General features: G+C 36.9%; 3 protein-coding genes across 9 annotated transcripts in view; all 3 read right to left on the bottom strand.

The window, feature by feature from the left end:
* rnf168 (ring finger protein 168) overlaps nucleotides 1–3,383 on the bottom strand; it is a 6,788-nt gene extending 3,405 nt beyond the window's left edge. Inside the window, exons 1-5 of one of the 3 annotated variants that reach the window (XM_051129352.1) lie at nucleotides 3,283–3,383; nucleotides 2,179–2,586; nucleotides 2,024–2,094; nucleotides 602–772; nucleotides 1–47 (exon numbers count right to left, since the gene is read on the bottom strand). The exon at nucleotides 1–47 is cut by the window's left edge and continues 48 nt beyond it. In XM_051129352.1, the coding sequence (XP_050985309.1) occupies nucleotides 1–47; nucleotides 602–772; nucleotides 2,024–2,094; nucleotides 2,179–2,512 (623 nt within the window). In that variant the 5' untranslated portion in view covers nucleotides 2,513–2,586; nucleotides 3,283–3,383. Of the gene's footprint in view, nucleotides 48–601; nucleotides 773–2,023; nucleotides 2,095–2,178; nucleotides 2,587–2,992; nucleotides 3,249–3,282 lie in introns of those variants that run through there. The other 2 variants (XM_051129351.1, XM_051129353.1) reach the window with 2 other exon arrangements.
* A 1,801-nt stretch (nucleotides 3,384–5,184) lies between these two features.
* ano7 (anoctamin 7) lies at nucleotides 5,185–38,968 on the bottom strand. The gene is made up of 24 exons (XM_051129345.1): nucleotides 38,799–38,968; nucleotides 35,944–36,097; nucleotides 35,587–35,644; nucleotides 35,163–35,311; nucleotides 33,920–34,027; nucleotides 33,677–33,813; nucleotides 21,352–21,409; nucleotides 20,937–21,047; nucleotides 20,489–20,654; nucleotides 20,018–20,108; nucleotides 19,844–19,940; nucleotides 19,580–19,723; nucleotides 19,332–19,469; nucleotides 19,135–19,233; nucleotides 14,936–15,038; nucleotides 14,744–14,855; nucleotides 14,612–14,666; nucleotides 11,866–11,963; nucleotides 11,616–11,770; nucleotides 7,679–7,884; nucleotides 7,158–7,294; nucleotides 6,652–6,742; nucleotides 6,287–6,406; nucleotides 5,185–6,113 (listed from the first exon to the last, which is right to left on the bottom strand). The coding sequence occupies exons 2-24, from the start codon at nucleotides 36,031–36,033 to the stop codon at nucleotides 5,973–5,975; spliced, it is 2,664 nt and encodes an 887-aa protein (XP_050985302.1). The 5' UTR covers nucleotides 36,034–36,097; nucleotides 38,799–38,968; the 3' UTR covers nucleotides 5,185–5,972.
* Nucleotides 38,969–41,485: 2,517 nt separating this feature from the next.
* Nucleotides 41,486–113,779, bottom strand: ece2b (endothelin converting enzyme 2b). Of its 5 annotated transcripts, XM_051129346.1 has the most exons (20): nucleotides 113,633–113,779; nucleotides 113,442–113,519; nucleotides 81,294–81,380; nucleotides 75,597–75,741; nucleotides 73,365–73,580; nucleotides 62,482–62,606; nucleotides 60,715–60,861; nucleotides 60,519–60,581; nucleotides 60,216–60,404; nucleotides 53,657–53,799; nucleotides 53,242–53,356; nucleotides 50,993–51,103; nucleotides 50,711–50,809; nucleotides 50,479–50,556; nucleotides 49,695–49,798; nucleotides 49,507–49,617; nucleotides 49,355–49,422; nucleotides 47,478–47,668; nucleotides 46,938–47,033; nucleotides 41,486–45,181 (listed from the first exon to the last, which is right to left on the bottom strand). In XM_051129346.1, the coding sequence occupies exons 2-20, from the start codon at nucleotides 113,472–113,474 to the stop codon at nucleotides 45,005–45,007; spliced, it is 2,298 nt and encodes a 765-aa protein (XP_050985303.1). In that variant the 5' UTR covers nucleotides 113,475–113,519; nucleotides 113,633–113,779; the 3' UTR covers nucleotides 41,486–45,004. The 5 variants fall into 5 exon arrangements, with proteins under 5 accessions (XP_050985303.1, XP_050985306.1, XP_050985304.1 ...); XM_051129349.1 differs by lacking the exons at nucleotides 113,442–113,519; nucleotides 113,633–113,779 and adding an exon at nucleotides 97,325–97,487; XM_051129347.1 differs by lacking the exons at nucleotides 113,442–113,519; nucleotides 113,633–113,779 and adding an exon at nucleotides 97,189–97,334.
* Between the last annotated feature and the right edge of the window lie 8,117 nt (nucleotides 113,780–121,896).

Raw genomic sequence — 121,896 nt, forward strand, 5'->3', positions numbered from 1 at the left:
TCAGTAGGCTTGGTGTTCCATGATGTTTCAGAGATTGGTCCTGAATTCTGCACAAACAACACAAAACACCATTACATCCTCTGAAGAAAAATTTCAGGCTTGTCTGGCTTTTCCTGAAACTTCTGATTACAACACAAATGATGTTTTCCTCAGTATTTCTGCATTGTTTTCCAGTGCAAATTTCTGAAGATTCTTAAATCAGGAAACATTTACTTGGGAATCAAAATGACAAAACATGAAGCCTTGTTTTATAAGAAACTGATCAAAATTAAGTGAATCTGTGATTGAAATGAGAACAAATATCTGCCAGTGGGCTCAGAAAAAAACAACTTAATTAAAAGGGAAAACTTTTGAATACCCTACTGCAAGATATTTTACTTGTTTTTAAGCATAAACTTCTATTTACATCTCAAGTAAATGTCAGGCAGTGCGTGTGAACACTGAGAACATGGAATGGGATTATTTACTTGTCTTCAGAAAATCCAAATGTCTGCTGTCAAATTTTACTGGTGTTTTGACATGTTTTTAAACATAATCACGAGAAACTGTTTTGGGGATTCAATCCTGCATGTCAGTGTATGTCTGTGATGTGGGAGCTCACCAGCTCTTGGCTCAGCAGTCTGGCCAGTTTCTCATCGTTCTCCAGCTGCTGCTCCTCCCGTCTCCTCCTCTCCTCTGCCAAACGCTCCTCCTCCTCAGCCAAAAGGCGCTGGATGTATTCCTCACTGGCTCTCCTCTCGGCTTCCTCTAGAGCTCGCTTCTCCTCCACCAGCTGCTCAAAACAGGAAATGAGATCATGACCCTTCACAACAACACAACGTTAACAACAACTTATGATTTCACCAGCTCTGACAATGTGCATGTATTTTTAAAAATCTAAAGCATTTTAGCAAAATGAAAAATGTAACTCATATGTACAATAATTTGTCTTCAGTTGTACACAACTGTTTAAAGTGTGGGGTCAGTTGTAATTCAGTAGGTCAGAAACTAATACTTCATTTAGAAAGAATGCATTAAATTGATCAAAAGTGGCAGTAAAGGCATTTGTAAAGGTACAAAAGATTTCTATTTCAAGTAAATGCTGATCTTTTGAACTTTTTGTTCATTAAAGAATCCACAAAAATATGAAGCAGCACAACTGTTTCCAACATTGATAATAATCATAATAAATGTTTCTTAAGCAGCAAATCAGCATAACAGAATGATTCCTGAAGGATCATGTGACACTGAAGAACTGGAGTGATGATATTCAGTACAAATATACAAAGTTTTTTTTTTTTTTTTATTTTAATATTTTACAATATTACTGTTTTACAGTATTCTTGATCATTGCAACCTTGCAAAAGACACTTCTTACAAAAAATATAATATATATATATATATATATATATCTCTTACAGACACTAAACAATTAAATGCAATGATTATTATTAAAAATTCTGCAATTTTCAGAACTCAAATTTCCTCCCTAATCTCAAAAGACCAAGTACTAAAAAAAGTTTCCATAATTGAAATACAATAAATGGAAATGTTTATTTGGGATTATTTAAAGGTGCAACAGCAAAAACATAAATAAATAAATAAATAAATAAGTTACATTAAAATAAATTAAATTAAAGAAATAAATAATGAATAAAACAAAATAAAAACAAAAAAAACACAACCGTACATGCAATCATAATAACAGTAAATTAATTTTAAAAAAGTGTTAAATTGCAATTATCCCGCTTTGTGACTATAAAGGAGCGGGAACTTAAAACTATTACAAGATCAAAATTAATCAAAGACTCAAAAATGATTTACAATCTTTAACTTCTTTTAGATCTTTCAAAAGATCCACTGCAGCACAGTTTGTATGCAGCATTATGCTCCATATTGAGCAGGACTGGACACACAAACAAAAACTATTGTGTTGTTTGCAGGACAACAGTACGGCCCTCATAAACATGGGATTGTGCAGTCGGAGGCCCACACCTGCCATTCAGTCGGCTAAAAAACGGAAGCACCACCCTGAACCTCTCACCTTACTGATCTGATCCTCATACTCCTTCCTCAGCTCTCCCGGCTGACACACGCGGGGTCTAGGAATGGTTACTGGGCAAAAAAAGATTGTGTAAGTAATTATAATCAATGCAATACGTATTAACAGAAAGCACTTTATCAGGCTACGATCCGTACCAGCATCATCATCATCTTCGATTCCCTGCACCCTCCGCTCACACTGGGTGGGAAAAGCATCCTGTATGCGTCTCCACAGCTCCACGTTCACCAAGGTCTTGTTCCGGCTGTTGAGTCGCGCCCATGTGGACACACGTTTTCGGCAGAGCGGACAGCACATGTTGGCCTTGTCTACGGTTTCCAGAAAGCAGGGTTTGCAGAAGGTGTGCATACAGGGCAAAGTGACCGGCTCCAGGAATATGTCCAGACAGACCGGACAAAGGCAGTCTGAACGTTTAAGACCCCCAGAGCTTTCCTCAATGGGACCCGTGCCGACTCCAGACACAGGCGGCATTCTGCACCCCGTCTTTCTACGTCAGTGAACGAGGTTTCTCTCTCTCAGGTTCAATAGCAGCATATGACAGTCAGCTGAAAGACAATACACCAACAATTATTACGTGCAACAATTGTATTACCTAGAAATGTACTACACCTAATTCACAAATTCCACAATATATATATATATATATATATATATATATATATATATATATAAACAACATCTAGAGTTTTAATGGGATGGTAATGGTAGAAAATTTCTGTATTAGATGTTGCATATCTGCGTATTTATATAAATAAATCAAAGCCTTAGTACCAATCCATGTCTGCAGTCCTGCACATCAAACAGTTAACTAGCCATTTATTAAAAAAAAAAACTGCATAGGTAATATTTTTACTACATTAAAACATCCCCAGCAACGAATTATTAAGGTTTTGACCGTTTTGTTTACATCTAAACATCAGTTCTCATGCATTATTTATATATGGCATTAACCTGCGCGAATTTCTCCACAAGACGTCCAAAAAACGATTTTTTTCCACCCACATATCTTGTCAGATTACGGCCAAATGAACTAGTTTATTTAGTTTAAGTTCTTATGCTAACTCACATCTGGAGGCTAACGTTAACCAACTAGCAACTTTCTAGCACTGCGAGTGATTATTGGGAGGGCAAAACTGATGTAAACGTTTGACTATTTAAAGTAGTTAACGATTTAGTTGTTAAAATCGTCTATTAATATGAATGCCAATAAAATAACTACAAATATTACAATTCATACTTACTGACTTGCTTATTTCTAGGCCCCAAAATCCCGGGAAATTTTGCGCCCTCCCACTCGCTCATGTGAAACCATGAGCGCCAACAGCTGAACTGATTTCAAAATAAAAGTCATTCGGTTTTACTGTGGACTGCTAGTTAGCTTGGTACCACAAAAAAAAGAAAAAAAAAAGTTCATAGCTTAATATACAGCTATAAAAGAACGTACATTAAGAAGTTAAACAAACAAACAAAAAAAGCTCTTCTTTATGTGATAATGACTTGATTAAGCACGCCTGAAAAAAATGTTTTAAAAGCTTTATAATCAAATGTGTTACAGGCTGGAAGGGCTGACAGTCAGAGAGACTGTTCAAAAATAAAAATTAAATTTAAAATCAAACTCAAAAAATGAAAAGATTGTTCATAGTTCACTGCCCCCATAGTTCACGTTCTTTGTCCAAAAAGTGTCAGCATTGAAATGATAATTTATAAAAAAAAAAAATAATAATAATAATAATAATAATAATAATAATAATAATAATAATGGCCTGTGGCACTTTACATGTCTCAGGTAGGCTGTTTGAAATGCAAGCATTACGTTTATTATTAGAAACCTAGTTTACTAAACATTTACTAAAAGTTCTGTGGTGCTTGGCATTTATGGTGATTTGTAAACCCAGATAAACTGGGTCCAGGCCCAAAGATCACACAAAACCAGCAGTTCTTCACAAGATAACATAGCATTGCTGTTATAGGCCAACACAGCTGCACACATTTTTCAGATATGTGTTGAAATTTAAGGACATTTGTTTTTATGTTTGATGTGTGTCCTACTTACAGCAGTTCCAACACTGAAAAACAAGTTTACTCATATAGATTCCATCATTTATTAGTGGCACATGTTTGACATGAAAAAAAAAAACATCTAGTCTAGTTGTTGATCTTTTGGCCTAAAATATGGCATACACATTGTTTATGACTTTTATTTCTTATATTTAACTTGCTCAAAATTAATCATAAATTTAACAATACATGGAATAGTATTTACAACACTGCTACAGTGGGCTACAGTCCTTCAAATTATAGCTTAAGCCTAATCTAAACTAACCTCTTTGACCATTGTTTTCTTCTTTAAACTGTATCAATAGTTATACATTTTAAAAAACAACAAGCCAATGACATAATTCAGCCTTCTTTAATCCTGTACAATCCTTTGACCAGCAGAGGGAACTACTGCTACACTCATCAATGAAATGAAAATGACTGTGTCCCAGTTCACTTACACTATGCTCTACAAGAGGACGTTTGTATGGGACATTTCTATTTGTTGTACAGTTGAGCTCAAAAGTTTACATACACCTTGCAGAAATGTTAATTATTTTACCAAAATAAGAGGGATCATACAAACTGCATGTTATTTTTTTATTTAGTACTGGCCTGAATAAGATATTTCACATAAAATATGCTTATATATAGTCCACAAGAGAAAATGTTGGTTGAATTTATATATATATAAAAAAAATGACCCTGTTCAAAAGTTTACATACACTTGATTCTTAATACTGTGTTGTTACCTGAATGATCCACAGCTGTGTTGCTTGTTTGGGGATAGTTGTTTAAGAGTTCATGTTTGTCCTGTTCTTCAGTAAAATCCTTCAGGTCCAACAAATTCTTTGGTTTTTCAGCATTTTTGTGTATTTGAACCCTTTCCAACAATGTATGATTTTGAGATGCATCTTTTCACTGAGGAAAACTGAGGGACTCATATGTAACTATTACAGAAGGTTCAAACACTCACTGATGCCCCAGAAGGAAACACGATGCATTAACAGAAAACGTTTTTTAATTTGAAGAATTGTACTTATTTTATCTTCTGGGAAATATGCAATTATCTTCTCTAGCTTCCGAAGGGCAGTACTAAATGGAAAAAAAAAAAAAAAAAATGGTCAAAAGTTTTCACCCCCTGGCTCAATGCATGTTTTTTTCCTTCTGAAGCATCAGTGAGCATATGAACCTTCTGTAATAGTTGCATATGAGTCCCTCAGTTGTCCTCAGTGTGAAAAGATGGATCTCAAAATCATACAGTCATTGTTGGAAAGGGTTCAAATACACAAAAATGCTGAAAACCCAAAGAATTTGTAGGACCCGAAGGTTTTTTCTGAAGAACAGCAGGCAGTTTAACTGTTCAGGACAAACAAGAACTCATGAACAACTATGACTTAATAAAAACACTCATTCAGGTCACAACACAGTATTAAGAATCAAGCATATGTAAACTTTTGAACACGGTCATTTTTATAAATTCAACTATTATTTTCTCTTGTGTAAACGTCTTCATGTGAAATATTTTATTCAGGTCAGTACTACATAAAAAATAACATGCATTTTGTATGATCCCTCTTATTTTTGTCAAATAATTAACATTTTGCAGATTCTGCAAGGTGTATATAAACTTTTGATCTCAACTGTATATAACCCAAGTATGTTCAGCATACAGTTGTACACATATTATAATATCAGACAGTGATTCACAATGATTGAACCTTGTGTAATTTAAGACGGCATTAAAATTAGGATGCAGGGTAGGTCTCTGAAACATTATTTTCTAATGCCCATCATAAAAGGAGTTAAGTCATTAATAATCAATAGGCAACAGTTGACAAAATCATCTATACATTGTAGAGTCACCAGCCTGACTTATAAAAAGTGTCAAATATCAGACTGTAGGTTTGTCTTCATGTTCAGGAGGTGGACTGGACGGAGACAAGCTATTGTTCATAGGACTCTGTATTCTTCCTCTTTGTCGCAGCTCAGAGATTTGCCTCTCCATGTCCCCCAGAACAGTTTTACTCAAAGACTAAGGAACAACATAAGGGGAAATATATAAGAGAACAGAAAAATTTACAGCAGTCCAACACTTAAAAATGCTTTAATAATTTTAATACATTACATACATTTAATACATTAGACTGAATGGGAAATCACAAAAAATGATAATAACAATTACATCTATATAATAACTTAACTGACCTGATTTTCAGCCAGTGCCTCTTTGGCCATGTAATGCTCTCGTTTGATCTTAATTTCCACCTCCTCTGGAATATCTGGCACCATCCAGTCAATAACACGTCCAATCAAGAGAACAACATGCTAAGAAGAAAACATCATCAATGTTTAAAATTGTGGTTTGGCTTCATAATTGTCCAAATCTATCTTAGGACACTTTATATAGAAACCAAACTAAATGAAATTACTACTAAAAGTAAAATGCTTTTTACGTACTGTACTAAATGTTTTTAGTTTTAGGAAGTAATATTATGGGCCCATGATCAGAACAAATGCATGTGCTAAAATTAAAAAAGCATGTTTGGTTAAATTAGTATTAGAATATGCACCTCAAATATAATGACGAAACTCAGTCGAATGGCCAGCAGATGATAGTAATCTTGTGTGGACTGTCCTTTATCATCCCTGAGGCCTCGGTATCTAAAAAAGAGATTGTTCTTTGATTACCACTTTTATGTATTTAATTATTAATACACTACAGGATTAAATATTTTACAGTATGTATGCATGTATATGTGAAGAGTTCAGATGCAAAAGCCTTTAAGTGCCATTTGAAATGTTCCTCTAAATGAGCATTTTTTTATCAGCCTCCTATATATGTATGATAACATTAATAATTATGTTGCTGAGCATCAAATCAGCATATTAGAGTGTTTTTGGAAAGATTGCATCTTGCATTCAGCTTTGCATCACATGTATAAATTACATTTTTAGAATATTATTTTAAACAGATATTACTGTTTTACTGTATTTTTGATCAAATAAATGCATTCTAGGTGAGCAGAAGAGACTTCTTTTAAAATGTTAAACAAACTATCGAACATTTGATCTTCACCTGCATGTCATGTGGCTTTGGGTGAAGTTTGCAGGGGCCACTGAGAGGGTGAAGTTGATGTATCCTCTCATGCTGCCTGTAGTGTAGCGATAAAAGAGTCGTGGCAGGAAATCAGACGTGAAGGAAATCAGGAAAGCCTGGCAAAAGAACAAGGCGTCAAACAAGATATGCAGCCCGTCTAATTAACTTTATTTTGGACTGAAATTTTTAGACATCAAAAGCCGTTAATAAACTCAAAATTCAGTGTTGATTAGACTAACAGTGATAGCAGGGCCAAGCAGACCAACGACACACACACTGTAAGACTGATCATAGAAATGTGCCAAGGGTTGAAAAGAAAAAACAAATCTGCCAGTTTTGGAAAAATGGTTCAAAGTATTTCAGAGCATTTAGATTTAACACACTTTAATCACTGTGTCGAACTGTACAACTTTTGTCTCTCATCCAGATGCAGAATAATGAGATGCATACAGAGTGGTGCTTGGTCCTGAATAATCACCCTAAATGAAGGAGACACTTACATTGCTGATGACAGCCAGGTAGGAGATGAAATTTAGGATGGTCAGCCAGATGCCAATGTCTTGTGCTCTTTCCACGACGGGCCTGCGGTACTCACACACAAATTTCTGGGCATCGAGACGCACCTCCACCCAGTTATTTATCAAGGCAAACAACGGAGCCAAGGGACAGGCTGCTACAAAGATGGTGATGAAGCCAAACTGCAGAACTGACAAGACAAAGAGTTTCAAAATCAGCCTTTCATTTGAGTTAATCGGCAATGGCATCCAATTTAGAAGTCACTAAAATTGTAGGTTTGGATGTGATGGTAATATACACTAGTCAACACTGAAGTGGATCAAAATCTTTCATCAAAGTTGTTCTAAAACCAAAACAATACCGTTCTTGTCTTTGGACAACTTTAATTAACTTCTTTCGGATCCACTTCAGATGTTGACTACTGTATATTGTGTTGCTATATACATAAAAAAAATACTATATACATACTATACATTTGATCAAAATTAGAAGCTACAATAATAAAAAAAAAAAAAAAAAAAAAAAAAACGTAATACAAATTGGGATTTTGAACATAACACTGGAATATTAGAAACTATTTAGTAAAATGACAAAGACATAAATCAGATGTGAACTTACTAATCTGACAGGGGATAATTTCTGTTATCATAATAGGTCAGCTGTCAGAGTTAATAAGCCACTGACTGGCTAAAGTCTGTGACCTTAATAGAATAGAAAGCCCAAGATACTTGCATTCACTGGACAACTACTAACCACTGGACTATATTTTTGTTTTTCAATACACTAATAATGTTTTATATTTTTTATTTTATATAGAAAATATATAATTTTATTCAGCAAGGATAAATTAAATTGATCAAATATGTCAGAAAAGACTATTACATTGTTTCATAATCTTTTGAACTTTCTATTAATCTAAGATCCCTAAAAATATGTATCATAGTTTCCACAAAATACGAAGCAGCATATCTTGAGCCACCAATCAGAATAGAATGATTTCTGAAGAATTGTGTGGCACTGAAAACAGGCCCGGCTCCACGGGGGGGGCCAGGGTGGGCCTGGCCCACCCAATCAGAAGCTTGGCCCACCCTGGCCCCACACTACATAGCCTAACAGCCAATCACAAAATTGGAGCAATATTCAGTTGAGCTAGATTTTAATTTTTCCTTCTTTTTTTTTCTTTCCGCTTGCACGAAACATTTTTAATATTGTATATAGTTTTCGCGCTATCAATATGCAGGGTATTGAAATCGCTACTTACTTTCACTTTTGATTTCATGATTAACGCACACTCTGCATAAAGGATTTTTGTCACTGACCACGGCAAACAAAGTAAATATTACATGAATGGTTAAACGATTGCAGAAATGTTATTTATTTTAAGGGTTTAAAGTGTAGTTAGCATTGTGTTGTTTAACATTATGTATCTTGGAAGCGAGCTGGCAGCAGAAATCACACAGAACAGAACGAAATTTTATCATTTCATATCCCTGGTGGAAAAACCAGCATATGCTGGTAGGTATGTTTTGATGCTGGGATGCTGGTTAGGTAGGTTTTGATGCTAGTTTAAGCTGGTCCTTTGCTGGTTTATGCTGGTCCTTTGCTGGTTCTTGCTGGTCCTTGACCAGCAACATGACCAGCAAAAACCAGCAAAGGACCAGCTTAAACCAGCCTCAAAACATACCTACCAGCATATGCTGTTTTTTTCACCAGGGATTGAGTAAACGATTAACAATTTAATAATACAATTTAAAAAAGGCCATTGATATGACAACTAAAAACAACAATAATAATGAAATTAGTACTGTGATGTTAATATACATAAGGATTCGTTTTTAGGTGTACGGGGCACGTCAGTATTGTACGTTTAAATGCTGAAAATACGTGAGTATTTGTATGTTTAGATGCTGTACAGTAAATATGTCAGTATTGTACATTTAGTGTCTGGAAAAAAACGTAAGTAGGCTAAATGTACGTTTTATAGAACCACTTTTTACTTAAAATACATAAAAATTATCATGAGATCACGTTGGTACAGCAGATGCTCAGTTTAGAACTGTAGGGTGTTTTCCAACTAAACTAAATTAGTTTTATTTCTATAAAAATGACAATCAGTGTATGACCATACACCGGGTAACACCAACTACCCCAGGTGTAAATGTAAAGTGCTCTATTTTCACACACTAATTTTGTACTACTAAAAATTATTCTTTAGTAAGATAATCTTTAGAACATCTATAGTACTCAGCTGTGCTAGTGTCAGCTGACACTATGAATAGGTCCTATAAACTACAATGTGCTTTTAACACACTATTTCTGTATTAAAATAATGTATGTAGTTACCACTACACCGGGGGTACACACACACACACACACACACACACCCCACCCCGGGCCCACCTTAAATATCACTTGGCCCACCCTTCATCTCATTTCTGGAGCCGGGCCTGACTGAAAAACACAGGAACTGTACACATGCACAAACACACCTGCACTGTTGTATCTTAGTGAGGACATTGTATAGACGTCTACTGATTCTATATCAGGTTAATGATATTTTCTATCATCTAGCCCATCCCCTACCCCTAAACTATATATATATATATATATATATATATATATATATATATACTGGCTGATTTCTAAGTCTTTTTAACTAGTGAGGACCAGTAAAATGTCCTTTGTGTCCTGTAAAATGTCAATATATTTATTTCACAGTATAAGTGAGTCAAAACAAACAACACACACACACACACACACACACACACACACTAACCCACATATATGCATTGCCTTGTGAAAGTATTCATTTATTTCATACTATGTTGTTGCCTTATGTTAAACTTAAATTAATAAAAATAATCTTAATCTACACTCCATACATGATAATGACAAAGCAAAAAACATATTTGTGACAACTTTGCAAATTAATCAAAATTAAAACTGAAATAAGTACATTGCATAAGTATTCATACTCCAATCGCACTACTTAGTTAAAGCACCTTTACAGCCTCAAGTCTTTTTGAGTATGATGCGACAAGCTTTGCACATCTGCATTTGGCAACTGCCTGCCATTCTTCTCCTCACGTTTTCACCTCTCAAGCTCTGTCAGCTTGGATGGGGGCTGGCAGACATTTTCAGGTTTCTCCAGAAATGTTTGAATGGGTTCAAGCCCAGGCTGTGGCTGTTGTCTATAAGCCACTCTTGCTGTGTGCTTAGGGTCACTGTCATGTTGGAAGGTGAACCTTCTGAATAGTCTGAGGTTCTGAATGCTTTTGCTGTGATGAGCTTTCATTCTAACTCTGACGAGTTCCTCAGTCCCTGCCACTGAAAAACAGCCCCACAGCATGAGCCTGCTACCACCCCACTTTACTATTAGGATGGTACTGTGCAGGTGAAGAGCAGTGCCTGCTTTCCTCCAAACATGATGCTTGGAATCGAGGTTTATCAGACCAGAGAATCTTGTTTCTCACAATCTGAGAGTTCTTTAGGTGCTTTTTTGCAAATTGCAAGTGGGTTTTCAAGTATCTATACTGGGGAGAGGATTGAATTGTTCCAAACTTGTTCCATTATGGATAATGGTGGCTACATGCTTCCGTGAACCTTCAATGCAGCAGAATATTTTCTGAACTCTTCCTTAGATCTTTGCCTTGATGTAATCCTGTCTCTGAGATGAATACTTATGCAGTGGAATCAAACCTGTTACAAACCTGTTTTTTGCTGTGTCATTATGGTGTATGGAGTGTAGATTAATGTGGGGAAAAAAAGTAATTTAAACCAGTTTAACATAAGGCTGCAACATAACAAAACGTGAAAAAATTAAGGAGTGTGAATACTTTCGCAAGGCACTGTACATGTATGTACATACACACACCTAAAATTCAGTCTACAATAAATAATACAAGAGACATGAGGACTCACCCATTTCTAGATACTCATCAAACAGCCCCTCACATACCAGCAGCTGATAGTTTGCTTCCCATGGGCTGAGCTCTGGGTTGCTGTTTGGTTCATCTATCATCTCCTGACTGGGAGCTGGCTTCAGCTTTCTCCTGTTCCACCATGTCTTTAATTTACTGTGGGAAAGAGAGGGATACATCTTCGGCCCAATTCTTTATATACAATGAGTAAACAAACTCTTTAAGAAGATGTATTGAACACAATGACCTACGGCAAGACAAATTCCTGGATGTTGCTGATGACCTGTTTGCCTACCATGATGACTAACAGCTCTTGAGCTAGCTCAATGAGACATCCAGAGGCTCCACACTACATAAAACAAGGAGAGAGCCAAGTCACACATGTATTACAGTTTTTCTCAAATGCTAAAACACAAAAGCCAGTCCTCTAAACCAAATGACCAGTTGCATAAACACATTTACTAAATCTAGCCATCATTTTCCAATATCATAAACACATTTCACATGAAGACACAATTCACAAAACACAATCCTCCGTTCTCATAAATCTAAACACATTTTTCCTTGCTAAAACACAAGTTGCAAAAGAACTCTGCTCATATTCTCAAATGAGAGCTCATGTGATGCAAAATGCTTGCCACAGTCAGCAATATTTGAACACAATGAACACACCTGGCGTCATTCATTACACACAACGACTCAAAATTGAAGACACTTGTTGCTAATGCTGTGACCACATGTATAAAAGCAAGTTCAGAGTGCACAGTTTGCTGAAGATTCCAAACAAACACAATGGATGAAGGCAGAGTCAGGGGAAGAGGAATTTGAGTCAGAGGAGGAGAGAAGAGCTGGCCATGGAAGAAGAGGAGCAGGCCAACGAGGAAGAGGAGGAGGCCAACAAGTGAGAGGAGAAGGTCCAGGAGGGAGAGGAGAAGGTGAAGGAGGGAGAGCAAGACAACCTCACACCATCATTACGGACAAGATGCGAGCAACAGTCACTGACCATGTCATTGTCCATGGCATGACAATGGCTGAAGCAGGACTAAGAGTCCGTCCAAACCTGAGTAGGTTCACCGTGGCCACCATTATCAGGGCATTTAGACAACACAACAGGTATTGTACTCTATTGCTTTCTTTGTCACAATACAGTTTTACAAGCCTGTGAAAGTAGTCTATTGGTTTCAAATCAGTTGTTATTGTAAAACATGTCAATTGACAACACATGTTTCTTTCTTTAGAGTTGAAAGAATGCCACATAGAGGTGGGAGGGTTGCCATATTTACAGCGGCACAAGAAACCCTCATTGTGGATATAGTTCGTGAGAACAACCTCATCAGACTCCGGGAGATCAGAGACAAAGTCATTGCCGATAATGTCAACTTTGAGAGCATTGATGATGTCAGCTTGGCCACAATAGACCGAGTTCTCCGGCGCCAAAAGATGCGGATGAAACCGGTCTATAGGGTTCCCTTTGAGCGCAACTCTGCGCGACACAAAGACCTACGTTACGAGTATGTGCAAGTAAGTATACATCCATGTTCACAGTACAGTTAGTGGACATACTGTGTTGCTCAGTGGCCTACATTACTTCTGGACAATACTGTGCTACCTGATTGACTGTTGTTCTGAACACCTGTGCACTTTCACATTTTCACAGAGGATATTACAGTTGGACGCGATGGCCAGACCTCATGAGTACCTCTTCCTGGATGAGGCTGGCTTCAACCTGCAGAAACGAAGACAAAGAGGCCGTAACATCATTGGCCAAAGAGCCATCACTGAGGTTCCTGGCCAACGGGGGGGTAATGTTACTCTTTGTGCGGCCATGGGTTCGGAGGGGCTTGTCCACCGGCATGCTGTCCTTGGGTCTTACAACACCCAACGTCTCCTCACCTTCCTAGAGGAGCTAAGAGACATCCTCCTGGACCGCCAACAACACCATCCTGGGCCCGCACATCACATTTATGTGATCATTTGGGACAATGTCCGCTTCCACAGAACAAAGCAAATCAGAGAGTGGTTCACCACCAACAGTAACCAGTTTTTAAACGTCTGTCTGCCACCCTACTCCCCTTTCCTGAACCCTATAGAGGAGTTCTTCTCATCGTGGAGATGGAAGGTTTATGACAGACAACCATACACTAGAGAGAACCTCCTAAGGGCAATGGAGCTGGCCTGTGTTGACATCCCAGTGGAGGCCTTCCAAGGATGGATTCGCCATTCCAGGGCGTTTTTCCCGTGGTGCCTGGCAAGAGACAATATAGCCTGCGATGTGGATGAGGTGATGTGGCCCAATGCAGCTCAGCGACATGATGCCGCACAGTGATTGTGGTATGTGTGTGGTGTGAATAAAGTAAATAAAAAAACTTCACACCCTGATCATGTTTTCAAGAGTACTGTTGTGTGCAATAGATTCTGTTTTTGCATTGAGTTGTGTTACAGTAGTGTACATGCAGTATTTTCTATAGATTTATACTCTTCATATGAAACTCACAAATCTAAATGACTAATCTAATCCTCTGCAGAGATCTAAGAAGATCAGTTACTGTAAAGTTTCTAAAAATATGCATTGGCAGTTATGAAACAAAGAACCTTCTCACAAATTGAGCATTGTGTTTTCAATTGTTTTGCTGTAGTGTGTAATGATGTGTATAGTGTTTACATTTTTGAAAGCTTCGAGCTGCTCTTTTGGTGTGAAAGTTTGAGTGAGAAGGTGTGGTTGTGTTTATGTAGCTTTAGAAAAGGGTGTTGTGTTTGGACATTGGGGAACATGGAGGAAACGTTTGTGAAATGTGTTTTAGCATTTGAGAAAAACTGTAACAGTTATTCCTATTCCAGAATCTGCATATTTTGCCTCAGTTTATGATTGTGGGGGAAATATTTTAAAATTGTTTATTTAGATATGGCTGACAGTGTAAATTATGTTAGTTTTATTCCAACAAGGAACAACTAAGTGAAAAGGTATAAGATTTGCTTTCCAACAATGTAAACACTCACATCCTCATTTCGGATTCCTAGGAGTGTGTTATAGTTTCCAGGGTATCCAACAAACCTGTAGAAAAGATCAAATATAAGGTAAATATTGAATCTTCATACATATTCATTCATTTGTATTACATGGTTACCCACCTGCCCTTGAAAAACGCAATGTAAACAGGAGATGAGTAGAAGTTGACAAACTGGAAGATGAAGACCTTGAGGATGAACGCGTCCTCATATTTGGTCTGGGTGCGGTGCATTTCTAATAAAAGGAAGTGGAGGATACTTTGTTGATGCATAAAGAAATACCTAAATAGTATGTGTAAATATGAAACAGCTTACCCCAACGTGTCAGAATTTGGGCCAGGTAAGTGTAGAGCCGTGACAACAACAGAATAACCAGCAAATTCAGCATAGAACCAGTAAGGCTGGCTATCCTTCCAGCCTAAAGAGGTGAAGAAACTCTCTTAATAAGCAAATGTTTATGTTAAAATTGTGCTGCAATATCTGATCTAATCAATGATTAATTTACATCGACATACATCAAATTTACATCGGTGTCAACTTTTGAATCACAGTAGCTGAATTCCAGTGCTAGTTGGCTAAGCATCTTGAACAAGCAACATACCAAATTTACTATATTCCAAAACTCCACTAAACTTTTAAGGTGCTGTTAGTTTATTCCATTCTAAACCCTCCCTCCACCATTCCATGGTTGCTTCGTCATGCCTAATCCTAAATTGTCTAGGCAGTTTTGGAACTTTTGCATTTGGGACAGCACTTGTGAAAAAGAAATACATTTAGGGTGTTTTCACACCTGGTACTTTGCTTCGGAACCTGGCGCGTTTCCCCCCTTAGCGCGGTTAATTTGGGCATATGTGAACACGGCAATCGCGCTCGGATCCACGCTAAAACAAATGGTCCGACATCACCCGAATGAGGTGGTCTCGGCTCAATTGAAAACAAACTCTGGAGCAGTTCAGTTGTAGTGAGAAAGCTATCCGATCCAACGGACCAACGAACCAGGCTATATCACATTGTATAATGGGTAATTACAGTTCCGTGAACAGCAGTAGCTTTGTTGTTTTGCTAATACTGCTTAAAATGAACCTGTGAATGTCTGTGTGTGGGCATGTCTTCGCCATTCAAAATCAAAGCGTGCCTTTTCATTTTATAATGCCGTCTTTTTGCGCTCTTTAGTAGGTGTATTTTAAAAAATGTTTTCCTGACAAATCCTGGACTCCTGCTCTAAATTATAAATTAAAAGGGTCCTATTATGCTCTTTTTCAAAGTCTTGATTTTGTTTTGGGGGTGTACTAGAACATGCTCTCATGCTTGGTGGTTCGAAAAATGCATTATTTTTCACATAATTTACATTATTACAATACCTTTCTCCCCAGCCTGGGACAAATAGCTCAATTAGTTCCGGATTTAATGAAGATCAGCCTGACGAAAAAAGGTTATATGTTATGATTGGTTAACTATCCCAGTGCATTGATTGGCGAACAGCTTAGACGGTGTTTCAGTACTGCCACGCCCCTTGTTAAAGCAGTTAGCACAAGCTAGATTAATAGTTAATCTTACAATTTAAATTTCCGTAGGCGGGATTTAATGTAATGATATTCTAATGCACCACATTATGACATCATTGCATGCTGTAGTCCAAAGGAGCCGTTCGTTGTAGTTCTTGGAAAGAGATTTTTTAAAAACGAAATATCTCCCTTTGGAGTGGACTTTGAGATTTGTAACTTTGTAGATCTTTTTGTGCCCAAAGGTACACACCACACACTGACTAAAATTCAAAAAGTGAAAAAGCAAAATAGGACCCCTTTAATATAATGACAGCTACAAAAAATGCAACAATAAGCCCACAAAGCTGTTCCATCCTGACGGATGACAGCTGAGCAGAATCCTGGAAAATAAGCTATGGAACTTTGACCAATGAGAGGACGTGACTTGTATTGACACTATTGGTCCGTTTAGAAGCTTTGCTGTGTGAACCACACCAAGAATAAAAAGCAAAATTGTAATAATTTTAATCCCTGTTTTGGAACAAAGCAATCGATCTACAGGTGTGAAAGCACCCTTACTTATATTGAATTGCGTACTTCAAATCTTAAATATGTTTTACAAAACTGTACGGTTCTTGGATCACCATTCTTGGATCATCAGCTTGGATCACCAGTGGTTTGAGTGCCTTAGTGACTCCTGGTAGGGTCTTCCTGGGCAAATTGGTCCCAAGTGAGAGGCTAGGCAAGGACTGATCCCCCTCATAATCTCCTATGACACAAATGAGTCAAAACAATGAGACCCTGCTCAGAAGACCAGAAGAGGGATACCAGGGCTCTCTTCTGGAACCAGGCCTGGGAGTGAAGCTCACAAGGTTGCCATACGGACTCTACGTTGGCTGCAGAACATGGAATCTGACCTCCCCAATGGGGAAGGAGCTAGAGTTAGTGTGGGAGTTGGCCTCACTTCTCCACACAGCTATGTCTCTGGAAACAAACTCCTGGAAAGGGGTTGCATTCTCTTCTTCTTTAGAGTCACTTTGAGTAAGAGGTGGCAAGTTGGGATGGGGATACTCACAAGTCTCCGACTCAGCGTCACTGTGTTGGAGTTTAGCCAAGCGGGGGTCCAAGAGGGTCCACTCACTACAACTTTGAGTCATGGAAGGCATGTTTCCGACTGTGCTCTTTGTTTACACGCAGAACCATGGCTCAGAGTATTCAGCTTTCGTAAAGGTCCTGAGTGGGGGCCTGATAGGTGTACCATCTGGGGAATCCATAGATTTGAGAGCGAACTTATCACCCATGTTGGGGATGACAGAGAAACCTGGAGGGGGGTGACTGGGAGGAACGGCCTGCCTGGTCTGAACCTGAGTGGTGTCTGGCTATTGGATTTCTGTACTTAGCATGGATTGGCCATAACAAACACCATGTTTGAACATATGGTGGTTTATAAGTATACTTGGTACCAAACCACTGAGAGACACAGTTTGAAGCTGGAAGCAGCTTGGGACCCCCTAGGGTGAACTGGAGGAAATGGCCAGAGTAAAGGACTTACAATATGGGCATCCTTAAGCCCAAGTCAAATGCGTAGCCTTTTAAAGTATACTCTATTTGATGTTGTGCGTGAACATGCACTCTAGAAAGCTTTATCCATTTCCAGTGTCTGCTCTATATTCTTCTATAGGTAATGACTGATAACAAATATTTTTGAACTCTTTTAAACTAAAGCTGAGCTGTCCCATAGCCTTTCGCTCACATGCGCTTGTCAATAGCTATGTTTACATCACTCTGTTTTAATGCGCATTTTGAAGTATCACATCAGAAACGAGGGATGGAAATGCCAAATTTCAAATAAAAATCAAATAAAATTCGCAAAAAAGTTTTTACACTCGTTTGAGGTGGTTTTTGACTTGTGCGAAAAATGCTTAATGTGAATAATAGAAGATGGAAACGCATTTGTCGAATAAATTAACCAGTGGACTATCTCGCGCATCAAAATGGTCATGCCTGAGCAAAGTCTGTCATCAAATTATTTCTTAATAATTGCCTCCCAGAACTGTCAGGCATCCACTTCTGACAGCAATGACCGCATTTATTTTGTTTTGTCTGCTCGCTCTGAGGCACAAGTAATGTATTAGATATAAAAATGATCATATTCAGTGGCTTCTCCTATATGTCTTTGTGATTTAGTGCCAGTTTATCAGGAAGTGATTATTTTGTTCTCTGCGACTCACATGTTAAATTCGCAACTTTGGATGGAAACCCGGCTAATGTAATCTGTTGTTGTTGCAGTCTCTGCTATTTTTTGTTGTTGTTCCATATCTTTGATTTCATTTTGTACTGTGAAAAAATGGCCCGGGACAGTGCCACCCTGTGGAACAACTGATTGCTGCAAAGTAACTTTAATGCGCATGTGCGACTTGCAAGTACAAAGTATGTGCGGTTACAAATATCGGGTGGTGTGTGTATAGTACGTGAGTATTATTCTGATGACAAAATGTGCACTGTGTGTTGTCCCTCACTTACGCGTAAAAAGTGAAGTATACTTTGAGCTTTACTCAGCCTGTTGCCACCACAACTCGGTCCTGGATAAGCGGTGTCAAGTAGTTTGATGGACGGATGATTTGAATGAAATAAAAGGTCCCTTAAGAGTATTTAAAGAAAGCGTACCTTACTAACGCTTTTAAAAATGCACTTAATAATAACATAAGCACATGTAAAGTACTTTATTATAATTTTAACTGCAGTGTGTCATTTAATATCACACTTAAAATGAATATCTTTTAAATGTACCTAATTGCAGTTTCATCATTACAAATGTGTAATTCAAATGTATTTAAACATAACACAAGTTGTGACATTTAAGTATATTTCAGTTTATAGTACAGTACACTTTAACCATATTTTAATAACAATAAAAGTAATCATGAATTTACATATAAAGATGTGCTTAAGCACTCTGAAGTTTGGTGTTTCAATTAAATGCAATTAAATGCAAAAAAAAGGCATCAAAAGGAATAGAAAGAAACTTACTGAAAATATGAAGAAGGCATTCTGAGATCTGTAGATAATGATGCTTAGGATGGTTCGATACAGGATAATGGCTATTAGGAATATCAAAACAATGGAAATCTGCAAGCACAAAGAATCACATTCAGTAATAAAGATTTTGAAATGTTTGGGATTATTTAAGATTTCAATAGATGTGAGATGGAAATCTATTGACTAACCATTAGAATGATGACCATGTTGCCAGTTAGTGTACGACTCAGTCGTTGAGTCTCTGGGAAATAGGGCTCTTCAGCTCCAGTCACAGGATTGCGAACCGTCATGGGTGCCAGTGCTGTGAATTCTGGTCTTGGCCTCTCCTAACATCAGAATGAAAATATTATGGAAAGCAAGAGAGGTAAAACATTGCTCAAGCTTTGAGGACTAGTAAATATTAAACGTTAAGACACTCTGGAACCAACTTAATCACCTCTATTTCTTCAAATTCTGAGCAGTCCCATCTGTGGGAGAGTATGGAGCATGTGCGTTTCCAGTACTCCAGGAAGGTGACAGCCCACAGAGACATGAATATACTGAAGAACACAGTTCCTCCATTGTCAAATAGCAAGCCTGCCTATTGCAAATTTATAAACAAGTATTTTGAGTACAAAATGTGATAGCTAGTTCACAGAGAACATTATTTTAGGCTTATTGAAAATGCTATACATAATTTACAAACTTTTAGAAAAGTCACCTTATAAGTATAGCAGATGCTGGAGAGGTTCCAGTAGCTGCAGATGTTGCATAGCGGACACATGACAAAGATGTCTCCACTAGAGCACAGTTCTTCTCTGTGGGGTCAAAGGTCAGGATCAGTGCTGGGTCATCAATATTATGTCGTAATTAACAACTCTGTGATAGTACTCACGCTGCCACATCAGTGACCATCAGCCAGATACCAAACAGAAAAACAATAAAACCCACTACTGCTGCTGGTAATAACCAGCCAGTGTAGAAACCTGCACACAAGAGAAATAAGGACAGAGAGTTAGTCACAGTCTGTTACTGATGGAAATGGTAGATTATTAAAATGAACTAAACTTGAATGCAAAATTTTATTTTATTTTTTTTATTTTATTTATTTTTTTTAAACTAAAGTCTTCTTATTCAGTATTTATGCGATCACCTACGTTTTACTGGATAATTAGAATAATAAATGCTTTAGAAGTGTTTTTATAATACTAATAATTCATGTTAACAAATGTAACTATCATAAAGTGTTAATGCATTTACTAACATGAATTTGATAGATAGATAGATAGATAGATAGATAGATAGATAGATAGATAATTTTACCAATAAAATGTCTGGTATAAGCTAAATGTAGGTTCAGTCATACCCAACCATGCAAAGTAGAGTGCTATTTTCTCGCCAAAATATTCACGAATGTGATCCAGAGGTTGGTACTTCTTCCAGCAAGCCCAGCGAGCCCAATAATGATGCAGGATCTGTCTCATGTTGAGAGACTGTGGATCTCCTGGGGTCTTTGGTATCTCAAATGGACCCTAAAGAGAAGAACACAAATCATTGGCTGTTAAAAAACAACATGTAAAAGTACTTGCATTTACACTATTGCAGTGTGTTATATTTCTATTTAAAACCATTATTCAGTGAAAATGAAACCTTGTGGTTATCGAGCATGTATTAAGAAAGAAACCAATGGCAATTCTGGTTTTATATTGGCTTTAAGTACTGTACTGTACTGTAAACATAACTAAAGATAGAAATATGTATAGTGTGTTTGTTAAGGTAATGTTCAGATATTATGTAGAAAGATTTTACAGTACCTCATGTAAAGGAAAAGCAGCAGTGAGAACATTCTCACTAACCAGCCTGCCGACGCCAACCTCCCCTCTCTTCAATGATCCATATGGAGTCCTGGCTAATATCTCATACAGCTTTAGAACAAGGAAATTGCAGATCAGTGTGAATAGCTTTACAGAGAATGAAAAATAATGTTGACTATTGTACAGACATTAAAGTTGCAGTAAGGTTTTATTGTTGCTGTTGTTTTGTACATGTAAGGAAATTAATAGTACTTGTTATTTCATGTCAATGCCTATAAAGCTGCTCTATGTTACATTAGGGTGGTACCCATCAATGTGTCCTTGCAGAAAATCAGAGAAATACTACTAATTTTTGATATAAATGAGTCATGGGTGACTGTTTGTACAATGGATTTGAAAAACTCTCAAAACTCACTATCTGGTGCCTCTGTGTGGTCTTGAAAAAAGTATCCTTGTTTTCATGACCTAGAAACCTAAAAGCAGCATTAAAGATTAGTGTTAAAATAATGTTTTCTATTAAACACACTTATAGCAGACTCTTCATAATAAATAATGCACAATAAAAATATTCACTTCCCATTACACTAACTTCTGAAAAAACTTCTTGTTTGTGTTGAAAATAACACTATATTATATTAGTATGTAAGATACATCTTCTTGATGCACTGGGACACATCATCAGTGGTGTTTGCTTGATCCTCGGGTGTTTCGGGTTATTCAACAACTGCTATGAATCAGCCCTCTTGATCTAAAACCACCTAGTGGTTGCAACTTCGCATATAGATTTTATGGCCAACTTAAGAGTTTACAAAGTGACCCCCTGCAAAGCAACTACAGCCCACCTTTATGGGCTCAGTCTCTCAGTGTGTCTTCCAGCCTTTGCCCTCCACTAGATCCTGGTACTTTGTACATTTCCACTCGTTTGCTTCTTCCATCTGCTTTTCCCATGGCACTATGATTTCCAACATAATCAGCTGTTATGTAGCCTCAGAATTAATGGTCATGTTTGCCTGGAGTAATGTTGTTGCAATATGCAGCAGAAACTTCAAATGTTTGCCCAGGTCGACTCTCAACAAACAGTGAGTGGCTTTTTTCAGCTTGTACCTGGTGTTTCTCTTCAGCTCTCAGAAAACAGACTGACTTTACGAGAGCAAGATGGTTTTTGCGGGTCTTTATGACCTAGGTTCTGTCATGACAACTTTCGGAGGGATTGGCATGGTAATGTACATGACAATTTTAATGTATTTGGTCTTGGCGGAAATAGATCCGCTATGCTGCTGCTGAGTTAGACATACTGGACTGCCAGAACTCTGTATTTATACTACCAGCAACTGCCCTGATCACCTGGTCATGGTGCCAACACTAACAGGGTGGGACTCCAGCACCTCCCCTGTGGCAGCTGCAGGGCTTTGCTGGTTCCAATATAATGCTCCACAACTCAAGCTACAGAGAAGAGCCAACCACCTACGGAGAAACTCACTGATATTGCTTTCTAGAGATTCAACTGTTGATAACTGGGACCACAAAGACCAGCAAAGGCTGTAAGACATAGGTCATCCCTGCTCCTGGGGACCCACTGTCCTGCAGAGCTCTGCTCCAACCCTAATAAATCACACCTGAAGCAGCTAATCAAGGTCTTCAGAATCACTTGAAAAGTCACAGGCCAGGTGTGCTGAAGCAGGTTGGAAATAAACTTTGCAGGACAGTGGGCCCCAAGGAGCAGGGTTGAAGACCTATGCCATAGGACTCGTGGTAAAATGCAGTCCTGGTAGATCCAGAATCTACCACGCAATCCTGACTTGTCAGTTGTGTTAGGCCAATCTTCAAGCTCTTTGTTGGCCATAGAGCCTGTCAGTGTGGAATAGACAGCTTACCCAATCTCTTATTTGGCTTCTCAATAATAGAGAAGAAAAGAAAAAATGAATTTATCCATCATTCCTGCCCAAGTTATAAGTTTCTCCAGGTCTTGTAGAATACACCTAATCCCTGGGACAGATTGTTATGTTGTTGTTGTAATGGTGAGATCATACATGAATGCTCTTGTCGTACACCAGATTTTAGCCCCTGCACTCAACCTCAGCTTACTTAAAGGAGAACTCCACTTCCAGAACAACAATTCACAAATAATTTACTCACCCCTTTGTCATCCAAGATGTTCATGTCTTTCTGTCTTCAGTCGTAAGGAAATAATGTTTTTTGAGGAAAACATTTCAGGATTTTTTTCCATATAATGGACTTCATTGGTGCCCTGATTTTCAACTTACAAAATGTATTTTAAATGCAGCTTCAAAGGGCTCTAAACGATCCCAGCCGAGGAAGAAGAGTTTTATCTAGCAAAACGATCTGTCATTTTTTTTGGAAAATAAAAATTTGTATACTTTTTAAGCACAAAAGCTTGTGTAACACAGGCTCTGGGATGCGTATTCACATACTATTGAATCACGTTGAAGGGTCATGGGGAACATACACTGTAAAAAACAATTTGTTGAGTCAACTTAAAATAATTTGTAACTTGGCTGCCTTAAAAATTTAAGCTCAGTCAACTCAAAAAAAGTTTATTTAACTTGAAATGTTAAATTATACTAAGTGACAACTTAGATATTTGAATTGAATCAACTTAAAATTTTAAGGCAGCTGGGTTACTTACCCATCTATTAAGTTTAGCAAACACAAATATCTAAGTTGTTACTTAGTACAACTTAACATTTCAAGTTGACTAAACTTATTTCAGTTGACTGAACTTAAAATTTTAAGGCAGCAGGGTAACAAATTAAGTAAGTCAAACGCTGTTTACAAACAAAAAAGTACAACGATGTCGGACGATTCTGAAGTTGTAGGAGAAAATAACATGGACTTTTTCGACACTACCTTTTTGAGCCGGAGTACACATGAAGACTCGAAACAGGTGAACTAATTCAAGTACAGTACCTAATAGGATGTTGCGCATGCACGACTGAACAAATCACTCCCCGAGACGACTCATTCTTCCCGAGTCACTTTAAAGATTTGTTCAAAATGAACGAATCGTTCAAGAATGAACCATGGACGCACATCCCAGAGCCTGTGCTACACAAGCTTTTGTGCTTAAAAAATATACAAAGTTTTATTTTTTGAAAACAATGACAGATCGTTTCGCTAGATAAGACCCTTCTTCCTCGGCTTGGATCATTTAGAGCCCTTTGAAGCTGCATTTAAACTGCATTTTGGAAGTTCAAATTCGGGGCACCAATGAAGTCCATTATATGCAGAAAAATCCCGAAATGCTTTCCCCAAAAGCCATAATTTCTTTACGACTGAAGACAGAAAGACATGAACATCTTGGATGACAAGGGGGTGAGTAAATTATTTGTAAATTGTTGTTCTGGAAGTAGAGTTTTCCTATAACCAGCATGTTAATTGCAAGAACAAAGAGAACAACCAAAATTATGTAACATGTTGTTTTTCCTTTCTCAAGACTGGATATGACACTCACCCTAAATTTCCTTTAATAATCAAAGATCAAGTCGTTGATCTTACCAGAAACATTGTGGCACTGTAATGCCAACTTAACTATCCTACATGGAATCCACCCATATGCGTTTGCCAGGTCCAACCACAGAACAACTAGATTGCCTCTGTTTTCGCTGACTTTTGCTGACTCTAATGAGCTGCAAAATTACTCAAGAATGCACAACACACCCTAGAACTCCTTGGAATCCCCCTTTCCGCACTGAAGAGTCAATAAAGCTGTTCTTGAGGAGAAAGAAAGTCAGCCATTAGGAAACAATGCTGAAACACACCTTCTTTTTAAGACTCAGCAGTGAGATTGCCCAAAATTGGTTGAGATCCCTTCCTTTTTTTTTTCTTTGGGAATCCAAACTCCTTCAGCACACCTCTACTGATCCACTACTCTCCCCTTATGTCAAATTGCCTTCAAGATCTTAGTCAGATGTTGGCAAAGCAAAGGACAATGTTTATAAATGATGTAGGGTACTCTACATTAGCCTAAAGCAGTGACTGAGTGTGCTGACGTGACAACCTCCTTAACCTAATTCAAACTTGCCTCTCTAAGATCAAACTCTATTGTTAGGAGAGCTGGACTAATGAGAACTTTATTAGGTTCAAGCTCTTGCTCCCACACTGGATTACTATAGGGCCTCACAGAGAAAACAATCTACCTCTTCAGTGAACACCTGAGAAGGCCACTATATGTTTGTTTTAGAGCAGCTGTTTGATAATAATTAAGTGGGTTTTCCACTTCCTGGTTCTCTCTCTTCCCCGTCTCCTGTGCCACTCGCTCTCCAGACAATCATAAGCCTTGGAGGGACTGGACTTTGTAGGTTGATTCCTGGCCAGGCTCCTCCTGTGTCTCAATGGGTTAAGTACCTGTGACCTGCACCTCATTTTCCCACTCAGAGGATTTCATTCTGGCGTCATGGATTTTAAGATCTCATTGGTTCTCAACTTTCTGCAGATACAACTTTCTCTGTAGATCATTTGTGTGTGTCTATAACCTTAAGTCCATCCTTCTGAAGATCTTATTATCCCCCCTCTTAGGATCCCCTCAAGGAATCCCAGCAGGCAGATGTTGCATTTTGGTTGTGAATAGAAAATCGAGTTAATGTCAGTTCTTGACGCCTATTTGACGTTGCCTTAAAGTTTTATTATGGTTACACAACCTACAAAAACAACATATATCAATGTCAGCTGACATCGGCATTGGACATCAAATTAACATTGACATTAGTCACTGAATTGATGTTGAATTTTGATCACTGAACATCGCAACTAAAATTTAGCCAAATATCAACCCTTTTTTCTCACCAAAGACAGTCTAGTCTGCCATTCCATACTGTCCTGGTTGCTTCATTCTGTGCCATCAACTATCTCTCCAGTAGTCATTAACCTCTTGTTGGTTGTCACCTAGTCTATTCCTAGGCGTCACTGACTATGCCAGATTTCAACATGTAAAATAGATTGTCTTGATGCACTGGGATGCATCATCAATTGTTATCATTTAAACCCTTGGACACAAAAATACACATAATATTTTTGTAGGTGTGTGTGAGTGTGTAAGTAAATATATGTGTCATTAAAGACAGCAAGTACTTTGCATAAATGTGTGTTGGTATTGTGTGATGTATTTGTCTTTAAGGAGGTGCCGATTCTGTAAACAGTAAAGTGTATGAACAGCATGTTACATGACAGGATAAGAATCTGTTGAAAATATGCTGATGCTATGTTCTGACATAGCATCACAATAAAACTAAGGTAAAGTACATTGTATTTAACATTTAAGGTAAATATGAGGTTATCAGACAAATGATTCTCTCAAGCAAAGTTTGTAGCAAGATGTCCCTGCCAGTTCCTGTTCTTTTATTGTAAGTCAAATGAGCCAGATTACTGAGATGTTCACCTTTTGTTTGTAATGGCTCTCGGTGCCTCTGCCCAGTCTTTGAGTAGTTATGATGATTGGATTAGGACTGGTGTAAATGGGGCACTTGGCTACACTTGAGTACTTCATTTGCATGCTTTGTTTAGGATCGTCACCCAGGTGCTTTGTCTACATTTTAGGGGACTGCCCCCTAAATGTATATAAACTACAATGTATCACTGCCTTAGTCAGACTTTTGAGGACTGCAGAGCTACGCAGCGCATTCTCAATAAAGAATTCTGCTGAAGATACCCAAGAGTCTCCTGGTCTTCGCTTCTGAGTTTCCAACAGTTTTGGTGCCGTGACCCGGATAGAGCTCCTCACCTGAATCCAGATTGAAGCTCAACAAGCTCAACAAAGATCTGACTTCATTCCAGACTGAATCTTTCTGTACCAAGGGTTGGTGAGTATAACTCTATCCAAAAGAACCATTAGAAGCCAGTACATGTGGTTATCCTCTGCGCCGCCAGAGAAGTGTTAACAAACAGCTGCAAGGTTTGTTTAACAGACAAGTTATCCTCTATTCAGGTCATTACGTGCTAATATCAGTTATCCTCTATTTCAGGTAGAGAAGATTAGCATTACCTGCTAATATCAGTTATCCTCTATTTCAGGTAGAGAAGATTAGCATTACGTGCTAATATCAGTTATCCTCTATTTCAGGTAGAGAAGATTAGCATTACGTGCTAATATCAGTTATCCTCTATTTCAGGTAGAGAAGATTAGCATTACATGCTAATATCTGTTATCCTTTGTTTCAGGCAGAGAAATTGTTTGTTGATCCTCTCTTCAGGGAGAGAAGTTTAGCGTAAAGTGCTAATATCTGTTACCCTCTGTTTAGGCAGAGAAGACTAGCGTAAAGTGCTAGTAGTTTGTGTTGTCTTCTGTTAATTCAGGAAAGGTTAACTATAGTTGATCTGTGTTAACAAGCGTACCCTCTGTTGATCAGAGAAGTTTTAGTGTTGTGATTGTGTGGTAACAAAGAAACTCACAAAATGGTTAGAAAGAACGCTAGGCTGATCCCCACAACTGAAAAAGGTGGTCTCGCAACTCCTTTGTGGTCAGATAGCGAATTCAAATCACTGTTAGGAGTGCAAATGAACCTAATAGTAACTGAGAAAGTTAGACAAGAATTAACTAAGAAATATGAGATCCATCCAGACAAGACTTGGTCTGTAGATGAGTGTAAAAAAGTACTTGGAGCATGTATTCGTAAGAACAATGTGAAAGGCATTATCTGCTGCCACAGAGAATTTGGTTTAGCGCTAGCTACACAACAGTCTCAGCGTAACTCAGAGCTAGAGGAACAGAACAAAGAGCTCCGGGCTAGAATATCCGCTTTGACTAAGAAATTGAACCGCAACAAAGCTTTAGAAAAAACTGATATGGAAGTTAGTCAGCCTGATAACATTTATCCTGACTTACAAGCTTTCTTTGAAACAGATGTAGCCATCCAATCAGTAACTGATGTGCCTGTAGATTCGTTGAAGGTATGTGGTGCTAGGAGAAGATCTCAGGGAGTTGAGGGAATTGAAAGTGTTCCTCCCAACTCTGCTGTTGTCCAGGTTCAAGCAATTGCAAAAATGCTGGAACCTAAAGATATAGAGAGATTGTCCCAGAGCTTACCCTCAGCACGCACAAATTTTTGTGAATTTAGAAGAGCACTGATTAGCAAAATGCGTCTCTACGACATGTCGTTAGTAGAAGTCACACAGCTGATGTCACAAATTCTAACTGAATCTGAATTCAACAGTTTTGAGTCTGCTGTTACTTCTGAACTACGACATGCCAGTAAAGCGGATTTGAGAGAAGGTGTTTTGAAAATTCTAAAGAATATTATGGGACCCAAAATAGACTGGTCCAGAATCACTAACTGTGTACAAAAGAAAGAGGAAACTGTAAGTGAATACACTGAGAAGTTTTGCCAGTCAGCTGTAACTTACAGTGGAATAGTTGATGATCCTGAAAGTGTGCTAGATGACAAGGGACCCTTAGTCCGCATCTGGTCAGATGGCCTTGTAGCTGAGTACAGAAAAGCCTTGCCATTCCTAGATCTAACTTGGTCTAACAAAACTCTCAGAAGTAACTTAGACACGTTAGCTACTTGGGAAAGAGATTCTGATGTTAAGGCAAAAGTGAGAGTAGCAGCAGCTACGTTTAGCACAACAAATCGAGACAAGAGATGGTCTAAAAAAAGAAGGGAAATGCAATTATTGTGGAAAACTAGGACATTGGGAGAAAGAGTGTAGGAAGAAGTTGCAAGATAATAAAAGAAATGCTATGCATAATTCTGCTCCTTCTCAGCCCGCCTACAACCCTGAAGTAGTTCCACCAGTGACCAGTGAAACATTAGGACAGCTCGCTCAGGCTCTTCTAAGAGCACAAAAAGAGCAGGAAAAAAACTAATTGTTGGGGCTGTGAGTAGCTACCTTTCCCCTGTAATACATCACAATGACAAAAGAATTTTTGTGAAAGGTAGCATACAAGAGAAAGAGATTGACTTTTTGGCATTCTAGGCATGGATCTACTGAGACAAGTACATTTAACTTTAGACATGTCCTCAGAATCTGCTAGCATAAAAATTGCTTCAGCACAAGTTTCTACCAGTAATGCAATCACTCCTGAGTATGCTTTCTTACAGAATCATCCAATTTGGGCTAAAGACAAAGATGATTGCAGGTTTCTCACAGGTGTAGAACCAGCCAAATTAACAGGAACCGCCCCTCCTGTTACCAAACAATACCCGATCAGTAAGGAAGCTATACAGGGAGTCAAGCCTATTGTAGAAAAATTGCTGAAGCAAGGAGTGCTCGTTAAAACCAATAGTCCCTGTAATTCACCTATATGGCCCATCAAGAAAGCCAATGGGTCATGGAGACTCACAATAGACTACAGAGTAGCCAATAAGCATACTGAAAAAATCACCCCCCTAGTAGCCGATCCATCTACAATTTGTAATGGCTTACCATTAGATTGTATGGTTTTTTCAGTAATTGATATGTCTAATGGATTCTTTTCTGTACCCTTGCACGCTGACAGCCAGCCATGGTTAGCTTTCACAGTTGACTATGAACAATATCAGTGGACACGTTTGCCACAGGGATTTCAAAATTCCCCAACCATATACCATCAGGCTCTCAGACGTGATTTGTGTGACCCAGAATGTCCAGTCAAACAGTCCACTATGATTCAATATATCGATGATATTTTATTTGCCTCAACAGATCATGAGGTACATCAAACTGAATTGACAGCATTGTTGGACTATTTGCAGAAAAAAGGACACAAATGTAGCTTTCACAAAGCTCAAATTGCTAAAAATCAAGTTACATTTCTGGGTCAAACAATTGGTACAGGAAATAGATCCATTACACAGGATCGAGCCGCTTCAGTCAAAGCAATACCTCCGCCTACTAACATTAAAACACTAAGATCATTTTTAGGAACAGCAGGTTACTGTAGACCTTGGATAGAAGACTATGCCTCGATTGCTCAGCCACTCTATGACTTGTTGAAAGGTCAGGTTAGAGATTCCGATACAGTTTGTATGGAAGAAATTCACCTCAAAGCTTTCAATGATTTGAAGAGAGCACTATGTCAAGCGCCAGCATTAGGAATTGCCCAATCTGATAGGCCCTTTGTGCTTTATGTTCATGAACACTTAGGCTTTATGACTGCATGTCTAATGCAAGATCATGGGGGCAATTTACGCCCAATTCATTACTATTCTGGCAAACTTGACATAGTCGCTCAAGGTATGGGCCCATGTCTCAGAGCAGTACAGGCAGTTCATCTAGCTCTTCAGGCCTCATCAGGAATGGTGTTAGGACAGACTGTAAATGTAAGATGCCCTCATGCAGTGTCTGCACTAATGAATCAAGCAAAAGTCACTTCTGTTACATCCTCTCGTTGGGGAAATTGGTTAACAACCCTCACAGCCCCGAACATTGTTTTACAGCGTGCACCAGTCACAAACCCATCCTCATGTATGATGTCTGCAATGACTGAAGTTGTCTTAGAGGATGAAGGAGAAATGGCTCATGATTGTGTTACGCTTACATACACACCTACAAGTGAAATAACAGAAACTCCCATAGATAATGCCGAATTGGAGTTGTATGTTGATGGTTCAGCTCAAGTTATTGAAGGTAACAGACGAGCAGGTTATGCAGTAACTTCTACCACTGAAGTCGTAGCTTCAGGTCATCTTCCAGATCATTTTTCAGCTCAAGCTGCAGAACTAGTAGCCTTAACTAGAGCATGCACGCTAGCGTCAGGATCAACTGCAAATATCTACACTGATTCCAGGTATGCTTTTGGGGTAATTCATGATTTTGGTATCATTTGGCAAAGTAGACAGTTTTTAACTTCTGCTGGATCACCCATTAAGCATGCTGGATTAGTGAAAGATCTAATGTTTGCCATGAAACTTCCAAAGAAATTAGCTGTGATCAAAGTGAAAGCACATCTCACAACTAATACTACGGAAGCTAAAGGTAATGCTCTTGCTGATGTAGCTGCTAAACAGGCTTGTTCATATGCAAATGTACAGGTGTGTTCAAGTAGTACAGCACAGAAGACAATTCTGCCTCCTGAATCAATCATTGATCTGTACAAAGACGTTCCTTTATATGAAGCATGGACATGGTTAGACAAAGGAGCCACAGTGGATTCATCTGGTTGCTGGACCAAAGGAGGAAAGTATATTGCTCCCGAATCACTGCTGCCATATTTGGCTCAACAAATACACAATTTGGGTCACAGTGGTCCAGCAACAATGAATCACAGGTTCTCAAATCAATGGTGGAATCCAAAATTCAGAAATGTAGCCACTGAAACAGTCAAGAGATGCGTTACATGTCAAAAAAATAATGATGTGCCAGCAGCAACTACAGCAGCAACACATACCCCAGCTCCACCAGGACCATTTCGTCACCTACAAGTTGATTACATATCATTGCCTCCTTGTAAGGGAAAAACTGACGTTTTGATAGTAATAGACAAGTTCTCAAGATGGATAGAAGCTTATCCAACAGGGCATGCCACAGCTGCACATACTGCTAAATGTCTTGTCACTGATTTCATTCCCAGATGGGGATTACCAGATAGCATTGACTCAGATCAAGGAACCCACTTCACAGGACAGGTAGTCAAGGAAGTGTCTAAAATGTTGAAAATTAAGTGGAATCTTCACTGTCCTTATAGGCCACAAGCATCGGCGCAAGTCGAACGTGCAAACAGATCAATCAAAACCAGGCTAAGCAAAATGCATCAGGAAGGAGTAGTATGGGTCGAAGCGCTGCCAGCGGTATTGTGTAGTCTGAGAGCATCACCTAACAGATCAGTAGGTCTAAGCCCTCATGAGATTGTTACAGGACGCCCAATGCAGATGCCAGGTGCAATTGATCTTAGAAATGCTGATGTGCACATTGCCTCAGATGCCCTGATCACTTATTGTGAAAACCTTACAAAGGCAGTACAGAGTTCCAGAGAAAGAGTTGAGTCATGTTGGCAGAATCCACCAGAAGGTGGACACACAATCATCCCAGGTCAGTGGGTTATGATAAAGTCATTCAAAAACAAACCATTAGAGCCTAAGTGGCACGGACCACATCAAGTGATGTTGATCACAGCAGCTGCAGTTTTGTGTCAGGGAAGGAAAGCCTGGACTCATGTGTCACACTGTAAAGTTGTTCCCCCACCTACAGGGATAGGATAGGACACACAGACCAGTGAGGAGCCCAGGGAAGAACTGAATGCAACAGGCTTCGGGGGCCAACCCTGAGGTGAAGACTTCCTCATAGGCCTTCCCCATCCACTAGTCCATCCTTACCTCACTGTTCTTTAGGTGTCACGGGAATTAAGAACTAGGGAAAGAAGGAACAACAAGACTAGACTCAGATTGAACAGAGGCTACAACTCTATTGTTTGCAGCCTTTTACAACAAATACTGCTCTGTCGTCTTTTGTTTTCTTTCTTACTCTGTGCAGATACCCCTTGATGGCTGTCCCGAGACCCACACACATCGACCCCCTCACCTGTGTATGAAGCTACAAACTTTAAAGGACAACTAGACCCACTGCCGAGCCAACTGTCACAGAAGACAGAACATTAAAAAAAACACAACGCAGAGAATTAATTAAAGCTTCATGGTTCAGAGAACTGTTAGGTAAACCCTGGCTGTGGATCAAGGAAATAGCAATTCTGCTGTTATTCTTCCTACTAGTATACTATCTATGCGTCCACAGTATCAAGTGTTTCATTCAACAAATGACCCATGCCCATCATGAGGAAATGACAGTTCCAACCGGAAAAGACTATTATCCGTAAGAACTTCACGGACCCTAGAAGCATGTTTGTTTCTGTGTCAGCATGCTGTTCATCACTACAGACAATCAACACAGAACTTTTTAAGTGTTTAAATTTGTATTATGTGAGAGTTATTAAAACTCTCAAAGGGGGGACTGTAGGATTACAAATTGAAGAATCTGTTGAAAATATGCTGATCCTATGTTCTGACATAGCATCACAATAAAACTAAGGTAAAGTACATTGTATTTAACATTTAAGGTAAATATGAGGTTATCAGACAAATGATTCTCTCAAGCAAAGTTTGTAGCAAGATGTCCCTGCCAGTTCCTGTTCTTTTATTGTAAGTCAAATGAGCCAGATTACTGAGATGTTCACCTTTTGTTTGTAATGGCTCCCGGTGCCTCTGCCCAGTCTTTGAGTAGTTATGATGATTGGATTAGGACTGGTGTAAATGGGGCACTTGGCTACACTTGAGTACTTCATTTGCATGCTTTGTTTAGGATCGTCACCCAGGTGCTTTGTCTACATTTTAGGGGACTGCCCCCTAAATGTATATAAACTACAATGTATCACAGCCTTAGTCAGACTTTTGAGGACTGCAGAGCTACGCAGCGCATTCTCAATAAAGATTTCTGCTGAAGATACCCAAGAGTCTCCTGGTCTTCGCTTCTGAGTTTCCAACACTATGATGGAATCACATGTTCTATGATAGAATCACATTTACTGAATAAATTCCCGGGTGCACAATTTCATTATGTAAGGGGGAAAAAATGTACATGCTTCCCCTGTTGTGTGATACTTTGTGCAAGTTTCCCAGAAAATAAAGATTTTGCTCTCTTGAACACATGGAATATAATGGTGCTTTTATCGCAATGTCCATGTATTGGCAATATTCCAATTTTTCAAAGTTTAATTTGTAAACTTTGGATGGAAACATGGCTAATGTTAATTTGATGACCATTAGCGCACTAAAAAGAAACATGTAGTCCTTTTTTGGATTAGTATGGATCAGTACCTCTCTAGTTTATTGGTGCGGAACTGGCAGGTGTAGTAGTCAGGTGGAAGGTTGGGCACATCTTGTGCCATTATGTTTGGGATGTGCAGTTTTTCTAGGATCCTCTCAGACCAGTTTGATATTGGAGTTGTCACAACCTGAAATCACCCAACAGAGAAGAACAATAAGACATATTGAGTATATATATATATATATATATATATATCATTTACTTTGTGATATAAAAGATCAGGTATGAATTACCTGTAACGGTACTCGAATACTGATCTCCTCAGCATAATAACACAGAACATTCCAGGGCGCACTCAGCAGAGCGTAAGTAGTCTTTGTTTTTCCCTGCACAACCTCTTTCTGAGACACATTAAAAAGACATTACATTAGAAAGTGTATTCAGATTTGTGTGTTCAGTTTGTGTACTTTATATGTGCTTATATTCAGTTCAACATAATAAGCATAGTAAAATAAAAACTGCTGCAAACTACACTCAGAAATTCAAAACCAAAAGTATAAATATTTTCAGTAATCTAATATTCTAGTAATATTCTAATTTTTTTTTTTTTTGTTTGTTTTTTTTTTTTATAGCCACCTCGGTCAAAAATGAGATAATTATTATATGACACATATTATATGTCCATGAAATACTTTTACTTTAGAGTAGCTAAATCCCAGCCCCAGCTTAATCAGAAGTAACGGTACTTATGTAGAAACCTATACATAAGAAGAACGTCAGATGGACTTTTGAGTTTGCCTAATATATGTGTGTGTACTGTGTGTAATTATTATGTATATATAAACACACAAATTAATTTATATATTTAAAAGAAATATGTATGTTCAAAATATGTTTATATATAATATAAATTCTATAAAAATTATAATAAATACATATACCTGTAAATATTTCTTAAATATGTACATGAATGTCCTTTTTATGTGTGACCCTGGACCACAAAATCAGTCTTAAGTCACTGGGATATATTTGTAGCAATAGCCAAAAAAACATTGTATGGGTCAAAATTATTGTTTTTTCTTTTATGCCAAAAATCATTAGGAAATTAAGTAAAGATCATGTTCCATGAAGATATTTTGTAAAATTCCTACTGTAAATATATCAAAACTTAATTGTTGATTAGTAATATGCATTTTTATGAATTTAATTTGGACAACTTTAAAGGCGATTTTCTCAATATTTAGATTTTTTTAAATTATTATATATTGAAATAGTTGTATCTACACAAACATATTTTATTACATAAACAGTTTATACAAACTCAAAATATCCACCATTAGCAGCTATCAATTGCTAGCTAGTGCATTAATTTTAATTTTAATCTTAATTGTAAAGTATATTTTTTGCAATAAGTGCTTTTCACAAGGTTGTACATACTGTATATACACATCATAATCGGAATATGACTACAACCCAAATATAGACAGGATTTAAATATGATTTGTTGAGCATGTAAACGTAGTCATAGATACGTACCGTCTCCAGATGAAGGCCGGCCGTCTGGAGTTTGGAAAGAAACTCTGTCCTCCACTTCCTGTGAGTGTCACGCGAGGAACCGGACGATAGCTCGTCTGATTCTGCCGACTTTAGGGGGTTCACAGATTCCTCCCAAACCAAGACAAAATCTGATGACACCATCACAATGATGAAAATATTTATCAAATGCATTCAAATTCTGAATCTAACTTATTCTGAAATAACAAAGTATCAAACCTTGATAGTTTTGCATTATAAATACAGATGAAACTCGTGGGAAATATCGTTAGTAGCGAAAATGCATGAAAAATTGACAAATCCTTTGTCAAAATGACTAAATTAAGATTTCGGAATTCTGAGTTTAAGCAAATCTGTTTTTTATATATACAATAGTCTTTTTGTTAATGTGCTCATCAGTACTCACCGATCCGGGTGACCCCATCACTGAACACATTCTTGTCTTCCTGAGCTGCCGCACACGCCTGTGAATAACATGCAGACATCTCCATTATCAATATGCATATGAAGAACTGACATCCATGCGTGCAAGAAAATCTTTACAAGAAAATTCCTAGGAAAAACCTCTAATGTGTGTCTTATCAGGGATACTAGGGTGGAGCAGTGAGGGGTGAGAGATGTGAGGAAATTTGGCATGTTTGTCTTACATTGTTAACTGCTAATTAGCTTCCTCTCTTTGTGACTGCTGACAATTTTTGTAAACAACCTGCACTTACCTAACAAAAAAACCCAAACAAACACAAAATACAGAGGGTTATGGTACCTCCATGCTTCCGTAGGTTTGATCAGGATGGTCCGAGAGGCCGATAAGCGTGGTGCTGTCCTCCACTAAATTCTTCTTCCTTTTCATCATTACCCCAAAACAGCCAGTTTACGTCTGTGTTGTCGGACTGCCAATCTGAGAATCTTCTGCCCCTCTTTAAAACATAATGCAAATGCTCAGTTATTGTAATTAGTAATAGTTTGTATATATTGAACCATCAATATATAATATTGTAATAGTTTTGTAATAACAAATAAGTAAAATGCTAAATCTATGTACACTATTGGTCAAACATTTCAAATAATTTAAAAAAATAATTTAATGTTTTAAAAAGAAGTCTGTTCTGATGACCAAAGCTGCATTTATTTGATGAAAAAATAAAGTAAAAATACAGAACATTTTTGAAAAATGAATACAGTTTTCTATGTGAATATATGTTAAAATGTAATTTGTTGTGTTCAAATGAGAATTTTCAGGATCATTACTCCATTCTTTTGTGTCACATGATCCTTCAGAAATCATTATAATATGCGGATTTTATTTATTTATTTATTTATTTTAAATCTTAATTACTTCTGAATGGTAGTGTATCACAGTTCCTAATTATAAGAAATGTTTCTTGATCAGCAATATATATTCAAATAGCAAATACTTGTTTTAAATTGTAATAACATTCCAAAATATTACTGTTTTTACTGTATTTTTGGTCAAGAACAGAAAGGCTTTCTTAAAAAAAACCCTTTAACTGTCACTCCCATTTTTTAAAAACAGACATAAAAATGCACTCCAGACTTAAATTTTTATAATTCATGAATGAAAACATTTTGTAATATGATTTTGATGTACATTTTCCATGGTAATGCAATGTCTGATTTTAAAATGCCTTTCAAAGGATCAATTTTGAGATTTTAAGTTTTGAGCTGATATATAATTTCTTATTATTTCTATTGCATGATAGGGAAAAGGCACCGAAGAAAGTCTTTTGTGACAAAGGTCAGAACTCATGTTATGATGTAGATTTTTTAAGTTGCACTCTTGACATATATTAATCTATTACTTTTCCTACATAATTTCTATCACAAAAATATGGTGTACTATCTATTTAGGAGTCTTAGACCTTTCCAACGATGTCTAGTTTGTCATGATTAGATTAGGATTTATTTGTAGTATGGTGAAGTAAACTTAGGCGACAGTTAAAGGGTTAATTATCCCAAACTTTTTCAGTTTTTCAACCCATTTGGCAATTTCAGTATAGTTTTGAGGTATATAAATGGTCTTGGGTCAAGAAGAACATGGAGGGTCAAATAGCTCTCACAACATAAATCTGAACATCATTCTGTAGAAAAATTGAGATGACTAATTAATGAATACAGAAGAAACACTGTGCATAAAATGACCCAATTAAAAATGTGCACTGTGTACTTAGAAAATCTCCCTAAAGAGCCTTGAGTCGCTGAGAGAACATCATACACACAACAACAGTACAAACACTTTCCTTTAAACATAAATATATTCCTGTAAGTATGTGATATATAACTAAAAGTTATCTATAAATGTAGTTGCATTTAAAACTAAATATCAAATCACGTTGCATTAAACACTCTCTTTGAGACATTTTCTGTCATTACAGCAATGTTGAGTCGATGTGTAAAGCAGATGTACAGAACAGTGAAAGAGAGGATGTTAGTGAAGGGGGTCAGCAAGTGCAGCGCTGTCCAATTAAACCGTCTGAGGGACAAATCTGGGTCAGGTGTCACAATAATGCATGTATTGCATGTATTACATAATTTCATTATTTTAGGCAGTTGATCCTGCCTAAGTAATGTTCAGAACTAAATATTCTTATTACTAGATGGATTGTATAGTAATTTTAAGGGGAATATAATAATAATATACTTTGTTTTTGATAATTAAAATAAAACTGAATGAAATTGAAAATGAAAAAAGATTGCATTGTCAACTAACTGAAGAAAAAGTTAAAGTCGAATGACTAAAACTGCTAAAAGCTCAAACTAAAATAAAAATAATTAAAAACATACAGAGGAATAAATAAACTAAGCATTTAAGAAAATGAACTTTAATTAATAATATTAAGTATAAAAATAGTTACATACATTACTACTAATTCTATCACTATCTTAGAAAACTGTAATCCAGCATGATTTGATAATGTTTCAAACATTCAAATCCTAAATGTTTAAAAATAAAATAAGTTGTCAATTACAGTTGATGCGTAGGCAAATTAAGTGCCAGATGTGTGTGACTTCACACCAGTCTGTGGGATTCAAACCCTAAGTTTAAGTCAAACAGTACAAAGTCTCAGTACATTATCCCTGTATTTGTATTTATTCATCATACACTTTGATCAAAGATAGGCCTACTTAAAAATAATATGCTGAATCGGGTGCTTATATAATTCAGATACAAACTGTAAATGTTGGGTTTACAAAGCCTTGTCAGAAAGTTTAAAAACCTTTCAAGTTTGAGGATTATATAAGCTTTACTGACAAACGTCAAAGAAAGTCTGAGGGGATTTGGAGGATTTTTTGAACATCAAGTCAGGTCAGTTAGAAAAGATGAAGGAATTATCACCAGAAAGGTTACAATGTAAGCGTAAGGGATTTGGTGGACATTTGATTGTCTGCTACAGAAACATTTTAGTGAATGAAGCTTGGGTTACAGAAAGTAGCAGCATGTTTCCTTTCTCAAGCCAGCATTAATCAAAAAAATCACATAAATTCATGCTTAATGAAGCACATATTTGTCCGCTACGCTCCAGTTTCCTGTCAACCTAATGTTGTTTTCTGAGTTATTTGGCATCTCATATCTCTCTCTCTCTCTCTCTCTCTGCTCACCTGTAGTTTCCTTCCTGAATCTCTCTCTCCTTCTGCATTGGTTGACCGTTGCTGCTCCAGTTCTCCTCAGCTCAGAGATGGTGACATTATATCAAAAACCTTTTCCAAAAGATTTCAAGCGGCTCTTTCCAAAACTCCACAGCTGTTGCAGGATAAAACTCTCCTTCAGAAAGGAGGAATAGAGTGCAACTGAAGAGGAAAAGGAGGGGTAGAGTCTGCTCATGTTTGCTGTTGAGGAGGAGTTTATCTTAACTTCAGCTCCACACACATTTGCAAATATGGACACACAGACACACACTGAAACCAAACACTAATAAATGACTGAAATGCACTATTGGTGTGTCAGTCTTATCAGATGAAGAGATCAGCTTTAGTTTTAGTTCTCCTTTGCGGTTTTAAGCGTTATTTTAGGGCTGTCAATTTATTGCGTCATTTGGTGTGATTATGTAGAAAACTAACACATGAAAATAATATCTTCTAACACTGATGCAGTACTCTGACAAACATGACTGAAACATGACATGTGTGATGTAACCTATGGAAATGCAGTTTTGTGGCCCTAAAATTTAAGATATGAGGGAAAAAATGTCCCTTTTGGTTTTTGACTTATTTATATTACATGATATAGTTTAGCAATACCACACAAACAAGACAAGGCTCTAGTGCTGTTTTTCCCGAACATCTGCACAATTGTGTAGACTGTGACAGTTCAGACAACAAAAAATAAAAATACTGTGTTAAATTTTAGATACGTATTGTCTGTTTTTGTTCAGTTTCGCAAAGACAAACAGTTCTGAATTGAGTGAGTCACGATTCATAGTGACAATCATTCGCTGTGTTTGTGAATCAGCTGTATGAATGAATGACTCACTCATTATGATGGTGACTTGACGCCACCTACTGGTGCTTTTAGATACTATTATTATTTATGCTGTTGAATCAAAATATTTTTTTCTAAAGCTACGTTTTTGGGAATGTCTACTGAATGCTTTTTTTTTTTCTTTTTTACATAATAATGATTATGTAATAATGAATAATTGTTTTGCGGGGTAATTTCTTAGCCAAAACTGGTGTGCAGTTCATTTGCAATTAATATTCTAATTGACATCATTATAAAATAAAAAATTAAAATTGCTTGACAGCCCTAGTTTTTTCATAAAAACAGTTTCTCATGTTTTGCAGTTAAAATTAAATTAAACTGCTTTAATAGTAGTATAAATATATGTGTCAGGATAATGGACCTATTATGTCATGTTTTGCCTCTGTTTCTGTTCCTGTTTTTACCTATTTGGTCACCTTCCTGTCCTCGTTTAGTTTGATTATCGGATTGCCGCGGAGCCAGAGCAGCAAATGATGTCAGTCTAGGTGTGTGCCACACATGAGCACAATCATAATATTACACAGGTCTCACATTAAATAAAATTCCTCTTTTATTTTAGCTTCACATTCTGTCACAATACCTAATAAATATGATTATCATTAGGGTATATAATATGTTGTTACTTATCATTAAATTAAACTGGTTAAGGTGAGATTCTTATACTCCAGAAAACAAAGTCCAAACCCTGACAGTTAACAGTTGCAAAAACATTTGCATAAATTAAAAGTGATACCCCCACAGACATCATTTGTGAATAATTAACAACTTGGTGGATTATTTACGAATTTGCTTTTTAAATTGTTGTTAATACTTTTGGCATATCAACTATCAACTAATGCATCCAGGCCTCTAACGTTTTTTAAAAAGCCCTCTAAAAATAACCAGCAACAAAAAAGCAATGTCTAACAGGTCATTATGAGTAAAATAAGCCTTTGAAAGATGTTAATGTACAAGAACAGGTAAAAGGTACAAAGCTATTACTAGGCCAGTAGCCTAAGGTACAAAAACTGCAAAAGCTAAAACATCTTTGTACATTATTTACCCCTAAATGGTACAGTACATATTCGTGCCTTAAAGGTACATGGGTCAAAGACGATAAGATGTCCACATCAAAATAAATTTACAAAAGGGATTTTATGTCCATAGAAAAGATATTAAATGTAAGCAAATTTGTTTGTAAAATAAGTTTTTGGAGACTAAAATGTCAAAATGTGGTTAAAATAATGCTACATTGTCATTTAGTGTAACACAATATTTATGTAAAAATTCAAACAACATGCTTATTTTGACTTGTACATAACACAATATTTATGTAATATGTATATATATATATATATAAAGAATAAGGAAGCATATTAAAATTTACTGTGTTTTAAATGAGTAAAAAAGTTTTACCGACAAATGGGTAAAACCTAGGATAGAGGCAAATGTTAAAAACATAGAATTACAACTAATTAGTAATTAGGGTGAAAGTAATTTATCTTTTAATATGTCATAAATGGATTTTTGTTGTAAATACGCCTGGTAAGATTGTTACACTGAATGACATTTTAGTGGGTGTCTTCTGTAAATTAGGGAAAAATGTGTGATATTTATTTTTTGCTCAGAAAAATGAAAACAAAAATGCAATTAAACAGAAAATGTTTTTTTTTTGTTTTTTTTTTACTTTTTGAAATAGTGCTGCCAAGTGACAGTTGTGTTGTTGTTTTTGAGTGCACTTTTTCCTGTATTACCTCCATAAATTACTCCAAATATATTTCAGCACTAGCAAAGTGAATATTTTGAGAATAAACCACGTGAAAATGTGTTGTTTTTTATAATATATATCCTTTATTTCATGTTCATTGACAGTTCTCTATGTGGAATGTTGCACTACACGCTGGGCAGAGCATTTTTCCCCTGTCAACTAATATTTCAGGGAATGTTGTCTCATTTAAAAAAAAGAAAAAAGAAAAGAAAAAGAAATGAAAACACAACTTTAAGACAGTGTAACCTCTCAAACATCAATGCCAGAAGTACAAAAGAGAGATGACAACAAACTACAGTCGATTAAATGGTGAACGTACACTCTATAAATTAAATAAGGCAACATCTTCATAAAGATGATGGACAGTTTCAGTATTTAACGGTGAGAGGGTGGTATCACCCTGTACCATCCCATTATTATGAACGCAATGCAATGTGGCACATTTAACGACATTCTGGTGATTCACATCTACAGTTTCTTTTAAGTTATTCCTCTTTGAAACACTGAAAGTTAAGTGTGAATGTCAGAATGTGACAGATCCCTCCATTTTATTCAAGCAAAAGCTCAATAAATGGCTTTCATCCAGCAAAAACATTAAGATAATCAGTCCAAAACCTCATTCAGGGCTCAAAAGGGAAATCTGGATTGGCAATTTGCTATTTGAGACTCAAGTCGCAAATAAAGCAAGTATTGTATATAACACACTTACATGGTATTTACTGGCTATTTAAAGGCTTTGAAATATTTCAAGTTTACATTGTTTCTTTTAACTTGAAATATGTTTAAGTTTATATATGTACATCTTCTTCTGTAAGTCTACAGTTAATAATTAAGGCCAAAACCAAATGCCTTTCCATGGCAAATCTTCAGACAGGCATCTGCCCCACAATCCTCATGGAGCCCATCGAACATAACGCCACTGAAAAATATTCATGGTGTTTGATAAATATACAAAGCGGAAGCCAGGAGGCGTTCGGTCAGATGCACATCATTCAAGCAAACAAATCATTAAACTCGACACATAGTAAAATATATTGATGGACAACATGAATAAAAACTGACTGAGCGGTTAAAGCAATATTTCACCCAAAAATGAAAATTCTGCCATCGTTTACCTCATGTCAGCCCAAACCTATGCAAGATCATTTCCACCACAGAATAGAAATATAAAAAAGCTGTTTGTGACTTTTTCTCCCAAGATATAGAGGCATAAACTCAGTTGTGAGATATATAGTAGTAGTCAACATTTGAAGTGGATCAAAACCTTTCATCAAAGTTGCCCTAAAATCAAAACAACACCCGCTCTTGTCTTAGGACAACTTTGATGAACTTTTTTGATCTGCTTCAAATGTTGACTACTGTATACTTGCTGGGAAAAAGTCACTCTTTTTTATTTTTTTTATTCTGTGACAGATATAAGTTTTTATACAAACCTGTATGACTTTCTTTAAAAGAAGAAGAAAAAAGGGATATTTCAAGAAATGTCCATGCTGCTCTTTTCCATACAACAGAATACAGTGAAGAACATAAAATGTTCATTTTTGGGTTAACTATTCCTCGAAAACCTTCACCAAATGTGTGCATCACAATATGTACAGTGATTCTTAACAGAATTTTTGGGACGTAACATTAAGCAGTTAACCTCAATCTTAGCTAATTAGCGCTCTCAGCCTCTAGCAATGCAGAAAATAGAGTTGAAATTTGGATGTTCATATGCCATCTGTGGAAATAAGATGCCAAACAGCTTCGGCTTTTAAAATGGTGCAATTCAACTCTGGTTTGAAATAAACAAAAACCGACAAAAAGTGAAGTCAGCAGCATTCAAAATACATCGAACGACAAAACCGGCCTGCTTTAGGGAAGCAGAAGCCAGACAGAGAAGAAAAACTGGCCTATCAGACACTCCAACAGCACAAACAGAACAAACATTCAGATTAAAATGTACTTGCAAGGTCAATTTACAGCAACGCTGGAGATGGAAGCGCACATGGCAGCAATCCATTCTGAAACGGGCGATTTAAATGCTTTATCATACAACGACGTCTGACGCAACTCCCTGAAACACACCAGGCATGCTGGGAAGTTTAGCAGATGATAACAGAACGCTTTAGGGCGAATCTCAAGAAAAGCCAAGAAAGTGTCATATTTCAGTCCAACACTGGAAAATTAAGCCTATTTTAATGCTTTTTTTAAAAACATTTCCATGACTTAATTCGTTATCATAATCATAATGCAAAAAAAGGTCAGTTAGATTTTTTAAATGTTTTTGAAAAGTCTCTTCTGCTCACCAAGGCTGTATTCATTTGATAAAAAATAATAAAAAATAGTAAAAACAGCAATATTGTGAAATATTATTACAATTTAAAATAATTGATCTATTTTGTAACATACTGTAAAATGTAAAAGCTGATAACAGCTGAATTTTCAGCTATAGATATACATTCCATATTCATTATTTTTTATTTTATTTGTTGTATAACCTTTAATTAATGCTGATTTAAAAAAAATAAAATAAACATTACATTATTTGTTTTGTAATTAATATTTGCACAGTATAATCTAATGAAATGTAATGAATTTGGGGGAATGATGTGCTAAATTGTTATGAAAACAGTGTGAAAAAGGAATAAAGTATAAAATAGCTTCAAAAATAATAATAATCTATTAATTTTGGAGTGAAATATGACTCGAACATTGGTGAGGTTCACCCATTTAGTGGTTTTGAGAACGTAACGTGACAGCACTTCAGCAGAACTGACAAAGTTTAGCACGACATGGAGACGGAAATACATCCTTCGCACGCAGGTTGACGTCTGTATGCAAACACAGTGGAATTACACTGGAATGGATTTTACTGAAGGCGAAGCAGTGCAAACTTCCACGTTCATTTGCACGAGGAACGAACCTAAAATTGTTCTTTGGCAAAAAGCGGTTTAAAATGAACATTTCATTTCAACTTTGTCAAGATCAAATCATAATACACAGGTCGGATGAACAAACAGTGGCTCTCCCTGTCGTTTAATAGCGTTTCTATGAAATCACAATTGGGAAATAGGCTTTCATCCTTGAAAGCTCTTCCTTCCTGTGGGGGGTCACAGATGTAGTTCAGCACTTCCTGTGAGGTCACCGCGAGGACGTGAAGCTTCCTGTGAAGTCATCGCAGATGGAGCCAAACATTTCCTGTGAGGTCACGGAGAGGCGCTCCCAGTGGCATCACAGTGCTCACATCTTCCAGATCAGAAGACGAGGAATCGGGCTTGTTGTAAATCAAGGTGTGAAGCACACAAACACACATGTAAGCGTTGGAAGGGGCCTCTTGGCGGCCCCCAAGTTCGGCGAACAAATAAATAAAGCGAGTCTGATGTGACGGCGGAGGACAATTTGATATGGGTCGATCCGAACGCTGAAGAACATCAACGTTCGCTTCATCCTCCTGCTTTCGGCCCAACTCCTCAAAAAACTCTGAGCACATAAATAAAAACCAGTGCTTGAGAAAGAGCCAAAAGTGTCCGTGGAGCGTTTTTTTGGCCGGGCTGGGCTGGTCTGTGCAAGCGGGCTGGTATGTTGTGGGTGACGGTCCTACCACACTTCGCAGCGGTGGCCTGAGTTCATGGGCGAGCCCAGCGGACACTGGAAGTGCTCTGCGAAGTCGGGAGAGTTGGATAGAGTGCCGATTACGCGGTATTTGGGTGGGCTGTGAGGGTCCGTCATCAGGCCCTCGTGAGCGCTTTCTGGCGTCCGGACTGAACACCACACCTAAGAAGAAGAATGAGACCACATGTGTTTACAATCACAGCTCTGCCTTGTATTGTTTTTATTATTGCGTATGGTGGAGGAGGAGTAGCTGTGGTATATCTATACTACCTTATACCAAGTGCCTTACTTGCTTTTAAAAATTTTAATATTGGTAACATATTACAAGAAGTTTGTATATGACTTACAGAATAGAGTATTTACTATTAACTTATATTCATTTAATAATACAAAATTAAAATGATAGTATATTACTAATATTTGATTACATTAAAAAAAGATGTTTAAAAAAAAATGCTCCTGCTGATCTTTTCCATTCATCTATAGCATTCAGTGAAGCACAAAATCATTTTTGGGTTAACTACTCTTCACCAAATGTGTGCGTCACAATACGCAGACTGTTAACAGTTTGAATTTTTGGGACGCAACATTCAGCAGTTAACCTTAATCTTAGATAATTAGCACACTCAGCCTCTAGCTATGCAGAAAATAGAGTTGAAATGTGGATGTTTATATGCCAGCTGCAGGAATAAGATGCCAAACACATGTGCAGCTTTGGATTTTAAAAAGGTGCAATTCAGCTCTGGTTTAAAATAAACAAAAATCAACAAAAGGTAAAGTCAGCAGCATTCAAAATACATCAAATGACGGCCTGCTTTAGGGAAGCAGAAGCCAGATTCAAAAGGAAAACTGGCCTATCAGACACTTCAATGGCACAAACATTCAGAAAAAAATTTATTTGCAAGGTCAATTTACAGCAAAACCATTTAATTCAATTTAATATTAATTTATACTAATATACTAACATTATAAGTTATAATATATAACAGCATTTTTATATATTTGAATATTAAACAAAATTTATTTTCTCAATTAAGATTAACCAAAATAATTATTATTTAATATTAAGTAATAATAATCAATATTATTGTTTACATACCCTAATATATTAAGGTTGTAAGTCACACAACAGCAATATATTAACATAATGTTATTTATGAATGACACAAATAATTTATAATATATTTCGTAATTATTCTTTCAGTAAAAACAGCAATACTGTGAAATATTGTTGCATTTTTTTTAAACTGATTTCTATGTTTTTTTTCCCAAAATAATAATTCATATCTGTGATGTAAAGCTGAATTTTCAGCATCATTACTTCAGTATTCAGTGTCACATGATCCTTCAGAAATAATATAATTTTCTGCTTAAAAAACAGCATAGCATTACTGTTTTTATCATATTTTTTGAACAAACAAATGTAGCTTTGGTGCACAAAAAAGACCTTTTAAAAATCTGAATTATTCCAAACTTCTAAACAGTAGTGTACACATATAGATTTATTTTAGAATTTATACTTTCTATTATATATTCCATCTACTTGTTTTCTTTTTATTTATTATTATTATTATTATTATACTTGCTACGCGTATTGTGTTACACTAACCTGGTCACAGCACTAACATATTGTTGCTATTTTATTGGTTTGATAATGATAATGTGTGTTAAGGTATAGAAGCATATTGTATTAAGTGTTATTGAAGTGTTCTGAAAAAAAAAAAACATTCAAAACGTTAATTTAATATGCAAATTCAATATTATTCTGTCATCACATCATACAGCATGTATGACGGCATGTAAACGTCGGTTATCATTTGCACAGCACAGTGTCTATTTTGCGGTTACGCAGTAGTTGTGTGAACAGGTGTTTCACGTTGTACTTGCTATTGTTTTGGCAAACTTCTTTGTTTCATACCTGTGCAAAACCTACGAAGAAGAGCTGGTCGTTTGTCAGATTGACAGCTGGGAGTCTCTTCTCTTCACCGTTCTTCTGCACCCATGAGCGATACGCCTGCAAAACAAACAGATCTCCAAATCATTCATTGATCTGTATTAAACTGAATTGCAACATTTGCTTTAGCTTGGAAACAAATAAAGGTATAGTGATTTATATCCATGACCACTAGGGGGAACCTCCTGAACCACAGAATCTTTCCTACGGGATGATTTTATAAAATGTAACTTCCCTCTGTAATGGCTTCAAATGACCATCCACTCTTACAGTGGCCATCCACTCTCAGGCCTATCATTTAAATTATTAAAAGATTATGAATAAATAACTCGAGTGCCCATACAAACCTCTAAAAATACTGGGAATATGGGAAAGAGTTTGTAAGGCTGACAAACAGGGCAGATTAGGACACGATTTAGCCTGCACCTCTTGTTGTAAATGCATTTTTGTTGTTTGTTACACAACAAAAACCACAGAAACCATGGAAAATGAAATGTAACCTACATGATAGGCAGCTTTGAGACCGCCATTGTCTGCTATGTTTTCTCCCAGCGTCTGTTTCCCGTTGATGTGCTCTCCGTTGATGGTGTACTGAGTGTACTGATCGATCATACACTCGGTGCGGTTCTTAAACGCGTCCACTGAGGAGTTCTGCCACCACGGTCGAAGGTTTCCATCTTTGTCATACTCTCTGCCTGAGGGACAGAATTAAAGGGTTTATATAATAAAACATTGAATTTTCCACAAGCTGACGAAATGCTACAGTCTACAGACTTTCAGAACTCACTGAAGAAGAACTTCACTGAAACTAAGCAACAAAAATAGTGATGTTTTGAAATGGTCAGAAAACAGGCATGGGATAGTCATACAGCTTTGGGACAACTTAAGGGATGAGTAAATAATGACCGAACTTTCATTTTTGGGTGAACTGTTCCTTCACCCTGACAGAACATAATGCAGACTTTCTGTAAAGAACCTGTGAAACCCCTTTTGAAAATGAAGTGCATTTAATTGTGTTGAATGTGCACTTGCTGTGTACTTCAAAATACACATAAAAATAAAGGGATAGTTCACCCAAAAATGAGAATTCTGTCATCATTTACTCAACCTCAAGTCATTCCAAAAAGGATATTTTGAAGAATGCTGGTAACCAAACAGTTGTTTGAACTATCCCTTTAAGGGAGAAGTCCACTTCCAGAACAAAAATTGACAGATAATGTACTCACCCCTTGTCATCTAAGATGTTCATGTCTTTCTTTCTTCAGCCATAAAGAAATTATGTTTTTTGAGGGAAACATTTTTCTCCATATAATGGACTGATATGTTGCCCCGATTTTGAATTTCCAAAATGCAGTTTAAATGCGGCTTCAAACCATCCCAAATGCGGTTTTAAACAATCCCAGCCGAGAAAGAAGGGTCTTATCTAGCGAAACGATCGGCTATTTACATAAAAATAATACAATTTATATGCTTTTTATGTCAAACGCTCATCTTGTCTTACTCTGCCTGGACTGTTTTTTTCCTCCCATCTCATGTTCTCCCTCAACTTCAAAATTGTCTTATATCGCTGTTTTACCTTTTTTGTTAAGGGTGTTTGATCTTCTTTGCATGTTCACTTTGAAAGACTGGGTCGGTACTTCTGCAGTGATGTAGGATGATTTTGAAATGATTTTTGAAGTTGAGGGAGAAAATACAATTGGAGTTTTTCGACATACCCTAACCGTCTTCAGCCAGAATACACAGAGTTCAGGCAGAGTAAGACAAGACGAGTGTTTGAGATTAAAAAGTATTTCAAAAGTATTTTTTTTATGAAAATAACTGATTGTTTCGCTAGATAAGACCCTTCTTCCTCGGCTGGGATCTTTTACAACCACATTTGGGATCGTTTGAAGCCGCATTTAAACTGTATTTTGGAAGTTCAAAATCGGGGCACCATATCAGTCCATTATATGCAGAAAAATCCTGAAATGTTTTCCTCAAAAACATAATAATTTCTTTAAGACTGAAGAAAAAAGGACATGAACATCTTGGATGACATTATCTGTAAATTTCTGTTCTGGAAGTGGACTTCTCCTTCAAGTGGTTCAAGAAAGTACTCTAAAGTTAAGCTAATGTAATATAAAGGTATGCTTTAATATATTTTAAATTAATTGCAATTAACACTACCTTCAGTTTGGACTTAAGTATACTTTTTACAGTTTTTTTGCAAATATATTATATTAGTATGGCATATTATTAAAGGGACAGAAGGTTTCGATTTAAGGTCAGAGAGAGGGTGGAAAATAGTAAAAGAAGCTAAATGACTTTTTTGTCATAAGAAATCTGTAAAAACAGTATTGCTGGACATGTATGAAATAACCACATTAAGTAGGTGCACTAACCTTGGTCATCAAAAGCATGCGTTAACTCATGTCCCATCACCACTCCAATGCCACCAAAGTTTAAAGCTCTGTGAGACACCAAAACATCACAGTTATCAAAGAAAAACACCTTTGTTTTTAACATGCTAACTATTTCAGCCATTTCTGCTCACTTGGGGTGATCCTGTGCGTAGAAGGGGGCTTGTAAGATGCCGGCAGGGAAGACGATTCCGTTCTTAGTTGGCATGTAGTATGCATTCACCGTGGGTGGAGTCATACTCCATCTACAGCATTCAGAAACAGCAATCAGCTCACAGTACATCTCACATGCTTCTTTCTTAACACACACTGTTACACTCACTGGTCTCTGTTGGGCGGCTTGCGCAGCTGGTCTGCCATCACTCGCGCTGAGAAGTTATAGAAGTTGATCATATTCTGGAAGAAGTTGTCTTCTGTAACCTCATACTACAAGAAAAACACATCACATTGCCTGTTAGATGGGATATTTTTAATATTAGTAAATTAATTAAAGTTATTTAATTAATCAGTTTTAATATAATATAATATAATATACATCTTGGTAAGTTTTATTATGATTATGATTATGATTATTATTATTAATTATTATTATTATTATTATTATTATTATTTTATTTTTTTATTTTGTGAATTTATTTTTGTCTTCTGATCACCAAACTGCAAAATTCTAAAATATTTTTTAGAATTTAAAATAACTGTTTTCTATGTGAATATCTGCTAAAATGTAATTGATTGCTGTGATCAAATCTGAATTTTCCAGCCTTCAGTGTCACATGATTCTTCAGAAATCATTCTAATATGCTGATTTACTGCTCAAGAAACATTAATTATCACGATTTTGTGAAAGTGTCTTTTTTAAGACTCTCTGAAGAATATAAATGTATTACAATGCAGAATTTAACAGATTTTCTCCCTCAAAACCTTTAAATTATAGTGTAAATATAAACAATTTAAACATTTTATTTAATCTAATTACTAATTTAATGCTGAATTCTTATTATTTTAAATATTGAAATCACTGAAGCTTCTTTAAATCACACTGAAAATTATTTACACCTGGCAAAAAAGCATTGTGATTCTACAAATTGAGACAGTTGCTGACTCACCCCGTCATACACATCATCGAGCTCTTTGGAGTCCAAAATGAAGTCTGGAAATCCGATCATGTCATAGATGGCATCCGCCTAGAGCCAGAAAAGACACTTTATGCAGATTTTTTGGCAAGCAATGCAAAGTGTTTACAGTTAAGCTGTTTTTGCAGTCTTTCATCCCAGACAAATCCGCAAGTTTTGGTGATCCAGTCATGCTGCTGTCTCTGTAATTCTCATTCTCTCTCACCTTGTCCTTGGCAGCTTGACGGGTCTGTTCATCCATCCAGTTCAAATCATCCAGCGCATCTTTGAAAGCTGTGCGGATTTCATTGATCATCCCCTCCGCCTGCGTTATGACAGAAAGACGGGGTTGAGAACTGTGTAATTTACTCTGCTGCCACATGGTGGCAAACACGCGCCAGCAATGAGTCTGAATTAAACATGAGTGCATAAACTGGCAGAATTCAGGACAGCATACATATACAGTAGTTTTCAGTCTGAACATGACATATGGTTTTACTTGACTCACTATTTCTTTGCTCTGTTTGTCGAAAGTGGCTTTGACGAAAAGAGCACCCAAAGCAAAACCCAGAGTGTCATCTGTGTTCCCAATGCAAGTCTGCCAGCGTGGAGTACAGGACTGAATATGAAACAGACATATTGACAAATTACATGGAGATTAACTTAATTGGCAACCAGAAACAAGCAGTCAGAAAAACAGAATGGGGGCCATATGTTAATTTAAAACATGGTCCAACTGAACAATAAATCACTAATTGTTCTACAAGCAAATGGATCACGTACACAAACTGTACAAAAAATAAATAAATACATACAGTCCAGACGCTCTCTTTAATGGAAAAGTTCACATAATTCTGAAATTCAGATTCTTTTATTATGGCAAAATGTATTTACCTTCATGTCCTTTATGTAAAAAAGTGTGCCTAATTGTATTGAATGTGCACTTGTAGTGTACTTGAAATCCTAAAAGTATGTTTTAAACTCTGCAATTGCAGATAATATAATTTTAATGAAATAAAAGGCTAAATAAGTGTACTTAAGAGAAGACACTTTTGTTACTGTTTCTTAACACACTTAAATGCACTTTTAAAAAGTGCACTTTGCAATAAAGTCAAATTAAAAGTGTTAAAATATATTTTATAGTACACTTAATGTACGTATGTGACCCTGGACCACAAAACTAGTCATAAGGGTCAACTGAGATGTATATATATTATCCAAAAGCTGAATAAATAAGCTTTCCATTGATTTATGGTTTGTTATGATAGGACAATATATAACTATTTGAAAATCTGGAATATATATATATATATATATATATATATATATATATACACTGCCCTCCAAAAGTTTGGAAATGCCCTAGAAAACTGGGGTTTTGGACAATATTGGCATGAATCCTTTTTAATTTGTGATCATTTTGCACTGATAAGGGACAACGCAAACTACGAAAACATATTTTATTACATAAACAGTTTATACACACTCAAAATATCCTCCATTAGCAGCTATTACAGCTCTGCATAATCTGGGCCTAAATTCATTGTATTCTAAACTTAATCAATTGTTGAAGCTATTAAGGTGTGCTGAACCGAAAATCTTTTAAAAACCTGGGCCAAGTTTAAACCAGTAACCAGGCATCACAGCTCGAAAAGGGGCATGTCTGACTTTGACATGTATATATTGCCATTATTATGTAATGAAAATGAAAATTATTATTGCTGGTCTTCAATGATGTCAAGTTACTTTAATGTATTTGCACCAAAAAATGATAAGGAGTTATGCTGATATCATCCAAAACCACACTTTGCCAGGGGTGTTTCCAAACTTTTGGAGGGCAGTGTATATATATATATATATATATATATATATAGAGAGAGAGAGAGAGAGAGAGAGAGAGAGAGAGAGAGAGAGAGAGAGAAAGAGAGAGAGAGTTATCCAAAAAGCTTTGATATATTTACAACAATATAAACACATCACAGTGAAAATAAAACTAAGATCTTTCTTAATAGGGTCAAAAAAGCAGTCTTGGGTTCAACTAATTGCATTTAATATGAATTTAATCTATAGTACATCTTCATTTATTGCAATTAAGTGTTTGAAAACAGCCCGTTCAGTTTTCAAGTAATTTTTTTTTTTTTTTTTTTAATATTATTTCCGTAATAAGCAGTCTTTTTAAATGTATACTACAGTCTAATGCAATTATTTTTCACAAGGGGGTCACATCAAATCAAACAAGAAGTTCAGAAGGTGCTCTAGTCTAATCTATACAATGCAAGTGAATGGAGACTGGGGCTGCTGAGCTGAAAAAGTCCAGAAATGTATTTATAAAAGTAGTCCATACAACTCTGACACTATATTTCAAGTCCCATTTGATTGCTTAGTGTCAGAAACTCATTGAAACTTTGACTCATCAAGTCTGAATATGCGTGAATGCAAATAAGCACTGGAGAGATGTGAAAAAAGGGTAAGATTTTCAGTATATTTTCAATAATGACTAAAATTTCTGTCTGTTCATCACACCAACCTTTCTGTAATATTGCATAAAAGGCACATAGAGCATTTTTGGTATTGCAGGGAGCTTTTCAAAGCTTGACAATCCCCCATTCATTTCAATTACATGGAAAAAGAACATTTTTGTGTTTCATGAAACAGTCATTCAGGTTTGGAACAACATGAAAGTGAATATATAAATGATGACAGAATTATCACTTTGGCATGAAGCACTTCTTGAACACACACTCTTACAATACACACCTTCTTAGTGCCGTAGAGGCTCTCCAGCAGCTTATCCTGAGCATTCTCAAAGCGCTGGTCGAGACTGGATGCTCCTTTCTGCACCAGATTCCAGATCATGTAATTATTCAAAAGACTGGAGAAGAAAGAGAGAGAATGCATCCACATATCTAAAAACGGGACCATTTCTGCATATGTATTCATTTATTTATACAAGTATAGAGAGAGATGGTGTTAGAGAAGCAGTGAGAAAGAATAAATGCATTAATACGCTTAGACGGGGAGACAGAAACAGAGACCGCGAGAGAGACAGTGAGAGAGCGAGAGAGGCTGTTATTAGCACTGAATGTTCTGATACACAATCCAAACAGACGCTCTCAGAGGGGACGTCCTCTTCCTGAACTCTGATTAGCTGTAACCATGGCGACATTCGTACCTGTGGTCTGTCTTGTTGATGAGATCTGAAACTTGTTGCAGGTATTCTTTAGCGTAGACCACCACAGGCTCAGTGTCATTCAGCTCAAGCGGTGACAGGACGAAGTTCAGATAATCCAACCATTCGACTGCCGGAGCCAACCCCTATGACCGAAAACAAACGGAATAACATCAGCAGAATATTTCCATTCTAATGCACTAATAACTGTAAAATTATGTTAGGAACAATTTTTTTCGGCCGTTTTGGCTTTGTCACTGGCACCCAAAAATAAAACAAGTGAGAACCGCCCCTAACCACTACTGATGCCTATTAGTGTGGAAGCAGTATTACACAACAGCATAACAGTTTTTAATTATGATAAAGCACCAAAATTACAAAAACCTGTTTTTAAAATAAATAAAATGAATAAAAATGTAACTCTTAGAACTACAAATGTATATGTTGCAATGTTACTTTATTTTTAGATTTACTACATATGCAGCATACATGAATCACACAGTAGCAGATCTACACAGGTGGAGCTGGGGAAGGTGAAGGGTTTCTGAAGTGTGCTGCAACTGCTACAGCAAGCATTAGCCAAGTATTTGAATGTTGAGCAGCAAGCTCATGGCTGCTGATACAAAAAGAACCAATCAGCAGCGCCATGTGATGATGTCATTATGTCAGATTGAGTTAGACCCATCAGACTGCGCTATCAGTGTCGCAATGTTACTTTATTTCTCACAATATAACATAACATATACAATATAACGTGAGTTTATATCTTACAATTCACAATTTGCAGGGACTTTGATTGACAAGCGAGTTCATTTTCAATCGAGCCGAGACCACCTCGTTCAGGCGATCTAGGACTGATTGTTTCGGCATGGATCCGAACATGATTGCCGTGTTCACATATGCCCAAACAAACCAAGCTAAGGGGGGAAACGTGCCAGGTTCCGTAACAAAGTGCCAGGTGTGAAAACACCCTTAAAAATGTTGTGTATTGTATGTTTGTTCATTCATGTTTACTTTGTGCTAAAACTAGTAAAGAGGAAGAGATGATCACTTCTCCTGCCGCTTGAGCTGAGCTGCTATAGCGATCTGTCATGACAAGCCACAGAATGCTATTTATTGTTTGAATTTCTTTAAAAAAAAATTACAAAATTTGAAAGCTGAGACTTTGTTTCATAACAAAAGTAACCTGCTCTGTCCCAGCTAACCATTTTTTCGTTATAAAAACATTCCTGTAATGTTCCCACTGAGTTATGAAAACATTATTTTTGAATGTTCTCAGATGTCCATTTTTTAGACGTTGTATTAACATTCTTCTTTGGTTCTAAGAACGTTATTCAAAACGTTTTTAGAATGTTTCAGTGTCTCGTTATATTAATGTTCTAAAAACGTAATTTAAAACATTATTAGAGCACTCCATTCCCCATTATAGTAATGTTCTAAGAATGTTTCCCTAACATTCCCAGTAAGTTATAAAAATGTTATTGCTGAAGGTTCTTAGAACGTTCAAAATGTCCAGTTTTTTAGACACTGTAGTAACGTTTTTGTTTGGTTCTAAGAACGTTATTCAAAATGTTTTTAGAATGTTTCAGTCTGTCATTATATTAATGTTCTAAGTAATTTACTGTTCTAATTAATGTTCTAATGTAATTTAAATTGTTATTAGAACATTCCATTCTCCATTATATTAATGTTCTAAGAATGTTCCCCTAACGTTTTTGGGTCCTGTTTGTTATTTTTGGGAACCAAATACTAATGCTGTTCTTTCTAGGATATATTTTTTGTAACCAAAAATAAAATAACCCAAAAATATCTAACAAAGAAAGTTCCCTAATGGTTATTCCCAGGTTATTTTTATAATCCTGTAAATCTTTCCAATGAAAACGTTGCAGATGTTTAGTGTAATGACCTATACAGAGCCCCGTAATTCGTTTAATGTAGCATTTATTAAAATACAAAAATTAGATCAAGCACAACACGTTTTAAATTATAGTATTTATCAGGGTGCAGGGTGTAGGAGTGGGTCAAGGACTCAGTTGTGCAGAGAATGGGCTTTTATTAGCATAAAATAAATAACTAAAACTACCCTGTGGGAGAAAAACACTACTGGCAACGTGGCAGGCTTGCGGGACAAGAACATGCATTATTCAACAATGAACTAGCCCAGGACTGCAAACACAAGGACAATAAATAGGGAGCAAATGAGGCAGGTAATGAGGGAAACACAGGTGGGGCAAATGAACCAATAATCAGGTAACAAGATGGGTGGGGTCAAGACAATAGACATGAAAGCACATGGAAACAAGACAAAAGCCATGTGCTCACACAAAAACACATGTGATGGATGATGTGCTCAGGGGTTAGGGGGATGTTATAATAACGTTCTAAATACCAAAAACTAACTTTCTGGGAACCAAAAACTAACGTTCTGGGAACCAAAAACGAACGTTCTGGGGACCTTTAAAGAATGTTAGAGTAACTTTCTACAAACCAAAAACTAACATTCTGGGAACATTTGAATAAAGTTCCACAAACTAAAAACTAACGTTCTGGGAGCGTTATATTAACGTTAGGGGAACGTTACAATAACGTTCTAAAAACCGAAAACTAACGTTCTGAGAATGTTAAGAAAACTTTCCTGGCTAACCAAAAACGAACCATAAAAAAATAACATTCTGGGAACCAAAAACTAACGTTCTGGGAACGTTTGAAGAATGTTAGAATAATGTTCTCCTAACCAAAAACTAACGTTATGGAAAACGTGAAGAAAACTTTCCTGGCTAACCAAAAACAAACCATAAAAAATAACATTCTGGGAACCAAAAATTGTTATACTTTGCATTCTAGTGTATTTTCTCATTCGCTGTTAAATGTCAAAAAAATGCAAATGTCATAAAAACAGTTTGAGAATAAATAAAGTGTCTTCTGACTTTTAAGCACATTGTAAGACTTTAATTTTAATTTAATTAATTTCTCTCTCTCATGCCAGGGGAAAAAGGCCACTGGAATGTGTCTTTGTGTCATTGGATACACAAATTATGTTGCTATGCAAAGTATGTATCATTTTGTCAAGACATATTTTTAATAACGTTTTAAAACATTCCACTAACATTGCAAAAAAAAAAAAAGTTTTTATGCTAACATGTTTAGAACGTTTATCACTGACATGTAACCTTGAGAAAACATTTTACTAACGTTACTGCAAGAATGTTTTTCGATAACTTTGAGAGAACCTTTAGAGAACGTTAGCCAAAGTTAGAAGAACATTTTCTGTTAGCTTGGCGTCCTTACTGTTGGCGCATTGGCAGCATCCTCTTTGCTTCGCTATGTATTTTTCACTGCGTGAGAACACGATTTGTGATGTGAGAGTGCCATGGCTTGTCAGATCTAGCAACAGTAACTAAGGAGGACGGGTCTTTTATTTCTCCTAATTGTCACTTTGTCTCATAATGTGACTTTATTTATTGTAAATGTGACTTTATAACTGACATTGTGCCTTTGTAGCTCTCGTAAATGGGACTTTACTTCTCACAGTTTGAGTTTACATGTTGCAGTGTCACTTTAAATGTCGCAATTGCAAATTTTATTTCACAATGTGACTTTGTATATGGTCAAGTGACTGTATCTTCACTGAAAGAAATTTGGTGTAGAATCAATTTTCACAGCTAGTAAATTTCACAAATAATTACAAAGAAAAGACACATTACACATTGAATTAAACATGACATGTGGAAGCAGAAAGATCTAAATAGTTGTTTCTTGTAAAAAATACTCCAGATAACCAATCCTACAATTGCAACTTTATATCTCACAAAGTGCCTTTTTGTCACTCCTGATGATTATTATTACAGTTAGAATTTCAATAATGGGGGTTACAATAATCAAGTGAATAGTATTTCTAAAGGAGTGACGCACTCCAGCTAATCTTTTTGTAAGCCACAAATAGTGCTCCTTCCATAACCTTGGCTGAGAGCTCTGCCTGTCTTGATAACTTCCCGTAAAGATTTCTCTTTCAGCCATGAAAAGGACACAGAATGCATGTTCGTATTCGTCTTTGCTCAAATAATCAAGCAGGCTAGAGCCAATAACCCGCATGTTTGCATTCCTGAATCCTGGATGCAGCTCTAGCCTCTCTGCCCTTGGGTGTAATACAGCAAAGACCTCCATCGTAAACACACAGCTGAACGCCTCATTCAGCACACAGCCCTCATTTTGACGGTGGATTTCTAGTAGATGAGAACAGATTAGCTGACTAAAATGGACTGTTTTCTCTCTCTTATGGTTCTGAGAAGCTGTGTTGTTTTTTAATAAACTCCAAAACCAAGTAAACCCTTGAGGATGCTCTGCATAAAGACGTGCAAAATAAAAAGTGATTGCTCCACGTCTTGGCTAATGAGAGTTGGGGAAAAAAAATATAATTCAGGCAGACAAACACCCTTAAAGCTAAAGTATGTATTTTTTCTATTACAATAAGGGCTGTCAGACTTAACATGTTAACATATGAGATTAATTAAATATGCTTCATGCAGCTAAATTAACATATGTATTCAATTTCATTCATACATCAATCATTCTGTATGTTTACCACAAAATGTTTTGGATCTGACTGCAAATGATTGCAGACACTTAGGACATCTTAGGACATGCTAGTTCCTAGAAAATAGAAACAATCCATTTTCACATAAATCTTTGTGTAAAGGGATCTTCACGCATATGAGATTATGTCCATAAAGTGTGCGGAAAGTTTTTATTATTGCATTACTGTTGCTCATTACAGAATGCGTGTTCCAACACATTCTGCCAAAGTTTAAGATATAAAATCTGTCGTTTTTTTTTTTGTTGTTGTTGCGAATGAGATGAGTAAAGAACGCTGCTATATATTCACGTCACCCACACAAATTGTAGAACCTAAAAATTACACGTAGGCATGATATTTAGCTTTCTTTTCTTAAAAAAGAACTCGGTATGTTAAAATCAAATGTAAGAATCCTCTCGGGTTTCACCACACATCTGAGCTGCACGGCTACCAGAGACGATTGCTCATCACACGCACGGGAACAGTGATATGAATGTATAATGTATTGGGCTTCCGCGCCGAGGCAGTGGAATGAAGAATTGCCGGTAATTTTGCACACAATTTCATTAAATTGTTTTCTTACAAATTTCTTATGCAATTTTAATTCCGATTTGTAAGTAAATAGAAATATACTATGTATGAATATCTACTTAAAAAGCCACACTTTTTGAACATGTATTTACATAATAAACTGACATCGGTTTAATCATGTGTAAAACAACTATACAAAATTGGACTTGTTCAAAAGATACAAAGATGAGCCTTATTCCCTTTATACTGACAGCAGACATAATTTAATCAGTAAGTGATCAGCTGTCATAGAAACCCCTCCACCTCACTACTTCACTGTACAGTTGCTCAGCAACTGTTGCCACGGAAATTACAGGAGCCTTCACTAAACAAAAGTTTCCTGAACGCAGGTGCTCAAAGAAAAAAATATCCTAATAATTAAATGATGGAAAAAAGCCAGAAGACACACAAAAAGAGGAATAAATATTTATATGCAGAGAGGATTAAAGGGGAAAAAAATTAGAATTGGCTGTGTTCCACTGAGCCAAGACACAGACACACATATAGATACAGCAGATAGATGGATAAATAGATAGATATAGAACAGTATAACGATAGAGAGAATGATAGATCGATAAAACGATAGATAGACAGACAGACAGACAGACAGACAGACAGACAGATAGATAGATAGATATACAGACAGATACATAGATGATAGATAGATAGATAGACAGATAGATAGACAGATAAATAGATAGATAGATAGATAGATAGATAGATAGACAGATAGATAAGTATAATGATAGATAGATAGATAGATAGATAGATAGATAGATAGATAGATAGATAGATAGATAGATAGATAGATAGATGTAATGATAGATGTAGTGTAATGATAGAATGATAGAGTCAGCACCGATAGCCTTGTGGACAGTGTGCTGACGTATAGTGCAGTTGCGCTTCGGGTGTCCCGAGTTCAAGTCCCACCTCGTGGACCTTTCCCCACCCACCAACAGTATAATGATAAAGAGAACGACAGAATGACAGAACGATTGAATGGTAGATAGAATGATAGATACAGAGAACGACAGAACGATAGAATGATAGAATGACAGATGGATAGATAGATGGATAGAACAGTATAATGATAAAGAGAACAACAGAATAATAGACAGACAGATAGATGGATAGATAGAACAGTATAATGATACAGAGAATGGCAGAATGATAGTATGATTGTCTTTTTTTCATAAACTCACAGAGACTCACAGTCCTGTATATTCTTCATTTCTCTCTGTTCTCGTATCTCATACAAACACCTTTAATAAGCAAGTATGTGTGAAACTCGCTCATTATAACGATTTAATGATCCAAACTAATGATCATGAACATTCAGCTTCATCAGCACACTTTCACGTGTTTACCACAGCATTTCTCCAAACCCACTGAGCCCCTCATAAGGCTACACACACACACCTGCAGATCAGCTATTGTTATCTTGTGGTAGATCTTCTCCTCGTCCCGCCGTTCGTCCTGAGGCACCGTGATGTTAGCCAGCGCCGTCTCAAAGTCCAAAATCTGCTGCATCTGAACTCGAGTGGAATTCTTGTCTCCTCCCAACAACAATCCCAACTCTACCATATAATCCAGATAAGCCTTCAACACCTAAACACACACAAACCAGCATAGAGCAGCTATTGGACATGGAATGAAAGCTGTAAGAGACTCAAAGCTCTTGACATTCCAGTGTAAACTGAGACTTTAAGTTCTGCTTCATACCTTCTCGTTGGTCTTATTGAGGTAATAATCTCGGGATGGGAGGAAGAGTCCTGATTGGTCAACCTGAGGAAACAGGAAGTTTACACAGGTGAGCAAACACCAGAGACATGGTATATACAATTGAAAAAAAAAACAAAAAAAAAAAAAAACACTTGTAGCAGATGGTAATCAAGCTTAATATAGTGAGTAAGTGTACCTGAATGACATTACTGTTGGAGTTTTTGGGATCGACGCTGACACCGACAGTGAAGAAGGGCTGAGCTCTGTAAGGTCCAGAAACTATCTTCAAAACGTCCAGAAAGTTGTCTTTGTCCCAGGACTCTGTGATGTTCCAGCCCCCTATCTACACACACACACACACACACAGAAAGAAAGAAAAACATCAGTTCTAGTAAAAAGACTAAAGGAGACAATTAAGCACCTACTGTACTTATTTACCTGTTGTGGACTAACAACATGAAATCAAAAATGGACCCTGTTTACATCTGTTTGTTTTCATACTGTGCATGATTCATCACTGTTTTTGGATACATGTGTCCAACAACATGTGAACATTAAACCAAGACTCTACCACTTAAACCAAGCATAAACATCCCAGATATTTAAAATGTAGGAGCAACAAATGCCCACATATAGTGAATCATCTGCTTTATCTATTTATTATCTAACATACTGTATTTAATTTATGTGTAATTTATATAATCATATTGTGCAGAATGTGAAGAAAATAATTTCACAATATTAAAATTATTACACTGCACTGAAATGTATACATTTTGAGTTCAAAATCTAATGGTAAATACGTAAATAAATAACCAGTTTCATAAGTAACAACACTAATTCTTCAGAGGAAGAATCTGTTTTAATTAATCAATTGAATAATAGTATTTGACTGAATAATAGTATAATGTATAATAATAGTATAACAAAAATATACCTCAATGAATGTTAAAGAAAAACTGAAAATAAATATTATAACTAAAAAAATAAAATAAAATAAATCTGAAAATCAACTATGATGCATATATTCATAATAAAGTTTATATATGCTATATATATATATATATATATATATATATATATATATATATATATATATATGCTAAGTTTAAAATTAGATCAAATCATTATTAGATCAAAGGTATTTAGTTTAGCAAGTGTAAAAAAAGGCAAAAACTTGAGGAACACAACTCTGATGAGTTCAGGCCGACACCTCATTAAAGCCAATTAAATCTGTCTCACCTCTGAGAATAAACCTATTCTCGGCTCTATGAAACACTATTGGCTCTATCACTGTGATCCCAGTGACAAAAAGAGCGATTAAATGAGAGAAAGACAGAAGAGAAGGGCAGCAGTTGTGTTCAAAAGGCAGCTCATCAGTGTGATTTTTGTCCTCCATCTTTCCAACCATATCTCTTTTAAGCCTTGCAGGAGGCAGCTGTGTGTGGGGAGGCTGTAAATTAAGAAGATGAAGTGCTGTTTGACATCACTGCTTTGTGTCCCTAACACAGATTCATCTTTCAGGTCTGTGCTGAGGGTTAGTTGCAGAGCTTTCTTCTTCAAAATGGCTGATTCAGAGAGATAGTAAAGCATGAAAACGTCTCTCACTAAAGGATGTCTACATAATTTCAAGGCTCGCTGATTTTAAACCGAGAGGAATTGATAGTATCGGAGCCATTCCAGTTGTCTTGCACAGTTCAAATAAAGGAGTCTATTTTTAGGAGATGCACAGAAAAGCAATCAAAAAACTTAATCAGGCATCAAATTAATTCAAAGGTCATTCGACAAAATTGGTGTTTTTGTGTCCTTCATTAATATATATGTAAAAAGACTGCAAATTAAAAGAAATACGCAGAAAGAATGTTTAAAATATTACAGAAATGTCCTGACTCTGACTGACTTGAGTTTGCACTGTTTATCCTCCATACCACCGGAGATGGTGGTATGCTACAGAAACACTCACCTTTGCAATCAAATCGATGAGTGGTTGAGCTCCAAGCTCTTCTATTCGCTGTTCATTAAGACAGGAAAGGTAGTAGGACTGCGTCTTCCTCTCTGCTTCACTGCTTGAGTTAAAGGTGCCATTTTCTACAGGAACACATAAGAAATTGCATTTGAGTTGCATCACAAAATAGTAACATTTGCTAAGTAAAAGTTTAAAAAAGGGGTCCTATTAGGCTCTTTTTACAACATGTATTGTAAGTCTCAGGTGTATTAGAAGTTTCAGCTCAAAATGCACCACCGAACATTATTCCATGCTGTAAATACACCTTTCTGGGGTGAAGCAAAAACATGCTGTTTTCATGTGTGTCTCTTTAAATGCAAATGAGTTACTGCTCCCCACCTCCTTCCCAGAAGAGGGCGGAGCCTTGTGAATTGTGAGACAAACTCAGAATTGCAATATATAAACTTAGAATCCTGACTTTGTCACAATTCCGAGTTTACATCTTGCAACTGTTTTTTCTTGCCACAAAAAAAAGCTTATTGCATCTTTATATCTCACAATTCAGACTTTTCTTCTCAGAATTGCGTGTTTACATATTGCAGTTCTGTTTATATCTCGCAATTTTGACTTTATATCTTGCAAATGCAAGAAAAAAGTCAGAACTGTTAGATAAAAAGTCACAAATACCATTTTTATTTATTTTTTAATCCAACAAGCTTCCACACAATGCTCCTTTGGTCACTGTATGCTTTCATCAATATGTTCTCCAAAATTACTCCTTTTGTGTTTGAAACTAAACCAGGGTGAGTAAAAGATGACAATTTTCACATTTTTTAGGCACATAGATGCTAAGGCAAAACTGTCCCTCACAGAAATAAAAGACAGGACATAAAGGACAAGAGACAGGAAACAAAAACATCACATAGCTAAGGGAGGCAGCTTGGAGCACCATCGTTAGGGTAAACAAACATGACAGCAGGGAGAACAACTTGCGCAGGGTCAACGCACAGGGTCATAAAACAGCCAACTGAGTTTCTCCAGCTGCCTGTCAAGCTGACACAATGGTGCCCTCTGATTGGCTCCCATCATGGCGCATGGAATTATGGTACGTAAACAGAGGCAATACAGTGTGGGTAAACCGAGTCCAAACTGGAAGAAATGCAACAAAGGGTCCTGCCATCCATCTTTCTAATGTCACGTCTGTGACAGCTGCCCTTGTGTGACAAAACGTGACGAAAAGCAGACGCCGTTGGCGAGCCAAGCGAGCAGGGTGGTTTTCATCCTCAATAACCTCTGCCATCAGTCGCAGTCAAAACACTGTGTGCCACAGCTGCCAGCGGGACGACAGGCAGAGGGGAAAAGCACTGCCACTGTCATGCTAACTTCATTCACATGAGAAATGGCAAAATTAAGTGGAAGGGACCAGAACAGGTGACTCCCAGTGCTGGGTGCAAATTGGACTCAACAGAGAAACAACAAGCGAAGGGGCCACTCAAGTACTCCATGCAGGTTGACTTCCTAAGCAGTGTAAACACTCCTCCATTTACACATAATACTGTGGAAAAAAAACACAGCTCTACCTACATTTTTGTAAACCTTCAAAAACATGCCTATACATACTATTCAATGCAGTTTTCACACTAGTGGCGCCAACAAATTTGAGTCCTTTTCACGCAAATTAATAGACTTATTTTTGCAGTTCCTTGCACAATACAATGGTATGACCTCAAACACTGCTACCATTTTACCACCAGCTGCGTATGTGTGGCTTTACTGACATTGTAAACTTGCTCAGTAGCACACCCGGTACAGCACTGTACTTGTGATGCAGAGCACTGGGGTACGACACCCATGAAACACGAATCGATAAAAGAGTCAGTATATACAGTGCACAGCATAAATGAGTACACCACCTCTAAAACTTAACAAATTCAGCAATTACTCTTTACTTAGATGACATGTTAGGGTTCTTTGGAGATATAATGTTCCAACAAGCCTGCTTGGACAATTACCAAAGAAAAAAATGTCAAAATTATTCAGCAAAATAAGATTTTCTTATCAAAGTGATAAAATGTTGGGTTGCAAAAATGAGTACACACATATTTAGGTTTAAGGCTATTTTTGATTAACAGGTATGCACATTGAATAAAATTTTTTAAATTAAGTAATTTCCTGAAAAGTGTTGTATAGCCCACTGAATCATACACAGGCTTAATGCTGAAAACAATGGAACCACTTGAGAGAAAACTGCCAGGTGACTTATTTCTTAGCATAAAAGAGGACAAGAGGAATACCAAATTATTGTTTTAAGTTTGAAAATATAGAAGAAGTAGCACCAACATTCAAAAACAATGGACTTGTGACAAGGCTCCTGAAATAATCAGGTCTTCACTTAAAGTTTTCATTTAGTAATGAGTGAATTTTTGCTAGAAAAAAATAAGTGTCACAGAGCTGCCAAAAGCTATGAAAAGAGTGACACTTTATCTCACAGAGTATGAAGCAGCCTGCAGAAGTGACATGCATGATTGTTGTCACCACAACAATTACCTACTGTAGGCAAAGCACAATAAACTCATTGAACCTCTTCCAAGGCCCATATTTACAATATACAGACTTCTGGAAATCTATACTCTGGTCTCAAGAGACCAAGTCAATCATTTTGGATCCAAAAGCATCCAAAATGTTCTGGTGTTGCTAGAGGAGGAGTACAGTGAGAAGTGCCTGGTACCCACAGTGACGTTCAGTGGTACTAAAGCTCTTCTATAGGGGTGTATGAGTGCTAAAGGTGTGAGGGAGCTGTGCTTTATCAATGCTGTCATGAATTCACACACCACTGTGTGATGTAATACAAAAACTTGAAACAGAAGATGCTACCCTCTCTTCGTTCCCTGCATTGTTGTTATTTTTTCAGCATGACAATGAAGATATTCATTCTCCTTCAGTGGACATGTATTTCACTCAATCTTAACACTCTTGAGCAGCTGTGGGGGATTCTGTAGAGACGAGCTGAGCAAAACTCCCATTAAAGACCAGGGCATTTAAGGAGGTCGTCCTCCAGGAGTTAAACAGGACAGATTTAAAAATTGGTCACAAACTTGTACACTCAGTGCCAAGAAGTGTCAGAGCAGTGTACTTAAAGTTCTGAAGGACATACTAAGTACTAGAATATTATACATTTCCTGAATTAAATCTAGGGTGTTCTCATTTCTGCAATCTTTTATTTAAACAAAATTGGCAAATTTACTTATTTTACAGAAAATATTGGCATATATTTTGTTGTTTTTATTGCGTACATGTTTAATACATTTCAATTTTGCCATCTTTCCATGAATTATATTGGTGATCATTAAGAAAATACATCTTTTATATTTATTTAGAGGGGGTGTACTCATTTATGTTGTGCACTGTATATAGAGAGTCAGTATATCGATGAGAAGAGGCTTGATCAACCAAAATTTTATTAGTCACAGAAAAAAAAACACAAGTGAAGTCATACAGTCCATGACAGACAGATCATTAACGGCTGGTCTGTGTGCTAATACATCGGGCATGACATCCAAACGACATCACCTAGCATTCATCAACCTCAAAAATGGCTTTTCATCTGAAAGTTGTATGTAGTAGCAACTTTACATGGCCACTCAATCTAATGTTAACATAGAAAAATGTGCACTATTCAAGTGTCTGTGCGGAGTGTGGAAGCTGAATAGTGGCCCACTTATACTGCATGACAGATTGAGGCGCCAGTGCGGTCACTTGTTTTAAAAATACTCATTTTTGGTCATGCATATAGAAGTAATACATCTTTCGAATCTGTAAAGAATAACAACAAAACATTGCCCTTTTGTAAAATAATGAAAGCAAACAGCATGCGCTTTGTGCCGTCTCAGTCTCCATGAACTTGAGCGCGAAACTCTGTGTAGGCCTACACTTCGCCTAAGCCTTCTACACACTACACGATTTTAGCAATCCTATAAGATCATTGTTGATCACACTGTGCGACATGATTCACGATGCCAGTCTTTCATCTGGGACAGACGAAAATCGTGCAGCGTGTAAAGGGCTTTACAGACATGAAAAATATATATAGATTGAGTGAAATGTCTACTTTTAAATGAACCCATTTAAACAGAAAACAAATATTCTTAGATTATGTAATCTGTATGAAACACACACACAGGTGCATTACTATTGCTGTTGATGACGAGTTAGCGTCGCCGACATTATCTCTTAAGCTAAAAACAAAGAAAGCGCTAGTTTATTAAGACATTATTAAAACGTTAACACAGTCTCCTTGCTGTTTTTCCCTGACACATTCATAATTATTACTTCTTCTAGTGCGCTGTGGCAAGCTATTTTTGCATGCTTGAGCACTTATTAGGCTATTATTAATAAAATGTGACTAATAGTCAACTAATGCTTAAAAGAAACAACTACTAGTTGACCAGAATTTTTTTTTTTTAGTCGAGGACAGCCTTCTCCACATGACTTTGCATACAAACATTTTTTAAATCTTAATATTTTGACAAAATGACTTCACTGCTTTTTCATCATACAAAATACATTTGTAACATTTGGTGTAAATGTTGCAATTTCATTTTGTGTTTATAGTGAAAACACACACTTTATCTTTACACATCTCAACCAAGAACAGAGGAACACACGGGGGTTTGAACAAACAGATAAAAGCACACAAATGATGAGTCGCAAATATGCAGACACCTACCCACTCTTGAACACACAATTATGCCTGTCATCGTGACCTTTGATTGGTGCTTTTAGCTGTTGTCATGGCAATACACCTCACACTTCTTTGGAGGAGGAATAATTCACCCTTCTCTTTGTGTTTTACACACATCTGTGTTGTGCGAAAAAGATATGCTGTAATTAATCTACAATATGATCAGTCAAGCAAACAAGTTGCAAATCCCTAAACCAGCACTTAGTTTCAAATTCCCCTCTGTTCTTGCTCATTTGTCATTTCTGCAGTATTTTCTCCTCCTAACAGTGCAATTACATTAAGAAACAGGAGGCAGGAATATTCAAGTAATAAATTCCAAGGGGAACAGTGGCAGTCCAATTACCGGTCAGCAGGTCTAGTCTAGAGAGAGGACACACAGTGAGAGAGAAATGAGCTTTGGCACAACTCACTGCTCGTCTAGCAGAATTCAGAGCTGATCTCGTTTCATTTCCAGAATTTGTTGGTGTTTGTTTGCATTTGCTGGGCAAAAGGTGACAGTCAGCCTGGTACACTGGCACAAAATGCTCATTTGTCTTTTTCAGAGGCGCTCTGTGTGAGGGCAAAGCACATTGTACTGCTTTGCAAATGCATACACTTACAAATACATAATCTGACTTCACGATTCTATGCTTTTGCTTTTGGTTAAAGAATAATGTACTCTCAATCTGGTGTATCCTCTATCTTTTCATTCTTTCTAATTTAGTCACTGAACTATTCATATGTCTGTTGGGCTGTTTAATAAAGTTGCAAAACCTCTACTGGTTGACACATTTCTCTCAGCCCACATCTGAATATGCAGATTTCTTTTACGATATAAAAATAAAAAACAACTAGAATAATAACAATGTAATATATAACAATAAAGTATGTTATTATAGTGATATTAATATTTTTAATAAATTAATTGATGCAAAAGCCATGTAGTGTACACAAGAATATCATAAACTTGGTGGTGGGCTTCTATGACTTTTATGGATCAGTAAGCAGTGACCTAGCAACCACCCCCTAACTAGTCTCGCATGATTAACCTCCACAGTACGATGCATTGTTGTGAAAACGAACTAGCTACTCACGACTGTTTCCCGAACACGATCACATCTCTGTCGTTTGAACCACCTTAGTTCAGCAATGTAGGGCCGTTGTTAATGACGCCACCATATAATAGCTTCTGCTATTTAACTGATTACAGATCTTTAATCTCTGCAGCTATATTGAACATGGAATCTGATGACTAATTGACTGTTTTTTGTTAGATTCATAGAGCGTTACGTCATACTACGGGGTTCTATTAGGCATGTATGCACATGTGCATATTACAGAGGACGCGCAAAAATACATAGATTAAAATGCATTTATATTTAGATAAAATGGAATATATAGATTGCACTGCATGCTAGCTTGCTTACTGTGCATAAGAGCATAATTTATTGAACTTATATGTCTTACTAACAAGGAACTATGCTTCTAACCACAGGTCGAGAGCTGTAGTTCCAACCACATAAGTTTGTGATGCTGTTTGCAAATGTTCTTTTCATCTTTGGTTTCGGGAAACACAGAATCGGTGAACTATGTTGGTAACGACGGAACTTGCGACCATAGTTGGCTAACGATGCTTTTGGGAAACGCACCCCAGAACAGCAAAGCAACCACTCAGAAGATCACAAACACATAATAATCCCCTGGTAATCAACCAGAACAGCAAAGCAACCACCTAGCAACCACTCAGAAGATCATAATCACCTAGTAATGCCCTGGTAACCAACCAGAACAGCAAAGCAACCACTCAGAAGATCACAAACACCTAGTAATGACCTAATCAATCAGAACACCCTAGCAACCACCTAGAAATGACCTGGCAACCTCCAAGAACACCATAGCAAACACCTAGCTACGCTCTAGCAACCAGCTAGAACACCCTAAAAATCACCAGGCAATTCCCTGGCAACCAACCAGAACACCAAAACAACCACCTAGCAACCACTAAGAAGATCACAAACACTTAGCAACTCCTTGGCAATCGACAAGAACACCATAACAACCACCTAGCAACCATTCAGAACAGTGCAAACACCTGCAATGCCCTGGTAACCCTGAACTCTGTAAATATAATAAATGTCACAATTACATTTGATCTTTTTAGAATTTGTAGAATCCCTGGATGGAGTGTGATGTCATGTCCTGTTGCCCATATTCACAGAGGAGCCAAAATAATTTCACAAGCTTACAATCTGATGTGAGCACATATTTTATCCCTTCACTCCTTCTCAACATTTTCGTCATTTCTGTTTTTTCTTATCCTCTCTCTCTCTCTGACACAGGTCATTAGGGAATGCTCTTCATTTACTGTTCGGTAGAGCGTTGCGTTCACCTCACGCTGTGCACACGCAAGAACCCCAATCCGCAAAAGATGGATCATATATCTTAGAGTAATATGAGATCAAAAAATATGGTCATGTAAGGCGAGCATTATTAAATGTGCAGAGGGGTGAGAGAACCGTGTCATGTGATTGGATGAGGCTGGCTGCGGGGGTGATGCAACACACAGAGTCAGTGTGATGGAGTGTCATCAGGGCAAAACGGCCGCAGGGACCCCAGTGTGAGAGCGCATTCATTAGACAGAGAGAGAGTTTGATCAAAGCCAGTGCGTTACAACAGCTTATTAAATAAAACAGGCAGAGTCGAAAAGACCAACAATTAGAGAGAGAAATGAAGCAATGCGTTCAAACGCAAAAGAGACTACATTAGCATTTCCTGTAGGGAACATTAGAACTTGCAAGGCAGCAAATAAATAAACAGAGAGTTCAATAAATAATAAATACTGGCAATATTAAGTTTTTTCGAAAAAATGAAAAATCCGCATCCTGGTATACAGTGAGGGAAAACTGATGAGATTCCTAGACTTTCCATTAATTAGCATTCTTTGTTAAGGCAAGCAATATTGCTGTTTATCATATTTACATACAAAACTTTTGCAGGTAATGAATGACAAGCCTACATAAAATCACACGGCTTGTTGAGGAAAGGTGCTATTACTTAGAGATTAGACCTACAGTATGTAGTTCTCCTGGTAAATGGGTAAAAATCACAAACACCTAGCAACCACCAAGAACACCAGAGCAAACCACCTAACAATGGCCTAGCAACCATCTAGAAACATCAACACAACAACCGAGAACAACCTAGCAACAACCCTAACCCTAACCCTTAGCAACCATTTAGCAATAATATGGCAACCATAAAGAACAGCACATCACCCACTTGGCAACACCTTGACAATCATCAAGACATGTCTAGCAACCAACTATCAATGCCTAAGCAATCGCCCAAGACCCCGTAGCAACCATTTAGAAACACCAGGGCAACCACCCAGAACAACCTAGAAAACCTTTTGTAATGCCCAGACAACAACAAAATCCTAGCAACCATTTAGCAACACCCTGAAAACCTTTGAGCACAGCAACTACTATCCATTGTCCTGGCAATCAACAAAAATTATGTAGCAACTACCAATGCAACTCGACAATCCCGTAAACACTCTAGCAAATGACCTAGAATCATCATGCAACAACTTAGTAATATCCTGGCAACGATCAAGAATAGAATAACAACCCCTAAGCTTCATCCTGAGAATCATCAAAAACTGTGTAGCAACCACCTATCAGCAACTTCTCAATCCCCAAAATAATCTAGCGTCACCCTGGCAACCACTCAAAAAAATCTAACAAACAACTTGCAGCACCCTGACAACTACTCAGAATATCCCAGCAATTATTTAGCAATATCCTTTAAGTAACCATTAGGGAAAGCATAACAGCCACTTAGTAACAACATGGCAATCATCAAGACCTGTGAAGTAACCACCTTTCAGCACTTTAGCAACCATCCAGAACACAATAACAACCATCTAGAAGCTACACCTTAGTACCTGCCCAGAACACTGTAGTGCAGAGGTCACCAGATCCGGTCCTGGAGGGCCGGTGTCCCTGCAGAGTTTAGCTCCAACCCTAATCAAACATACCTGAACCAGCTAATCAAGGTCTTACTAGGTATACTTGAAACTTCCAGGCAGGTGTGTTGAGGAAAGTTGGAGGTAAACTCTGCAGGACACCGGCCCTCCAGGAACAAGTTTGGTGACCCCTGCTGTAGTGACTATCTAGCAACACCATGGCAACCACCCAGAACAACATAACAATTACTCACAGTGATCTGACAACCATGGGTTCCAGAATATCCTAGAAACCATTTAGCAACACCCTAGCTACCATCAAGAATACTATAGCAACCTCTCAGCAACACCCTAGCAATCATCGAGAACTGTGTAGAATCTACTTAGCAGCACTTTGGAAACAATCCAGAACAATCTAGCAAAAGACTTAGCAACATCCTAGCAACTACTCAGAACACCCTAGCAACCACCTAGCATCACCCTAGCAACCTCTCAGAACAGCTAGCAGCCACATAGTAATGTCATTAAAAATCAGAAAGAAAACTGGCAATTAAGGACTTCACACATAGCAGCCACACAGCAGTATCTTGGCAACTGCCCAGAACACCCATCTAATGACCATCTAAAAACACCCTAGCAACCATCAAGAATACCATAGCAAGCACTTACCAACACCCTGGCAATCATCAAGAACTATGTTCAGTAGCAACTTCCTAGCAGTAGTTTTAAAACCATCTAGAACACTCTAGCAAAAGACGTAGCAATACTTTACTAACTACTAGGAACAGCCTAGAAACCACCTAGCATCACCCTAGCAACCTCTCAGAACAGCCACATAGTGATGCTCTGGAAAAACAGAAAGAAAACTCTAGCAACAACCTGGCAATTATTGATGACTATGCACATAGTAACCACATAGCAGCATCTTGACAACTTCACAGAACACTGCAGTGACCATCTAAAAACACCATGACAACCATCAAGAATACCATAGCGACCAATTAGCAACACCCTGACAATAATCAAGAACTATGTATAGTCGCAACTTCCTAGCAGTACTTTTGAACCATCCAGAACACTATAGGAAAAGATGTAGCAACACCCTAGCAACTACTCAGAACACCCTAGCAACCACCAGGCACCACCCTAGCAACCTCTCAGAACAGCTAGCAACAACATAGTAATGACATGGGGAACAGAAAGAGAACTCTAGCAACAACTTGGCAATTATTAAGGACTATGCACATAGCAACCACACAGTAGCATCTTGGCAACTGCCCAGAACACTAAAGACCATCTGAAAACACCAAGAACAACACCAAGAACACCATAGCAACCACTTAGCAACACCCTGGCAATCATCCAGAACTATACAGTCGCAACTTCCTAACAGTACTTTGGAAACCATTCAGAACACTCTAGCAAAATATATAGCACCTCCCTAGCAACTACTCAGAACAGCTAGCAACCACATAGTAATACCCTGGAAAAACAGAAAGAAAGCTCTAGCAACAACCTGCCAATGATTAAGGACTATGCACATAGCAACCTCATAGCAGCATCTTGACAACTGCCCAGGACACTTTAGTAACCATCTAAAAACACCATGGCAACCACTCACAACACCATAGCAACCACAGAATAACACCTGGCAACCACCTAGCATTGTCCTAGCAACCTCTCAGAACACTTTAGCAGTGGCATCATCACTGCTAGTTTGAATTTCAGCACCACAGGAAGTTTTTGAAACTTTAATCTTACATTTCTTTAAAAAGTATAACTGATAAAAACAAGACTTGAAAGCACAATACTGTAAATCCATGAGAGGGTGACTAATGGAGCCTTTTACAGTTAAAGAAACCGAGAACGAGTGCAGAAAGTCATTGTCCCGTATCGAACAAACAGATAGGAACGGATGCTCCCTGAGAAAACAAGTAATCAGGACACATAGAGCAAAATCGATGAACGTTTCTGAGCAGATCTACAAAAACAACCCCAGTACAGAGAACAGAAGTGTAAGACTCTTCAAAACTCATGAAGGCAGCGGTTTTCTATTGGAAAATCGAATAAATCATTTAGAAGTCTTTCTAAGTATATACTGTTGTGTGAACACTGAGTGAGATTTACTAAGCAAACCCCATCCTACAAAAAGGATAAGCATATGTGTGTGTGTTTGTGTGCGTGTGAGGAGTGTGTGTGTTTTCCAGCACTTACCCAGCAGGTGTTTGAGCACAGCCTGGTTCTGGTCCCAGATGCTGTTAAATGTGCTCCAGCGGGACCGGCCATCTGGCAGGGGGTTTTTGCGGACCCATCCTCCACAGGCGTACTGGTAAAAATCCTGACATGGGTCGGCAGAGCGGTCCAGAGCTTCCACGATCTTACTGGCCACGGTTACACAAGCCTCTGTTAGACAGATACTACGGACGGGATCTGGGGGTTAAAGACAAAAAAAAAAAAAAAAAAAAAAAAATGCAGATTATGTTGATTTAATCCATTTCAGTGATCTGATTTTGTCTAGTTTTCGCACTCGAATCACCACTAAGATGTAGTTTTATGTAAAATCAGCAGGTCTGGTATGTGACCAAAAGTGTGAATCATATACACTGGCCAGCTTTCTAAAAGACATTAGTAACAAAAATGAAGAAATGGTTAGATTTGTGTCTTTCAAGACAGACACATTAACCTGTGTTCATTCAAATGAAAGGGGTCATGACATGAGAAATCAAATTTACTTCGATCTTTTGGCATATAATAGGTCTTTGTACCATTAAAAGTTATCATAGCTTCTCCTAGCGTCCTCCTCATTATAAACAAAGCATTTATTTAACCAAGCTCCAAAAACGGCTCGTTTGGATCGGAAGCTTAAGATGACGTCACCCGGGTATAAATATTTGCATACACTGCCTCCAGAGCAAGACATCAAAAAATAGTCATCTTCTCACCATAGGCCCTGCCTAGTGGCGTTCAGTAGCTTTATGGCTGGCACTTGATTACACTGAATGTGCGCTGAGTGTCATGTCGCATTAAAAGCAAATAGAAATTACAATCACTTGTCTACACTGGATACAGTATACAGATGAACGTTCACTTTCTGACAGTCCATGCACTTGAGTCTGTCATCAATAGGACAAATGAAGTGAAAGAGCATTTGCTTTGACACATTTGGTTTAAACAGCTCATTCGCGTGTTTATACAGATATCAGAAGGATCCCAGCATAAGGAACAAGTGGATAGTTTATTTGTAATGGCATGCCGGATTGTATCAGAAGATTGTTTGGAGTATTTTGTTTTGTAAACGAGGCACAGTGCCATGGAGAGTTCACAGAGGAGCATTTGTGGAAAGATGAAGCAGTACTAGATCTGACTGCAGCTGCATCACAAATGGTAAGTAAATGATTTCATAATGCTTTGTCTGGAAATTACAGTTTTTTTATCACGTTGTCAAAACACTCACATGCAATAGCGAGAAGGCGTTGATACTGTTTCCAATGCAATGATGTTAGCCAATCATACAGTGGCCATTTACTGAAAAGCCTTAAAGGACACACCCCTTAAAAACAGTTTAATGGGTAAATGAATTTATCAGAGACAAAAATTCAACAAACAAACACACACACTTAGACCTACATTTGTGCACATAACATCGATCTGTGGAATGTGTGGTGAATGTTTCGTCTGACGGTGTTTCTTTCACAGGTTTTTGGCTGCTTTATTTTGAACTAACCACCAGATTACACTGTTTTCGACACACTCAAAGCTTTGAATTTTTTCCCGAAACAGTCAGAGGAAAATGTCAGTGCTTGCCCATCACTACTGTCAACTGTTGAATGAATGAGTGTCACATCCCGCTTGTTTACTTTGAACCGGAATACACTCCCACTTTTGTTGCAAGGCCTCATTGGGTGTAGGAAACTTGTGGATATATTATAGAGTTGTTTGGGGTGGGCATAAATTAAACGTCAAAATCGAGGGGTCAAGGGTCTGTCCATATAAAAACTTCCCTTGTCCACTTCACGAAGTGGAACGCACTTCAACATGGCAGCGATGAATCCCCCCGAGGGGAAGTGCTTAGGGAAGTTTGCGAGTGTGTCTGAAAGTGGAGTGGAACGCAGCCTAGGTGTTGGAAATGTTCACCTGTTTTGTCTTCTTGTGTTTTCATGCACCAATGCTAAAGGTGCATTTCCGCCACCTACTGGACTGGAGTGCCAAGCACTGGGTGGAGCACAGGAAAGCAATGGTAGCCACTATTATTTTTACATTTATTTCACCAAAACCAATTGGAGCACTCCGAAAATGATCAGCGTGCCACACTGTACTTTTCATACTGACACACTTGAAAAAAAGTGAGTCATGGAGATGTGTCTGGCCATTGTACTGAATTCGTCCAATTAGATATTTGTTAGATGAATCAGTTAGTTATTGTGTATATGTGTGTGTGTGAGTTACCTCTGTTATAGCGGACTCCCAGTGTGATCGCACAGCCAAACAGAGCTAGAAGTGAAGCAAGAAGCAGACCGGCCAACACCACCTCCAGCTGAGTCCTCCTGCCCAGTGGACCAAACAGCTGAATACCACCCTTACGGAAACCCACCTGAAAGAAAGTGAAATACTGATCATGGAGCTTTTTTAAGTTGTTACTCTTTGCTGGTAAACATCCCAAACTGTGTAAACCAAAAAAGTTTGGAATGTTTTTATTTATATATTTAAGTTTTCGTAATGCCATGGTTTTTGGATATATACCATGGTAGTACAATTCTCTTTGGCATATCTTGGATCATGTTATGTAAATACCATGGTATATAAACTTGCCAGTAATTCAGTGCCATGATATATCTGTAACAGGTTGTTTGGGTGAGAAACACGAAGGAGGCAGAAAGTCCAAGGAAACAGAATATCTAATAAATCCAGATAACCAGGGAAAACAATCGCTTAATCACAACAGAGACAGGACACAGAAACTACAGAAGGGCAGGGCTATAAGTACTAACCAAAATGAGGGATTAATGAGGATAATTAACAAGGAAGAGGTATATAGAATAAGAATCAGGAAATAAAGGAAAATTAGGTCAGGGGAAAAACCCAATGAAGACACAACTCAAAACACAAAAGACATGTGACAATATCTGAATACCACGGCATTACCATCTGATAGCAGCACTGCAACACCACAGTACATTTTAGTGACAATAAATGGCTGGCAAATTGTGGCACTGCAGTTTAAACACTTGAAATGTTGAACACTGTTGCTCCCATGGTGCAGGTTTGTGTCTGGCTAGTGACTAATACTGATCTCATTCTTCTTTCTTTCTCTAATAAAAAATCCTGTCTAAAACACTGAAAAAAAAGATCTCTTCAAAAAATGCCTTCTTAAGCTGAAACGCTGTGAACATCACGTAAGGTTTTTGTGTCAAAATATACTTCACGTCTCTTAACATCATTCCACACCTAAAGAACAAAGAGCGAGTTGCCTGGGGGATACCGTATCAAATACATGCGTCATATCATTGTATGCACGGCAAACCAACAGAAGAGGTGTCACATTTCCTGTTTGACATAAAAGTGAGCAGCAAATGAAAGGGGCCATATAAGTCGATATGAATTAATATCAAATGTCACTCATAATGCATTGTAGAAAATTCCCTGGAAATCTGACCTGCTGTTTTCTTCTGTTAAAAGGTATAATATGTCTACACTAGAAATAATGCTGGAAGAAAAGCTGCTGAATATTTCTCATGCTGTTTTATCTAAACTCATGCTGTTAACCGTGCTTTCTTTCCAATTACCATACAGTATGTTCACCATTTAATACTTCTAAAAGCGGAAATACAGGTATACTATACATAAAAAAGTGAATTCGTTTCTAATCCACAAGATGTTTGCGCATTTAGTCATGAGTCATTACGTAATAAGCACTGAACCAAATGTCTACTTTTTCTTATTATTATATTAATGACCTCTATTATAATTGAGTAATCTTCACATTTCAAAATACTGTTGCTCATTGGGATTAAGATGCTAAATACTGAATAAGCTGATATGTAAGCGTGCGTGGTAATACATGAATGTGTTAATGGTTGTGACATACTGTGACAGTTTCTGCTATGTTGGCTTTGACAGCTTAGCTTAGTTTGGATTAATTTGGTTTGTTTCACTGGAGAGGAAAAGAACTAGAAAAAAATCTGGAGTACTTCAAAGTTCAGTGCTTGGTCCCTTCCTCTTCTCCAAATATTTACAAACCATGAAACCTACGTTCTTAAAAATGAAGGCTCTTTGGCATTGAATGCTCTATTGGCATTGATAGTTTCATAACAAACCTTTAACATCTATGGAAGCTTTTCAATGCACAAAAGGTTCTTTATAGTGAAAAAAAAACTTGTTTGAAGTATTAGGATTTTTTTTTTTTCTACTGCACGCTGATGACTTCTTTTATTAATGACCTCAATTATAATTGGCTAATCGAAATACTGTTGCCCACTGGGGTTAATTTGCTTAAGGCTGAAATGTGGGTGGTAATACATTAATGTTTTAATGGTTGTGACAATATCTTTGACAGTTTCCGCCTTGTTGGCTTTAACAGCTTAGTATGGATTTGGTCTGCTTCACTGGAAAGGAAGTTTTGTGAAATACCTCAACACATTTTTGAACTGCAAAAGAACAAGAAGAAATCATGTTCTCCACGATACATCTGCTGTACAGAGCATGAGAGTTGTGCAACCTTGAAAGAGAGCAACTGAATGATAATTGCACACAAAAATGTCTAAATCAATTCACAAAAAGAGATGTCTTCATTCTGCTGCAATTTGACGATGGTGACTAACCACATCCTCCTTTCTACCCTCTAGACCAGGGGTGGCGAACTCCAGTCCTGGAGAGCCGCAGCCCTGCAGAGTTCAGTTCCAACCCTAATTAAAACTCACCTGCCTGTAACTTTCTAGTAACCCTTCAGACCTTGATTAGCTTGTTCATGTGCGTTTGATTAGGGTTAAAGCAAAACTCTGCATGGCTGTGGCTCTCCAGGACCGACGTTCGCCACCCCTGATCTAGACACTGGACATGGGTAGATTCTGCATGCTGACTTTGAGAGAAGCAGTCAGTATCTAAGTATATATATCTAAGTATATATCAGCTAACCACTGGTGTGCCTCAAGGCTCAGTGCTTGACCACTTCCTCTTCTCCAAATATTTACAAACCATGAGACCTGAGGTTCTGTATTGGTTCCATGAAGAAACATTAACATCCATGGAAGTTGGAAGCTTTTTCATGTACAAAAGGTTGTTTATAGTGGTAAAATACTGGTTTAGATTTTTAATATCTAACTACACTGATGACTTCTTTTATTAATGACCTCTATTAAAATTGGCTAATCGAAATACTGTTGTCTACTGGGGTTAATTTGCTGCAGACTGAAATGTGGTGGTAATACATTAATGTTTTAATAGTTGTGACAATATCTTTGACAATTTCTGCCTTGCTGGCTTTAACAGCTTAGTATGGATTATTTGATCCGTTTCACTAGAGAGGAAGTATTGTAAAATACCTCAACATATTTTGGAATTGCAAAAGAACAAGAAGAAACCATGTTTTCCATGACATTTTTAAAGAGCACCTTATGAACAACTTCTGACTAAGCATATCCTCATATTCTACCCTAGACACTGGAAATGGATAGATTCTGCATGCTGACTTTGAGGGAAGCAGTCAGTATCTAAGCAATATCAGCTAACCACTGGTGTATCTCAAGGCTCGGTGCTTGGCCCCTTCCTCTTCTCCAAATATTTACAAACCATGAAACTTACACACTTAAAAATGAAAGTTCTTTACTGGTTCCATGAAGAACCGTTAAAGGGGTCATCGGATGCTAAGTTCACTTTAACATATTGTTTGAACATTAATGTGTGTTGGCAGTGTATGTACAAATCTACCCTATAATGATACAAATCCATGGTTTTTAATGAATCTGTAAAAATAATATTCCCTTTTTCAAATCGAGCCATTCTCAGATGCCTGTCGTTGTGGCGTCACACCGACAGAGGCCGCTCCCATGATAATTGATTGACATGAGCGTTTTACCTCAGATCAGCTGTAACTCTTCCCCCTATTTGTTTCGATGCCGGAGCAGGGATGTAAGTTAGACAAGAATATCTCTGATTGAGTGATTGCGCTGTTGTGTTGCCGGATGTAATAATGAACATAGTGGTCGTCATTTACTCCCGACATCTGAAGATGTAGTAGATTACATTTGTTTGTGAAGGAAATGCTCCTCCCGATCTACATATATCCGTCTATGTTCGCGCGAATCATTCGTGATCCAGCTTCACTTACAGCAGAAGTGAGTATAAGGGTTTTTTTATGAATCTTTGCAATCGCCTTTCCTAATAATGTGCTAGTTCCCAAGTTTAGCAGCTAAATGCAGCTAAAGTAAACAAGCTTCTCTCTCTACAGAGAGAACGGAGGGGCGGGGCGAGCAGAGCTCATTTGCATTTAAAGCAGCCTTGACCAGAATGAGATGATTTTTGCAGAGCTGAATTCGCAGAGCTTTTTAACCAAAGTATATTATGGACTTTTCATTAAGACCCTAAAGAATCATATCAACTTGTGGAAAATGGGCTGATGACCCCTTTAACATCCATGGAAGTTTTTCAATGCACAAAAAGTTGTTTATAGTTGAAAAAAAACCTTGCTTAGAAAAAAAATCTACTACACACTGATAACTTCTTTTATTATTGACCTCTATTAAAACTGGCTAATCAAAATACTGCTGTCCATTGGGGTTAATTTGCTGAAGAATAAAATGTGGATGGTAGTACATTAATGCTTTAATGGTTGTGAAAATATCTTTGACAATTTCTGCTTTGCAGGCTTAGTATGGATTATTTGATCTGCTTCACTAGAGAGGATGTTTTGTCAAATGCTTCAACACATTTTGAACTGCAAAAGAACAAGAAGAAATCATGTTCTCCATGATACATCTCCTGTAAAGAGTATAAACAATGAGACCTACACACTTAAAAATGAAGGTTCTTTATTGATTCCATTAAGAACCATTAACATGGAAGCTTTTCAATGGACAAAAGGTTATTTATAGTGTGAAAAAAACTTATTTAGATTACTTTAAAATCTTAAAAAAAAAGTTTATATCACTTAAAAAATATATAAAAATTACTACTGCACACTGATGAATTCTTTCATTAATATAATTGGCTAATTGAAATGCTGTTGTCCACTGGAGTTCATCTACTGAAGACTGAAATGTTGGTGATAATACATTTATGTTTTAATGATTGTGCCTTGCTAGCTTTAACAGCTTACTATGTATTCATTTGGTCTGCTTTACTTGAGAGGAAGTTTTGTGTTCATGTTTTCCATGATACACCTGCTGTAAAGAGCATGACAGTTGTACAACTTCTGACTAAGCATATCCTCTTTTCTACCCTCTAGGCACTGGACATGGGTAAGTTCTGCATGCTGACTTTGAGGGAAGCAGTCAGTATCTAAGTAATATCAGCTAACCACTGGTGTACCTCAAAGCTCAGCGCTTGGCCCTTTCCTCTTCTCCAAATATTTACAAACCGTGAGACCTACACATGTTCTTTTTTGGAAATGATGGTTCCATGAAGAACCTTTACCATCCATGGAAGCTATTCAATGTACAGAAAATGATGATGCACTAAAAGGTTTTTTGGGGACACCAAAATAGTTCTTCTATGGCATCGCTGCAAAACCCCCTTATGGAGCCTTTATACTGAAGAGTCTATTGTCAGAATTTCAAGCTGCTGCTATGTTTTACCCTTTCATCTGATGTTCTTACAGTGTCTGTATGTCTCTTGACTTGCCTGGATATCTCAGCCTGGAAGAAATAGACAGATTTTCTTTCCTGCTAGCCTAGCAATTCAACACAAAATAACTGTCAGCTATATTTTCTGCAGAAGGAGCATTCAACCAGGCACGAATTCACAGAGCACATCACAACTACCCAGCAGTTGTTGTTTTGCCGTGCACTTTTCGAGGGAACTGTGCAACAGTACTACTTCTCACTGTCTCTGTAGAACTAACAGCTTAAATTGTTGCTTTCCTTATTTGTATGTGGCATTGGATAAAATATCTGGATGTAAACAGAAAAAAATGTACACATCCACACTCACCTCCACACTGTCAGGAGAGATGGCTCCATCTGCAGGGACGTCTGTCCCATCCTCCTCCTCAAACGTTGCACGCTTGTAATTAGACATCTGAAAAAACAGAGAGTGATATGTATAAATATGCTGAAATATTACTACTGTTAGCCCTAAAGGTGGATTTATGCCAGAAAAAAAAACATTTAAAAACAAATATCCTCACATGTGATGTGAACAGCAACAAACAGGGAAAAATAGTCCTTTTCACTATTTTAAGTGACCTTCCAAAACAATCAGACACTGGTAGAACATTTACTAAAGAAATATTTGTGATTTATGTGTTGTTTGCGAAAAAAAAATTCACACAGCCACTTCAGAATGGCTGTCAATTGAGACAGATGCACCATGAAATCAAAATTGACCCTATTTACCCTCTTTATATTTCTTAATATTAAGTTCTACAGAATCTACAGAAAACAATTTTAAGGCCTTGAGGCTAGAGTCTGAGGACAAGAGATACTGCAAGGGAGTGTGAAATGGAGATGAATGTTGGGTGGGGGGACTCCTTGTTTTCTCACCCCCATCCTGGATGTCTGAGAGGAATTTGTTTGCACATTTGCACACACACATACACGACTTTCACTGTTCACAACTGAAGAGGTGGCTAATCTACACCCGAGGGCAGCACTTTGCTGTGCAAGTCTCACACACTCTTAGTTAAATCTAACCTTATTTACGCCGTCTATTGAAATCTCCCTGCCTGCGCTGACAGCCATGTAGACAGCAGAGGCACAGGCCTAGAGCAAACCTCCCACCCAGGTTACTTAACAAGAGTAATAACAAGAGATAACAACAGACTAAACAAGACAAAAAGAATTTTACACACATTGCCTCAATGAATCTAAATTAGAGCAACCACAAAGTATTCATATATCAGTTCTGATTGTGCATTTCTAAAATAAAAACCATGTTTGTTTTATCAGTTGTTTTTTCAATCGAAAACATCCCTAGAGGTTTTGTTAAATTTACATAACTTCTGAAGGCAAATTTGTCCAGAAAGTCTAGCTAAGTAAACATATAACACAGAGATCTACCCAGAGGAGAACAGTATCGCTCAAAGTTTGCTTTTCCAAATCTTTGGAGACTTAATGGAGTTCTCAATTGTTTCATTTAAGTGTCGGCTTTAAAAGAAACAATATGAGACCCGTGTATTTTTCTCAGGAAGAAAATGTTTCCATTGGCTTTCTGTTTATTGCTTTCCTATTTGTAACGTTTTGTTCCTGTGAGTATCTTTCCTTTTAAAGGAGAAGTCCACTTCCAAAACAAAGATTCACATATAATGTACCCACCCCCTTGTCATCCAAGATGTTCATGTCTTTTTTTCTTCAGTCATAAAGAAATTATGTTTTTTGAGAAAAAACATTTCTGCATTTTTCTCTTACTTTAGGTACACTTCAAATCTTTTGCATTTAAAGACTGATATTATTTAAAGATTAGACAATCCTCAACAATAGTGACATTAAAACATATTTTAGGATTGCAATATTCACTCAAAATCCGATACAAAAATGAAATGTTTATCTAAGGAAGCCAGTAGAATTACAACCTACAAGAGAAAGCAAACCTATTTCTTACTAATGCCAACCATATTTGTTGGTTTTGAATACACAAACTTTACATACAGTATTTTCATCTGCTAAAAGCCCTCGTCTAAAAGATAGATGACTGTACTGAAGATTTCATACATGCAGACACACACATCAGTACTGTTTAGAGCAAGACACAAGAAAGCAACGGGAGCCCTTTGTAACATGCTTTAAAGTTCAGCCGGAACGCAACACTCAATCATCTCGGCTGTTAGTGTCTCAGCTGAATAAATGTTGTATCTTTGCAGCCAGATTTGGAGTTTCAGTAAGCTATTCCTCAATGGGCTTTTACAGGAAACCATAAATGAGATTACAAAGACAAAAACACTGACTCATGGTGATGTGAAACAAACGGACATGCTAAGCCCACACACGCACATGCAGTTTAACAACTGGCCTGACATTTTCCCATAGTTGACTTGTTTCCTCATAAGCAATCAATTATCATTTTTGGATGTTTGTTATAATGCACCATGATACTTTGCACTGACTGCAATGGCCGTGGTTGAGAAGGGGGTGTAGTTTTAAGAGGTCATACCCACAAGAATTCTCTCCAGAGGTCTGGACAAGATTCACCAGATTCCTGGGTGGCTGCTCACGGAAGCTTCACAGAGGAAGGAAAAACAATGCAGGACAACTTGGCGTGAAAACCACCCATGCGCACTAGGAATGAACTTCCTCTTTCATGTCTAACTGACACATTCATGACATGCTATCATGTGAAATTCAGTATTTTTATAGAGTCCAACTTTATGTTGGGAATAACATATGACCATACACTTACTGTACCATTTCTTACTGGGCTTGCTTTCTTTCTTTCTTTCTTCTGAATTCCTTTTATCCCTTTTTTATTTCTTATTTGTTATGGATTCCATTTTAAAGGTTGAATACAATTGTAGTAATCAAAAAGCATATGCAATTAATTTAAATCATAAAACGTAGTTTTATTAAATGTTTAATACAATTTTTTTGAATTTAGTTTTATTTGTTCCCAAATTTCTTTTTCCCTTCTCTGTCAAGTTTTCATCTTTTTATGGATTCCACTGAAATGGTTACATTTTTCGTAATCAGTTCTAGATTCAGATTTGTTTATTGTCATTGTACTTACATACAGCGAAATTATAGATTTGCCAATGTATCCAGCTGAAGAATAATTGAATCATTTAACAAAGAATAATTAATTAAAGGCCATATTCTTTTAACAATCAATTTTAGTAATCAAAAAGCATGTCTAATTGAAATTATGAAACGTACACAATTTAACATCTTTTTTTTTTTTTGAAGTTTAAGAAAAGTTACATTTTAGGGAAATATGAAATGTTTTAATTTTTCCCAAATTCTGTCTTCCGTTTTAATTTTTAATTTTCATTTATTTTAATTAACCAAATTTGTATTAAATTGTAATACTCAAAAAGTAATTTGTTGTCATTTATTCCTTCAAAGATTTGCCAAATTTTGTCACACTCTATGACCAGATTCCACTACGTTTCTACGACTCTATGACCAGAGGCCCTATGTTTCTTCAGAATATGATACTTCTACTGTCCCTAGTATGCAAACTGTCTATATGCTTAAGATGATCTACTACAATTGCCAAAATGTACTACAGCATACTGTATCCCACAATGCAGTGCACTGCACTTGGCCTTCCATTGTGATGGATAACCTAGAACAGGGGCTGGCAAATTATGCCAAGATGGATAATCATCTGAGTGATAGTGAGAGAGGTGCATGCATTTCATTGAAATGAAATCCTTCAAACTTGCATACCGACATACATTTTGAGATTTAGTTATTTTGCATAATCACACAGTTAGGAAGTTTTGGAGCTACAAATACTATTACACTGTGATATTTATTCTGCGGTAGTTAACAAGAGCGAACAGCTCTGCTAAAAATATTTGCAGAAGTGTGGCACATACGAGATGCTGACAGATCGTAACAGATCAAGACAACAGCATCGTTCCTCAGTGTTAAGTTACGTCTATTTCACTTTAGTTAAATAGATGATAGCTTAAAGTGTGTTCTGTTTTTTTTTTTTTTGTTTCTCTCAGCTTACAGAAGAAAGAAATTATCACTGATAATATAGGATTTTTCCAAATCAGTATACAGTATCCTTCAGATTTCACACACAAGTCACAATGACGGTGATGTGCAAACTACAACATTCACACGTACATACAGTACTGTGGGTTTCTGTAGGGTCGCATTGCAAATGCACGTCCTGATTTTGCTGAGTTAGATATTTTGTTGACCCTGGAACAACATTTTAATCCAAAATTGTAATCTTGACCACATCCCTACACCTTTAGGTAACTTACCCATGAGTAATCCCTAAAATCAGAGGAAATTATAGATAAATGACACTGATGTACAACTACCAAACACTGATTGTAAGCCTAAACTTCACAAAAACTATAAACTGTTTTTTCAAATCTGATTGGTTAATCACAATGTTGTTCCAGGGTCAACAAAGATGTTGATCCAGGAACATGTTGTACTTGGTAAAATCAGGTTCTGCCACTGGCCATTGCAAACCTGTTATTTAACATTATTTAAACCTGAAAATAAGCAACCTTATAGGTTGCATTTTATGAAAAATTGCTTCAGAATATTTTAGGGTTAGTACTATTTGCATGATAATAACAAAAAAAAATTGTAATTACTCATGTTTTGCTGGGGTAACATGGATTATCAAAATTTAACTATGCCAGCTCAGTCAAACTGATAAATTGCTGGTTTAGCTGAGGAGCCAGTTGGACTCAAACTGATAATTGTGTAAAATCCATCTAAAATCAGACAACAGACCAGAGTTTTTTTTTTTCAGCAGTGATATCAGCGATTATTTTAACATCATTAACTCATTTTACTGAGTTGGCAAAAGTTAAAATTAGAGTCAAAATGCAAAAATCATCACAAAACACATGGTTGTAAGAGGCTTTAAACATGCATAGCATCTGCAGCAGCATACAGAGTGCGGTTTCACACAGCCATGGTCTTATATAATAACAGAGTGTCATTACAGACTCCAGTCCGGCTCAGCAAGCAAACACATTCACCGGCGGTCACAGCAGACCAGATAAAGCCATTGACGGATGACTTGAGACTCACCGTTCATCAGCGCAGTAAGACACCAGCAATCCAAAAGCAGAAGTGAACTGGTGCCACTGCTGTGAAACGACTGGAATAAACCATTTACTGGAGAATGGGGGGAGGAAAGCCAATGTTTTGTTAACATGACCCAGAAAGGGCAGGTCGCTACCGTGGGAGAGGGAAAGTTGCTGGGAGTGAGGAACAGATAAACCTCACTTCCAAAAAGGAGACTCCTACCTCGCTTACGTGGGTAACAGTGAAACACATGCATACGGGGAAGTTATAAAAAAGTCGCTGAAGTTACAGTAAACAGTACTTGCGGCTTGAACCACTAGTAAACGTCTGGGGATATGGGATGATGTGGGATGCTAACCATGTGAAACCAAGGAACAGATCATGACAAACACTCTTCTACATTTATTTTTGCTGTAATAGCACCTCTGACAATTGAAAAGACAGAAAGAAATCTGAAAGTGCTCAACGCGTCCCATTTAATTTCAATCAAATTCACTTGAATGCACCTCGTATCATAATGACGACTTCTCGGGAGGATTTGAAGGTGGCATATCGCACAACCATTAACAGAATTTATGTTTTGACATTTAAAATGCTAAAATCTTGCCAAATATTCGTCTTCATCTGTTCCTTCTCTCTCTCAACGGACTTCCAGGCTGCCTTTTTACATTTCAATTCATTTATCATCCTTCATCTTCTATAAACTGTCCTCATTCCAGCCTCTCGAGAAACCGTCTGTATGACTCAATAATCTGCTTCAGTTTAGTAAATATTTCCTAAATATTTATATAAATATTTTTAGGCGCTAATAGCTCACAAATGACCTCACGTTGGTTATAAAACCACAGAATTCACAAACTTACCAAAATGTCATGTTGTAATCATCAAGTAATATTTAAAACATGTGAATGCACACATTTCAATCATTGTTTTCCAAAAAGATTTTTTTTTTTTTTTATCTTATCATATATAAGCTTTAGAGAAGTTGTACCACATGACATTGAGTAATAAAACCATGTAACAAAAAGACAAATTAGCATATATTTTTAATAGACATATAGACCTGGATGATAACATAATTACGTAACAAGTTCCTGCATACTGGTCACACTACATGATTTTGTTGGTCGCACCACATGACTTTGATATGATGGCTAAAAGTTTTTAAAACATTTATTATATTTTAACAAATAACAAGTTTTGCTTTTCAAGAAGAACAGTTGTACCACCTTTTCTTTTTTGGCTTCATCTCCCAGAAATATAATAAATATAATATAATAAGTTAATATATAAGTTAATTTCAATTATACATAGATTAGTGTTATTTTAGTATTATTTTATACTATTATAGCATTTATTCATATTTAGAATTTTTTTTTTTTTTTTTTTTTTTTTTTTTTTTACTATATGTTTATATTGAAATTTTCTTAAAATGTTTTAGTTTTAAATATTTTTGTGCTGTTATTGTTTCTCTTAGTTATTTTTATCTTTCTATTTAGCTTTATTATTTATTTATTTAGGTTTAGTAATTTTAGTACTTCAGTTTTACTGATTTTATTTTGTATTTTAAGATTTTCATCTAATATGAAGAGTTCATTTGCAAAAACAGATAACTACATTTTTAATAATTTTCAAAAATCATGTTTTTTCATTGTCCATTCCAAATAATCTCAATCAAACTACAGTTGGGTTATTTTGATTAAGTAAAAATTACTAAAGAAATACAGCTAACAAACACAATAAAAACATAACATAATAAAAAACATGATTTTTGAAAACTTAAAAAGATATTTTTTTGCATATGTGTTTATATATTTTTAGGCACTAATAGCTCACAAATGACCTCACATTGGTTATAAAACCACTGAATTCACAAACTTACCAAAATGCCATGTCTTGTAATCATCACCTTTTTTCCAAAAAGGTTATCTTATCATATATAAGCTTTAGAGAAGTTATACCACATGACATTGAGCAATAAAACCATATAATAAAAAGACAAATTATCATATATGTTTAACATATTTACCTGGATGATAACATAATTACATAAGTTTCTGCATACTGGTCACACTACATGATTCTGTTGGTCGCACCACATGACGTTGATGTGGTGGCTGAAAGTTTTTAAAATATTTATTATATTTTAACAAATAACACGTTTTGTATTAAATTATAACAATATAATTCTGTATTATAATATAACAGCTAACAAACACAATAAAAACATAACATAATAAAAAATGTTTTTGCAAATAAATATATTCATATATATATTCATATATATATATATTCAAACCTATTTCACTTAACAAAACAATTTTTAGTATTTTTAGTTTTAGCCAACATTACCACTGTGTCCTGTAAATGGTGTAATAAAGTGAGTGTTTGCATGAAGTGTGCTATATTCATATCCATATTCAAATCCTGCCGTGAGTTTGCAGACCCGTTCATCAGTCCCGTGTGTGCATGTGTGAAACACACGGCGATGGCTAAAGGTCAAGCCGTCATACACATTCTCACTGCCCATCCCATCACCATGGCAACAAGCCCCCATCAAACGAACTATCACTAATTAAATCAATATGTTCTGTATGCTTTCACGGGCTGTTTGATTGGACAGAGGAGCAGCCAATCAGAAGCCTGATGCAGGAACAGCTGTGAGGTGGTGCGGGGTCATGAGCGCTGAGAGAATAAGCAACCTTTAGTGCACCGCCACACAATGACGCACAAACAATAAACAGCAATATGGAGGTAATAATAGAGAGCGAGAGAGAGAACATGCACATGGAGGTTATGAAACCAGTTATAATTGTTATTTATGAAGGCCTTTTTAAAGCCTTGACGCAATGGAGAAAAACTCAAGATCTCTCTTCATCAGCCGTGATACTTTTAAAGGTGAACCTGATATATTATCTAAACATACTCTAAACAGTGAGCAGAGAGTAAGCTTCCAGTGTTAGGAACCAGGATGAAGTTTATTTTCAAGGTCCTTGAATATTTCAATCCGACATAAAAGCTGCACATAAAATATCTCTGTATATGCTCAGATAGCACTAAAACAGCTGTCTTGAAAAAAGAACTGGATCATTTCAGAAACATACAGATATGCCAGTATTTATATTCTGGTCAATACAATAAGCCAGCAATTATTTACAAATTATGTTTTTAAAAAACATTTTAAAAAATCAGGTAAATTTAGAAAATCACACCATTGCAATGAACAAATGGATGTTGATTTTGCGATTTGCTAAAGATGACATTTAACAATGTTTTATTTTAAATATTAAAATATTAATACTGTATATTATTCAAATACATAACATTAAACATTTTATAATATGTGACCCTGGACCACAAAACCAGTTATAAGTAGCACAGGTATATTTGTAGCAATAGCCAACAATACATTGTATGGGTCAAAATTATTACTTATTTTATGCCAAAAATCATTAGGATATTAAGTGGGGCTGTCAAACGGTACCGGGTTCGGTACTTTCGGTTCTGAAATTTTAAAAAACGGTCATTTCCCGCTCACATTTGAGCGCTGTTGAGCCTATTTTTGAACATCGCTGATTGGCTGAATGATAAGCGCTTCACGCTCCTCACCGAGCACTCACAAATAAGCACAACGGGAGCGTTGCACAATTTAAAAAATTTCAGAACTGAAAGTACCGAACCCGGTACCATTTGACAGCCCTAAGATCATGTTCCATTAGGATATTTTGTAAATTTACTACCTCAAATATATCAAAACTTACATTTTTGATTAGTAATATGGATTGCTAAGAACTTCATTTGGACAACTTTAAAGGCGATTTTCTCACTATTTAGATTTTTTTGCACCCTCAGATTACATATATTCAAATAGCTGTATATCAGTTTCAAAAAACTGACCCTTATGACTGGTTTTGTGGTCCAGGGGCACATATATATCCCACTACGCAAGGGTACTTTATGTATTTGGATAAAGTTAGATATAAAACAGTATATCCAACTTTTTATATAGAGCTATGTGATAACAGTTTGCTTTTTGTGAGGATATAAACAATTAAGCACCCAGAAATGTGCTATATAGTATATTTCACTTTACATGAATATACTATATGCAGGTAAAGTAGAATATATAGCCAACTTTTAATAAATTACTTGCGATAATGTAGTTTCTACAATGTTTCATGGATATAACAATCACACAGTCGAGAGCTGTGTTACAGTACATAGTACATGCCTAATGTACTAATATTAAAATTAATATTAATATATACTAATTAGCATTTTTAAGTATTAACTTTAAGTGAGCATTAGACGACAGCAAAGGTATCTTAGGGACTATGACCATATGACCATAGATAGATAGATAGATGTTCTGACTTCAGGCAGTGCATATTACACAATCATAAAATTCTCTGTTTTTCCACATTGAAGAAGCTTAACCAATCATTGCAGAGCTCATTTACATACAGAAGTCTTCAAGGTACAACAGCCAAAAAGGTTGATGTAATTCTGTCGCACATGTGTGTAAGTTGAAGGCCAATGAGAAACATGCGGCGAGACGGAGAAAAAGAGCAGCCTTGCGAGGGGAAGGGAGAGGTTTTCCCAAGTTCCAGGAGTGGTGCAGCGCTTTCTCCGCGCGGAATGTGATTGTTTGAAGTGGTTTCCTGACGAGTGTTTTTGAAAGGAAACAGCTCGCTGGGGGAAGGCTGGCATAGCCCAACCTCTGCCCCTGAGAGCTAGAAATACCCTCACACTCCTGCCCCGAGAAACCCACCCAAGCCAACCCAAAGCCACCTTGAAGAGAGAGAGAAAGCACCAGCTACACACACACACTGAGCGATTATTAAGAAACTAGCGCTGCCACGCACGTTTTTGTCGGCCCTCAGAGACCATCCGAGGGAAAGATGAAGTAACAAAGCCTGCTTTTTACAGCCAGCATGGGCTTCACTCCATCCAAGCGAGAGGAATACTGAAGAAGGGTGAAGAGAGAGGGCGGGAAACAGCGCGAGTCTGAGATTAGGCCGTCATCGGTCTGCAGTCCCCTACATGAAGGTGCTCAGACAGTCTGTCGCCGGCAGACATGGGTGAGGTCCGAGAACAAATAATCACACACACGTACATAATTACATACACAATTGTCTCACTAGATAAAATATGAATGCATTCACAGATGAGTGATTACTACAAATATTCTTCACACAACAATAGGCCCGCTTAATCTGGAGAGGAAAACCTAAGGTAAAATCACTGCAAAAAATAACACTACTAATAATTTTTATATTTGACATCATATATATATATACACATACACAGAACCAGTCTTAAGTAGCATGGGTATATTTGCAGCAATAGCCAAAAATACATTGTATGGGTTAAAATTATTGATTTTACTTTTATGCCAAAAACTCATTAGGATATAAAGATCATGTTCCATGAAGATATTTTGTACATTTCCTAGCGTAAATATATCAAATCTTAATTTTTGATTAGTAATATGCATTGCTAAGAACTTCATTTGGTCAACTTTAAAGGCAATTTTCTCAATATTTTTTGCACCTTCAGATTACAGAATTTCAAATAGTTGTATCTCAGCCAATATTGTCCTATCCTAATTTTTCTTATCTTATCATATATAAGCTTTAGAGAAGTTGTACCACATGACACTGAGTAATAAAACCACGTAATAAAAAGACAAATTATCATATATTTTTAACAGACATATTGACCTGAATGATAACATAATTATATAAGTTTCTGCATACTGGTCACACTACATGATTTTGTTGGTTGGTCGCACCACATGACATTGATGTGATGGCTAAAAGTTTTTAAAACATTTATTATATTTTAACAAATAACAAGTTTTGCTTTTCCAGAAGAACAGTTGTACCACCCTTTTTTTTCTTTGTCTTTTTTTTTTTTTTTTGCTTCATCTCTCAAAACTATCAAAGTTCATTTTAATTATAGATAGATTAGTGTTATTTTAGTATTACTATATCAATGGAAAGCTTATTTAAATCTCAATCTCAAATATTGACCCTTATGACTGGTTTTGTGGTCCAGGGTCACATATTATATTTCTTAATGCTTTTTAACTGTAAACAGCCTTAAAACAAGATTTGCATTTACTGGAAAAGAAAGCTGCACTGAACACTGAACCTTTTTTGTTTGTTTGTTTGTTTTTATGCATTTAAATACATTTTGTTGTTTTTCTGTACGTTTTAGCAAGGTTTAGTGAGTTTTATGCTTACAACTACTTGCCAGTTGGCTCATTTCTACACACACAGAATGTTCTCCCATTGACTGCACTGTTGTTTTTCAGAGGAAGTGAGAGCATTTTCCAGTTTGATCGAGGTTTGAGGTGTGACGACACACATACGCAGACACACACAATCTGTAAACTCTTAACAGCAAATGTCAGGGCCTAAGTGACCTTGCCTGATCATTTGAGGAAGTGGAATTCCTCGCAGGGTGTGGATTACACAAACAAAACACACTTACTCACGGAAAAACATTGCCTTGCCGAAAGGGGATATTGAGCAGCTGGAAAAGCTCTGATAAATTGGATGACACCAGATCTGTAATTAGGCCAGCGCTCTACAGAGACGTCAACTCACCGATATCATCGACCCAATGCCTTTCTGCTTTTGTGTAAAGTTCATGCAATCTCTTTATAGCAAGTCAAGAACTTTAAGTTCGAACAAAAATGAACGCTCTGTCATCACTTGGTCAGCTTCATGTCCTTCCAAATCCATAAGACATTCGTTCATCTTTGAAACATATTTAAAGGGGTCATCGAATGCCCATTTTCCACAAGTTGATATGATTCTTTAGGGTCTTAATGAAAAGTCTATAATATACTTTGGTTAAAAATTCTCAATGGTTGTGTAAAATGACACCCTTTTTACCTTGTCAGCTCTGCAAAAATCATCTCATTCTGGTCGAGGCTGCTTTAAATGCAAATGAGCTCTGCTCACCCCGCCCCTCTCTTCTCTCTGTGGAGAGACGAGCCTGTTTACTTTAGCCGCATTTAGCCGCTAAACTTGCTAACTAGCACATTATCAAGAAGGGCGATCGCAAAGATTCCTAAAAAAACCCTTATACTCACTTCTGCTGTAAGTGAAGCTGGTTCATGAATGATTCACACGAACATAGACAGATATATGTAGATTGTATGTAGGTGCATTCCCTTCACAAACAAACGTAATCCACTGCATCTTCAGCTGCTCAGATGTCGGGAGTAAATGACGACTACTATGTTCATTATTACATCCAGCAACACAACACCTCAATCGCTCAATCAGAGATATTCTTGTCTAACTTACATCCCTGCTCTGGCATCGAAACAAAGAGAGCAGACTGTTACAGCTTATCTGAGGTAAAACGCTCATGTCAATCAACTATTGTGGGAGCGGCCTCTGTTGGTGTGACGGCACACCGACAGGCATCTGAGAACGTCTCGATTTGAAAAATATCCATTATTTTCACAGATTAATTAAAAACCACTGCATGGGTTTTTATCATTATAGGGTAGATTTGTACATACACTGCCAACACACATTAATGTTCAAACAACATGTAAAAGTGAACTTAGCATCCGATGACCCCTTTAAATAAAATCTGAGAGATTTCTGTACCTTCACTGAACGTTCAATCCACCAAAATTTACAAGCTGCAAAAAGTTCATAAAGACATCGAAAAAGTAATCCAACTCTTCTGAAGAGACACGATTATAAACAGACGTATTCTGAGATTTTATTCACATACAAACAGATCAACTAACATACATATGGAAACTTGCTTGATGCATAAGAAAAGACGTCATTCAGAAGACTTGGAATAAACCAATTAATTCATATGGACTGCGAATCATGGACTAGGAATGATTTAAAGCTTGAAAGTTTTATTGGAAAGAACAAAATGAAGGGACATCTCTATAATAAAAGCCCAAATGCACTTTTTTCTGAATTTTTGCTGAGTGTTTTTACAGGACTCTAAATGAAGGGCAAAAAGTTACATTTATTTTCAGATACGCTCTGTCTGAATCTTTTTTAATAAAGCCAAAATTGTCTAGCGTGGGGTTACTGGAGGAGAACCGTGCTTCAAGAACGTTCTCGCTGATATGTCTGCTGCTCTTTCTGCTTCATTTTTTGACATATGACATATGACAAGGTGTGGTGATGCAGCTGTTATTCTGTAAAATACAACAATTCTGTATGACTCTCAGATCTTAAAAATGCTAAAAACAAACCCTTTGGTCAGTCGTGCCCCAAACTCAGAGCACTGGTAGTCAGAGCACTCAAAAAACAAAGAAATGCTTTTTGTTGAAAGCAGCACAGAATCACAGTCTTTACAGGAAGTCAAGCTACCAGCAGCTTGCAGTTGCTAGAAAGAGAAAGGAAGTTTTAACAAAAACATCACACTCTCTTTAATTTACACCTAATTCTGATTATTTCTTTCCCTTTTGCAAAATAACTGTAATGCTACAAACAGAGTGAATGTGAAAGGGTGAGAGGGCGAAACAAGGGTGTGAGAGCGAACGGGAGAGAGTGAGAGAGAGAAACTGCTGGCCCGAGCTCTCAGTGGTGACACGAAACGGAAGTCAGGGTTCAGCAATCTCCTTTTCCTCTTTTCTTCAATTCATGACCTCTCTCCACACTCCGACAGCGAGACCCGCTCAATAACTCGCACATGCATACACAAACACTCACGCGCACACCTGTTATGCAGACGGAGCAAACCACTAATTATCTCTCAGACATATTCTCAGACATTTTACTGCATCCAAACACTGACTGTTTCTGCTTAGCAGGACAGATCAACATCTTTTGTCGGTCTCGGAACAACAAGTTCCAAACACAACCACTGACTACAACTACAATCAGAGGGAAATGTTAGGCTGAGAAGAATGCTGCTTGAGCCACTAAACCGAGACTTCCCTTTGGAAAGAAACTACAAATGAGATCTCTTTAATATCTCAACTGTTCCTCTAAAAAGGGAAAGGAATTATTTTGAAAGATAGCTGAGACTCCTCAAGGAAGGTAGATGTCAGGACCTACAAAGCTGTTCAAAAATACATAAAAAAATAAACTTCATACAGGAAATGACTTGAACATATCTCCATGATGACCAGAAGCCATTTTTTTTACACGCATAAGATTCTTTATTTACCAAATTCTTTGATATTATTAATATTTGAAATATTGGTGTAACCAAAATGCAAGAACCCATTTTGAGAAAACCATAAAACAGAGATGACATTCAGACCCATTCAGAGTCCAGATCAGTACGTTTTAAGTTATACAATTGTTACATATTTTCACATTTATAGCAATATTTGTCCAGTCAATTGGAGTAACCCTAAGACAATCTCTTGATATTTGACTCTACATGTCATATTTAAAACTACATATATTAATTTGTGGTTAAAAATGATGTTTGAAGTTGAGATTAAGTTTTAACTTGATGGTTACACCACATCACATTTTTGTGTTATTACATCAAAACATCTGTACATTGTTTAAAAAAAAGTACAAAATAAAAAAAAGACTGCTGAATGATTTTTTTCAGTCTTTCTACTGCAAAATGTCACATTTAATTCCATGTGTTATTTGTCATTTCTGTGTAATTCGTGAAATTTACTACCAATTTCTGAGTGAAAATTGATTCTACACCAATTATTTCAGTGTATAAAACTCTATGATATGATTGACACTTTAATCTAGATTTTCTTTTAAACTAGATTTTTTGTGGGTTCACTGACCCAAATGCAATTTAGTCTTTATCAGTAAGCTTAAGTTATATAAATGTTACACATTTTAACATTTTTAGCAATATTTGTCCAGTCAAATCCAAAAACCCTAAAAAACTCTCATGATATTCATGACTCTATAAGTCATGCTATTTAAAACTACATAAAATGTGGTTAAAATTATGTTTGAATACTTTTTTGAAGTTGAGATTAAGTTTTAACTTGATGATCACACCACTTGACATTTTTGCTTTATTACACCAAAATATCTGTACATTGTAAAAAAAAAAATCTGTACTTTGTTTTTTTCAAAGTAAAAATAAAGAGAAAACTCTATAAACTTTGACAGATATAACATTTCTAAAAATGTGACACTTTAATCTAGATTTTCTTTTAAACTAGATTTTTTTGTGGGCTCACTGACCTAAATACAATTTAGACTAACCATAAGAAGATGTAAATGCTGATGCTGTTTCCAGAAGTCATTTTACTTTTTTCCCCTACATGTATAAGACTATAATGAAGAAAAAGGTCTTATTAGAATGCTTCAAATTAAAAAAAAAAAGAGAGAGAGAGAGAGAGAAAGAAATAAAGAGAAAATAACTGAATGTTTCAAAATAAGAAAAAGCAGTAGAGGAATAAAAAAATATATATATATATATATTATTATTATTTGAAATATTGATGTATACAACATGCAAGTTATATAAATATTACGTATTTTACCATTTTTATCTATATTTGTTCAGTCAAATGGAAAAACCCTAAATAAAAAAATAAAATCTTATGATATTCATGACTCTATATGTCATGATCTTTAAAACTACACATATTACTTTAAAATGTGGTTAAAATTATGTTTGAATACTCTTTTGAAGTTGAGATTTGGTTTTAACTTGATGGTTACACCACTTGACATTTTTGCTTTATTACACCAAAATATCTGTACATTGTAAAAAATGTTATTTAAAGTAAAAATGAAGATTGCTGATTGATCTTTGTTTTTCAAGAACAAACTATTTCAGTCTTTCTACTGCAAAAATGTACATTTAATTCAATATTTTATTTGTCATTTCTTTGTAATTTGTGAAATGTACATAAAGAAAACTATATAAACATTGCCAGATAGAACATTCGTAAAAACTTGACAACTTAATCTAGATTTTCTATTAAACTAGGGTTTTTTTGTGGGCTCACTGAACCAAATACAATTTGGACTAAACGTAAATGCTGGAGGATGTAAAGCTGATACCGTTTGCACCGAACAGCTACAAATAGCGTCTTGTTTACATTAAGTGATAAATGGTATCCACACAAAGTCAAAGCAATATGCTATTTGTACTAAGGCTAAACTGTCTGAGCAACAGTGGCAGAAACATCAATCATAAACAGATTGAAACAGCCTGCGGAAAACACATACTTGTGCATATATTCTCACCGTCTCCAGTAAGTCAGCAACGGCTTTTGCACCCGGACAGCAGGAAAACAAAACAATAAATCAATCCCTCATTCGACGCAGCGCATCACACAGATCCGAGAACAAGTACTGTACGTACCTCACACACCACAAAGACGAGAAAGACACTGCCTCCCCCTTCTCATTTCCTTTTCTCTTCTCTCTCTGTGGTGTTGGCCTCGTCACACAGAGACCATGAACAGCGAGCAGAACGCTTGTAGACAGGCGGGAGGGACAAATGAGAGCAGATGAACGCACATACAAACAACACAAGCAGGGGAGTTTGAAAATCACAGTCAGGAGGGTCTGGGAGAGTAGGAGGGGGTTTGAGACGCAAGAAAAGGGATGAGAGACAATCAACGGGGGAGTTTTCTGAAGGGATGATGATAGCGGGGAAAGTAAACAGCTTCGCCTACGACCAAACGCCTGGGGCGGCTGCTTGATTCGTGCAACATCGTGACAAAGTAGAGGACAGTTCCTAATAAATTAAAGTAACACCCAGAGACAGAGAGAAAGTGAGCGGTACAAAATGAGCTTTAGCTTAGTGGTTAGTGCATACTGACACACTGATCTATGGTGCTCAAGTGGGCAATGCAAGTTCGAATCTTGCTTGCAACATTAATTTATCTACTTCCAGGTGAGAATTTAAAGTATTCCAAGCCCATAAAAGGACATGAAAATGGTAAAAATCTTTTTCAAAAAGATGAAAGGAAAAAAATAATATAATTTACGATGGTTTCGTGATGAAACAAATATTTGCTGATTTTTTTTTCATGGGAACGCAATAGGTTTGCAGGATTGTTTTCTCAGGGGAAAACAATACTTGCGAGAGATTGCATGGTTTCTCATGGTAACACAAAAGCACTGAAATATAATCTTTTTTTTTTTTCTTTTCAATCTTACAGTATGGAAGAAAAGATCTATGGCTTCTTTCGTGTCATCACAACTTTAATACAGGATTTTAGGGTTTGTTCATTTTGTTGAAGTTGTAATAACGATGTTTGCCCACTAAAATACCCCAAAATAGGCAAAATAAATTAATTCTGTAAGTATTTATTTATACTTTGAACCATGGTGCTCATGTAGGCAGCACAAATTTGAATCTTGCTCACTAAAAAAAGTCATTTCCCAGGTCTGACTACATAGAAAAGCCAGCAAGCCACATGATTCAAGGTATCATCATGGCTGTTTCATTTCAAACCCTTTCTAAAGATGAATACAAAATGAGATGTTCAGAATTGTCATGCTTCCCCTTTCAATATGAATGGATATAACTAGTGGCTTTCAAGCTTAGAAAAAAAGGTAAAAATAACATTAAAAAGTCCACAAAAATGAATCTAAATGACTCATGCAATACATGTCAGATCTACATTTCTGAATCATTAGTTTCAACATCTTCATTAACGTTCCACAGAAGACAGGTTTGAAATGACATATGACAGAATTTAAATTTTGGGCAAACTATACTTTTAAAAGAGTAAAACAAGAAGAAAACGCAAGCTGAAATAACATGGGCTCAAAGTATATAATGCACATTTACATCAAGCTATTTAGAGTATCCACTGGGACATGCCACATAAAAACAAACCACAACCCTTCCTTTCGCTCCACAGAAACTCCCATTTAGAATCGCCCCACCAGCCCCTATTCCCACAGTCCTCTGGCCGCTCATTCATAGGGACTTCATTCAGGCTGTCGGCTCAGAGTGTGCTAACACTTCTGCACCGTTAGAGGGGGCTTCCATTGTGGCCGGTTAAAGGATACAGGGACAGAGAGCTGTACTGTTGTGGTACAAAAGGCCATTCTGTTCTGGGCCGGCGGCCCATCATGCCCTGATGTAGTTAGACACTTGAGCGCACTTCACACGCTGAAAACCAATAAGCAGAGCGTATGAAGACCTGCTGATAGATGCTCTTTGTGAAATTATGTTTTTGACAATAAAGTTAAAGCGAAATGCCATCTGCAGCCCATTTTGCCTCCATAATATGAGTGTAACCTGACTGTCAATGTTGAAGAATGCAATGCAGGGCTTGATTTTATTCACCGGGAAGTGTGTGTGTTTAGCAAAATGGAGGCAGGTGGTTGAAGGGAGGTGTGGAGAATTAAGGCAGACTGGTGACATCAGCTGGAAAGGAAAGTTGTTACACAGGCGGAACAAGTTACTACATTTTGATTATGCATGGAAACATTTTTGGAATAGCATGCACCGGTGAATCATTCACAAAAAGGCTTGAAATATGTATTAAAGAAATAAATACATAAAGTCTGACACTACACTAATATTTTATTTTAAAGAAATGCAAAAGAAAATGTAGATTACATTAATGCTCCTACATTAATGTTTTAAGCATATTTGTGAGACTGATCATGTGAACACCTTTGAACAAGGTGAGAACATAATCATCAGGATTCACACGAACTCGGATGCTGCTAATGAACTTGTGGAAAAGCATATTTGGAGAGAAATATCTGTGAGGAATTTCATTCAGGATTTAGAAAATATCATAGCACTGAACCTGCACTCAATAGACATCACTTATTATGCTCGTGGTTGCATCACTCTCTTAGTATTTTTGGTGCTTAATGCTGATACTACTGACCACAACATTGTAGAACAGGTTCTGGGATGCGCGCTCACGTACTAGTGAATCATGTCGAAAGGTCAGGCCGAATGTAGGCAGAACCACAGACCCAGTGTTTACAAAGCGAACGCGCAAAGACTAAGAAAGTGCAAGTAAGTCAAACGCTGTTTACAAACAAAAAGGTACAACGATGTCAAACGATTCTGAAGTTGTAGGAGAAAATAAGGTGGAGTTTTTCACCATTCCCCACACAGACAATGAACTTAGATGTGATGCGTAGTAGTGATGGGAAGTTCGGATCATTTTACAGACTCTGACCTTTGAGTCTCGTTCAGCAAAATGAATATAATTAAAATGTTACGTGTTACTTCTCTAACACATCTACTGCTTACACAAACGCTGATCACACTACAAACAAGACAAAACAATAATGCTATAAGAAACAGAAAAGATTAATTAATTGTTTATCTGGGTCTTTAGTCTATGATTAGCTCACCTCACCTATTATCTGACAAGTTTTCGGGTTTGAGTTGTTTGTGACACGTGACAGCCCCAAACATGAATGAAAGACTCGAAAAACCCCAAGTCCATTATATGAAGAAAATCTTTACAACTGAAGAGACATGAAAGACATGAACATCTGGGATGACAAGGGGGTGAGTAAATTATTTGTAAATTATTGTTCTGGAAGTGGACTTCTCCTTCAATGGTGTTATCACTTTGTAGCAAGAAATGAAAAGGTGTCATATAAATCACAATTTCAATATGGTGTGCTGCAAGGCTCAATACTAGGACCACTTTTTGAATAATACAATCAGCTCTGTATTTCCTCAAAGTCAGATGAAACCTACCAATTCTCTAAACTAATGGACTACACAGTTAATATTAAAAGTTGGATGACTAACTGTTAACGCTGATACTACTGACCACAACTTTGTCTTAAATAAGCTTGCAAATTATGACGGCATTAACGGAATTAGCATAGTTTATATTATGTTTAACTTATTTATCTGGCTGTTATTACTTTATAGCAAGAAATAAAAAAGGTGTTATATAAATCACAATTTTGATATGATGTGCTGCAAGGCTCAATACTAAGATTGTTTTTTATTTTATTTTTTTTTTGTTTTGTTTTTAAAGAACCGTTTTTTAACAATCAGCTCTACATTTCCTTGAGGTTACATGAAACCTACCAATTCTCTAAACTAATGGACTGCATAGATAATATTAAAAGCTGGATGACTTAACTATTGATTAATTCAGAAAAAAAACAAAACAACAACAACAACAACAATTGCTTAATTACTGGATCAAAAACCGCCAAACATAATAACCTAGAAAACAATGTGTCTCTTGATGGATGTTCTGGCAAGGTCTTGGTATTCAGTTAAGAACCTTAACTGAAATCCATTTTCCATTTTAGAAATCCATATCTCTACAACAAATAACAAATTCATGTATTTATTACCTCAAGACTAGATTATTGCAATGCATTAAAAGTTCAACTTTTTCAAAATGCAGAAGTTAGAGTGTTTATAAGAATACCTATAATTAAACAAAACATACTGAAGTTAATATAAATGCTTCCGTTTTTGTTTCAGTTTGCATGTATTACATTAAAGTATATCAAACCTATTTCTACATGTGAAAGTGGCCCAGATTTGAATTTAAATATCAGGTTCAATATGTTTTTGGTTTTTGCTGTTTACACTGGGGAAAAATTACATTTGAGCCATGTTCAACAGCAGTGTGAACGTACATTCTCTTTTCCATTTGCTATGCCACCCTCGGTTTGAGTGTGTCATCGATTCAACAGAACAACACTGAGCGTGTGTGTCTGACTTTGTGTGTTTCTGAGAAAGAGAGACAGAGAGTATATTCCCCAGGGAGCCCGAATGACGTCACCGATCTGGGCATCAAGGTTACCTCACTCCCCACACACAGACCGCGAGAGGAAGAAGGGAGGAACGGAGGAAAAACAGAAGGAAGGAAGGAAGAGAAAAGACATTGGGGAGAGTGCAAAGAGTTTTGATGGGTTTGCAGGGATACTGTGCTCTTTTTCTTTTAACAGGACAAAAAAAAAATCAGATCACCTACAGATTCAGTCTGCTTTAACTTCAGCAAGAGACTATTATTCTTTCTTTAAAAAAACAAACTGTTGACCAACACACATTTGAAAGGAAAATTTAGGACTCTGTGCACATAATAAGCAAATTATGCAAATACATACAGCTTTTCTCAGAGCTACAGTGGAAATGCACCACAGGATTCATGGGAGGGAGCCGTCTGAACGTCACACGCCACTGTAGAGTTGATCTTCACAGCATATCGTCATCTATTAACTGCTTACTTCCTGTCTTCCTGTGAATTTCTGCCTGTGCAACCGTGACAGACTTCAAATAGCTTCCCTCCTGTTGTCTAAGCTTTCACACAGGTGTGTGCACAGAAACCTTACATTGCAAAAAGCACGTTCTTTATCTGTAGTTTTTTTTTTTTTTACAGTTGCAGAGTAAAAATATATTAATACGCTAAAAACGAGATAAATTGACTTCAGAAGAAATAATGTGTATTTTAAATTATAAAAAATATATTTAATTAACATAGAACCTTTCATACATTAAATGCAGCTCAAATTATTACGCAATTAAGGATATTTTTTTTCTTCAATTTCTTACCAATAATGTTTCACTTGTTATAACACAAAAATAAATACATTTTGTAAAGAAAAAAAAAGAAGTTTAATACAATATATAAACTAAAGATATATTTTCTGAAAATAAATCTTAATATCCTATGCAAATTTTCTTCTCAGGAGCTTTTATCTTGTTTAGCTTAAGGCTTTCAAACATTTAAAAAATGTGAATAATAGCCCTAATTTACATGCAAACCTACAGTCTGTGAGTAAAAGAATGAGCTGAAAATGAGGAGAACAAATCATAATATTGTTCAGATCTAATAAGCAATCTGTAAGTGACCTAAACCGTAATCTGTAAATTTACTGCTGGAGGATATGATTAAGAGGAAAAAGGAATCGAGTTCTTCACAGTCGACAAGCTGCTCACAAAAAGAAGGAGAGATTGCAGCGGGCAAAGCCAAATCTCGTCCTCTCTCTCTCTCTCTCTCTCTCTCTCTCTCTCTCTCTTCTGTCATTTTCATGCCAGGTCTCAGGTACTGCAGTGCAGAGCTGGCAGAATGTTAAACAAGCAAACGAAGGGAACATGGAGGAATAATGGTAACTCAGAGAAATATAAGAGAAAGTTAAGGGAAGGTATGAAATTGTACATGGTGGGTAAAGGCAGCAGGGTGCAATGCTAAAGGACGGATGCAGATGGATAAAGTATAGCTGGTTTGAAAAGATGAAAGGACGACGTGACAGACAAGACCAACCGGTTTCTAGAAATCAGTAATGACCCTATGTACTCCCATAACCTTCATATTCTGTTTCAATCCAATGTAATAGCTCAAAAACATAATTAACATTAAAGACTCACGGTTAATACTTCATGAGTTTTTATAATCTTATGAGAACAGTTTGTAAACAAAATTTCAACTTCATAACACACTTCAAATGAAAAATATTACATTACTAATGCTTGGAGGCTCCGAGACAGCAGATAAGCATGAATAAATGCAATGAATTATCACGCACTAAGACTCTCTGACTGACTTATATATAAACTGAAGCGACACTGCTGACAGTTTATTTTGATTTATTTCTCGACAGAAGCAGAGGCAACACCAGTGTTTTTATTCAATAATAGTTGTGTTTCTGAAAAGTCTGTCTGCTTTGTGAAACAACACAAGATTAAAGCTTCAGTAATGTCTCTCTAGCGGGTTTTGATTAGGTCAGAGAAGCAAATTAAAAGAATCCGAAGGGAAAATAAGAGGTTAATTGCAAAATTACTATCATTATTTTCATACGTCCATCACTAGAGCCTCTGGGAAGCAAAACAACAGGAAAGTCAATCCTAAAAGAACATGAAGGTTAATAGATACTACCCATCTTATTGAAGATGGGTAGTGTCTATTAACGATCTGCTTCTGAAAATACTTTCCATTACTTCCAGAATTTTTCATTAAATATCTCCAAAGAGCAATTGGACATAAATGCTTGTTTAGGCTCATAATAGCTATAATAAAGACTAACTATTTTTTAAAAGTGTTATCACTGAGATAAATACACAATTTATTTTAGTTTTAGTATGTTTTAATTGTCTTTTAACGAATTAGTATAGAGTTATAGTATTTGCTATGTTTTGTTATCAGCCATAAAATTAAAATAATTCCTGTTTTGTTTTGTTTTTTTGTATCAATATTGGTGCATAATTAGAAATATGTAATATCATTGAAGTACAATAGTAGATTTATTTGCTCATTTAATAGCATCCATCATTAAACGAGCCTACTTTAGTGTAAATTTCACAAATATACAGCATAAAATGAAACCCATACTCACTATAAAAATGTGCCTCAGGATTTGATTATGCTGCTTCTTGCATGTGAAATGAAATGCGAAATGTCCAGAGAAACGTTTAGTTAGAGATGCTAAAAGGTTAATTCTTCCTCCGAGTTTGAAAATAACACTACCTACACTAAACTCTACTCTAAACCTAACCAATAGCGTTAACAAAACCAAATGTGAAAAACATTTTCTGAAGCAACCATGGCATTTTAGCTTGCTTCTACAAATCCTTGATCTCTGTTAGTGTCATGACTCACAGGACTCGTACCTGAGCACTCTTATGCAATCTTATGCAGTGTTGTACCAGGTGTGCTACCGAGCAAGTTTACCTTGTCAGAAAAGCCATATATGCATCTGATAAAGAAATGCAAATGTGAAAAAGTTAGTTTAGAAATCACAGTGAATGTTTTTTGAGGAGGAAGTGCACAGAGATGTGTCTTTTTTAATTAATAATCTGCTCCTGTAATCATAATTTGTCTGAAAAGGTGTTCATTCCAGCTGGAAACTGCAGTGAATTGGATGTAAAAGTACATTTTTGGAGTTTTGCCGAGATTTATAGTAGATAAGTTCCAAATTTGTTTGTGTGTCTTATTCTGTGGCATTATATTTTATTATTTTTGGTATAATGCCCACTGGCTCTCAAGAAATCAGCCATTTAAAAACCCACACTGATCGACCCCCAAAATCCTCAGGTCTAATGAAACATTGTTCAAAAAGACCTTCTGTAAGACACATCAGATGGCAGCTGAGAAGGTGGACTGCTAGATCACTGACCTTAACTTGGACCCTGAACACACACACACACACCGGTACAGATGGAGTCTTGGCGTAGACAGGAAAGTGTGGCCATCTCCCTGCTCTCACACACCCAACGGCAGGATGTACCAGTGCTCCCGAGCCCTGAGCAGTGCTTCAGGGGTCACGCAGGGGATGACTAGAGAGTGCACTCCACCTCCAGAGAGCTTAACAACCAGCCTTTCCCACAGCAAACCACACCCTGGAGTCTCCCTGTCTTTCTGATCTGGAGCCAGTGTTGCGCTCTCTCCAACGATGGTTACGGTTTGGATCGGGATTTGAGAAGCTGCTCCTAGATTAGAGCCAAAGGGCAACTGCCCCTCAAAAAAGTCATTTTGTTAATACTACTACACAGCGAAGCGTAAAATGGTGGGCTGAAGACAACACTGTTCCAGAAAATAATGGGTTAATTCTCAGTAAGCGTTGATGGGGATACGCATGAAGGATAAACATGCAAACAGGATGATGCTGGTTACATAACATCTTTATCTTCATGACCACATAATCCAATAACTGTCGACACAAACCAGTGTGTCTCTGGCCAAATCAAACATCAGCAAAGCCTGGCCGAAAGTTTACCGCAAGACTCTGAAACAAAACTACTAAACAATAGTATTGCTATTTAAATGGGTGAAAATCACCTTAAAATGTACACTGGTGCAATTTGCATGATGAAACTAAGAGGAAGTACAGTGGAAGATAAGATAAAGAACTAAGCTATCAGTGACCTTACTACAGTTCATGTCGACACAAAGAAACGAATGTGAAAATAAGTTTGATGCAACGCACTCCAGTGTAGCAGCATCAAATAAAAATGTCAGAAGGCGGGTCAGTGCGTTTAGAAATCCACTTTAGCATATTCCTGTTTAATTCAGACTTTTCCACACCCTCATAATAGACATTATTCACTGCCACCTACCAAAAACTCCTTAAAGGCGTCCTATTATGCTCTTTAACAGAGTCTTGATTTTATTTTGGGGGTGTACTAGAACATACTTTCATGCTTGGTGGATCAAAAAACACATTATTTTTAACGTAATTTACATTATTACAATACATTTCTCCCAGCCTGGCACAATGACTCGATTAGTTCCGGGTTCCGCCTTCCGAAAAACGAAATGTGATTGGTTAGCTGTCCCACTGCGTTGCGATTGGCTAACAGCTTAGATGGTGTTTCAGTACTGTCACGCCCCTTGTCAAAGAAGCAATTTCCGTGTACAACTGTTAGCGCAAGCTAAAGTGATTCTTACGTTTTAAACATGGATATTTTTCTTACAAAAGCGAATTGATTCGACACAAGAGGCCTTTATTAACCCCCTGGAGCCGTGTGAGGCAAATTTTAATATAACTCCGATTGCATTCGTCTGAAAGAAGGAAGTCATATACACCTAGGATGCATGGAGGGTGAGTAAATAATACACTACAGTAGTGTTGGGTCCTATCATCAGCCTGCGAGATCGCCAATACATGATATTATTGTGCTAATGTATTTAATTATTTACATACTTATTTTCATTGTCCGAAACCAGCTCCAGCATAAGGCTAAAAGCAGTCTAACATTATTAAAGAACATCATCACTGATTAACCTAGCCTATTCTAGTGCAAGTTTATGCATTTTAAAAAACACTCGCGTTATACGTGAAGGTAACGTTATCTACGCTGTATGATGAATAAATCTCTTATCACACACTGCACACGTCTGCGGCGCGTTATAGCTCAGACGCGGTAACCGGAGTAATCTGCGGCTTCAGAATGTGTTTCAACCCCCTGTACTGCACACGTCTGTCGCGCATTATTGCTCTGAATCAATGCTTGTGTTTATACCGGCCACGCTACGGTTCCTTGAAGCGGCTCTCTGCACTGCATCGTTAGGGTAATCCCCCACCTCATCCCTACACCTCCCCCCTCCAACAATTAGAATTTCCATGGGCGGGATTTAATTTAATGATATTCTAATGGACCGCGTTGTGACTTAATTGCATGCGGAAAACAAACGTTGTAGTCCAAAGGAGCCGTTTGTTGTAGTTTTTAAAAAGGAATTTTTTAAAAACGAAATATCTCGCTTTGGAGTGGATTTTGAGATTTGTAACTTTGTAGATCTTTTTTATGCCCAAAGATACACACCACACACTGACTAAAGTTCAAAAAGTGAAAAAGCATAATAGGACCCCTTTAAAGGGATCGTTCACCCAAACATGAAAAGCCTGTAATCAGTGGTGTGCGATATTATTTATCATCTACAGTAATATTGTAATTGTTGTTTCAGTGATGTGCAAGCTGACATTATTGAGTATGTCACTCACTTTGCTAAAAAACAAACAAAAACACGCCTTGAGAGCTCATTCACTGCTTGATGAAGCTTAGATGCTCCTATAAGGGCAAAAATATCCCTGTAGGGTTCTTTTTTTAACTATATCACATAAGACAAGATATGGTTAAGTAATATCATACAAACAAGAGCACTATTTTCCTGAATACGAGTGCATGAGTGTGATCACAAATGAGATATTAATGAAGCTGATATTGAGTGAGTAACATTTAGACACAATATTATGTTGTTGTTTTTTCTGTTTCACCAATGAAAATAGTTCCAAACAAAGCCGAAGCTGAACATTTGCATGTCACTGAATCTGGAATCCAGAACGAATCTGGTTTTGAATGAATCATTTGAATCAATGATTCAGTGATTCATTCGACAGCCACTTGGGCCCTGTCCAAACGGCACACTTCATACACACTTACGGTCTTGCTGACTTATAATGGCCACTGTGTACATGTGTCCACAAGACCGTAGGGTGTCCCATTCATCATTTTAGCAATTTAAAAGGGTGCTCGTGAGCGCCCCTTTTGCGGCTGCTATGTGCCCTCGATGTGCACTTCTGCTGAGTCCACACTGATGCACGCTCCGCAGACGCTTCTCGACAGTCAAAGCGGCATTACGCCACGAAAGTGTGGAAAGATTGTGAGGGTGTGATTTGGGACAGGGCCTTGCTTCATTTTCAAATGAATCAGCTGTTTTGAAAAATTCATTTGAATCAATGATTCAATGAATCCCTCATTAGGACTTTGTTCTTTGAAAAAAATCCTTAAAGTATTGATATATTATTTTTTGTCAATATTGCACACCCCTACTGCCAGCCTCATGTTGTTGTTTTTATGTGGAACATGACAAAAATTATTTCGAAAAATGTCTCTTTTTTTTGTTGTTCATACTATGAAAGTCAAAGAAGTTCAATACAATGTTGTTTTGGACCCCATTAACTTTTACTGTATGGGCAAAAACTGTGAAAACCTTTTGGGTTCCACAGAAGAAAGAAAGTCATATGGGTTTGGAACAACATGATGAGTAAATAATGACAGAATTTTCATATTTGGGTGCACTAGCCTGATTAATGAGAAAACATAACTACTTTTCATTTTGGCAAAAGAGAGGTGATTTCATATGAATTTTTACAATATGAGTTATCCAAAAAACAAACAATTTTTAGGAAAAAGGTCCACCCTTAAACCTAATCCTCTGTGGGGCATAAGCAAAACATTTAGTGAAGTCATGAATTTCATACAAATTCACCACTCACCAAACTCACCAAAATGTAAAATATTAAGGAACTTCTTTGGGAATATATTGGAACAACATTCTACAAAAATGCACCAGTTTCAACTTAACTGCAAAGTTTTCATACTTTATTGAAACTGGTGAAACATTCACTAGAAATAGCAAGGGTCCGTGCTGTACATTCAGTAGTTCTCTTTACAGGAACTGGTGATGATGTCATTCATCATTTTTTATGGTGAACATATAACATTAGCACACCGACCTGGAACACAGTGTACGACATACGTCAGTCCGCAAATAAATTATCTTCCCGATCCAGATAACAGAGTTGTGGAAATGGCTCTTGCTCTGCAAGCAGTAATTGATTTACAGCATATTGGACAGGCTAATTAGAGCAGCTCCATCACGACCTCTGAGCATTCCTCCCAAATGACTGAATCCGTGCATGTTTACATGAGTGCATTCACATCCGCTCTGCCTACATTAAGTTTCAGTTATTAGTATAGTGATTGCTAAGGCAGGGTGATGGGTTCTTCAAAAACCCTTATCCCACGTATTAAGCTTCGGCAAGTCCCACACGGTTTTACAGACATGAGTGATACCTAAAACTGTGTGGGCTGTTGAGGAGAGGAGAGCTGTTAGATGTATATGGAAGCCTGTGGGTAGCAAAAATCCTTTTGAAATGTAATATGGAAAATGGAAATGCAGTATGTAAAATGGCAATGTATTTCTGTATTTAAATTTACATTTTCCCACACATATGTGCAACATTTAAAATTCAATGATATAATTTACACTTGCCATTTCCTACACTAGATTTATTATGTAAACCATATTTTAATGCTTTATAAGTTGCAAAATTAACATGAAAATGTATTACCTAAATGTATCTAGTTCCAAGCAAAACTGCAGCAAAATTATCATTTAAATTAGGGCTGCACTAAATCACATGCAATTATCATGCGTGTTTAGTCAATAAATCCAGTTCTTTGATTAGTAGTAAATTTCCATTACGTGTGTTCAGCTGGAGCGGCAATTAATACACAGAGCCGTAAATCACTGAAAAGCTACGCAAAATCGCACTCATAATCAAATGCGATTCATCTGCGATTATGAGCACGATTTTGCATAGCTTTACTGACTAAACGTGCCTGACAATCGCATGCGTTTTATCGTGCAGCCCTAATTTAAATGCTATTTTTCCTTAATGCATTTAGACTCATGGGTAGGACACTTCACTGCAATTTTGGTAATACATTTTCATTTTCATTTTGCAACTTATAAAGTGTTAAAATACGTTTTCAATTTACATTTTAAATCTAGTGTAGGAAATGGTAAGTCTAAATTATGCTAAATTATGTTCCATTTTCATTTTGCATTAAATGTTGCACGTTCAGTCATGGCCAAAAATATCAGCACCCTTGCAATTCTGTCAGAAAATGCAACACTTCTCTCAGAAAATTGTTCCAGTTGCAAATGTTTTGGTATTCACATGCTTATTGTTTTTGTTTGCACTGCAACAACACAAAAGAAGAAAGTCGAATTTTATCAAATTTCACACAGAACTCACAAATGGACTGGACAAAATAATTGGCACCTTGTCAAAATTGTAAGAAATAATTGCTTTTCAAGCATGTGATGCTCCTGTAATTTGTATTTAGACACACCTGTGGCAAGTAACAGGTGTGGGCAATATAGTAATCACAATCATTTCAACCAGTTAAAATGGAGAAAAGTTGACTCAACCTGTGTTGTGCATCACACTGAGCATGGACAAAAGAAAGAAGTGTAAAGAGTTGTCTGTGGATTTGAGAGAAAAAATTGTGGAAAAACATGTTAAAGGAGAACTCCACTTCCAGAACAATTCACAAATAATTTACTCACCCCCTTGTCATCCAAGATGTTCATGTCTTTCTGTCTTCAGTCGTAAAGAAATGAAGGAATCGTTCAAGAACGACCTGTGAATGTGCATCCGAGAGCCTGTGCTATCGTTTCACTAGATAAGACCCTTCTTCATCGGCTGGGATCGTTTAGAGCCCTTTGAAGCTGCATTTAAACTACATTTTGGAAGTTCAAAATCGGAGGCACAGTTGAAGTCCATTATATGAAGAAAAATCCTGAAATGCTTTCCTCAAAAACCATAATTTCTTTACAACTGAAGACAGAAAGACATAAACATCTTAAATGACAAGGGGGTGAGTGAATTATTTGTAAACTGTTGTTTTGGAAGTGGACTTCTCCTTTAATGTTCCTGTGTCCACTGTGTGCAATATCATCAAGAGGTTGGCCCGTGGCACTGTAGCTAACCTCCCTGGACATGGATGGAAGAGCAAAATTAATGTAAAATTACTACGAAGGATTGTTCGAATGGTGGATAAAGAACCCCGATTAACTTCCAAAAAATTCAAGCTGATCTGCAGACACAGGGTACAACAGTGTCAGCTCACACTATCCATCGCCATCTGAATAAAAAGGGCCGCTATTGTAGGAGACCCAGGAGGACACCACAAAGGCATAAAAAAGCAAGAATGGAGTTTGCCAAAACTTATGTGACCAAACCACAATCTCTCTGGGAGAACATACTGTGGACAGATGAGACAAAAGCTTTTTGGTAAAGGACATTATGGCACTGTTTACAGAAAAATAAATGGGACCTTCAAGGAAAAGAACAGAGTCCCTACAGTCAAACATGGTGGACAGTCAAAGATGTTTTGGGGTTGCTTTGCTGCTTCTGACACAGGATGCCTTGACTGTGTGAACAGTATCATGAAATCTGATGATTACCAAAGAATTTTGGGGCGCAGTGTAGTGGCCAGTGTCAGAAAGCTGCATCTCCACCAGAGGTCATGGGTCTTCCAGCAGGACAATGACCCGAAACACACTTCAGAAAGCACTCAGAAATGGTTACAAACAAAGCGCTGGAAAGTTGTGAAATGGCCAGCAATGAGTCCAGATCTGTATTCCACAGAACACCTGTGGACAGATCTCAAAACAGCAGTTGGGAGAGGGCATCCTTGAAATCTGAATGATCTGGAGCAGTTTGTAAAAGAAGAGTGGTCCAGAATTCCAGTAGAGAGGTGTAAGAAACTCATTCATGGTTACAGGAAGTGATTGATTTCAGTTATTTTTTTCCAAAGGGGGTGCTACCAAAAATTAAGTTAAAGGTGCCAATAATTTTTCCAGTGCATTTTTGGGTTCTGTGTGGAATTGTATCAGATTTGACTTTTCTTCTCTTTTTTGTGTTGTTCCAATGCAAACAAAATAATAATAATAATAATACACATGTGAGTACCAAAACATTTGCAACTGCAACAATTTTCTGAGAGAAGCGTTGCATTTTCTGACCGAAATGCAAGGGTGCCAATATTTTTGGGCATGACTGTATGTATGGGAAAATCGAAATTTAAATATAGAAATACATTGCCATTTTACATACTGCATTGCCATTTTGCATATTACATTTCAAAATGAATTTTGCTGCCCATATGCTTCCATAGATGTACACTTTTTGCCTGGAAGACAATAAAATAAGTAGCTGTTTTAACTGTCTGTTGAATTTTACAGTGCATATTTTCAGCATTTTTTTTTTAGATTATTACATTTCTTTCTCTTTTTTATGCAAAGGATCCTAAGCTGATGCAGTTCTTTGTTTGTGTAATCCAATGTATTCAGATTTATTCTGTCATATTCACATGTGACCCTGGGCCAAAAAAACAGTCATACGCAGCAAGAGTCAAAAATGATCTTTTATGTCAAAAAATCATTGGAATATTAAGTCAAGATTATGTTCCACAAAGACATTTTGTAAATGTCTTACCATAAATATATAAAAACTTAATTGTTGATTAGTAATATGCAATGCTAAGAACTTAATTTGGACAACTTTAAAGGCGATTTTCTCAATATTTTGATTGTTTTGCACCCTCAGATTCCAGATTTTCAAATAGTTGTATCTTAGCAAAATATTGTCCTATCCTAACAAACCACACATCAATAGAAAATGTCTTTATTCAGCTTTCAGATGATGTATATCATGATTCTAATTGTATAAAGTGAAGTAAAAACCTCATGTTTCACAGCACAGTTGTAAAGCAGATCTCGCGGGAAAACAGCATATACCTGTTACAGTACAACTATCCTTGCGCGACCCCCCAGCGCTCTAGTTGCCATGGTAACGTACGCCAGTCCGTAAAGCGTTGTGCAACTCAAGATGCTCTCGTAGCCACTCCCTGTAAACAAACGAGTGAAACCTCGAACAAAGAGGCAATGAATAAAAACCAGTCGGTCTTGTGCTTAAAATATATCGCGAACGACTCTCCAGAAAGGAATCTGTGCCATTCTGTTAACCGAACGGGTTCGGCGTGTCGTGTCACTGAGGAAGAGTTTGATAATTTCGGGGAATACACGCGTTACAATAAATAGTTTGTTTGCGACAGAGAGCAGCGATAACGACCCAGCTTCGTTCGAGCGCTGTGCAACATATGAACATTTGGACTGTTTCTTTTCCTGAAAAAGATGCTTCGTGTTTAATGAAACGCGCGAACGTCCCAAATATGATTCAAACAGTTGTTAGAATAAACAGTGTTGCGTCGTACAAGAGTAGCAAATGATTTGTCGTGAGTTTGGTTACATCAGTCCTTGCGCAATCGAAGAGTAAACATTAAAAACAGACTGATGCGATCTATCTCCAAACGTGCAGAATTCGCCTTTTTACGTGCCAAGAATCAATTTAAAGCAGCTTCGCACAGTTCACCCCACGGTGTGCCAATGAGACGGCTTGCAGATGTGTTTGATGTAATAAAAAGCATCAGTGCGACTCACGTTATTTCGTAAATCTTGCAGCGCTACACTCATCGTGCAGCATCGGCGCTCCGCACGCGACTAAGCCATCCCTCGCGCCTGAAACAAACATGATCAGTGAGTGTTAAAACCATCCTTCATCCACTGGCAGTCGCAGTTTTCCATCTGCAAATGCTGAAAACAGACTGACAGATGCAATGCGTTTAGCCTACCGCTGAACGTTTTCAGAAGACGGCGCGCATGATGGGCTGCTGTGCCACCGCCAACGACCAGCACGTCCTCTGTTCTGTGTATTACAACATAGAACGATGTCTGAGGGAGATAGATAGAGATCAGCCTGTGCTCGCTCACTCTCTCTCTCTTTCTCTCATTCCCCCGCCCCTTTCGCTCTCATGCGCGCCGGCTCCGTGTCCGTGATTGAATGCGCGCTCCCGGACGCCCTCTCGAACTGCTGCAGCATCTGTATGGAGCGGGCTGCTCACGCTGTCATAAACATCAAGTGGGATGAGCGCTAATACCCTCTTCATGTACTCTTAAAAGTCTCAATTTTCCCCGTAGTTCTTGAGCTGCCATATGGTTCTTTAGAGATTAAAACGTCGTGATGTTACACTGTTCTTCAGATCAGTGTATTGGTTTATGGAGCATCACTACATATAGTTTTCTAAAGAGCTACAGGCTATATTAAAAGTTACTGGAAAGTCATTTACATATTATTATTATTTTAAAACGTATCTCCGCTATTTGAAAAATATGTATAAAGACAACATACAAGTAAATGTACATACCAATATCTGCATGGATTGTTTTTGCTGTAAAACTGTATATATACATTTACATTTAGCAGACGCTTTTATCCAAAGGACAGTGGAAGCATATTCATATGCATATGGTGTGTTTGATTGTAAATTATACCCCAGACATTATCACAATCAGTGTCACTATGCCAGTCAGCTAAATAATGTTACTTGTAGCGTTTGCAGGACAAGGCTCAAAACATCACAGAAAATCAAATGCTTGCAGGACACAAAAATGTAATCAATGAATGCAACACTGGAAAATAAAGAATTTGAACGCTATAAAGCCTACTGTATCGTATTTGATACTCAGTGCTGGGCAGTGGTCGAACTGTAAAAAAATTCAAGGGGGATGGTGAGGCGGGGGCGTCCTATGAATACAAATAATGATGAAGTTTGTCTAATTTTTAAATACATTTTTATTATTATCATTTTAAATAAGCTTTATTAAATGAACACTGTAAAACATAAAAAACTCAATTTGTTGAGTTGCCTTAAAATTTTAAGTTCAGTCAACTAAAATAAGTTTAGTCAACATAAAATGTTAAGTTGTACTAAGTAACAACTTAGATATTTGTGTTTGCTAAACTTAACAGATGGGTAAGTAACCCAGCTGCCTTAAAAAAAAGTTGATTCAACTCAAATATCTAAATTGTCACAGTATAATTTAACATTTCAAGTTGAATAAACTTTTTTTGAGTTGACTGAACTTAAAATTAGAAGGCAGCCAGGTTACAAATTATTTTAAGTTGACTCAACAAATTGTTTTTTTACAGTGTATGATTTCTAAGCTGTTTTCCTGTTGGCCCTGCAAATATCAAAAGTTTTATATTTTTGCGGGGACATTTGGTCCTCACAATGTAGGTTAAACAAATGCACACATCCACATACATCCACAGCCATGCACACAATCTCTTTGTGCTAAGTGACCTAGATGATGCCCCTTATTTAAGGGTATAATCAGACTACAGTTACTTTTTATGGATTGCATGATTACAAATTATTCACACATTGGCATTAAATTATTCATAAAATAGTTAATCCGTATGAGATAAATACAAGTGACTAAACACAGCTGATGTATAACTGAAGAAAATAAAAAATAAAATAAAACCTGGAAGACTTTGTCCATGTCATGGTTATTATTGTTTGTTCATGTGATGATTCCCAGAATATTTTTGTCAAAACCCTCTGACCTAAAATATTTACTTGAAGTCCCCCTGAGATTCTAAGTTAATATTTCTAGTAATTAAACAACATTTGTATGTTCTCTGATGTTGGTTTATATATGAAGAGTTCAGATGCAAAACCAGCTAAATCCATCTGACGTCTTTCTTTAAAAAATGCATTTTCATCAGGCTCAGATGTATAGGTTTCTATGTAAGTACTTGTACTTCTGATTGGGCTGAGGCTGGGATTTTAGCGAGTTTGAAGTAAAAGTATTTGATGGACTTATAATATGTGTCAGGAGCATTCACTCAGTATCATTATCTCATTTTTGACCGAAATGGCTTTTAGCTGGTTTTGCATCTGAACTCTTCATATATATCTTTCAGGTCCCACAAATTCTCTGTTTTTTGTGTATTTGAACACTTCCCAACAATGACTGTATGATTTTGAGATCCATCTTTTCACACAGAGGACAACTCACTGCAACACAACTTCAAATGCTCACTGATGCTTCAAAAGGAAACACAATGCATTAAGAGACAGGGTTGAAAAGTTTTGAACAGAGTGAAGATGTGTACATTTTTCTTATTTTGCCTAAATATCTTTTTATTATTATTATTATTGTTCAGTACTGTCCTTCAGAAGCTACAGAGGATACTTACATGTTTGCCAGAAATTCACCCACTCTGTTCAAAACCTTTCACGCCCCGGCTCTTAATGCATTGTGTTTCCTTTTGAAGCATCAGTGAGTGTTTGAACCTTCTGTAATAGTTGCATATGAGTCCCTCAGTTGTCCTCAGTGTGAAGTGTGAAGAAATGGATTTCAAAATCATACAGTTATTGTTGGAAAGGGTTCAAAATGCTGAAAAACCAAAGAATTGGTGACCCGAAGGATTTTTCTGAAGAACAGCAGGCAGTTTAACTGTTCAGGAGAAACAAGAACTCATGAACTACTATCACTAAACATAAAAACACAGCTGTGGATCATTCAGGTAACAACACAGTATTAAGAATCAAGCTTATGTAAACTTTTGAACAAGGTAATTTTTATAAATTCAGCTATTATTTTCTCTTGTGGACTATATGTAAAAGTCTTTTATGTGAAATTTCTTATCTTATTCAGGTTCGTACTTTAAAAAAAAAAAAAAAAAAAAAAAAAAAAAAAAAAGATCCCTTTTATTCCAGTAAAATAATAAAGGTCTCCAAATTTTCAACATAATCAAAACTTTGCTGAAAAACGTGTTGTAAACAATCTACATGCTTTCTGTTGTCTGATAAATAATTTACAGTATTTTAACAAGTAAAAGCCTTTTTAATATCATTCTAAAAACACCCACCTTCAGGTTGTGGTTCACATGTCTTAGTTTTTGACCATAAAAATATCAGCATCTGCATCATATTGCATATTTTTGCTCAGTTTGGGCCTCTGAATAAATTTGGTGTGTTTTTCTTTCTCAAGCATGAGCTCTTTATTCACACTATGTCATATTATATGAGCCATAAAAGCCTGATGTATCAAATATGATACTTAACAAAAAACATATTTTTGTCTAATGGATCAATAAACTCTTCCATTAAAAAGAAAAAAAAAATCGGACTGTTATTTATGATGTCAGGCTACACAGGGTCAACACTGGTCCTGGGGTTATGAGAACCTGATCAGTGGGTTCCCACAGACAAACATACATAGCTCAGCGCTGGATCTCACAGCTGATTGAAAACATATGTTTTACATGACTTAAGCCTTGGTTGGGTTATGTAACAGATTTGAGCTGCTCTCTCTGCTTCTCTCTCTCTCTCGTCTAGGAATGAACGCAAATATCTCTGCATCTTGGAGGCCACCCAACCCCTGCATCGTTCAAATGAAAAGGGAACTGCAGTAAAGTGCTGGCCCAATATCAGAAAGTAGATTAGACTGATTAGCTCATACACAAGACAAAGATACAGCGACTGATTTCTCAAGTGTATCCACCAAATGGGCTTCAAGACATTGTCGTTGTCTGAATCCACCATAGCAAAATGCTGACTGCATTTAAAGTTTACTGTTTTCTACTTCTGTGAAAGTCGAATATGAAATAATACATATCAGTTCCCTGCTTTGGCATTTAATTACTCAGCGAGTCAAGTAAATGCATAAAGCAAATAAATATGGTTATTTTAACATTTAGCAGAAAATGCCCTACCTTGTCAGTCCAGTCTAACAATGGAAGGTCGAACAGATTGCATTGTTGTATGCATTAACAAGACTGTATACATTTCAGTCGTCTGTTTTCCTACACTCTCAGAAAAAAAGGTACAAAGCTGTCACTAGGTCACCTTTGCACCTTATTTACCCCCAAATGGTACATATTAGTACCTAAAGTCCACATATTTAATAACAAATTGGTATAAATTAGTACCTTTTCAAAAGGTGCTGCCCTAGTGACAGCTTTTGTAGCCTTTTCTGAGAATGTATTGCATTTTCAAAGATTGCATATGTATATGACACAGTATACTATATAATGAAAAAAATAAGAGTAATAAGGTATGCCATATATGAATGAGTAATAAAATCTCCCTGAAAAGTAGCGCTTTTTATGTATCAATATCTTTAAAGGCCATTTTTCAAATATGTAGTTTTAACACATGACTTACACTATAAGAAAAACCAAAAATACATTAAAAATAACATTTCCATCAAACCTAAAAAACAATGCATTGCATAATTCAAAATATGGTCGAAATATTAAAAAAATAAAATCTATATTAATATTGGGCCCTATTTTTACAGACTTTTACAAATCTTCTAAAGCCATACGTCTGTGAGAAAATAAATTTGACATAATTAATCACATTTTGAAACATAGTTTCCTAGGATTAAAAAAGGTAATATGTTTGGAATGGCATGAGAGTGAGTAAAGGATGCCAGAACACTCATTCTTGGGTGAAGTGGTCCTTGAAATTGTTTTGTTTTTCTTAATTTGTAAGTCACTTTGAAGAAAATCTGCTGCTAAATGAATGAGTCTTTTTTTTTTTAATTATCCAACATTAACTGCCAAAAAATTTGGCTACAAATACTGATAGATGATCAGATGGTAGTGAACAGAGAACATTCAAAAGGAGAGCATTAAAAAATAAACATCTTCTACCAAACAGACGCCGCAACAGTGAAGTCTTTATCTTAGTTTAAATGCTGATCAATAGCCGAAGGCTATAACTCTTGGGTGGTTTTCATAAGGCGCCCCATGCATAATATAACTCAGCACTCAACTTCTGGCTTCGTTTGCTTGCTTACACCAGATGGGAAAGCAAGGTCGCCAAGCAAGATAGCCCTGTCTGCTGCCATCCTCATCTCTCACCTTGAACAGCATCAAGGCCTGCCAGAAACCCAATGATCTGATGCAAGCGCATGCACTTACATTCTCTCTATCTATTTCATTTCTGTTTAGTGTGATTTTCTATTCATTTCAGTTTCCAAATGACATACTGAAGAGTTTCTCTGGAGAAAGCTTGAGGTGCTGTGAAGCGAGAGTTAGACAGTTAGACACATTTCTTGTTTCTCTTCCAAGTAACTTCTACTTTAGTCTTCATTCCTGTTGTCCTTCACAATCTCTGCTGCTTATTTCTGCCTGTCTCTCTCGGCCCCCCGCTCAATGCTGTTTTTGTGTCTGCCTCCGACAGAATTCTGTTCACCTCCTCCCTCCTTTATGGAAGAAGGTCAGATCTTGCTATTGGGTGAAATGAACAAACGCAGCATGTGGCCTTGTCACATTTTTAAAGGAATAGTCTAGGGTTCATAACACGTTAAAGGAATAGTCCAAACGGAAAATTAAATTTTGTCATTACTTTAGTGACTGAATGATATGTGAACGACATGACTGATCCATACATGATTCTGACTGATTCTTTTATAGACTCAATGATCCAATCAAAATTGTTCTTGAATAAGTGTAGATAGGTTAACATGACAAAGATTGTACTGAAAATGGAATTTTTTTTGTTCAGTTTTTCTTACTTAGGAATCACAAAAATGACTAAAACATGGTATTATGCATGCCAGGCCAGTAGTTGGCAATGTTTCTTTGTAAAAAAAAAAATAATAATAATAATAATAAATAAATAAATATATATATATATATATAATGTTTGCATAATTTAATATATATATATATATATATATATTAAATTATGCAAACATTAAACATACAGAAAGTACAGAACAGACAAAACCTTTACAGGAAAAAAAAATAAGAAAAAGAAAAAAACATATCTTGTAAAGTTTTACATAAAAAGTTAAATACATAATAATAATAACTTAAATAACCAAATACAGATAATAATAATAACATACAGAGGAAAAAACAATATGCATCAGTGGTATCCTGATAAAAACAATCCTGATAATACTAAAAAAATCTAACACTTTTCTAGTGTTTCATCCAAAAAAAAAAAAAAAAAAAACTATGCAAATGCGTTATGCTTGTGTATGACATTACCATTTTCACAAATTCACATTCACACGAAAACAATGATTGTTTTAAAAAACGATGATTGTTTTTAAAAAAAACTTTGAAACACATTTTTAAAAGTTTGTTTCCAGGCCACCAAAAAGCTGTTGTCACATAAATGAATAGCCAAAACGTATAAAACATTTCAGTTTTTAGTTCAAAACGGTGTTGTGTAAACACCTCTGCAAGGGAAGATATCAGTAAATAATGACTTAAATTTTAGTCTGTGACAAAGCTATATGTTGTGTTATTATATTTCACCAGAATACTTACAGAACACTTTTTTTTTTGTTAGTTCTAACCAAAAAAAGCTAACCAAAAACTAAAGTTAAAACTCATGAATGTTAGTTTATATCTCTGATGTCTCTTCTCAGAATTGTGAGTTTATATCTCACAAGTATGACTTTTTTTGACAGAATTGCAAGACATTAAGAATTGCTTTTTTATTTTTAATTCCATAACAGAATTGTGAAATGTGTATGTGCATGTAACTAAATGTAAAAATTCAGAGGAAAAAAGTCAAAAACAAACACTTTTGATAAAATCACATTGAGTAAGTAAAGATACAGTCATTCCAGCCTGATAAATTGGTGTGTGAGTTAAAATCTCAGAATTGTGAGGTTGCCTTTTTTATTTTTTATTCCATGAGAGAAACAAAACAAAAACAATTAGATGTCAACAGCTTTCTAAGAAAAAAGTCAAAATTCAGAGATGTTGTTATGTAGATAGTGGTATTATTAAGATGCATGACGCAGGAAGTCCACAGAATTACTTTTAATAATAATCACAGAGAACATTAGCAAGGAAAATAACAAATACCAAAAAAAAAGTGAGAACCAAAAAAAAAAAAAAAAGGAACAATACAGGGAGTGTTAAAGAATTTAACTAGACACAGATGGCATTAATTAGTAACCAAAGTAACACATAGGGAGAACTTTGTAACTATAGAAACCGAAGTGAACTAGAAGTGAATAGAACTGAAGTGAAAGGAAACACTGGAACACGAACAAAAACATAATAAAACATAACAGAATCCCGAAATTAGTAGGTGACCAGTTGATGGGCAGGGAACCAGGGGGAGCTTTCTGCAGGGAATGGCATTGAGAAGCCAAGGTGAAACCCTGATGGTAGACATATTGGGTGGAGCCTTGTGGGCAACCGATGGAGGCACAGCTGTCAACCTTGGAATCGAAGCGCATGCGGTCCAGAGTGACATTGCAGGCCACAACATCCTAGTACAGGGGTGTCCAAACTTGGTCCTGGAGGGACACTGTCCTGAAGATTAACTACATCTTGCCTCAACACAACTGCCTGGAAGTTTCTAGTAAGACCTTGATTAGCTTCTTCAGGTGTGTTTAATTAGAATTGGAGCAGCACTCTGCAGGACAGTGGCCCTCTAGGAGCAGGACTGGACACTTCTGTTGTAGGGGATGAAGTCAGCTTGAGTCAAAGCAACGTCCGGAGCAAAACAGAATAGGGAGGCACCAGAGCAAGTGAGGACCAGGGCAGAACCAGAGAGATGGAGGAGCCCGGTGGAGCCGGAGAAGTGGAGGGCTGAGGTGCAGCCGGAGGCTCGGACGTCCGCAGTAAAACCATGGTGATGATGGAACAAGCTGGAGCCAGAGGGATCCCGGTGGAGCCTGAGGGATGGCAGACCACAGGGAAGCTGAAAAAGTGTAGAGCCATGGCAGAACTGAAGGGCTAGCAGGACAAGGTGGAGCAATGGGCCTGCAGGCCTAAGGTGAAGCCAGGGGATCCGATCTACGGCATGGGTGTCATCTATGGGTTATCTATGATCTATGGGTCCTTTTGCATGAGCTCTCTTTCAGCTTACTGGGACACTCCGGGCCAGGATAATGTGTCCTTTCTGGAGCGGGCAGATAGATGGCTGCTGAAGGTAATGATAGTCCTGGAGGATCGGAGTTAATGGTTAATAGTGAGGGAGGATCCGCACATCCTCACCGCATTGTTAAAGAGCTCAGTGAAAGGACAGTGATCCTTCCCCACTCCAGAAGATCTATTGTT

The sequence above is a fragment of the Labeo rohita genome, chromosome 15 (assembly GCF_022985175.1).
Source record: "Labeo rohita strain BAU-BD-2019 chromosome 15, IGBB_LRoh.1.0, whole genome shotgun sequence".
Taxonomy (NCBI): Eukaryota; Metazoa; Chordata; class Actinopteri; order Cypriniformes; family Cyprinidae; genus Labeo; species Labeo rohita.

What these genes read in the sequence shown, in the direction of transcription:
- ano7 (XM_051129345.1), bottom strand. Translation starts at nt 36,033, where the DNA reads ATGATGAAAAGGAAGAAGAATTTAGTGGAGGACAGCACCACGCTTATC. An exon ending in ACTCTACTTTGCATGGTTGG is followed by an intron (nt 20,109 to 20,488) that starts GTATGACTGAAC and finishes TCTTGTGTGCAG; the next exon opens with GTTTCTACACTGGCTGGTTA. An exon ending in ATCCAGGAATTTGTCTTGCC is followed by an intron (nt 11,771 to 11,865) that starts GTAGGTCATTGT and finishes TCTTTCCCACAG; the next exon opens with TAAATTAAAGACATGGTGGA.
- ece2b (XM_051129346.1), bottom strand. Translation starts at nt 113,474, where the DNA reads ATGAGTGTAGCGCTGCAAGATTTACGAAATAAC. An exon ending in TCATCGATTTGATTGCAAAG is followed by an intron (nt 60,862 to 62,481) that starts GTGAGTGTTTCT and finishes GTGTGTGTGTAG; the next exon opens with ATAGGGGGCTGGAACATCAC. An exon ending in GCATGCTTTTGATGACCAAG is followed by an intron (nt 47,669 to 49,354) that starts GTTAGTGCACCT and finishes TCTGTCCCTCAG; the next exon opens with GCAGAGAGTATGACAAAGAT.